This window comes from Anolis carolinensis, chromosome 2 (assembly GCF_035594765.1).
Source record: "Anolis carolinensis isolate JA03-04 chromosome 2, rAnoCar3.1.pri, whole genome shotgun sequence".
Classification (NCBI taxonomy): Eukaryota; Metazoa; Chordata; class Lepidosauria; order Squamata; family Dactyloidae; genus Anolis; species Anolis carolinensis.
In genome coordinates, this window is record NC_085842.1 from 6,476,644 (window position 1) to 6,616,831 (window position 140,188).

General features: G+C 44.0%; 6 protein-coding genes across 12 annotated transcripts; 2 read left to right on the forward strand and 4 right to left on the reverse strand.

Annotated features, from left to right (window-relative positions):
* Positions 1-686: 686 nt before the first annotated feature.
* Positions 687-8,485, forward strand: LOC100558639 (zinc finger protein ZFP2). The gene is made up of 2 exons (XM_062969432.1): positions 687-1,014; positions 6,468-8,485. Exon 2 carries the CDS (start codon positions 6,643-6,645, stop codon positions 7,723-7,725), a length of 1,083 nt encoding a protein of 360 aa, XP_062825502.1. The 5' UTR covers positions 687-1,014; positions 6,468-6,642; the 3' UTR covers positions 7,726-8,485.
* A 20,544-nt stretch (positions 8,486-29,029) lies between these two features.
* LOC100554917 (antigen peptide transporter 1) lies at positions 29,030-51,742 on the forward strand. Its single transcript, XM_062969435.1, has 11 exons — positions 29,030-29,716; positions 39,138-39,252; positions 39,377-39,507; positions 41,762-41,967; positions 42,894-43,091; positions 43,207-43,335; positions 43,827-44,015; positions 45,642-45,815; positions 48,005-48,164; positions 49,310-49,446; positions 49,781-51,742. The coding sequence occupies exons 1-11, from the start codon at positions 29,218-29,220 to the stop codon at positions 50,030-50,032; spliced, it is 2,190 nt and encodes a 729-aa protein (XP_062825505.1). The 5' UTR covers positions 29,030-29,217; the 3' UTR covers positions 50,033-51,742.
* Positions 51,743-57,043: 5,301 nt separating this feature from the next.
* LOC100554718 (H-2 class I histocompatibility antigen, Q9 alpha chain) lies at positions 57,044-92,213 on the reverse strand. 4 transcript variants are annotated; one of them, XR_010002464.1, is made up of 10 exons: positions 92,014-92,213; positions 91,590-91,865; positions 76,213-76,488; positions 72,706-72,990; positions 71,788-71,871; positions 71,379-71,411; positions 63,188-63,220; positions 63,037-63,070; positions 57,476-57,559; positions 57,044-57,386 (listed from the first exon to the last, which is right to left on the reverse strand). XR_010002464.1 is itself a non-coding variant. In XM_062969446.1 (9 exons), exons 1-8 carry the CDS (start codon positions 92,084-92,086, stop codon positions 63,051-63,053), a joined length of 1,080 nt encoding a protein of 359 aa, XP_062825516.1. In that variant the 5' UTR covers positions 92,087-92,213; the 3' UTR covers positions 57,044-57,386; positions 63,037-63,050. The 4 variants fall into 4 exon arrangements, 3 of the variants coding, with proteins under 3 accessions (XP_062825516.1, XP_062825515.1, XP_062825514.1); XM_062969446.1 differs by lacking the exon at positions 57,476-57,559; XM_062969445.1 differs by lacking the exon at positions 57,044-57,386 and having other exon boundaries at positions 57,462-57,559.
* Positions 92,214-99,835: 7,622 nt separating this feature from the next.
* LOC100557063 (H-2 class I histocompatibility antigen, Q9 alpha chain-like) lies at positions 99,836-106,731 on the reverse strand. Its single transcript, XM_062969453.1, has 5 exons — positions 106,522-106,731; positions 106,095-106,370; positions 103,711-103,986; positions 100,694-100,978; positions 99,836-99,942 (listed from the first exon to the last, which is right to left on the reverse strand). The coding sequence occupies exons 1-5, from the start codon at positions 106,592-106,594 to the stop codon at positions 99,851-99,853; spliced, it is 1,002 nt and encodes a 333-aa protein (XP_062825523.1). The 5' UTR covers positions 106,595-106,731; the 3' UTR covers positions 99,836-99,850.
* A 4,012-nt stretch (positions 106,732-110,743) lies between these two features.
* Positions 110,744-121,101, reverse strand: LOC103277534 (H-2 class I histocompatibility antigen, Q9 alpha chain). Of its 4 annotated transcripts, XM_062969447.1 has the most exons (8): positions 120,965-121,101; positions 120,544-120,819; positions 118,344-118,619; positions 115,315-115,599; positions 114,482-114,565; positions 113,861-113,893; positions 113,016-113,048; positions 110,744-111,820 (listed from the first exon to the last, which is right to left on the reverse strand). In XM_062969447.1, the coding sequence occupies exons 1-8, from the start codon at positions 121,035-121,037 to the stop codon at positions 111,816-111,818; spliced, it is 1,065 nt and encodes a 354-aa protein (XP_062825517.1). In that variant the 5' UTR covers positions 121,038-121,101; the 3' UTR covers positions 110,744-111,815. The 4 variants fall into 4 exon arrangements, with proteins under 4 accessions (XP_062825517.1, XP_062825518.1, XP_062825519.1 ...); XM_062969448.1 differs by lacking the exon at positions 113,016-113,048; XM_062969449.1 differs by lacking the exon at positions 114,482-114,565 and having other exon boundaries at positions 120,965-121,100.
* A 3,598-nt stretch (positions 121,102-124,699) lies between these two features.
* On the reverse strand, positions 124,700-132,484 carry LOC107982489 (major histocompatibility complex class I-related gene protein-like). Its single transcript, XM_062969451.1, has 6 exons — positions 132,220-132,484; positions 129,660-129,935; positions 126,824-127,108; positions 126,031-126,114; positions 125,624-125,656; positions 124,700-125,021 (listed from the first exon to the last, which is right to left on the reverse strand). The coding sequence occupies exons 1-6, from the start codon at positions 132,407-132,409 to the stop codon at positions 125,017-125,019; spliced, it is 873 nt and encodes a 290-aa protein (XP_062825521.1). The 5' UTR covers positions 132,410-132,484; the 3' UTR covers positions 124,700-125,016.
* Between the last annotated feature and the right edge of the window lie 7,704 nt (positions 132,485-140,188).

Sequence of the window (140,188 nt, forward strand, 5' to 3'; positions counted from 1 at the left end):
GAGGATGCCTGCCATAGATGTGGGCGAAACGTCAGGAGAGAATACTTCTGGAACATGGCCATGCAGCCCGAAAGACATACAACAACCCCAGAATGTAGACTTAGAATGCCTTTGGAGAGGCGGACTAGGTCGCTGACTTTTTTGGACTCCATCTCCCAGAAGCCGCAGCTGCTTTGGCCAATGAGCAGGAACTCTGGGAGTTGAAGTCAACAAACCTCAAAGTCCGAAATGTAGACTGGAGGGACAAATTAGGCCTCTGGAGGCTTTGGACTCCATCTCCCAGAAACCTCAGCTGCTTTGGCAATGAGCAGGAACTCTGGGAGTTGAAGTCAACAAACCTCAAAGTCCGAAATGTAGACTGGAGGGACAAATTAGGCCTCTGGAGGCTTTGGACTCCATCTCCCAGAAACCTCAGCTGCTTTGGCAATGAGCAGGAACTCTGGGAGTTGAAGTTCACAAACCCCAAAGTGTAGACTTACAATGCCTTTGGAGAGGCGGACTAGGTCGCTGACTGCTTTGGACTCCTTCTCCCAGAAGCCTCAGCTGCCTGGAGTCATGAGTAGGAATCTTGGGAGTTGAAGTTCACATTCATTAGACTTGGATGTCGGACTGAGTGACACCAGTGCGCAGAATCCCAGGCTGCGGCTCCTGCATTTTGATTGGTCACGTAGCAGGCGGAGCATACGAGCATAGCCGAGCGTCGCCCCCTTCCTTCCGGTCTGCCTCCCTCTTCCGTCCCCCTCGGCCTCCCCCGGCGCCTGGCGTTCCCCCTTTCCTTCCCCTTGTTGGAGGCCTTTCGCCTGTTTTCTTTTCCTGTGAGGGGAGGAAGAAAGAGGAGGAAGCCACGGCGGAGGAGGAGCTCCCGAGAGGAGGCCTCGAAGCCTCGTTAGGCCTCTCCAGCTCCTCCTCCTCCTGACAGGTTGCCTAGGCAACGGAGGGGGGTTAGAAGAGGAGAGGCCTGCTCCTTTCTCCTAGGCCTCGGGGCCTGCAAGAGCCGCCTCAGCCTGAGATTTGGTGAGTGAGTGATTAAGTGGGGAGGACAAAGGGATGATGGCACAGGCCTCGCTGCAGGGTTTTGTTATTGTGTGGTTTGGCTACAGCAGGAATGGACAAACCTGGGCCCTCCCTCCAGGTGTTTTGGACTCCAACTCCCACCATTCCTAACAGCCTCAGGCCCCTTCCTTTTCCCCCTCAGCCGCTTAAGCGGCTGAGGGGGAAAAGGAAGGGGCCTGAGGCTGTTAGGAATGGTGGGAGTTGGAGTCCAAAACACCTGGAGGGAGGTCCCAAGTTTGCCCATACATGAGCTACAGCCATTCTGGCCTTTCAGGGCTTTTTGGACTTCATCTCCCAGAATCCTTAATCGCTTACCCAGGCAGCACAGACCTCTGGGAGTTGTTAGTCAAAGAGGGCTAGAAGTTGGGAACCACTGAGCTACAAGATGGTTTATTATTGTTGTTAAAGTAGTCTTTATATCTGGATTTTCTCTTTTGACAAGATGCAGTGTACCATGTAGTCGATTCAGGATTCATAAGGTTTTTTTTTTTTTTAAAAAAATGTCATTTAAAATATTTATTTATTTACAGTATTTATATTCCGCCCTTCTCACCCCGAAGGGGACTCAGGGCGAATCACATTACACATATAAGGCAAACATTCAATGCCTTTTAACATAGAAAAAAGACAAGACAAACACGGGGTTCCGAGCTGGCCTCGAACTCATGACCTCTTGGTCAGAGTGATTTGTTGCAGCTGGTTGCTCAACAGCCTGCGCCACAGCCCGGCCCACAACATACAGATATTTAAATAGAATTAAACCTGCTGTCCTTATTGTCGCAGCCTGCTAAAGCTGTTGATGTGTTTTGAAAAGAATAATAATAATAATTTTCCTTCAAAACACATCAAGGACATAAGGACAGCAGCTTTAATTCCATTTTGATGTCTGTATGTTATTATTAGGGAGCCCTGGTGGCGAAATGTATTAAAGCGCTGAGTTGCTGAACTTGCGGACCGAAAGGTCCCAGGTTCACACCCGGGGAGCGGAGTGAGCGCCTGCTGTTGGCTCCAGCTTCTGCCAACCTAGCTGTTCGAAAACATGCAAATGTGAATAGATCAATAGGTACCGCTCCGGCGAGAAGGTAACGGCGCTCCATGCAGTCATGCCGGCCACATGACCTTGGAGGTGTCTACGGACAATGCCGGTTCTTCGGCTTAGAAATGGAGATGAACACCAACCCCCAGAGTCGGACACAACTGGACTTAACATCAGGGGGAAAACCTTTACCTTTTTATGTTATTATTAAGGAGCCCCCAGTGGCACAGTGGGTTAAACCACTGAGCTGTTAACCAAAAAGTTGGCAATTCAAATCTGAGGAGTGGGGTGACCTCCCGAGGTTAGTCCCAGCTTCTGCTAATCTAGCAGTTTGAAAACATGCAAATGTGAGTAGATTAATAGGTACTGATCCAATGGGAAGGTAATGGCACTCCATGCAGTCATGCCAGCCACACGACCTTGGAGGTGTCTATGGAGGTGTCTTCAGCTTAGAAATGGAGATGAGCACCAACCCGAGTCAGACATGACTAGACTAGACTTCACATTAAGTGAAATCTTTACCTTTACCTCCAGACACTTAAATGGAATTAAACCTGCTGTCCTGTTGATGCGTTTTGAAAAATTAATAATAGTAATACTATTTTTCTTTCAAAACACATCAAGGGCATAAGGACAGCAGCTTTAATTCCATTTTGATGTTAGTATGTTGTTGTTGTTGTTGTTGTTATTAATATTGAGCCGTGGTGCTGCAGTGGGCTAAACCCTTGTGCCAGATGGACTTCTGACCTAAAATTTGGGGTGCTGACTTGAAGATTGGCAATTTGAATCTGTGAGAAGGGGTGAGCTCCTGTCTGTCAGCTCTAGCTTGTAGGTACATGACAGAAGCCTCTCAGCAGATCTGGTAATACATCCAGGCGACCCTTGGCAATGTCAATGTAAAAGGCCAATTCTCCCACACCAGAAGCAACTTGTAGTATGTTCTCAAGTCACTTCTGGCATGCTAAAAAACATTGTTATTATTATTCTGGCAAGCATTTAAAGAAGAAACTTTTAAAGACTGAGCCAGGGGGAATTATTGTTATTATTTTTGTATCAGGATTCTCTCTCTTGACGAAATGCAGTGACTCATAATATTTTGTCAGTTGAAATATCCACAACATACAAACATTAAAATGGAATTAAAGCTGCTGTCCTCATAGCAACAAACTACTATAAGAATAATAATAGGAAGAAGAAGAAGAAGATTCTTTCAAAATATATCAACAGCTTTAGTAGCCTGCTGCTATAAGGACAGCAGATTTAATTCCATTTTAATGTTTGTATTATTATTTTTATTATATTTATATCAGGATTTCGTATCTATTTAGTATCTATTTATTTTTAGATAGTCCAAGGTTTTATTCTCTTTTAATGTTTATATTCTTTAGGTTTAAAATTATATGTTGTGTGGTTTTTAGCACTGTTCACCTCCTTTGAGTCTGTTTGAGAAAGAAAAACTGTCATGTGAATAAAAAATGTAATAACCGGAAAATTAAAATCACTTAAAACTGTTAAATCCTTATCCCTTATTGCGGGTGGTCCTGGAACCTAACCCCAGCGATAAGTGAGGGAACACTGTAAACAGATTGAATGCAGTTTGACCCTATTTGAACTGCCCTCGCTCAATGCCATGGAATCCTGGGTCTTCTAATTTGGTGGGGCACCAGCCCTCTTTGGCAGAGAAGGCTGAAGACCTTGCAAAAGTACAATTCCCATAATTCCACAGCCTTGTTTGAAATATCCCATAATTCCAAAAGTGTGCAATCTAAAATATACATAATAATAAACTTCATTCTTATATCCCGCCACCATCTCCCCGAAGGGACTCGGGGCGGCTTACATGTATACATATACACACACTCGTACAAAGGGAAGGAAGGAATAATGCAAAGCTTTGCAATGTAACTGTAGAACAAATTATTCAGATAGCATTTAAAAATGACAATATAATATAATTTATTTATTTATTATTTATTTGCTACATTTATATCCCGCCCTTTTTACCCCGAAGGGGACTCAGAGTAGCTATAATATAATATAAGCCAAATTTTGGAAAAGGGGAAAGTGTTTGTATTTTTTTTAAAAAAACACACAAAGTAAAACACTCAAGAAAATATTTTGAAATATAAAGCTACAATAATTTCATAGCAACATGATATACTATAACTAAATTACAATTAATCAACAAAAAAATGCTTCAAACGTCCCACTCCCTAAGGGTTATTATCCCTTATTAAATGAGAAAGATGTGAGATTTTAAAATACTAAAGGAAAGAATGCAAATTCTCAGGGAGGCAATTCCAAGAGTACTTTTGAAGCCATCCATGTCTGCTGTCATCATTGCAACTTGTGGCAGTGAGTTCCATGGTTTAATAGAATATTCTGAACAAATTTATCTGTCTAAATTTCTGTAGGTGACTGCCTCCACTGTATGTTAGTGTTAGTGAAAGAGAGAGAGAAACTGCAATACATTGGAAGCTGGATCATCTGTAGGAATTCATCCTGGGTAATAGGGTATCCTTTTTCACAGAACATCATTAAGCTGTGGAACTCACTGCCACAGAGCTGTTCTTTTCTTCTATTATTTCCTCACTATGTATGGTGTATAATATTTACTGTTGTCCAGGCTAAATTTTAAAAAGTGTGTTCCCTCATAAGAGAGCTGATAGTTTGGGTTGTTCTTTGCTTTTTCATTTTCAGAAGTCTTGGTCACAAAGGGATGTTGTTTTCCTGATGTAGTTTATTTAAAGCAGTGGTTCCCAACCTTTGGGCCTCCAGATATTTCGGACTTCAACTCCCAGAAATCCCAGCCAGCTTACCAGCTGTGGGACTGAAGCCCAAAACACCTGGAGGCCCAAAGGTTGGGAACCACTGATTTAAAGAGAGAAATCCATTCTTTGCTTCATTGTTTACTGTGGACGCATGCTGCAAACCAAAACTCTGGGTTTATCTACCATCCTTCAGCCTGCACCCAGTGTCTGTGCTGCTTAAAAAAAAAAACCTTGCAGCTAGACTGAGGAGGAAACAGAGTGCTAGGCAGCATGAAAAGACTCTTAAAGAGGAGCTTCTTTGTCAGAAGCTTTGGGCCCTTCCACACAGCCATATAACCCAGAATATCAAGTCAGAAAATCCCACAATATCTGCTTTGAACTGGGTTATCTGAGTCCATACTGTCATATATTCCAGTTCAAAGCAGGTAATGTGGGATTTTATTCAGATGTGTGGAAGGGGCCTTTGTCAACTCAAGGGTGTTTCCTGTATGTGGATACTTTCCACTTTCATCAGAACCCTGTTTTTTTTTTCAATAGACAATCAATGATTGGCAACCTAGTAGTGTCTTACACACATGTCAGAAGCAATTGGACATTTTTGTTTGATCTAGAATGGCCTCACTCAGTTCAAGGTTGCACAGAGGCCTAGGTGTGTATTGTGAATTCAGATCAATTGTGTAATGTAGCAATTCCCTACTGAAACCCTTAGTGCACCAAACAACCCATAGTTAAGAACAAGGGTGAGACAACAGGAAGTGAGAAAAATCTGACCCCCGGAAGGGAAATCCACTACTGAAAATGTTATTATCATGGGGGGAAAGGGGCCTCAACTGAAGCTTTTTCACTAATTCTTGTTTCCCCAACAATCCACATTTTTCAAAATCCAGTTATCACAGGGACAGAAAATGAGGCAAAATCCTCTGAACAGCACAGAGGGAAAAGGATGTTAACCCTTCTCAATGCTATCCAAAACTGGGGAAAAAATTGGTTGCAGTACACTTTTAAAATGCACCTGTTCTGACTTACATACAAATTCAAACCTACATAATGGGTCCGTAACCCTGGGACTGCATGTAATAGAATATAGTAGTAAGTTGAATTTAATCACCAGAACTGTGACTTTCTAGCTCCAAACAAACAATTAAAGCAAATGTATATAGGGAATTTTACAAATACGTGCAGTGGTAGGAACTGAGTACAGTCCATTTCAACTCTCAGTACTAATCAATGGGGTTTTAAAAAAGTACAGAGGAATAACAGTTTTATTTTAGACCTTCAGGTCAGCAGTTCAGATGGCACAAGAGTTTAACCCATTGTGCCACCGCAGCTCCTACTGTTACAGTTAACCTTCCACCTTTGAAGATTTTATTTAAATTTATCATGGGTTTTATTAAGATGTTATCTCAAAGAAACACTGGTTCCTCCAGTGGTGCTGACTATAAAGTAGAGCTGGAAGACCTAAATATTCTTAGAGCGGTGTTCTCTTAAATAAAAAATAGCATTTTAATTCATTTTTCCAGTTCTTCCAGCTATCACTAACCTGATTTTTAAACTTTTATTTGAAACTCAATTTCTAATTCATACATTTGTCTTTTTTATTCCAACAGTGGATGAACATGGAAATCGTCTGCTGTTTCTGGCAGATATAAAAAGACAGAGGAGTAGAGTAGAAGAAGGTGCAGCAAATTGGAAAAACAAAGATAATAAGAATTCTGTTTCTGACAGCAGCAACCCCCATAAAGACACACTGTTTGAAAAAACAGAGAGAAAAGAAGGAAAAAAATGAGCAACAGTCTTTCGTGTAAGAGACACGGAAGTTCTAAAAAAAGTGTGAAATCTCATAGCAAAAGCCACAAAGAGGACAAAGCATCAAAATACTTGGATTGCGGGAAGAATAGCCTGTCTCTTCATAGGAAACACGGTGAAGAGAAGCCCTACAAGTGCTCCGACTGCGGAAGGAGCTTCAGCTTTAACACCAGTCTCAATAGGCACCAGAGAACTCATAAGGGGGAGAAGCCGTTCAAGTGCTTGGAGTGTGGGAAGGGTTTCCATGTGAGCACCAGCCTGGCTTCCCACCAGATCACCCACACGGGGGAGAAATCGTACAAGTGCTTGGAGTGTGGGAAGAGCTTCAGCTTCAAGAAGACCCTCAACCGGCACCAACTGGTTCACACAGGGGAGAAACCGCACACGTGTCTGGAGTGCGGAAAGACCTTCAGCATGAGCGCAAACCTTGCTTTCCATCAAAGAAGCCACACAGGAGATAAGAAGTACAACTGCTTGGTGTGTGGGAAGACCTTCGGCTTCAAGAAAACCCTCCGGAGGCACCAGAAGACGCACACAGGGGAGAAGCCCTACGAATGCTGGGAGTGCGGGAACAGTTTCCATTTGAGCACCAGCCTCATCTCCCACCAGAGGATCCACACGGAGGAGAAGCCCTATAAGTGCTTGGAGTGCGGGAAGTGCTTCCAGTGGAGCACCAGCCTCGCTTTCCATCAGAGGACCCACACCGCCGAGAAGCCCTACAAGTGCATGGAGTGTGGGAAGAGCTTCAGCCTGAAGGCGAACCTCACCCGGCACCAGAAGATCCACACTGGGGAGAAGCCGTACACCTGCCTCGAGTGCGGGATGAGCTTCAGCCTGAACACGAACCTCAGCCGGCACCGCAGAACTCACACGGGGGAGAAGCCGTACACCTGCCTGGAGTGCGGGAAGAGCTTCGGCAGGAAGACGAACCTCAGCCGGCACCAGACGACTCACACAGGGGAGAAACCCTACAAGTGCTTGGAGTGCGGGAAGAACTTCAGTCGAAACACCAACCTCCGCCGGCATCAGAAGAACTCGCACCGGCACGCAACCATGTGAACACTTTGGGGGTGGCGTTGGCTGTTCCGAGGCCACACATCCAGTTATTGTAAAAAGAGGAATCTGTACAAGTGGCAACAATTATACAGTGAGGACTGGGTGACAAACCCCTACTTGGAGAGATTCATGTGCCAATCTATTGAACCTGGTGGGGAATGGACTGGACCTTTCCCCACCCCATTTTAATTTTTTTTTGTCATTTCAGAACTGAAAAGTCCCATTTCTACCCCTTTCATTGTAGAAACCAGGCTTATTTTGCCAGTTTTGGTGGGTGTCGCTGATGTGATTTTGTTCCTGGAGGGTCTTTTTTCCCCCCCAAAACTGGATGTGAATTACATTTCTTATGGGATTGTGATGGGCCACCCTGTCAGTCTATGAACTAAGGAAACTGAATCCTGAGCAGACATTAACTATGGAAACCTCTCGCTGCTTGAAAGCGGTGTGCACTGACATCCATGCTACAAAGACTTTTTAAAAAACAAACATCAGATAGCACTTGGTGGGATGAACGCAAACTGTTATGAGGATAACGTTTTTGTTTGCAAAGCCGATACTTGGGTCTGTTACTTTTTGGGTCAGGGATGGCCCTCTGTTCATTGTTCTCTAACCATTTTAGCTTATCATTTCTGACTTCACCAAATACACTACATACTCCTTTCTACATCCATGTGTAAAATGATAGCCGCCAGCTTAGTATGACGCTTCATGCATTTGACAAAGTCCACAGAATCTTCATGCCATAATAAATCCATTGATTGTAGGAGTGCCGCAGGTGGACTAGTGTTCTCTGAAACAGAGTGGCATTTCCTCTGAGAAGTGTTCTAACACAACAGTCCAGCATAAATGTCTCCAAGGTCATGAAGTCGATCGTATCAATACACTAATAATTGTTTTGTTTCTGTGAGTTTTCTGGGCTGCATGACTATGTTTCAGAAGCATTCTCTCCTGATGTTTCGCCCACATCTATGGCAGGCATCCTCAGGTTGTTAGGTACATTGGAAACTAGGCAAGGGAGGTTTATATATCTGTGAAAGATCCAGGGTGGAAGAACTCTTGTCTGTTGGAGGCAAGTGTGAATGTTGCAATTGGCCACCTTGATTAGCATTGAAAACCTTGCAGCTTCAAGATCTGGCTGATTCCTGCCTGGAGGAATCCTTTGTTGTTAGCTGGCCCTGATTGTCTCCTGTCTGGAATGCCCCTGTTTTCAGAGTGTTCCTCTTTATTTACTGTCCTGGTTTTAGAGTTTTTAAAATACTGGTAGCTGGATTTTGTTCATTTCCATGGTTTCCTCCTTTCTGTTGAAATTTGTCCACATGCGTGTGGGTTTCAATGGCTTCTCTATGTATCCTGACGTGGTTGTGAGAGCGGTCCAGCATTTCTGTGTTCTCAAATAATATATTATGTCTGTGCTGGTTAACAAAGTGCTCAACTATGGCTGACTTCTCTGGTTGAGTTAGTCTGCAGTGCTTTTCATGTTCCTTGATTCGTGTTTGGGCACTGTTTTTGGTGGAACCAATGTAGACCTGTCCACAATTGCATGGTATATGGTAGACTCCTGCAGAGGTGAGAGGGTCCCTCTTGTCCTTTGCTAAGCATAGCATTTGTTGGATTTTTTTAGTGGGTCTGTAGATAGTTTGTAAGTTGTGTTTCTTTCTCAGCTTACCTATGCGGTCAGTGGTTGCCTTGATGTATGGCAAGAACACCTTTCCTCTGGGTGGATCTTTGTCTTTACTCTTGCAGCTCTTCTGATGTCTGTGTAGAGTCTCCATTGGCCTGTAGAGCCCAATTTAGATTGTTCCATTCACCTTGGAGGAGGTGGGGTTCGGAGATTCTTTCTGCATGATTTGCCTGCCATAGTTGTGGGTGAAACATCAGGAGAGAATGCTTTTGGAATATGGACATACAGCCTGGAAAACTCACTACAACCCAGTGATTCCAGCCATGAAAGCCCCCGACAATACAATGATAATTGTGTTGCCCCTGAGACACAGTCAGTTGTGTGTTAATACTATTCTTCAGGCAACCCAGAAAGCAAAACTCTGGCAACGTTGGACAGGCTCTTTTTATAGCTCTTTTCCCCTTCCTTTTCTCTTTCCTTTGCTTTTTCTTTCTTCCCCCTCCTTTCTCCCTTTCTTTTCCTCCCTTTCTCCCTCATACACATGTCACCAAGCAGAAACCAAGCTGCCTTTCTTTCCCGGTCACATCACAGAGGCCCATTTCACCTAGCCACAGCCATTCTGTCTTGTTCTTTTTCATTCCCCCTGCTCTGGGCCTGAAACTGGTGGGTTATTTTAAGTTCAAATCCTTCAATTATTTAAATTGGATAACGATGGGGATGTGTGCCAAATTTGGTTTAGAGGCATCAAGCCATTTAGGAGGCTTTGTGGTATCAACCAACGCACATACATACTGTGAGTTTTTCGGGCTATGTGGCCATGTTCCAGCAGCATTCTCTCCTCATGTTTCGCCTGCATCTGTGGCTGGCGTCTTCAGAGATTCTGAAGATAAACCTCTGAAGATGCTGGCCACAGATGCATCAGAAATGTTAGGAAGACTTCTGATCTTCTAATATGAAAGTATTTTTCACAAAAGATGAATCACAAACACCCTTGCGCTGCTGTGATGGCCTGAAATGCCCTTCTGTTTTGAAGGATGACTTCAGTAAGAATATTTATTTACGACATTTCTATCCCGCCTTCCTCAACCCCGGAGGGGACACAAGGCAGCTTTACACATAGGCAATTATTTGATACCTTAAAACAATGTACAATTAAAATGAACATTTAAAATAGAATTATAAAATACATTAAAACAATTAAAAACATCTAAAACAATACCTTCACAATTGATCACGCAATCCACAAGTGTAATCCGGGCCGTTCCTATAGTCCTTGCACATCAGTCCATATCTAACTATTGCAGAAGTTCTCCAAAGGTTTGGTCACAAAGCCACATTTTCACTCTCTTATGGAAGATCCGGAGGGAGGAGACTGATATAATATCCCTGGGGAGGGAATCCCACAGCCGAGGGGCCACCACTGAGAAGACCCTGTCTCGTTCCTGTCAGTCGTGCCTGCAAAGGCAGTGGGATCGAGAGCAGGGCCTCCCCAGACGATCTTACAGTCCAAGATGGTTCATAGAAGGAGATACATTCAGACAGGTAAGCTGGGCCAGAACCGTTTAGGGCAGTGGTTCTCAACTTGTGGGACCCCAAATGTTTTGGCCTTCAACTCCCAGAAATCCTAACAACTGGTAAACTGGGAGTTTCTGGGAGTTGTAGGTCAAAACACCTAGGGACCCACAGGTTGAGAACCACTGGTTTGGGGTTTTATAAGCTAAAGCCCACACTTTGAATTGTCTTCCGTAGCAGAGTGGCAACCAGTGGAGCTGAAGCAACCGGGGGATTGTATGCTCTCTGTAAACCGCTCCAGTGAGCAATCTGGCTGCTACCTGTTGAACTGTTTAAAGCTTCCGAACAGTCTTCAAAGGCAACCCCATGTAGAGCACATTGCAGTAGTCTGCTCGGGATGTAATCAGAGTGTGGACTACCATGGCCAAATCTGACTTCCCAAGGTATGGGTGCAACTGGCACACAAGTTATAATTGTGTGAATGCTCCACTGGCTACCACTGAAACCTGGGGTTCCAGGCTCAGCAATGAGTCCAGGAGAACTTCCAGGCTGCAAACCTGTGTCTTCAGGGGGAGTGTAACCACGTCCAACACAGGCTGTTACCCTATACCAGGGGTCCCCAAACTAAGGCCCGGGGGCCGGATGCGGCCCTCCAAAGTCATTTACCCGGCCCCCGCCCTCAGTTTTAGACTTAGGCTCGCCCAAAGTCTGAAATGACTTGAAGGCACACAACAACAACAATCCTACTTAACTTTGGCCAGAAGCAGGCAAACTTCCTATTGAAATCCTGAAAGGTTTTCAGAATGTTGGTTAAAACTGTTTTTATTTTTAAACATTGTATTGTTCTTTCATTTACTAATATTGTGCTATGGTAATAATATAATATATTGTGCATACATATAATCTTGATAATAATATTATAATGTAATACAATATAATATTTATTTATTTATTTATTACAGTATTTCTATCCCCGCCCTTCTCACCCAATAGGGGACTCAGGGCGGCTAATAATAATAATACAATATAATAATATTGTATAATATAATAATATTAATTATATATTATATATTAAATGTAATATTACTAATAATATGGTATAGTGGTATAGTACAATATATTCATATATAATGCTAATATTGCACTATGCTAATAATATAATATATAGGAGCCTCCGGTGGCCTAGGGGATAAAAGCCTCGTGACTTGAAGGTTGGGTTGCTGACCTGAAGGCTGCCAGGTTCGAATCCCACCCGGGGAGAGTGCGGATGAGCTCCCTCTTTCAGCTCTAGCTCCATACGGGGACATGAGAGAAGCCTCCCACAAGGATGATAAATACATCAAAAACATCCGGGCGTCCCCTGGGCAACGTCCTTCCAGACGGCCAATTCTCTCACTCCAGAAGCAACTCCGGTTGCTCCTGACACGAAAAATATACATATATATTGTATGTACATACAACTTGAAATGCCACTCTGAGTCTCCTTTGGGTTGAGAGAGGGTGGGGGTATAAAAACAGCAAATAAATAAATAAATAATTGTTGTTAGGTGGGGTTTTCACTACAAATAAGATATGTGCAGTGTGCATAGGAATTTGTTTTTTTTTTTGTTTTTTTTTCAAAATGATAATTCGGCCCCTCAACAATCTGAGGGACCATGAACTGGCCCTCCACTTAAAAAGTTTGAGGACCCCTGCCCTATACCCTGTTCAGCCTTGTGACTGACCAGAACTACCTCTGTCTTGTCTGGATTCAATTTCAATTTCTTCATCCTTTCTTGCTGGAGTGAGGCCCATCCCTCTGAATTGGTACTAAATACTTTTTTCCATTTTTGTTCAGAGGTCTCTGCCAAGTTCACCCAGTGAGTTTCCAATAGCGTTGACTTATCTATGGTTTTGAGTATCGATGCAAACTCTGCAAATGGATCCCTGCGATTATAGCCTGTGCTGTACTGATTTCAGTTTGGTTAGCCTTGCGTTTATCGAATACGAACATGAATTATATGATTAACAGACATTTCTATCATCATGAAGGACCAAATACAAGATTTGGGGCCCCTGGCCCAGTCTATATCAAAGGATAACAAGAGGTGCCTATAAAAGAAAAGCTCCCTGGCCCCCTAAAAAGAGGTGCCCCTTAATAATATTTCTTATCCGCTTCTCATGGCTCAAGGTGGGTTACAGAGTAATTAAAATACATAAACATTGTAAAACTACCACAAATACACATATTAAAATGTATATCTATAAAAGATACATATTAAAGTGTATTTATATAAAGTACATATTAAAATGCACAAAACCAAGGTTAAAAAAAGACACAAGTTTAAAATTCATCCTTAAAATCTGGTTGGGTAGGCCTGCCTGAAAAGATGGGTCTTCAATTGCATCTTACATTCTGAGAGCTGCTCTAGCTGTTGAGCTCTTCCGACAGGTCATTCCACAGTTGTGACGAATGATCGCGGGTGTCATCCCTTTCACCTGAACTGAATAAATCGTCAACTCGGTGCTCTTTCTTCATGTCTACGGGTGAGATTATTGGGAACGGGATAACCTTGATCTTTAGTGGCTCCCTTCATGCCAGGATCATCGAACCTGCCGGGAAGGAGCTTGGGTTCCCCTCTAAGGAAGGGAACCCCCAAATTTTAGCTCGATTTCACTCATAAACAGGAATAGACCTGGAAGCAATGGCTGGGCACCAGGGTTTTGTTCTCCTCTCCTCTGTTTTCTTGTTATCCCAATCTAGCCACCAATTTTCACTGTTGTGATTCCTCTTCCATTGCCTCTTTCACCCTCAATCTGCTTTACCTCTACAGTCGGTCTTCCACATTTGCGGGGTTGTCTTTGTGTAATTGAATTAATATGTTTTGTATCTGGGAACCTCTCGGTCCATACAACCATGAAGGAGGACCTAAAAATCCCCAGGGAGGTGTTCTTTTGGGTAAATCAAATTAGCAATTCTTAAAAGTTGGTGTTTGTCACTTTCATGGGAGTCCTGTACCCATAATCTCCGTAAAAATGGAAGGCTGATTGGATTTCATAGTACGACTTGCAGGTGTGCAAGGGGTTTTGTAAAGATTAAAGGTGGGCAGGAGGAGTACTCTGGGTTTTCCTCTCTTTGGCCACATTATCTACTTTTTGTGGTTCTTTTGGTCTTCTTTACAGAGTGTGACTTCATTATTTTCCACCATAAGCATAATCAGTGGCAGCCTTGATCAGCACATTGTTTTGAATGAGCGGAAGCCACAAGCAGCAGACTAGGCTTTTCAAGTGAGTTTTTGTATTTCCTCCCATCTTCCTTTTATCATGGTTGAAAGGAGGGAGAGAATACAAAGATCTTGCTTGCAGGATGTGAATAATCAAATTTAATTATTTTATACATTTGAGCCTCAGCCTGCTAAAATATCAACCATACTGAATGTCATCCTTCATTGTGGTTTTATGCATCTATTCAATCAGCTTGAAAGCTGGCTGATATCTTAGAGCTGAAGCTACTCAAAGTAGTCGCCAAACACTTCAAATATCTTTTATTGCTCTTTTGAAAACATGGCAACCCTCTGTCTATCTTAGTGCCCCTCCAAACAGCCTCAAAGTGCAGGACAATATACAATGCAGGAATATACAGTGATGCACATTTTTAGGCTGGAATCAGATTTTAAGTGCACGTTTTTAACACCTTTTTTCCCAGCCTTTAATGCAATCAAGTGCGCATTTTTGGCAAAGAACATTTAGGCAACCCCCTTTTATTCTGGTTTCTTCCGCATTTTAAGGCCTGTTTAGAAGGGCCCTTAGAGAAAATATGAGTTGGTTTGTTTTGGCATACTAAGTATTGTGGGCAGAATTGAGAATCTCAATCCCAATCAACTCCAAATAATCTCTTTGTGCATTCTACTTCTCCAACCTGTGTATTTTGTAAGGCCATGGGGACGGAGATTGCTTCATTGTTTGATGGGGCAATGTTTGGTTCACAGTTCTTGAGAGGAGCAGCAGGAGGGTTAGCCGTGAAGAAAGCAGGTAATATGCCCATTGCGTGATCCAGTACTGAATGGGGTTGAGATATGTATGTCTTATGGGTTGCTATGAGTTTTCCGGGCTGTATAGCCATCTTCCATAAGTATTTTCTCCTGACGTTTCACCTGCATCTATGGCTGTGAGGTATGTCTTACATTCTCTAGGTAATCCAAAAGTTGGTCTTCTCCAAACACAACTCACTGATCACTCATTGCCCAGTCAAAATGGCCTTATATTCTGGATATGACTCTAGAGACCAGGGTTTGAATTCCTTTATCAGATTTGTGCCCATTAGCAACATCTCTTTCTATTTTTTCTGGAAACTGCTGTGGACTTATATCTAGTAGCTCACAAACTGGCATCGGCCAAGAGAGGACCACTTTGAGTGTCACTGCTGAACGTATTTGCATGCAAGACTCTACCTTCTGGGTAATTGTTTGAAAATTAATTTTTCATCATTCTAAAAAAATTCTATAATCCACTTTCCAATTTCCCAAGAAAACAAATACTTCTGGTAATAAAAAGAGGAGTTTCCTTTCCATTTCTAAGTAAAGGTCTGTGTGTTTGAAATGTGTAAAAAAAGTAATCTAAAATATATATACAACTCTGATGATTTCTCCAGTATTTTTATTCATTCCAGCTATTCAGGTTGGCTTATGATGAATCCATAATGCTACAAATTAATGTAGTAGAACACTGTATTTCTAAAAGAGGAAAATGCTTTGTGTAAAAAGAAGGTGAAGTGTGCCTAAATTATATATCAGTGGAGACCACAATCAGTTCCTCCTTTCAATAAAAAAATCATTTCATGGCCTGGAAGAATGGCCTTAGGTACTCACCTCACCCCCATTTAAAAATATTCTATCTTCCCCAATCCATGGCTCCCAAGTGTGCTTCCTACTTACCTCTAATTTTCCCCATTTCATCCCTTTTCTTGACTTTGCTCTGCCACATCTGCTTTCCACAGTCAACTGTAGTATCTTCTGGGCTTATAAACAGTGTGCATGTGCCACTTGTTTTTCCCACAGGCTAATTCTCATCTGGGACCTCCTTGGTGGGGACACTTGTCAGGTGGAAGAATCCTGGAAAGAGCATCAAGGCTTTAAGAAAGAGTTTCACTTAACGAGTCCTCCTCTGTAAAATGTCTCTCATTCCAGGTGCCTCCTCCCACTCTTTGTGTTATTTCTACATGACAGTTTCAGAGTCCAGCCCAGGACTGCCACTGTTCATAACTCTGGGCTCAGTGGATGACCAGCTCTTTAATCACTATGAATCTGAAACGAAGAGGATGGTGCCCCAACACCATGGATTGAGTGCAGGGATTTGTAAAACGCACCATGATGTAATGGGTTGACTAGAAATAATAATAATAATAATAATAATAATAATAATAATAATAATAATAAAACTTTATTTATACCCCGCCACCATCTCCCCAACGGGGACTCGGGCCGGCTTACATGGGGCCACGCCCAAAACAATACAATGTAAACAGCATATAAAAGAACAGCACAACACAATACAAAAAGCAATACAGTAAATAATATCCATTACAAAATAAAACAAGGAGACAATAAAAACAAGGGCAGACCACATGAACATTAAGTTAAAACTCGGGGTGAGAAAGACATAAAAATAAAAACCACAGCGAACAGGGTCATAAGGGAGTGGGGTATTCTGGAGGATAGATATTAGAGGGAGCAACGGAAAAGAAATATAAAATAGTTACTCTCCAAAAGCACAGCGAAAGAGCCATGTTTTAGTCTTTCTTGAAGGCTGCTAGTGTGGGGGCTTGCCTAATCTCAGCGGGCAGAGAAATCCACAATAGGGGGGCCACAGCAGAAAAGGCCCTCTCCCTTGTTCCCACAAGGCAGGTCTGGGATATCGGGAGTGGGGACAGGAGAGCTTCCCTTGATGAACGAAGGGATCGTGTAGGCTTGTGATAGGAGATACGGTCACGAAGGTAGGTGGGTCCCAAACTGTTTAGGGCTTAATATATGATGGTATACACCTTGAATTGGGACTGGAAGATGAACGGCAGCCAGTGGAGCTCCTTGAACAGGGGAGTAGATCTCTCCCTGTAACTCGCCCCCGTAATTAACCTGGCAGCCGAGCGCTGGACCAATTGTAGTTTCCGGGCCGTCTTCAAAGGAAGCCCCACGTAGAGCACATTACAGTAGTCCAGTCTAGAGGTAACTAAGGCATGGACCACCGTGGTCAAGTCAGACTTCACGAGGTATGGTCGCAGTTGGCGCACAAGCTTGAATTGTGCGAAGGCCCTCCTGGCCACCGCCGACACCTGCGCCTCAAGTGTCAGCGCTGAGTCCAGGAGGACCCCCAAACTGCGAACCTGTGATTTCAGGGGGAGTGCGACCCCGTCCAGCACAGGTTACCACCCAATACCCCGATCCGACACGCGACTGACCAGGAGGGCCTCTGTCTTGTCAGAATTGATCCTCAGTTTGTTCCTCCTCATCCAGTCCGCCACAGCGGCCAGGCACTGGTTCAGCATCCGAGGGGCTTCCTTGGAGTCAGATGGGAACGAGTAGTGGATTTGCGTGTCATCTGCGTAGAGATGGCAACGCCCTCCAAAACTCCGGATGACCTCTCCCAGCGGTTTCATGTAGATGTTGAATAGCATGGGGGATAGGATAGACCCTTGCGGGACCCCACAGGTCAAAGGCCAGGGGTCCGAGCAGGTGTCCCCCAGCTTCACCAACTGGGAACGGCCCTCCAGGAAGGACTGGAGCCACTGCAGAACCAGGCCACCGAGCCCCATCCCAGAGAGCCTCCCCAGAAGGATACCATGGTCGATGGTATCGAAAGCCGCTGAGACGTCCAAGAGAACCAGCAGGGTCACACTCCCCCTGTCCAGTTCCCTGCGGAGGTCATCCACCAAGGCGACCAAAGCCGTCTCGGTACTGTGCCCAGGCCTGAAGCCAGACTTCGAGCGGTCCAGAAAATCAGTGTCATCGAGGAACTCCTGGAGCTGCGTGGCAACCACCCGCTCCAGAACCTTGCCCAAAAATGGGAGGTTGGAAATTGGTCTGTAGTTGTTACATACAGATGGGTCTAAAGAGGTCTTTTTTAGTAATGGTTTTACTACCCCCTGCTTAAAGCAGGATGGAACTGACCCCTGACCCAAGGAGGCATTTATAATAGCCACAAACCAATCCAACAACCCATCTTTGGCCAGCTTGACCAGCCAAGAAGGACAAGGATCCAGAGCGCAAGTGGTCGCCCTCACAGGCCCAAGAATCCCCTCCACGTCATCAGGAAGAACAAGCCGGAAAGAATCCCACAAGATCGCACAGACAGGTACCTCGGTTACCTCCGCTGGAACTACAGTTAAGCTGGAGTCCAACTCACGACGTATCTGAGCAACTTTGCCTGCAAAATGGTGCGCGAAATCACTGCACCGAGTTGCCAAGTCAGACAACTCGAGACATCAGGAAGCCCCTGGGTCTCAGGAGGCCGCAGGAGCTCCCCAACAACTCGGAACAACTCCGATGGCCTGTTGGCTGCAGACGCTATGCGGGCAGTCGTGAAAGCTTTCCTGGCTGCTCGCAGAGCCACGGAGTAAGCCTTAATAGCGGCTTTAGCCCGTGCTTGGTCAGACACATCCTGAGATTTCCTCCAGATGCACTCTAGTCCCCTCCTCGCACGCTTCATCACAGCCAGCTCCCCAGTGAACCAAGGAGTAGACGTGACTCTACGCAGCGAGAGGGGACGTTCGGGAGCGATCGTGTCAAGTGCCCTTGTCAGCTCACTATTATAGCGATCAGCCAGGACATCGACAGGATCGCCAGTCTCCAGAACAGGAAGATCCCCAAGAGACCTCAGAAGTCCATCCGGATCCATCAGCCTCCTGGGGCGGACCATCTTAGTGGGTCCACCACCCCTGCGGAGGTTAGAAGACACGGCGAAACTTAAACAGATCAGATGATGGTCAGACCATGACAATGGAAGGATGTTTTGCTCTTCCACTCTGACTGTCCCACCGTCCACAATAAAGACAAGGTCCATCGTGTGTCCTGCCTGATGTGTGGGCCCAGATATAACTTGAGTCAGCCCCATGGTTGTCATGGCAACCATGAAATCCTGAGCTGCACCTGTCAAAGTGGTCTAGGCATGAATGTTAAAGTCCCCCAAAACTATGAGTTGTTGGGAGACTAGGGCCGAATTGGAGACCACTTCTGCTAGCTCAGACAGAGAGACTGCTGGGTCGCGGGGTGGACGGTACATCAGCAGAATCCCCAAGCTGTCTCGGACTCCCACCTTCAGGAAGACACACTCGAACCTTGAAGATTGCGGAACGGCGCATCTGATCAGGGCGATGGACTGCCGAAAGATCACCGCGACTCCTCCTCCCCGCCCCCCAGCCCTGGCCTGCTGATGCACCCTGAAACCCGGTGGACACAGCTGGGTGAGATTCACTCCACCCAGCTCATCCAACCACGTCTCGGTGATGCATGCCAGATCCGCCCCCTCATCCAGGATCAAATCCTGAATGACAGCTGTCTTACCGTTGATGGATCTGGCGTTCAAAAGCAGAACCTTAAGACCGGGGGGTCTGTCCTGGAGACTACCACACCTATTCCTCTCCAGGGTCGCAAGAACTCTGTTGCGCTTCTCCCTGGGCAGCAAGTGACCGATCTTCCTCCTCCCCCACACCACCTCGATGGTGCCCACCCATGTGAACCCTCTTCCCCTGGTGGATTGGCTGATTGAAGTTGCCTTCTGAAGGGGTTAGTCAGCTGTCCAAATATGGAGAGCCTCCAAATGTATTTGTTTGTCTAGGGAAAGAGCCCATCTCCACTGGTCGGAGAGAAAAGGAGTCATCTGACATGGAGTCATCTGACATGGAGAGGGGACTGAACAAGGGTAGCGTTTGTGGGCAGGATTGGGAGTTGAAGCAGGCAGGACTTGAAATTAGGGAGGGAGTCTCGAAATGGAACTCTGAGAGGGGGGCCAACACCGGCGAACATTCAACCCCATTGTTGGAAATTAGTGAATCTTGTGTATCAGATTTCAGCCCGGTGACCAAAGGGCGGATCAATGGGTCTACCAATACCCTTCTAAGAGTGATGCCCCACTGTTGTAATTTGGGCCCAAGTGCGAACAAATCCTCCACTAACAATCTGTCTTCCAGTCCAATAAGAAGACACGAGGAGCGGTTCCGGGATTGATAATCTCTATGAAGCCAGTCAATAGTCCTGATCTTCACTTCCGACCAGCTTACAGATAGAATTTGCGATAGAGATATCTGGACCGCTCTCTTAGATGTCCATCTGCCTCTGTTCAGTAGTGAGTCTGAAACTTCCACTGCCACATTGTTTGTTCGTAGCAGATGTTGAAAATTGCAGGGAGTGTCCAGAGATTGTCCAAACAATTCAGATGTTAAAGAGTTGTTTGTCCTCTGCAAGACTCTGCTAGTCTCCTTCCAACCATCCCTCCCCTTTCCCTCTCCCTCAGGCACAAACCCTTCCCCTCCCTTAGTAGCTTCAGATCCTATCCTATTGACTACCTTCTGCCCCTCCAGCCTCTTCCTTCCCTGGCCTTCCAAAGCACTTGTTTCCTCATCAATATTAACAAAACTGGTTGGTACAGTTGTTGAAATGTCTATAGGAGTAAAGTTTTTCACAATTAGGGAAATTCCTTTAAAAAGATGGTCAATTTTCTTGTTCAGTATCTCCATCTGATGCAGAACCGTACTGAACGATTTCCCCAGAAGATCACATAGGTAAGGAAGATCATTATTCCTCTGAGTTTCCTGCATATTCATTTCCTATAACCTTCCAGAAAGCCTTCCTATAGTAAACCACTCTTGACCTTCAAAATTCAAAGTTGACACACCGTTCCTACTGACTATTTCAGTCAAACTTTCAATCAGCAATATATCAACAAACAATACACAAACCATCAATCACATTCCAAAACCATCAGTTCAACAATCAGTTAAACTCAAGGTACTCTCAAATCCTATGTGATCACTTCCTATGACCTTTAATACCAGTCTTGCAAACCCACTTCCTATCACAGTCAAATATCTCCTCCCCTGTTAGATTAAATTAAAACTTTCTCACTCCCACATTAAAAAAAAAAAAAGAATAAATAAAATAAAAGGATAGGGGGCTAAGATGGCAAGCTCAATGCAATCGGATGGTAGACAGTGTAGGGACTTCTGGCGCTGCTAACACCTCCCAGGTCGGTAATGTTGCTGAATAGCTTGATGGAAGCAGGAAAGACACGTGTCAGCAGCTGATTGGCTAAGTATGCCAGGAGCCAAAATTCTGATTGGCTGCTCAGAGAAACGGTTTGAGCAGGCACTTTTACCTCAGAGAGCGAACAGGTAACTGTTGGGAATCATCCTGGACTATGCAAGTCTAAATGTAGTTAGATGGCTGATAGAGTTAGATTGAGGGAATCCTTTCCCTGTTTCCAAAGCATGCCTAGACAGGCTTTACTGTCTTTCACTCTATCCTGTTCACGTCACGTCCCTTACTTTGAAGTTAGTGGAAATGTGAATCTTTAAGGACACTAACTTCCCATTGGTCAGAATGTCTTTTATGGCCCCAATAAACTGGACCATGAGGTTGGAACCATTTTGGTTCTCTCTTCTCCTTTTGTTCTTCTAGCTAACAAGCAGCATCTTGCTGTCTCTCCTGGCAAGATGTAACTATTTAGATGTTTGTTATTTTTCCTTTCTTATTTTTCCTTAGAAACCAGTCTAGAGTAGACTAGACAGCTCCCAAGCCTTTCTATCTACAATGTTCTTTTTACCTGAATAAATACTTTTTGAACTTCTACTGAGACTCTGCAGTCCATTGCAATCCTAAATGGTCAAAGGCTTCTCTTGCTCACCCCGTGTAAGTAACTGCGGCATTTGAAAGCTTTGCTTTTGCTACTCTGCTGGTTTTTGGTGGAATCTCCCCCAGAGAGGGTTAAATTGAGTCTAACCGCTCAGAGATTACCACAACAGTAACAACTATGGAATTAATGGCTGCTGTCTCTCTGAAGCCTGATCATTTTTTAAGGAAATGAAGCATATTTAAAGGCTGTTTTAAAAGGACAATTTATTCCTTCTTTTCTCTGTAAGAAGTCAGAGAGACTACTGTATATATTGTTGCTCTGTTTGACCTATTGAACTGAAGTCAAGTTACTGTTACTTATTTCACAAACTCGAGTGGCACGTTATTACACTGCAGGGTAAACTTTAGTTCAGAAGCTGCTGTAAAACCTTATTTATTTACATCTACAACATCCAAAATTGAGAAGGTGGAGAAGGCAGATTTGAATGTGGTTTTCCTGCTTCTTGGCAGGGGGTTGGACTGGATGGCCTGTGATGTCTCTTCCAACTCTATGATTCTATTATTCTCAACACTTGGTGCAGCAAACTTATTCATCGCAGCATGCAGAAGCCATAGATAAACTGAATTTGTCAGTTGTACAGAATCATTACAACCAGAGTGGAGGTGAGTGGATATATGGAGCAGTGTGGTAGCAGACTGGAAGAGCTAACTTCTTACCAGTTGTTATGATACCGAGTCAGAACTATATACAGAACACCCATAAATGCATTCCAGTTTCTTCAGTGGCCAGTTCTGTTATTACACCCGACAATACACCTGTGGAGCTCCTCCTCCCAACTCCCTTTTGGGGATCCATCTCACCCAGCATATTCTTTGTTTTGAATTATTACCATCTGAATTATTACCATCAGACGGTAAGGATGACAAAGACATGGTCAAACAGACTGAGAGAAAGCTTTTATGCTAGAGCTGTAACTATGTTGAACTCCATGGCTTCAAATTGATGTGGTATTGGGGACTGTGTGGTGGTGGTTGGAGTGTAAGGAATGGGTGCAAAACAAGAAAGACAGATAATTATTGTCTTTTCAATGCCTTGAGAGACGTTGCCCAGGAGACGCCCGGATGTGTTCGCCCGGATGTGTTATTATTATTTATTGTATTGTTCACTGTGTTGTGATGTGTTGCTTTTTATATGCTGTTTATATTGTATTGTTCTGGGCATGGCCCCATATAAGCTGCCCCGAGTCCCTGTTGGGGAGATGGTGGCGGGGTATAAATAAAGTTTTATTATTATATTATTCTCTCACATCCCCACAAGCTAGAGCTGACAGACAGGAGCTCACCCCATCTCGCGGATTTGAACCGGCAACCTTCAAGTCAGCAACCCAACCTTCAGGTCAGTAGTTCAGCTGGCACAAGGGTTTAACCATCGCGCCACCACTGCTGTCACAGCTTGCAATGAAACGCTGCTAAACTGGGCTCAGTTCAAGCAAAGTACTTTGTTTTGCCCATATCTGACAAAGTGCCTTCTGTGAGACAGATCAGGGGAGTTCTCACTTCTACTACCCAAACAGCAAACACGTGAACGAGTATTTCACCAACAACAATAATAACACGAAACACATTAACTGCCAAGCTGTGCTGGCACTACCTTTTCTGGGAAATCAGGCGATGAAAGAGAAGTGTCCCATCCCCACTCTAGACAGCAGGCTGCGCTGCTTCACAAGTGAAATAATACTGTCGTATTTGCATCAGTTATTGGAGTTGTAACTTCCTCCTTCATTTGAGAGCCCTTTGGAGGAGTTGCACAGACAGACCTTCCAGTTGTCAACTGGGGAGGAAAAAAGATGGCCTGGCTTCTCAGCCTTCCACCTTCTCAGACCCACATTTGATCCAAAGATAGATCTGAAGGTCTACTTTGTAATTAAGCATTGCTAACCTATATCCTTATAATGTTGTACCCCACCTAATCCAAGCTGTAACCCAGCAGTGGGCACCATTTCCTCTGAGTGCACAACACCTGGGCATCAGCTGCAGACCCTGAAAACATAAAATCTGGCGATGGAGGGGCCCCAGTTTGCTGAAGATCCAATTCATCTTAGACTCCCTGGAGAAAGGATAGCAGACTTTGAAAGCCCCAGTTTGACCCCAAGCGAAGGAGGGAAAGGGAAGCAGAACAACATGATCAACACCCAGCAGCCTTTGGTCTAACCTAAAAGGCCCTTTCCAAGAAAGACTTCACCTCTTCGGATTTCTCATCGAACACAATAATTCCCTAAATAATTCACTGGAATCATACTTTTAAATGGAATAAAAGTGCGCTCCACTGAGGCTGGATCTATACTGCCATAAAATCCGGTTTCTGAATACAGATTATCCTGAGAGTGCCTTGGACCACAAGAAGATCCAACCAGTCCATCCTCCAGGAAATAATGCCCAGTGGCTGCTCACTGGAGGGAAGGATATGAGAGGCAAAGATTAGGTTCTTTAGCCACATCATGAGAAGACAGGAAAGTTTGGAGAAGGGAATGATGCTGGGGAAAATGGAAGGAAAAAGGAAGAGAGGCCGACTAAGGGCGAGATGGATGGACGGTATCCTTGAAGTGACTGGCTCGACCTTGAAGGAACTGGGGTTGGCAACAGCTGACAGGGAGCTCTGGCCTGGACTGGTCCATGAGATCACGAAGAGTCAGAAGCAATTGAACAAATAAACAACAACAGGGTTCAACAATGCAAACAACGACAAACAAGCCTTCAACAACACAAACAGCAACAAACACATTATTGTCTTTGGGTTGTTGTATGTTTTCCGGGCTGTCTGGCCATGTTCCAGAAGTATTCTCTCCTGACCTTTCGCCCACATCTATGGCAGGCATCCTCAGAGGTTGTGAGGTATATGGAGAAACTAAGCAAGGAAGGTTTATATATATCTGTGGAAAGCCCAGGGTGAGAGAAGAACTCTTGTCAGGTGGAGGCCAGTGTGAATGTTGTAATTAATCACCTAAATTATTGTCTTTTCCAGTGAGACATTCCACAAGAGTCTCAGTTCAATCATTTTGGCTTTTAGGGAGTGTCTGTTCAAACTTAACTGGCTCTAGGATCCATTTGTTTGTTATCTGATGGACCATGGCATCCACAGGACTCTTCTCCGGACTCACATTTCAGATGAGTTCATGTTTTTCCCCTTGTCCGCTTCCTTCCCTGTCCAATTTGCACATCCCAGCACAAACACAAGAGATGATGGCATGTTTGGCCCAGAGATACTGATGCAATCTTAGTTGGGCTGGAGGTTTGCACCCCTTTCCTCTTGTATGGACCTGAGCCTACAAATCTAGATCATTTGCGCCTCATCTCCCCCTTGGAAGCGACCCATGAAAACTGCCAACCCAATGCACAGCATCTGCTCAAGAAGTCCATTTTCTTCCTTAAAGACTGAGGCACAAGGAAATATCTGCTGGGGACTGAGCTTTGGACTCTCTCTGAACAAAGCAGGGACTTTTCCACCAACACTGGCTTCTCCCCAAACGAATAAACTGCATCACCTGTTGAAAAATCACCTCCATAAAACATCACAGGTGGGGCAGAAAAAAGGGAGGAGAGATCTGTACTTCGACAGATCCATCCGGGGACAGAAGTCTGGTCTGCGGGTCCAAGGGTCACCTTTAAACAACTTGATGTCCACTTCTTATTGGATATTTACACAAAGCATTTCCATACACATCCAACTCTGTACAGTACCCACTTAACAATATCCATAAGGGAGATGGTGGTAGGGATTTATGTGATTTATTCATCGATATCCTACCCTCCTTGTGATGATGGGATTGAAGGCAGCTAACAAGGTGTTAAAAACAATACAAAAGACAGAATAAAAAAAGCTTTACAAAACAATTTATAAATTAAAACATTGAAGATACTTAACTACACGAAAATACTGCAGCAAGACCTTTATCTGCAGGGAAAAACTTCCTGTCTGAACTTTGGTCATATCTGCATTTTTTTTAAATCAAACAAATAATAAACTATTATTCAATGTGTTGTCGAAGGCTTTCATGGCCAGGATCACAGGGTTGTTGTGTGTCTTTCGGGCTGTGTGGCCATGTTCCAGAAGCATTCTCTCCTGACGTTTCGCCCACATCTATGGCAGGCATCCTCAGAGGTTGTGAGGCAATTGCCTCACAACCTCTGAGGATGCCTGCCATAGATGTGGGCGAAACGTCAGGAGAGAATGCTTCTGGAACATGGCCACACAGCCCGAAAGACACACAACAACCCAACTATTATTCAATTTTAATCTTGTGTCCTTTGTTTAATCTGTTTTGTGTACAGTAGAGTCTCACTTATCCAACACTCGCTTATCCAACGTTCTGGATTATCGAACGCATTTTTGTAGTCAATGTTTTCAATATATCATGATATTTTGGTGCTAAATTCGTAAATACAGTAATTACTACGTAGCATTACTGCGTATTGAACTACTTTTTCTGTTCAATTTGTTGTATAACATGATGTTTTGGTGCTTAATTTGTAAAAGCATAACCTAATTTGATGTTTAATAGGCTTTTTCTTAATCCCTCCTTATTATCCAACATATTCGCTTATCCAACGTTCTGCCGCCCAGTTTATGTTGGATTTATGTCTACTGTATTTTAATATATGTTGTATAGAAATAAATTTTAATATGTGTATCTGTGGTATTTTTACAATGTTTATGTGTTTTAATTATTCTGTATGTCAGTCCTTGGAAGGTATAGGACACAAAGGTAGGCTCACACAGCTGGTGCTATGGAAACTTTATTGAATCCGTCTTGCCAAGGTGATCACAAAGCTTACATTGCCCCTTTTCCGCCAGCCCCCCAGTATATCAAATTGCTTCTTCCCTCCCCCTCCCACGTTTTCCCCTTCCCCATTCACACCTCCCCGTCAATAGTCTTTTCCCATGTTTGAAAACCAGAGCAGGTCATAAATCAGTCTTTCCAAACAAATGGTCTTCCTCATCTGGCTCTCCCCCCCCCCCCCCCCCACCTTTGCTCTGGTCGGATGTGAAAAGGTCAGTTGGGTGAATGCTGAGCTTTTTGCATCCTGACACTGTAACTTGCCTCGAACCACAAGGAGAGGTGGGTAAGAAATACAATTATTCTTATTCTTATTAAATTACTCACTTTTTGCCTCAGCATGCTACAGCTTTGTACTGGAAGACCAAAGACTGGCGGTGTCTCACCAAACCACAACTCTCTTGATTCCAAAGCATTGAGTTGTGGCAGTTCAAGTATAGTCAAACTGCATTAATTCTGCATTGTAGAGCAGGGGTGTTAAACTCACTTTCATCAAGGGCCACATCAGCCTCATGACTGCCTTCAAAGAGCCATTGGATCCATGGACGGAGAATCCACAAATACAGAGGGCCACTATAATTTTCTTACATAGACAGTTCTCTTTAGCTTATCATAGAATTATAGTGTTGGAAGAGACCACATGGGCCATCTAGGCCAACCCCCTGCCATGCAGGGAAAGCACAATCAAAACACCCCAGACAGATGGCCATCCAGCCTCTGTTTAAACGCCTCCAAGGATGGAGCTTCCACCAGACTCTGAGGCAGAAAGTTCCACTGCTGAACAGTTCGTATGCACAGGAAGTTCTTCCTAACATTCAGGTGGAACCTCTTTTCCTGTCATTTGAACCCATAGCACCAAGTCCTAGTTTCAAGGGCAGCAGAAAACAACCCTGTTCCCTCTTCCTTATGATACCCTTTCACATATTGATACATGGCTCTCATGTCTCTTCTCAAACTCCTCTTCTGAGGCTAAACAGATCCAGCTCTTTGAGATGTTCCTCATATGGATTCATGGTCTACATATCTTTAATCCTTCTAGTTGTTCTCCTCTGGACACCTTCCAGCTTAGAATCAAGCCCAGAATTGGACACAGTATATTCCGTTTGGGTTCCCAGATGTTATTGGACGACAACTTCCATCACCTTTGACTGGGGATATTGGGAATGGCAGCCCAACAGCCCTTGTGGATCTGAGGTTGGGGAAAGGTTGAAGGACATTATAAAGGCAGACATGATGCCCAGAAGCCTTGTATCTCAATCCAAACCCACTCTCCTAACTGAATAGAACAACCTGCAGCCTCTGAGGTGTGACTGTATCCCAACTCCCATCAGGTCTAGTTATGATGTTTAATGATGAGGAAGACAGGAGCTGTAGTCCAGCATATATCTGGAGGGCCACGTAAAAGGACATCGTGGCTCAGATTTGGACCACAGGCCTTGAGTTTGACCCTTGTGGTGTAGAAGAGGCATGAGCAAACTTCAGTGCTTCCTCCAAGAGTTTTGGCCTGCTGCCTGTTAGGAACTGTGGGAGTTGAAGTCTAAAACACCTGGAGGGCCCAAGTTGGCCCATGCCTGGTGTAGAGGCACCCACTCCTTCTCTGCTTCCTTTAAAGACTAAACCTCCATCTCTCTCTGCAATGTCTTTAACCTAGGAAAGCTTCCCTGTTTGCCAGAGGGGAGGAGGAAGGAAAGGAGAAGAAGGAGGGAAAGAGGGTGCTGAGGGAGGGGGCTATGGAGGGGGAGGGAAGAAAGGGAGTCCTCAGGCTCCTGGATGAAGGGGTGGGCTCCCTTCCAAAGCGTCCCACGCCGCGTCCTGCCCTCTCCCTTGCTTGGCTCCTTTTGTGCTGACACAGGCAACTCTTAGGAGGGACAGAAGGAAGAAGAAAGGGTGCCTCTGAGCCACTGCAGAGGGAAAACCTTTCCAAACACAAGAGAACGAGGCTTCTTTAATCCCCCATCCCCACCTGTAGAGTGGGAACAAAGTTTGGAAGCAATGGGTTGATGCTAAATATATTTATATGAGAATGCGCATCACTTTATAAAATGCACAACTCACACATACATATAAAAAACCACACCAATCGAAAAATGCACAGGGCCCTCTCTTTAGATGCGTTTCTCCTCCCTCTCTGTTGAAGCGAACCGGTTTCGCTTTCGGATTCTCGGAAAGCAGCGCGCCTCTTGGAAGAAGGCAGCCGGCGGAGGGGCTTCCCAAGCAGGGACTTCCCAGCTGCACGGATGAGGAGTCTGTCAATCCCTGGGACTTCTACATTCTTCCTATTTTCCTTCTCCATTCCTCTGGATCCCATTCTTATTCCGCCTCTTTTGGGAGACAGAAAGAAAGACCCGCCGGAGGGTGTCAAAAGAACTCTTATCAGAAGAACATCACGGCTTCATTCTCTCCTTGAATCTGTCTGATTGAGAAAGGAAGGAAATCAAGAAGGAAGGAAGGAAGGAAGGAAGGAAGGAAGGAAGGAAGGAAGGAAGGAAGGAAGGAAGGAAGGAAGGAAGGAGGAAGGAAGGAAGGAAGGAAGGAAGGAAGGAAGGAAGGAAGGAAGGAAGGAAGGAAGGAAGGAAAGCAAGAAGGAAGAAAGGAAATCAAGAAGGAAGGAAGGGAGGGAGGAAGGAAGGAAGGAGAGCAAGACGACGGGAAAGCAAGAAGGAAGGAAGGAAGAGGACTTCTCCTTGCCTCCCTCCAGCCCTTCTTCATGATGTCCCCCCTGCTGCGCCCCTTGCTGCTGCTCCTGCTGGTGGACGTGGGGTCCCTGGGCCTGTCCCAGCTGTGGCCCCTGCCCTTCCTGTGGGGCCCACTGCCCTCCCTGTGGGGCCTGGCCCTTCTGCGGGGTCTGGTGCTGATCCTGGGGGCACTCTTCCTTCGGCCAGGCCTGCCCCCCAGCTTGGTCTCCACCCTGCTGCCCTCGGCTGCCCTCCTGGCCCTGCTGCCCCCCTGCTGCGCCACCTTGCAGTCCTTCTTCCCTTCCGGGGCTCTTTCCTGGGGCAGAGCGGACACCCTGGCCCTGCACTATATGGCCGTGGGGGCCGTGGCCCTCCTCTGGCACCACCTGAATGGAGCACCACAGAATGGAGGAGACCAGGAGAAGAAGATGGGGGCCCCCTCGGCCTCCCTGGGGCGCCTGGTGGGCAGCATGAGGCCAGAGGCACTGCGGTTTGTGGCCATCGCTGGGCTCCTGGTGGCCTCCTCCCTGGGTGAGTAGAGAGATTTGGGACATCAACAGTGGGGAATGGGTGCATCTTGAAAGCACTTTACCATGGCTCCATTGTGGTGGAATCATGGGATGATCTTTGATCTTCTCTGGCAAAGACGTTGGTGGTTCACCAAACTACAAGGTCATTGCATTGAGATATAGAATCATAGAATAGTAGAGTTGGAAGAGACCTCACAGGCCATCCAGTCCAACCCCCTGCCAAGAAGCAGGAAATCGCATTCAAAGCACCCCCGACAGATGGCCATCCAGCCTCTGCTTAAAAGCCTCCAAAGAAGGAGCCTCCACCACAGCCCGGGGGAGAGAGTTCCACTTCTGAACAGCTCTCACAGTGAGGAAGTTCTTCCTGATGTTCAGGTGGAATCTCCTTTCCTGTAGCTTGAAGCCATTGTTCCGTGTCCTAGTCTGCAGGGCAGCAGAAAACAAGATTGCTCCCTCCTCCCTAGGACTTCCCCTCACATATTTGTACATGGCTATCATGTCTCCTCTCAGCCTTCTCTTCTGCAGGATAAACATGCCCAGTTCTTTAAGCCGCTCCTCATAGGGCTTGTTCTCCAGACCTTTGATCATTTTAGTCGCTCTCCTCTGGACGCTTTCCAGCTTGTCAACATCTCCCTTCAACTGTGGTGCCCAGAATTGAGCACAGTATTCCAGGTGTGGTCTGACCAAGGCAGAATAGAGGGGGAACATGACTTCCCTGGATCTAGATATGTCAGCTAAAAACGTTGACAGTGCCTGTTTGGTCATCTTGACCCATCTCCCTCAGCCTCCCACCTGGGAAGCAGGTCTACCTTGATGAGGCATAGTTGGCTGGGTATAGATGATGGTGATGGTCATTTATTTATGTGACTCCAGTGCAGTACATTGATGCTTTACCTGTGAAAGAAGAATAGGACAGCTCCCTGCTGATTTGCAATCTAATTAAGACAGAAAAGAGAAAGAGGATGGCAGTGTGGGAAGGATAAAGTCCAGCAGATACTGCTCCTCTCCCTCCAGGGTCAGGGCATAGCAGTTGGGATGCAGGAAGGGCTTTCATCTGCTTCTAGGCCTAGGTATGTTGGAGCTGTACCTGTTTCTTCTCTCCTTCCAAGGCTAACGCAGTAAGAGTTGGGATGCAGAGTAGGTTTTTGTTTGTGTTTGGTCCCAAGTGTGATGGAGCTGTACCTAGCCCTACTTCCCTCCCTTCAAGGACAGGACAATGGGATGCAGGGCCTTCTGCTTCTGGGCCTAGGCACAGCTGCACCACACCCCAGACCCTTTGGAAGCATGTCTGTCTACCTTGACACCTGAAAAAGGCACCAGGTACTGGAGGAGCAAAAGAGAAAAATAAGGGAACCCTCAGCCTGTTTTGTAGCCATCACTAGTCTCCTGGTGGCATCTTCCATGGATGAGTGATTGGGTTGGAATTAGGGTATATCTATACTGCAAAACCAGTGCAATTTGATAGCACATTAACTCCCCTGCCTTAACATGATGGAATAATGGAATCTATAGTTGTACAAGATCTCTAGCCTTTTCTGTCAGAGGCCTGGTGCCTCATCAAACTGCAACTCCATACCATTGAGCTACAGTCCTAGGATGCCAGGAACTGCCTTTTTTGTTGTATATCTTCAAGCCATTTCCAACTTATGGTGATCCTATCATAGAGTTTCATTGTCAGGATTTGTTTAAGGGTGGGACTTCATCTGAGGCTTGCCCAAGGTCACTCAGTGGGTTCAAGTTTAATTCACACAGATATGCATGCATTCATGCTGTGGGCCCTTGGTATCTAGCTGGGTTTGGTTCCAGGACCACCCTTGGATACCTAAATCCATAGATGCCCAAATCCCTTGAGTTACAATGGTGTAGTAAAATATCAAACAACTCAAACCAATGCTGAAGAAAACCTAGTAAAGGTAAAGATTTCCCCTGACATTAAGTCCAGTCATGTCTGACTCTGGGGGTTGGTGCTCATCTCCATTTCTAAGCCCAAGAGCTGGTGTTGTCCGTAGACACCTCCAAGGTCATGTGGCCATTGGCATGACTGCATGGAGCGCCGTTACCTTCCCGCTGGAGCGGTACCTATTGATCTACTCACATTGGCATGTTTTCGAACTGCTAGGTTGGCAGGAGCTGGAGCTAACAGCGGCTGCTCACACCGCTCCCGGGGTTTGAACCTGGGACCTTTCGGTCTGCAAGAAAGCCTAAAGATCTGTAAAATGGTGGGAGAGTACTGCAGGAAATATAATCATTTGGTGCCTTGCAAAATCAAGGTTTGCTTTTTGGATTAAAAAAATAGTTTTGGTCATATCTGTAGATTTGGTCACAAAGGGCCAACTGTTCCGTCCCCCAGGACGATGGTTTGCCTTACCTATTGGTCGTTTGTTTGTTTTCCCTCCTTTACATTTTGTTTGAGCCTCTGGCTGCAAAGGCCTAGGAAAGGTGGCTTGGAATCTGCAAGAGCTGGCTGCAGTTTGCTTTGCAGTGATTGGTCAAAGAGTGCAACATCTTAGGACCGCCCTTTTTACCAGGGTCTAGTCTCCATTTTGGAGCTTCATTCTGGCTATAGTCTTCCAACGTGCTGGAGCTGTGCAAGGCTAACTGGGACAAATCATCCTCAAAACCAGGCCAATCTAAGCCTATCCAAATTAGATAAGTATTGAATTATATTGATCTGGAATAAGAAATCTAGTTAGAGGAGCAGAGTTATTCCATCGCTTCTAGAACTAATCTTTGCTGTAAAGATAGGGAAGGAAAGAGTTTCTCCTTCTAATATAGGCAGCGTGATTAGGGTATAGTGGTTTTATAATCACTTTTGCCTTCTGGAACCAGGGATAATTCTGTGACTAAAACCTATAGAAATTTGTTTCATTTTCTGCAACTTTAAGATCTGTGCCAGGTTTACAACCTTGTATGAATAAACATCCTTTTTTGAAGTTATCCAGACTCAGTCGTTCAATATCTATAGGACAGCTTATAGGGATTTGCAGTTCGCCCGGATAAAGGACAGCACGTTTCAGTTTTATAGCTTTTTATTGTCCGGCGGACGGCACAGTTTTGAGGACGATCAGCGGTTTTTCCGCTTCAGCTAGCTTGCACGGCCATAGAGACTTTGATTTTGTGGTCTGTTGCAGTGAAAGCTTGCTGCCAGGCCGAAAGGCAAGTGAGAGAGTGGGGCTCCATTTCTTCAGCCTCTGCAGTATCCTGCTTTTCAGCTTGCGTGTGTGCGCGTAGCCCTGCGGCTGTTTCTGCAATTGCACGGCTGTGCAAAACCCAGCAATCTACCCCGAGCTCCTTCGGTGGCAGGCATCGAGCCGCGGAGCTCCAGCAGTAGGTCCTGGGCTTACACGGAGGTGGTGAGTCCAGAAGCGCTCGGCCGGGACGGTCGCCTGGCGGTGGTGACCTGCCTCATTGTCCTGCGGTGGTGACCTGCCTCATCGTCCTGCGGTGGTGACCTGCCTCATCGTCCTGCGGTGGTGACCTGCCTCATCGTCCTGCGGTGGTGACCTGCCTCATCGTCCTGCGGTGGTGACCTGCCTCATCGTCCTGCGGTGGTGACCTGCCTCATCGTCCTGCGGTGGTGACCTGCCTCATCGTCCTGCGGTGGTGACCTGCTTCATCGACCTGCGGTGGTGACCTCCCTTCACAGCGGGGAGGAGGCGTCTCTTCTCTCCTCCTTTCCAAAGCCAGCCTCGGTGCTCCTTCGGCGGCAGGCCTCGAGCCGCAGAGCACGAGGTGCTTGAAAATTTGGCGAAGTCGCCATTTTGGCAGTTTACGTCACTCGGGCAAGGGAGGTATCAAGTGGCAAGTTGCTGTCAGTTGACATTTTGCAGCTTGCCTACCAAAGTCTGGCGCCAAAGGTCACAATCTTTGTAAAGTATAGTTACTTAGTGATATATATTGCTATGGTTAAGTGTTGTGCATTGTATTATATATTGCATTTGCTTTTTTTGTAAATTTACTTGCTGGTATGTTGTATTTGCCTTTGTTGTAAATTTACTTGCTATTAAGAATACATAATGTCTATGCAATTTCAAGATGATACAGATGGTATACCTCCTTCTGAGGCTGAAAGTAGGAATGAAAGGCCCCAAAGGATAAAGCACCCTTCAGCCAAGATGCTAGCCCATCTAATAGATGAAAAGGAGCTCCTCCATGTGAGGTTAGGTTCGGCATGGGAGCGAATTGTAACATTAATGGACAGAATTGAGAGCTTGGGTATTACAAGGGTGCCATCCATATTACAGACAGACCTTGAAGAGACCTTCGGTATTTGGAGGGGTTTGGTGTCTAAGATAGTCCAGGTCCTCGAGCGCATTAACGCCAAGGATTCAGAGTTAGAAATAGTGAGTGTCTTAGCTGACACTAATGAGAAAGAAAATAAGGTGAGGGCAATTCTAGATGCCTTGGAATTTAGTTCTCCACCTGTTAATCTAAGGTCTGAGCCAAAAGGAAATCAGTCTTCCTTATGCAGCCATGAGACCAATCTTTTAAAATCACCTGCTGTGGCACTTAGTCTTAAGTCCAACCGCTCTAGCCAGGTATCTAAACTAAGGGAGTGTGCATCATTTAAACATAGCCACTCTAGCAAGTCTTCTGCTGCTGGGAGTGCCATCTCTTCCCTAGCTGCCTTGCACATTAAGGAGGCTGCACGTCTGGAGCTAAAGAGCAAGGTAGCGGGGGCGGAGGCTGATGCTAAGGCAGCTGATCTCACCCTTCCCTTTAAAGAAGAAGAGCAACGACTGCAAATGGAACAGGCCCAAAGACAAAGCGAAATGCAAATGGAACAGGCCCAAAGACAAAGCGAAATGCAAATAGAACAGGCCCGTAGACAAAGCGAAATGCAAATAGAACAGGCTCGTATAGAGATGCTTAGAATAAAGATGGATGCCGCAGCCAAAAGGGTAAGGGCTGAGACTTTGGCCAAGGCCCTAATTGAGCCACTCACAGAAGAAAATGTAAGTCAGTTGCCGAAGCAGGACCCTTCTTCCAAGGTGCTTGTGCATCTTAATAGCTTAAACAGCCAGTTTTCGGATGAGGAACAGGAAGACTTCTCTCCTTACCCAGAGCAGGGCCCCAAAGTCACTTTTGAGTTTCCTGCAGAGCAGAGCGTCATAGCGGGGAGCTCACCCTTGCCCGAGCTACCTGTGCCTCCTGCTAAATCCCTAGGTCAGTCAATCAGGGCCTCAAGGCCAAGTGCTAGTTGGCCCTTACAGACAGCTGCACAGGGAACCATCGATTCGTCAGTGGTCGATGTCATCCCTCCAAGAGGCCAAAGGTTGATGCAAGGTGCACGGTGGGAGTCCACTCCACAACAGCAAACTCCTCAATTGTTCCCTTCGACGCCAGAGTCCCAGCTTGTCTCCATCATCAGAAGCCCCAGAAGAGATCTTAAGGACAAGGGTGTCGAAAAGTTTTCGGACAAGCCTGAGGAATTTCTTCTCTGGAAGGCCACCTTCCAGAGAGCAATCAGAGACTTAAAGTTATTGCCTGAGGAAGAACTGACTCTTCTGGCTGCATGGTTGGGCCCAGCCTCATCCTCACAAGTTAAGAAGATCTACGCAGCCCACGTAGCCGATCCCGACAAAGCCCTGGAAAAGGCCTGGGCCAGGTTGCAGCAGAGGTATGGGGCCAGCACAGAGATTGAAGCATCTCTTATGGACAAGCTCCAAAGGTTCCCAGCTTTGAAACTCAAAGACTTCAAACTCTTGTGGGACCTCAGCGATCTCCTTACGGAATTAGAGTCGGCCAAGGAGAATCCAGAACTGCCCGGTTTGAAGTGCCTCGATCAGCACCTGTCCCAGAGGCAGATCTTGACCAAGCTGCCCTTCACTTTGCAAGAACGCTGGGGACAGGAGGTCTTCAACTACAAGGAGGCCCACTCCCAGGCATACCCTCCATTTTCTCATTTGGTCCAGTTCATCACCAGGGCAGCCAGAGAAAGGAATGATCCACAGACGGGCCTCCCCACCTTATACCAAGGGACCCAGCCAGAGAAGGCACCTGAAGTGGACAAGAAACCACCTAGAGAGGCCAATAGACCTGTCAGCGTAAAGGCAGTCGAAACTCAACACAAGACTGACGAACCCAGGTCGGAGGTAAAGGAGTTGCTTTGCCCTATTCACCAAAAGCCTCACAGCTTGGCCAACTGCAGGGAGTTTAGTAGAAAGACATACAAAGAAAGGCAACAGCTAGTTCAAAAGCAGGGAATCTGCTTTAGATGCTGTGGAGCAACTCCACACTTTGCATCCAACTGCAAAGAAAACATCAAGTGTGAGAAATGCAACAGCCTCAAGCATTGCACCGCAATGCACAACTCCAATATCATCTCCCACCCCAAAGAGAACGCTTCACCAAAAGAAAAGTCAGCAGTCGAAGACACCGACAAGCCAGCCGCACCAGAGATGCAGGTGGAAGTTTCAGCAGTCGCCTGTACAGAGCTGTGTTCTGACTCGCACCAGTACAGAGTTTGTCATCCTATCTGCCTAGCGGATGTATATCCAGCCAAGAGCCCTTGGCTTAGAAAGAGACTCTATGTGGCCCTGGATTCACAGAGCGACGCCTCCCTGGCTACTCCAGAGTTCTTCCGCATGTTTGACCTTAAAACCAAGATGGTCGACTACACTATGACTACGTGTGCAGGAAAAAAGAAGTTGTAGGGTCGCATAGCATCTGGCTTTGTTGTCTCCTCTTGCGACCAGAAGAGACAGTTCAAGTTGCCAGACCTGATTGAGTGTTCCTCCATCCCTCGGAACAAAAAACAAATTGTAACTAGAGAAGTTGTGGAGGCTCATCCACATTTGCGACGGTTAAAGAATGCTATACCAGCCTTTCGGCCAGATGTGGACATTGCCCTTTTGCTTGGCTCGGACTGCCCGAGCTTGTTCTGTGTGAACGACCAAGTTAAAGGACCTCCAGGTGCACCTATCGCACAACAATTGCCATTAGGCTGGACAGTCATAGGCCCAGTGTGCATAAACAAGATGCACCCACCATCGTCGTTGGACTCCAATCAAGCACAGGTGCTTAAAGGTGGACGTCCTACACTTGTGCGCAGTTGCCTAAGTCATATCTCGGTCTACTGCCAAGCAATAACTCCAGAGTATTCCTCCATCTTCAAAGTCTCTGAGAGAGACGAAGCCACAGCGCTCTCGAAAGATGAGCAAAGGTTTTCGGACATTATGAATGCTCAAGTCTCACGAAGTGCAGAGGTGAAAGCCTGCAAATCAACCACAGAAATCAAGATGGGCCAAAGATCTTGCCTGGAACCACACCGTTTTGAACGTTTTTCGGAGTGGCACAGTCTTCTTAGAGCAGTTGCTAGGCTTATACATCGCTTAGTCTGCAAAGATAGTCAGCCTTTGCAAGTTCAGGACATGTTGAAGGCTAAGGGAGTAATATTCAGGTCAGTTCAGAGGCATGAGTTTAGTCTAGAAATAGCCAGGTTAGAACAAGGGCTTGACACCCCCAGCCGGAGTTTCTTGCGTGAGTTAAACCCATTTCTAGACAAGGAGGGCATTTTAAGAGTGGGAGGGAGGTTAGCTAAGGCTAAACTCAAAGTGTGTACAAAGAACCCCATCATTGTACCCCCCAATAGCCATATTGCTTTGTTGTTGGTTCGTCACTACCATGAGAAAATCCATCATCAAGGTAGAACTCTGACTGAGGCGACCCTTAGAAATGAAGGCCTGTGGGTGGTAAATGCTAAAAGTTTGGTCAGCAGTGTTATTTTTAAGTGTGTCAAATGTCGGCGACTCAGAGTCAGCTGATGGCTGAGTTACCTCAGGACAGGACTTTGACAGACCCCCCCTTTTCCCATGTGGGAATCGATGTGTTTGGTCCTTGGGAGGTTGTCACTAGGAAAACCAGGGGTGGTGTTGTAAATAACAAAAGATGTGCGGTTTTGTTTACTTGTTTGTCAGTACGAGCTGTCCATATAGAGGTTGCAGAGGGAATGGACACTTCATCATTCATAAATGCATTGAAAAGGTTCATAGCCCTCAGAGGGCCAATTAAGTTAATTTGGTCGGACTGTGGCACCAATTTTGCATGTGCAGACCTTAGCCAACCACTTCTGGAAGAGGTGGAAGGCCGAATACTTAAGCCAGCTTCCAACCAGAAGACTCTGGCAAACCCAAAGGACAATGCCAAGGTGGGAAACCTTGTGTTGCCAAAGGACAAAGACTTGCCCCGCTATGCCTGGCCTATGGGCATTATACTAAAGACCTTTCCTTGCCCTGACGGTAAGGTTAGAAAAGTTCAAGTAAAGACTCATAGTAAGGACAAAATGTCTGTCCTGGACAGACCAATTAGTGACCTCGTGTTGCTTATTGGAGATGTTTAAAGTTTTATACTGTTGTATTGTTGTGTATACAAAGGTGTTTGTATGTTTTTGATTGGTAAATTCCCACATCCTGGGAATTTAGCGGGGAGTGTTCCGTCCCCCAGGACGATGGTTTGCCTTACCTATTGGTCGTTTGTTTGTTTTCCCTCCTTTACATTTTGTTTGAGCCTCTGGCTGCAAAGGCCTAGGAAAGGTGGCTTGGAATCTGCAAGAGCTGGCTGCAGTTTGCTTTGCAGTGATTGGTCAAAGAGTGCAACATCTTAGGACCGCCCTTTTTACCAGGGTCTAGTCTCCATTTTGGAGCTTCATTCTGGCTATAGTCTTCCAACGTGCTGGAGCTGTGCAAGGCTAACTGGGACAAATCATCCTCAAAACCAGGCCAATCTAAGCCTATCCAAATTAGATAAGTATTGAATTATATTGATCTGGAATAAGAAATCTAGTTAGAGGAGCAGAGTTATTCCATCGCTTCTAGAACTAATCTTTGCTGTAAAGATAGGGAAGGAAAGAGTTTCTCCTTCTAATATAGGCAGCGTGATTAGGGTATAGTGGTTTTATAATCACTTTTGCCTTCTGGAACCAGGGATAATTCTGTGACTAAAACCTATAGAAATTTGTTTCATTTTCTGCAACTTTAAGATCTGTGCCAGGTTTACAACCTTGTATGAATAAACATCCTTTTTTGAAGTTATCCAGACTCAGTCGTTCAATATCTATAGGACAGCTTATAGGGATTTGCAGTTCGCCCGGATAAAGGACAGCACGTTTCAGTTTTATAGCTTTTTATTGTCCGGCGGACGGCACACCAACTGTATAATATATATAATTAATCAAGTATGAATGGATTTTATTTGTTTCACTCTTGCTTGATTAATTCTATATCAATTAATTTAATTCTATATAATGGATGTTTATTATAAATAAATATAATTAATTTTGTAAAAAGTTTGTCTCCCTCCATACGCTGCCTTGTAGTCCTTGTCCAACCCAAAAAGGGTCTCAAGCTCCATTTTCCTATTTACCTGCTCCCTCCCTGCAAAGCACCCAGGGGTCCTGAGACCTTTTTCATTGTGCCTTGTAGGGGAGATGGCCATCCCATATTACACGGGACGAGTGACCGACTGGATCGTGACCGAGGCTGGGACTCCTGCCTTCCAGAAGGCCCTCTGGATGATGACTGTCTTCACGGTGGGCAGGTATGGAGCAAGGCAGGGGACATGGGAGGATTTGAGGGAGGCCTGGATTCATATTTTGCAGGGGAAGGGGGTAATTGGGGTGCCGGTGGTCGGAGACCCACTCCCTTTCCCGTTACGCCCCCAGTGCCGTGATGGAGTTTGTCTGTGACTACCTCTACAAAACCACCATGAACCGGTTCCACACCCGACTCCAGAGCACCGTCTTCGCCTCCATCCTGCGCCAGGAGATAGGCTTCTTCCGGGCCAGTCGGACAGGTGAGGCTTCTGATTTGTGCCCCCCCCCCCCATTTTAAACTCATATCTTTCCTCTGCCACACACCTCACACAAAGGACTGTAGGAAATGCATTATGTATTCCTTTTACTTTTGAGTGGCAACATAGTGTAGTTATATTTTGTTTGGGCTACATGTTCATGGCGCTCACTATAACCTGCATGTCAGTGGAGGGAGGGCCATTGGTATCTTCTGCTCAGTGGCAACTACAACTGTTTGTGGAGGCGGGACTCTGTGTAAGTGGACACCTCCTCCACATACACATGTACACATGTTTCACTTTTATTATGTGTATAGATATAGATGGGCCCCTGGTAGTGGTGCAGTGTGTTAAAGCACTGAGCTGCTGAACTTGCAGACCGAAAGGTCCCAGGTTCAAATCCCGGGAGTGGAATGAGCGCCCACTGTTAGCCCAAGCTCCTGCCAGCCTAGCAGTTCGAAAACATGCAAATGTGAGTAGATCAATAGATACCGCTCCAGCGGGAAGGTAACGGTATTCCATGCAGTCATGACAGCCACATGACCTTGAAGGTGTCTACGGACAACGCCGGCTCTTCGGCTTAGAAATGGAGATGAGCACCAACCCCCAGAGTCAGACACGACTGGACTTAATGTCAGGGGAAAACCTTTATAGATATAGATATGACAGCTTTGCATATCATTCTAGGCCCGGTGTGTAGTAAGATTGGCAGGGAAAGAAGAAATTTGATGATAGAAATATATATGTCCACATGCATGCAGCTGCTGTGGCCGTGTGACATTTAAAAATCTGATGCAATGAACCTATGAACAAGCCAGAAATGTTGTTTTGTACTGAAATGACTTCTGGGAGTGGGAACTGTATGCCTTTCAAAAGAAATTCGGTTTCAGAAAAAAACGGGTGCATGGTGTCAAACTGGAACATAGCACTGCATACTGGAGTTGGGATATGGGCCTCATGTGGATGTTCTCCAAAGAATCACTCCAAAACGACACATGCTTCAATGGAGCCCATGGGGCAAAGTCAAATTATGAAAGAAATGTTATAGTGGAGAGCCATGAATTTCAAAAAAAAGTTCTGTGATCTTTTTTCTTGCCTTATAACTTTTCAAAGATTCATCTTGGGTATTCCTTTTAATAGGTTTGGAGCAATTTTGCTGTTTTTTTAAGACATAATGTAAGAAGCAAGTTGTGAAGTCTTGGCTCTGCCCTTTCCTCTCCTTTGCTTTAGTTCCCTCAGTTTAGGTTTTCCCAATAGTGTAGATACCTCCATTTGTATTAGTTTTTGGGTGTAGCATGAAATCCTCCCAGAGGCCAGCCTTAGTTGGTTTAGTCCATCTGCCCGTTCAAAGTTCTCTTGAATCATAGTTCTCTTGCTAGATTCCCCTTTTTCTGCAGTAGAGCTATAGAGACTACAGGCCTGGTTTTATCTGGAAATTCTAGGCCTAGCAATCCAAAACAGGCATCTTTAGCACTAAACACTGCATTCAGCAACATTATTATACCACCAGCCCCAGAGACAACGGAAGCCTATTTCCAGTTTAGGCTTCACAAAGAAAGAAGTCTAAGACAGCCCCTGGGCTCCAGCTTGTGAGCCATTGCTTTACTCCAGAGACAGAGGACTTTCAAAGACTCCAGAGAGATGACTGAAATCAGAAAATCTTCTTTTGTAATGTACTGTTTTAAGCTATCTTTCAATAGACCTGAGTGGAGTTAATCCTTTATTCATCTTGCTTTCAGTAAACTCATTTTATTTATCATTTCACCTTGCCTGAAGTGCCTTTTTATGTTAAGGGTCTTGATCTTAATGGTATGCAGATAGCCCCCGAGTAAAGCCAGACACTATAGTTTTCCTAAAGACTCGGGCATGCCATCACACAAGTAAAATGGCATGCCAGGAATGCATTTGGAACATGTTTTGCAAAGAAAGGGCAGTGAATAACATTTGCTAGTCACTTTTTTTTTTTTTAAGTAACAACTAATGGCTGAAAAGTATTTTTCAAACAAAAAACAATTGCATGAGGGGAAGTAAGGTGAGTGGAATGCATAGAAAGCATCTCAAAGGGGTTGTAGGAGATTTAGAGAAGATTGCTCAAGAAGGTGAGCATTTGTGGAGGAAATTGAGAAGGAGCAGCTGGAATGAATAATGTGATGACCCTCGATATGAAGAGGCAACAAGGCAGGGAGGGAGGAAAAATATGTCACTCTCTCCTGATCTTAACTCTGCCATAGCTTGACCCTTCTTTCCCTGCCCACAGGAGACATCACTTCCCGAGTGACATCTGACACAGACGCCATGAGTGAGGCCCTGAACCATGACTTGAGCCTGCTGATGTGGTATCTGATGCGGGGGGTCTTCCTCTACGGCATGATGCTCTGGCTCTCAGTGCCCTTGGCTCTCTTTGCCACCGTGGCCTTGCCTTTCATCTTCCTGGTGCCAAAGCTCACGGGGAAATTTTACCAGGTACCCAGGCAGAACCATGCGCATTGTGTTAGGCTTCAATTACAGGGGTCATTCAGATTCAACATGCTGAATTTGTATACAGCAGAACAAATACCATATCTGCAGTGGATTCATTCTTAGAGTTTGCATGGATACATGATTGATAATAGGAAACCCTATTGAAATGAAGGACTTCTCTCACAATAACACCATAAAGTTGTACTGAGGGAACATATCAGATGTGGATATTCACTCTTCAGATACAGGGTTTGTGCAGCACTTATTTATAGTTCTGTGATTCCACTTTTTACTTATCATCACAACATTCTATGGTGTCCTGAAATTTGCAGTTTGGTGAGGCATGGTGCTCTAACCTAACCTCCAAATTCCAGAATTACATAGGACATTTGCTGCTAACTCACTCAGCTGTTCCTCGTAGAGCTTGGTTTCCAGACCATTGATCATTTTGGTCGCCCTTCTCTGGACACATGATAGCTTGTTAATATCCTTCTTGAATTGTGGTGCCCAGAACTGAGCAGTATATTTCACTTGGAAATATGAACAAAGAAGGATTCTGGTCAAGAGAGTAATATTGGGGGGGGGGGGGGGGGTTCTGTTTATACTTTTATTGAAGTTTTCATGGAGGGTTTTTCACCTGTATTGTTTTTACATCTATTGTAAACTGGCTTGAGTCTCATTATTTGGAGAAAGTCAGGATTTTGAGGAGATGATGGTAATTATGATGGAGATGATGATATCAGGAATGAGAATATTGTTTAGATATTGTCTTGTCAAAGGCTTTCATGGCCGGAATCATGGGTTGCTGTGAGGTTTTTTTTGGGCTGTATAGCAATGTTCCAGTAGTATTCTCTCCTAATGTTTCACTTGCAAGTTGAGTGCTTAGATATTGTTGACCAAGTTCTGATCCACTGAATCTTTCCTTCCAGAATCTGGCACAGGAAGTCCAGGAATCCCTTGCCAAGGCCAATGAGGTGGCTGTGGAGAACTTCGAGGCCATCTTGACTGTCCGCAGCTTTGCGAATGAAGGTGGTGCGGCTCGAAGCTATGAGGAGAAACTCCAGGAGACCTACAAACTCAGTGAGAAGGAGGCTGTGGCCTATGCGGTCAACATGTGGACCAGCACCGTACGTTCTGGGTCCTCAGGGAGAGGGATGTCCTTCTCCACACAAGAGTGTTGTGACGTTATCTGGGGTCCCAGGAGAAGGATTTGAGGCTAAACCCCACTTTTCCTCCTTGCAGCTCTTAGGACTGGCTCTCAAAGTTGGCATCTTGTATTATGGAGGCCGTCTTGTCACATTGGGGCAAGTGAGCAGTGGCGCTCTTGTTACCTTTCTCCTGTATGAGATGCAGTTCTCCACAGCGGTGAAGGTAAGCCAATCACTGAGATAACAGAATGAATGGTTCCCCATTTTGGTATGGGAGGGACAACATCTCATCCTATAAGTCTTAAATATTTTGGAGTAAACATTTCTCCAAATCATCTGATTCATTCATTGACAATTATGGTAAAATGTAGAATGAGATTGGGCTGAAATAGTCCGTAGGAATTCAGTAATTATGATCAATGTTCTTCTGAAGATATTTTTCATTTCCATTTAAACAATGGCAGATTTAAGATACTGCAAAAAAGGGAATTATGTTGGTTCAATCTGAAAATTATGCTTACTTTTAAAATATTTATTATGGTGCCTTAATTACCTTTGGGGAGATCTTAGAACTATGAAGTTTTTACTTTCATTAAACAAACTTCTAAACTCCACCTTATGTATACTATAGCTATTTTCTCCCCACTCATACATTCCTCTTTATCTGCAGCAAATATTTCATTCTTCACATAATATTGATGTCATTCCTCCTAGGTTCTCCTCCGTATTTATCCCAGTGTGCAGAAGGCGATCGGCTCCTCAGAAAAGGTTTTCGAATACATCGACCGGATGCCCAAGATCAGCCCCTCGGGCACCTTGGCGCCCCAAGATTTAAAGGGACACATGGTGCTAAAGGATGTGTCTTTCTCCTATCCTGATCGGGACAATTCCCTTGTCTTGAAGGTAATGTGGGGCATGACAAATGAGACCTTTGAGGCAGTTTGGAAGTGGCTGGGGAAAAAAACTTCACTGTAAAAATGTTGTTCAAAAAATAAGGCAGTGGGGGCTTTCAAGGTGTCCTGATAAAGTGCAAGAAAAGGGGGGTTAGGGGCTGCATGTGACCTTTGAGCCTGTCGCTTGATAGGTTCGTGATTTATAGTTTCCCAATCATGCCCTCTCTGAAAATGCTGCACGTTGGAAAAACAAATGTTCCAGAGACAAGCGAAAACACAGCAGAGTTCTATCAGCAGAGTATAACTGCAACATCTGACCTTCTTAGCACACTGTTGAATAAATTCACAATTTTAATCCAGAATATCAGGAAGCTCTAATATTGACACATTACACTATTTACAGCTGTACACAGATTAAGGTCGCCTGATCCACATTCAAATAATTGGCAGATACAGAAATATACTCACAACAAGTTCACACAGCAAGAAATGCAGACAAGGAACACAGACAAGAGAGAGTGTTTTCTCTCTTCTTTTATACCCACCTACTGACTTGTCATCAATAAGAGACAAATAAATGATGCAACCCCTTGTCATAAATGTCACCTGATAACAGTTCACCCATTTCTGCCTGCCCCTTAGATATTTCATCATTACCCACTTAGTCATTACACAGGTGAGTTATCACATGTCCATTAGAACTGTATTTTACACATAGACTCACTGCTGAGGCATTTCTATCTAACAGAGCCCCACTCTGACAACCTGTTTAATACAGGTCCTCACCCAGCAGAATGAATGGCTCCATTTTTGGTGTGAGGTGGACAGAATGGGTCTGTCTGAGTTGTAAAATCCTCCAGGGAGGGCTTTTTCTCAGGCCACATACACACTGCCATATAAAATCCAACTTATCTGCTTTGAACTGGATTATATGGCAGTGTAGACCCATACAATCCAGTTCAAAGTACATATGTGGATTATCTGCTTTGATAATCTGAATGATATGGCAGTGTAGAACCACTCTCAGTCCGACCACCTTCATAGTTATGGTAGGTGGGAATGTGCAGGGTGCCTTTGTGGTAGTTGACCCCAGGCTGTGAGATCGAAGCCACCTACCTCCCTTTACCTTTGACCAGTAGGTAAAGACCTTTGAATTAGCATTTAGGGACTAAGTCATTATATGGCAAGACCTTTCATTAGGATGATGCACTTTTTTCAGCATTGTCATATTTGTAAATGATTTTTAAAATATTAATACCATTTGTTTTAATGTGGTAGATTATTGTTTTGATATGATGCATTATTAATTAATGTACCTTGTTTTGGTTCATTGTGGGTAATTTGAGTTCCATTCAGAAGAAATATATGATAAATATAAAATAAAATATGAAATAATTGAATTAAATTGAAACGAGTGAAAATTACAAAGAGCAGTCTTCTAGATATTCTTGAACTGAATTAAATTTAAACGAGTGAAATATTACAAAGAGCACTCTTCTAGGTATTCTTGAACTGAAAGTTTGAATTTGACAGTGTCTCAAGCTCTGCATGGTTCCTATCCCACCTGAAATGGTACTGAATTTGCCTGGTGAAATTGGGAAGCTTTCTCCCATACTTACGTCCTCCTTCTTCTCAGGGGGTGTCCCTGGAGCTGCATCCTGGTAAGGTGACTGCCCTGGTGGGCCCCTCGGGATCTGGGAAGAGCACCATTGTGGCCCTCCTGGAACGGTTCTATGAGCCCCAAAAGGGCCAAGTGTTGCTGGACAGCAGAAACTTGCAGGAATACGAGCATCATTTCCTGCATCAAAAGGTAAGGTCTGTGAATACACAGGATAGTTATTAATCCCATGCTAAGGTCTTGGGAATTCTTTTTTTTAAGTTCAGACTAAGACCTGATTTGAAGGCACCACCTGTCGCACCTCAGACTAAGTTCACCTTGCTATAGATACCCAGTCAGACACACAGATAGTCTTTTGAAGTTTTTATTAAGCAAAGCAAAATGTAAATCAAGCAAGCAATCAAAAGGTAATTCAAAATTGTAGTGAAAGAGTCTATAAGTCCAAGAGATTCACAAGGTTCATAAATGTCTATTAATCCAAAAGGACTAAGTCCATAGGTTCAAAGAGCATAGCAGGAACAATAATCCATAAGGCAAAGAATTAGTCCATAGAGTCCAAAGCACAAGATCCAAGAATCCAAGATAATCCTCAAGGCGAGGAATTAGTCCATAGAGTCCAAGAACAAGGTTTCAGAATCCACAATAAACCACAAGGCATAGAGTCCAAAGAACAAGGCCCAAAGATCCAAGAACGCTGGTTAGGTAGAACTTCCTCACAGATGAAGCGATGAAATTGCACTGACAAAGAATAGTCTGTGAAAGCATGCTTTAATAACAACTTAGGAATGCATTCCTCTTCCCACAGCTAGATTCATGTTTGCGCGCCAAACGCTCACTTCTACGGACCTGGGAACCCATCCAAGTCAAACGGCCTTCTCTAGATAACTCCTCGTTATCTTGCACCTGGTCAGAAGCTAAACCGTCATCCTCATTATTTTCCAAGGCTGAAGTCTCGCCCTCAATATTTCTCATGTCAGCTTGACCGTTATCTGTTTCTCCTGGAATCAGCAGCTCATCCTGCAACTGCATGTCTGAGCTAACCTCTGCCTCAGACTGCTGATCTTGAATCCCAAATCCAGAATTCCCAAAAACTCCTCCATCTTCATCCAGAATCTGGCCAGCCTGTGGCTGGGATACAACACCACCATAGAGTTCTGGAGTAGGAAGGGGACTCATCCAGTCCATCCCCTGCTCAATGCAGGTTTTCCAGTTACAGCACCCTCAGCAGGTGTCATAAATACCCTTTATGCATTAAAAAGGTTCTTTTATTTTGTTCACAGTGAGACAGAGTATATTACAAAACAACACAGAGAAAGAAAGTAGACACACAGACTACATATAGCTACATTGGGTACACAAACAAAGAAGATTATACATTTCACTCAGCATTCACACACACATAAACATTCACTCCTACACACATACATTACCATCTCTTCTTCCTTCTCCTGGAAAAGAGACCTGAATGTTGGCCAGATGGCTTTTCATCAAATCTGTCATTCTGCGAATACAACATCTCTCTCTATCCCTTGGAGAAGAGCGTGTGGTGGTCAGATCCTTCCTGTCTGCCATAATTTTGGATTGTAATAAGGTCTCTTAAAAAGCAATTTCTTGCTGATGTTGTTTCAGATTGTTGTAAATGACTGACAAGTTGTTTTGCCCAGCTAAAATATGCTGACTCCATCAGTTCTGGACAGATGTTGACTGATAATTGGTTTTCCTTCTTAAGGAGCATTGTGTTTGCTTCCTTAACTTAAAAGAGTCATTGTCTCGAGTAATGTAAACATGTTGTTTTCCACCAAGAGTTAATTGTTGTCTCTAGTCATCAATGTCAGCAATTCTCATCAGCTACTTCTAATTACAATTCAGCAGTTCACATCCTTTTGTAGTTTTCCAGGCCTCAATCTTAGGATGGCATCTTTAGCATCTATAGGCCCCATAGAATCTCATAGAATTTCATTCAAACCACACATCTTTCATTCATCACAAAGGTGGCTGTCGCCTCTTTCTGAAGATGTACAGAAAGAGACCTGATCACCTCACCAGGTTATTGATTCCATTGAGAAATAGTTCTTATCGTCAAGATGTTCCTTCTAAAGTTCAGTCTAAATCAACCTTCCTGTAGCATCAAAACTTTAGACCTAGTCCTACCTTCCTTTGCTTGAAAGCTATTGGCATGCTTCTATTAACACAAGCATAGCTTTCACATTAACATATTATTTACCATGCTGACATGGAAGCCCATCATCAATTCCTATTTTGTATCTTTTAGCTTGCTCCTTTCTCCTCTCAGTCTACAATTACTCTACTTTAAGATTCACTTCTCATGTCCATACTCATGCTTGGGCTTTTCCTGGTAATCTTCAATATTCTTTTCCCAGGTGGTGCTTGTGAGCCAGAGGCCAGTACTTTTTGCCCGGTCATTACACAAGAACATTGCTTATGGTTTGGGAGAGCGAAGCCGAGAGGAAGTGTCACAGGCAGCCCGGCAAGTGGGAGTCCACCGGTTCGTTGCTCGACTGAGCCACGGATACAACACAGGTAGGGGTCATTGTCCTCTCTCCTTCCCTTCCTATGATCCAACCAGTTTCCATCTTATAGCCTGTTCAGGTGGTTGAAGAGGATATTTCGGATCAAGTTCCACAGAGGCTTTGTTGGTCATTGGGAACTGAGAGTGGAAAGGGATTGGAGGAGATTTTGGGAGCCCACTTTTCTCTTCCCCTTCATGTCTTGCTTTTCCCTACCTGTAGAACAAATTGGACTAGGGGAAAAGGCCTACATTCTATTGTCTCATCTGCCTGATTGAGGATGGGATGCTTAAGGTGTTGCCAAGTGACTGTGGTATGTCGGATTGGATGAAAGCTATGCCATGAACTAGGAATTTATCACTCCCAAAAATGTCCATAAATTAAGAATTTCTGGTCAAAAGCAATACATTGAATTGCAACATAAGAACCAGAATCGTGTTACTTAAGTGCATGTAGCTTTGGGTAACATGACTCACTAGAAAATATGATAATTCTTGGTAAGATAAAAAGCAGTAAGAAGAGGAAAATTGCATGCAAGGTGGATGGACTCAATGAGGTAAGCAACAACTCTGAATCTCCAAGACTTGAGCAGGACTATTGATGACAAGGTGACTTGGATGCTTCTCATTCATGGAGTCACCATAAGTCAAAGATGACTTGATGGCAGCTAACAACAGCACCAGACTAGTTGACATGCACATATCTTCCAGCCCTTTATGCCCCATCCAAAAAAATTATTCGTAACTGCTGTCAAGTCCCAGACATCAGGATTATTGTTGTTGCTGTTCACCAGCAGGGACATAGAGGAAGAAAGGAGACTCAGAGCACAAAGAAATGGCTGGTCTCAAATGCAAGGGAAAGAGAAATAGAGTGCATTCCATGTTTTCTTTCACTTCATGGCAAAGTCCAGTTGCTTCTTCCTCCTTATTTCATCTCCAGTGTTTTTTCCCTGGCCAGGCCTGTAAATAGCCATGGTGGTGTCCTCTTTTACCCAAGAGCTTACTAGCTTCTAACATGGACATGATGTGAGCAAAGTGTTATATTCCACTTGCATGATCCAGAATCTCAACCATGGATGCTCTTGGTTGGATGCAACAAGAGAATGGATTTGAAGGGAGTGAGTCTGAAAAGCATCTTCATTTGCCTTCTTTTTTTCAGATGCTGGGCAAACAGGTGGCCAGATCTCTGGGGGTCAGAGACAGGGGGTTGCTCTCGCCCGAGCCTTGATCCGAGACCCCAGAGTATTGATCCTGGATGATGCCACCAGTGCCCTGGATACGGAGAGTCAGCGGGAGGTGAGTTGGGTGTGGGAGCATTGGCAAAGAGGAGGAGTGGGTTGAGCGGGCCCTGGACCATTACCTCTTCCCCCCTTACTTATTTCTTGGGTGAACAATATGCTCCCCAATAATTTGAAAACCCTGCTGAGAAGAAGAATGGAGCAGCAGGAGTTTTCCCTAGTATCCTCCCAGGAGTTGAATAACTCAGAATGCCCTCTGAAAATCATTATATTCAGAAATATGTACTTATGTTTTTGTCTGTGTGTAAAGTGTATATTTTCTGTTCAGAAAACAGAGCATGATGCATGGTTTCAGAGGATGCAATACGAGTGGTTCTTACTTCTCCTTCCAGGTGGAGAGGGAGATCTACGAAGGGGAGGCTCGTGGTAGGCGCTCCGTGCTGCTCATCTCTCACCGGCTGCACAGCGTGGAACGTGCGGATCTCATCCTGGTCCTGGAGGAGGGGCAGATCCGGGAGAAGGGGACCCACCAGGAACTCATGGAGAGGAAGGGGGCCTATTGGCAGCTAGTGCAGAGGCAGCAGAATGGGGCCGAAGGGGGAGGAAACAACGGCTCCCACCAAGTGGGCAATGGGCCTCTCTGAGGGTAGAAATAACAGCTAGGCATCTTGTCCCAGGCTCCAGAATCTCACCTCTTCAAAGGAGATTTAATTTTTGGACCACCACTCCCAGTATTCCCCTGTCAGAAGGGCCACAGGGATTCTGGGAGCTACAGATTTTCTTTATTTAAACAATCCAAAGAAACTTGAAGCTTCAACGTTTACTTACAAGTCAGCTGGCCCCTGAATGAGGATTTTTTGCTTTGAGGTCCCTCCCTTTGTTTGCAAAATGCCTCCCACTTACTGGGGTGATAAGGGTTAGATATCTCCCCCTGTTGTGATTCCATACCTTTGCTACTCCATCCGCAGACACTGTGTGTCTGTTTGATATTGGATGAAGACTGTTCTAATAAGCCAGGCTTTGTGGTATCCCTTTTTGTAAGACTGAATTATTTAAAGTTTTGTAAATTGCTTTGAATAGTTAAGCCCTTTCAAAAGCAGCATATTCATCTTTTTTAGTGTGCCCAAATACTCTAGGCAATAGCTCCTGGACTTTGTGAAAACATAGATTCCAAATCAAAGGCCCCACACTCTGTTGATCTACAAGAATTTAAAAAAACACACAGATAGAAGGGAACTTTGTTATGAAGGTAAAAGTAAAGGTAAATATTTCCCCCTGACATTAAGTCTAGTTGTGTCCAACACTGGGGGTTGGTGCTCATCTCCATTTCTAAGCCGAAGAACTTGTGTTGTCCATAGACACCTCCAAGGTCATGCGGCCAGCATGACTGCATGGAGTGCTGTTACCTTTCCACCAAAACATTAGGAAAAGGGGAAAACAGACAGGTAGATGGACACAAACAAGGAGGCTGCAGCACCCCTGAATTTGCAAGATCTTGAAATTGGTGGGGTCTCTTATTTGTAGATGTTGTAGGTTGAAGCCAACTTGTCTGTAAATAACAACCCACAACTGCAGAAAACTATGCAAGCTTACAAGATCCCAGTACCTTAGAACTGCCAGCTACGGATTCCAGCGTTTCTCTGTGCTACAAATCCTTCATGTGCCTGGGTCAGTTTCCTTGTCTACTTTGGGATATTTTTGTCTGTTCTGGAGCCCATTCACACTTCAGAACTAAAGCCATTATAATTCCACTTTAACCCCCATGATTCCACTTGGTATCCTAATTTTGGTAAGGCTGTTTGGAGACTCCCAATACCTTCCCGAACTGCAAACTTCTAGATGTTGTAGGGTAGATCCAGCGCAGTTCAAGGGATTCAAAGTGTGATAACAGAGTACTGTATTCTGGAAGCACTCCTGTATTTTGTCCTGTATTGTGTATTTCAGTGAAATGTGTGAAAACAAGTGTGGGCAGGCAAAGAATGGGGAATATGGGCGAGTGTTTCAAAAGACATGTATTTCAGTAGAGCTGGTGTACACACATATCTGTCTACCTATCTGCCTGTCTACACACACACACACACACACCATCCTAAGGTCCCAGGTGACTTCAAGGCATGTGTACACAGGCACTTCAGGTCACCTGTCAATTTGTGGCTCTCTAAAAAAAAATTTTAAAGGCAAACCTTATTTTTTCACATGGGACCTTAGGAACACCTAAAAAGGCTTAGCATTCTCCATAGATATTTTCTGCATATGAAAGAAAAATATTATGTGTACTGTGTTTATGTGTGTTGTGGACAGATATAAAGGTAGCTATTTTCTTGTATGTGAATAAATTTAAATATTTTTATAGATGTTGTCTCCTTTGTGGGCTTATTTATGTCCTTGTTTCCCTTTTAGAGCAATGGAATTGTGTCCCTTTGTTATGAATAACTCTTGATAACTTTAAAGCATAGGTTCTTTTTATTGCAATTTCAGTGTGAGAGGTATATCAGAACGTTTACAGAACAGCATTTAGACAAACAGACATACAGATTCTATGGAACTACATTGGATTCACAAACAGCCTACAGTTACATTGACTAAGAAACAAACAAAGCGGGGGAGAGTTACATTTTTACTCAGTATTCACACACATGTACATGCTTTCCTGCTCATGCATCCAAATATTACAATATCCTTTCTCCCTCCTTGGAGAAGCATCTGCTTAGGCCAGGCCCTGCTTCCTCTGCAGCCTGCCAACACATAGTTCCAAAATGGCAAAACTTCAAAGCCTCAAAATGCATCCTTTCCCCCCAAGAACAATGCCAAGGATCAAACCCCTGTTTCCATACAGCAGAACTGACTCCCTGCAACATGTATCATGACTTCAAAACGCAGTCCTTCCTCTTCCCATGACAAAAGGAGGCCCAGTGACCAAACTGCTTCCCTGCAAATCTGCCACTTTCCCATATACCATCTCCACTGAGCATGGTGGGTGAACAGTGTCGATGTCCATCACACTTTCTGGATCGTCATAAGGTCACTTATATAGCAATATTTTTCTGATGTTGTCCCAAAGTTGTAATGATAGATGTCTTCCATCCTGGCTCCATCTCAGTTTCCTGGACCAGATGTTGATTCTTCTTGATTAGCGTTGGCCTTGTGTTGACTTCCTTCTTAACAGTTGTAAACATTTCCTTAACTTGATGTAAACATTTATCTTATCACTGTCCCAGTTCTTATCACACTTTACCAGGCAGGTCAACTATTTCAGGTCTCATTAGCAACTTTTAATTACAGTTCAGCAAGCAGGTAGGACACAAACAGGCAGGTCATTGTAGGCCTTAGTCTACAGACTGGTGTCCTCAAAATTATTAGCTCTCATTCATTCATTCATTCATTCATTTCATACAGTTCCATACAAATCATATATTCATATTTCATGACATTATATATTTCATGACATCTTGTATGCCAGTTTAAATTAGGACTGAGGTCAAGATCCTGGGCCACTTGGCATGGTGCAAATAGCTGCCAGCAAATAGCTGGTCTGCTTCCTCTACACAGAATAGAAACATAGCACAACTGATCAATATTGGAGGCCACTGGGAGAGGTCATCTGGAGTTTTGGGTGTACCACCATCAATGTGCAGATGACACCCAACTCTATCACACCTTTTTACTTCAATCGGAGAAGGCTATCTTGATTTTAAACCAGTTGTCCGTTATAGGAATGGACTGGATAGGGGCAGACTTGCTGAAAATCCAGACAGGACAGATGTGCTTCTGGTCAGTCATATGGCAAATAAGGGAATAGGGATTCTGTATGCACTAATTTAGAGCTATTCCTGGATTCAGCTTTCAGATTGGTCCAGGTTTTTCAGGTGACCAGACATGGCTTTGCACATTTAAAACTTGTATACCAACTGCACCAAATGTTGGAGCTGGCCATGGTAGCACTTGCGTTAGATCCTGTTTCAACTCCTGCAGTTTTACATGGGGCTCATTTGAAGAGTGTTTGGAAATTTCAACTAATTGAATGAGATAGTTTGAATATTGATTAGGGCAAGTTACAAGAATCACACTGCACACCATTAAAACAGCTCCACTAGTTGCCAGTTTGTAATTCTGATTATGACCTATGAATCCCTACATGGCTCAGGTCCAAGCTATCAGGCAAACCACATCTCCTAATATTAGCCTATCTTGATCCTGAAATCATCAGGAGAGGCTGCTTTCATCATCCCATCACCTTTAGAAGCATGGGAGATAACAGTAGCTGCAAAGATATGTCTCTGTAAAAGTGGCCAAGAGTGTGGCAGGCTCTAAGGATGACCAAAGACACTTCCTGATAGATGTCCTAACCCTAACCCTAACCTGAGTCTGCTGAATATGGATTCTGAGCAACTGCTAGGCTCTATTTCCCACAACCCACTTAAGGTAAATGCAACTCCCATACTTATTTCCTCACATTATTGGTATTCATTTGTATCCTGGCATTTTCCCAATAATATAATAATTATTATTACTATTATTATTAATCATAATCATAATAATAATCATAGTACAGTAGAGTCTCGCTTATCCAACATAAACAGGCCGGCAGAACGTTGGATAAGCGAAAACTATATGTTTTAAGCTTGTCTATTGTATTTTATGGATTATAGTACTATAATATATCATATATACATAGATGTACATATCTAACACTATATATCATACACACACACACACATATAGATGTGTGTGTATATATGTGTTTCTATGTACACTATATTATATATACACATATATACATAGATATATGTATATATGTGTGTGTATATACTATATATATCACATACATATACATACATATACAGTATATGTAATTAAGATAGATAGACATAATTAAAATATATTACTTATAATTTCTTAATGGATATGATACATACATACATACATACATACATATATACAGTAAGTCTCACTTATCCAAGCTAAATGGGCCGGCAGAAGCTTGGATAAGCGAATATCTTGGATAATAAGGAGAGATTAAGGAAAAGCCTATTAAACATCAAATTGGGTTATGATTTTACAAATTAAGCACCAAAATGTCATGTTATACAACAAATTTGACAGAAAAAGTAGTTCAGTGTGCAGTAATGTTATGTTGTAATTACTGTATTTACGAATTTAGCACCAAAATATCACGATATATTGAAAACATTGTCTACAAAAATGGCTTGGATAATCCAGAACCTTGGATAAGCGAGGCTTGGATAAGTGAGACTCTACTGTACTATAATATATATCACATACATATACATACATATATATGTAATTAAGATAGATATAATTAAAATATATGACTTATAATTTCTTAATGGAATATATATATATATATATATATATATATATATTGCTGTGCATATATAGTATTGTATTGTTATATATTTATATAATTATTACTGTATTATATATTAATAAAATATATAATACTATAATATATATCTCATAGACACATACTGTATATGCATAGATAGATTTACAATTTATAATATATATTAGTTATACGATCTTAATGAGTCTCACTTATCCAACATAAACGGGCCGGCAGAACGTTGGATAAGCAAATATGTTGGATAATAAGGAGGGATTCAGGAAAAGCCTATTAAACATCAAATTACGATATGGTTTTACAAATTAAGCACCAAAACATCATGTTTTACAACAAATTGACTGAAAAAGCAGTTCAATACATGGTAACGTTATGTAGTAGTTATTGTATTTACAAATTTAGCACCAAAACATCACAACATATTGAAAACATTGACTATAAAAACATTTACTTCTAAAAGGCAGACTGCGTTGGATAATACAGAACGTTGGATAAGCGAAGGTTGGATAAGTGAGATCCAACTGTTTTACCAGTTAAAAACCACTAAAACACAATCAAAGTTGAAAACCACGGTTCCCCTTGCATTGATCTTAAAGCCTGTCTGAATGAAAACATTTTAGCTACCGGTATCAGGTATAGCTGAGTCATAAATGGCAATAAAACAATCTTACTGTCTACATGTAGGAAGTCAGACAAAAAGGAATTTATTACAAGTCTGTTTGCAGGTAAGAACAAGCCATGCCTTCGCTATTAAAGATGAAGGTGTTTAAGACCGTCAAGGGCTGCGGTGATTTTATATGTTTTTATGGTTTTAACCTGGATGGTTTTAATAGTGATGTTGTTGAATACTGTTTTAAAATTGGTTATTTTAAGTTGTATTGAAATGCGTTTAGTTGTGAGCCGCTTTGGGTCTCCATATGGAGAGAAAAAACGGGATATAAACAAACAAAATACAGTAGAGTCTCACTTATCCAACGTTCTGGATTATCCAACGCATTTTTGTAGTCAATGTTTTCAATACATCGTGATATTTTGGTGCTAAATTAGTAAATACAGTATTTACTACATAGTATTACTGCATGTTGAACTACTTTTTTGCCAAATTTGTTGTCTAACATGATGTTTTGGTGCTTAATTTGTAAAATCATAACCTAATTTGATGTTTAATAGGCTTTTCCTTAATCTCTCCTTATTATCCAACGTATTTGCTTATCCAACGTTCTCTACTGTAATAATTATTATTATCATCATGGATGCATATAGAGGCCATCTTATTTTCTGTGTAGAAACCACATTTCACAAATATTTCCCACAGTGTAAAGAACTGTGTGGTGGCCATGCAGGATCACCATGTTGTTCTTCTCACAAAGGCTTCCTGATTATTATTATCACCATTGCAGTATATAGATACTGTAAATATGCTGAACGAGGACACCAAAAGCGTTTGCTGATTTGGCAAGAACTATTTCCAGAAATAGGTGGGATTTCTACACTTTCTGTATGGATGCATATAGAGGCCATTTTCTTTTCTCTGTAGAAACCACATTTCACAAATATATTCCCACAGTGTAAAGAATTGTGTGGTGGCCATGCAGGATCACCATGTTGTTCTTCTCACAATGGCTTCCTGAATGTCTTTCTAAGAAATGGACGCCAAACACAATGCCTCTTTGCTGCCACATGAAGTAACCTTGAGGGACTCGAAATCTTGGCTTCCTGACAACGGATCTTGCGAACGGGCTCTCAGTTTACTCATTATTGCTTCGGTGTGGCTTTCGCTTTCGGCAAGCGTGGCCTGGCCTCCCTCCAAAGGCGAAACTATTTTTATCTTTGTGTTCTGAGGGGAAAGGAATCCTGAGGAGGAGCCATTTTGTGCCGCCCGGCCGTGCTGAGGAGAAGAGAAGAGCATAAAATGGCGGATCCCTGAGGGAAGCCTCGGCCTCAGAGGGGCTTCTTTAGAAGAAAAAATCCTCTCACGCTATTCAAAACTTTTGGATATTTTTCTGCTTAATAGGCCAAAGCTGACAGGATGCCTTCTGCCACCGTCCTAAGAGACACACACAGCATGTAGGGAAAGATGGAGTCCTTCCTTCCTTCCTATTGCCCCATGTACAATGTCCCATCGTCTGGGAACTCTGCATATGCTCAGAGGGGCCATGTTTCCACAATATTAAGTAAATGGGTTCCTGGTTATGCACAAAAGTAATAGATACCCACAAATGTAATGATTGCTTTAGCAATGTTCAGTCAACAAGTATAATGTAAGAACTCATATAGAATAAAATACAATATGTTCAGAATTCACAATTGTAATAAACATAATCCATACATCAAAAATGGCTGTAGCTCAACAATATATGTTCTATATATAATTGTTCACTTATTCAATCAGTTCATTGTGCTGAAGAGCAAGTAGGTCACAGTAGATCCCTCAACAATATATGTTCTATATATAATTGTTCACTTATTCAATCAGTTCATTGTGCTGAAGAGCAAGTAGGTCACAGTAGATCCCTCAACAATATATGTTCTATATATAATTGTTCACTTATTCAATCAGTTCATTGTGCTGAAGAGCAAGTAGGTCACAGTAGATCACGACCGGTTTAGACTAGGTCTTCTTCAAGTAAATTAATCTGGGAATATTATAATGAATTAACCAAAAACATATAAACATATAACAGATCCACATAAATGTCATTATAAATTTGACATAGAGACTTACAATAATACATTCATATGTATACCCTTTATGCTCCTCTTTCTAGTTGTGTTTTTATGTCTTCTTCTCTTTTTTTCTAGAGTGGGTCTAAATAAAAGGAACAAACAGTGGCTATAACATAATTTAAGATTTTTAAGTTTCAATTAGGATAGTATCTTATTTATATACTCACAGTGTTGATACTCTGCTAGCTCTTGGTTGATTCTTATAGCGAGTATAAACTGTTATTTGGTAACCTCACAATATAATGGGAAGTTTTGTCCTCAGGTGGGATGATTTCAGGTAGACATTATTCATTTAAAGCAATATGGGGTTACTGAGTATATTCATATATGTGTTACTCAACACTAGATTGCACTGGTGGTTCTCCCAGTTTGGTTGGAATTTATAGTGTAGTAAGAAATACCAAGTACAGATTCACATGAAGTAATTATATAAATTATGTTCATTAAGACCTCGGGGGTGCTCAGTTTGTAACTTAAACACCCAGTATGATTCTCTTTGTAAGAGTTTAATATTGTAATCCATGTCAGAAGTTTGTGTCACCACTTCTAATATGTGGAATTTAAATGAATCTGGACTGTGTTGGTGATCATGAAAATGTTTGTAAAGTATTGATTCCCTCGACAGATTCCTAATTCTGTTTTTGTGTTCAATGATTCGTGATTTTACTGACCGTTGAGTCTGACCAATATATGCTAAGTTGCACTCGCAAACAATCATATATATAACTCCCTTCGTACTACAAGTAGCAAAATGGGTGTATTTATGCTCCCGATGTGAATGTGGATCTATGAATGTTTTTGAGGCTACTAATTGAGGACATACAGAACAATGGTGGCATCGAAAGTTCCCCATTAGAATTGGTTTGGTAAGATGTTTGTTGTCAATATTTGAATGGATAAGAATGTTCTTAATGTTTTTTGTTCTCTTGTAAGCAATTAAAGGGGGTTTCTCACATCCTGGAATATCCCTAATTAAATTCCAATATTTTTTGATGGTTTTGATGGCAATGTTAGACATGTTTGTAAGGGTGAGTGGCCATATCAACCTGTCAACTCTTTGTTTAGTCCTGTCTTTGAGTAGTTCTTGGTATATTTGATGCTTTTGAGACAGCTGACTGAATAATGTGCTCAGGATAGCCTCGGTTTCTAAATTGAGATTTCATTATTTCTACCTCCTGACTAAAGTCTTCTTGTGAGGAGGAATTACGCTTGATTCTAAGTATCTGTGAGAAGGGTAAGTTGTTTTTCAAGGCCCAGTTGTGGTAACTATTGTAATGTAGTAAAGCATTCTTGTCTGTGGTTTTTCGATGATTTCTAACCTTTAGCTGATTATTCTCTTTTATAACTGAGACATCCAAGAAAACCACAGATGTTGAACTAATATTTCCTGTAAATTTAATATTAGGGTGAATTGTATTAATCTATGATAATAATTGTTCCGCAGCCTGATGGGATTTACTGATAATAAAAATGTCGTCGATAAATCTGCAGTATTTGATTACAGTGTCTGCAATAGGGTTGTAAGTGCGGTTAAGAATGAAGTTGCATTCTAAATTGTCCATGAATAAATTGGCAATGGATGGGGCCATGGAAGTCCCCATAGCTATCCCTTGCACTTGGAAGTAAAAGTTCCAGGAGAAGGGAAGGGAAGAGCATAAAATGGCGGAGCCCTGAGGGAAGCCTCGGACTCAGAGGGGCTTCTTTAGAAGAAAAAATCCTCTCACGCTATTCAAAACATTTGGATATTTTTCTGCTTAATAGGCCAAAGCTGACAGGATGCCTTCTGCCACCGTCCTAAGAGACACACACAGCATGTAGGGAAAGATGGAGTCCTTCCTTCCTTCCTATTGCCCCATGTACAATGTCCCATCGTCTGGGAACTCTGCATATGCTCAGAGGGGCCATGTTTCCACAATAACACCCTTCTCTCAAGAAGACAAGGCACTCTGAACAGGCTCAGGAGGACTCTTTCCACATGCTTAGCAACCACAATTAACTTCTGCTTCAATATGAAATGAATGCAGTTTGGGCCCTGCTGACATTTTTATTAACGATGATATAAGGCCACTCCAAGCATTTTCTAGGTCTCCCGTGATGAGGCTATTCTCAGGCCCAAAGGCCTTCATTTTCATAGGGTTTGCTGTTATTTGCACCCTCAAATAGGGCCACCCCCTATTATTATATATTTATTTATACCCTGTTTTTTCTCTCCACAAGGAGACTCAAAGTGAGGGGGACGTAGGTTTTAAAAGAGTAATGACTACAAGTCCCATATGTTTTGATTGATCTAAGTTGCAAAAGGCCTATGTTTGAGAAAGGCCTGAGCTTGAGAGAATATGCTGATGTTTGGAAAAAGAGTTGTTCCAGAGAAAAGAAGTCACTTTCAAATAATAACAATACATCGTCAGAACCAGTTACCCACTACTCCCTAGATTCCCATACGGTTTTGAACCTATACTTGTAATGGGGGCAAAGATGTAAAAGATGTAAAAATACTCCTCTTTAATCCAAAGTCAAAAGCAGGAGGCCCCATTTCTATGGAGAGGGCGAGGTAAAACACCCGAAAAAGTTGGATCTTCTAATTAAGAAATAAAGTGGTGTGAAGTGAAGAAGTGAAAACTGCAAAATAACTATTTATTGTGTGGCCATAGCAATGTGACAAATACATGCATACATGCAATCAAAGGATTTGTCCAAATTTCCAAAATGGTTGCAAGGGTTTTTATCACCTCCACTGAAATTAGCAAGCATATCCATATTGGCTTATAAAGATAATTTACCCCATTTGTCTAATGTTGTCTACGTCACAAGCATCTTAACCATCATGCAATCCCATTGGTTTTCTATGCTGTAACAACATGTAATTCTTTAGACAATGGTGCTTTCATGTTATTGACAAGAATGCTTTGTGTTTTCCGGGCAGTATGGCCATGTTCCAGAAGTATTCTCTCCTGACGTTTCACCCACATCTATGGCAGGCATCCTCAGAGGTTGTGAGGTATATTGCAGGGACTTTCAAGGTGTCCGTCCTGATAAGGTGCATGAAAAGAGGGGCTGGGGCTGCATAGGTTTGTGATTTATAGTTTTCCAATCATGCCCTCCCTGGAAACGCACACTGGACACTGGACAACACAGCAGAGTTCTTATCTGTAGGGTATAACTGCAACGTCTGACCTTCTTAGCATACTGTTCAGTAAATTCAGATTCTTCCAAAATATCAGGAGGCTTTAATCTTGACACATTGCACTATTTACAGCTGTACACAAAAACATCATTCCACAGGGATATAAACCTCACTTGTCTAGTTTCCAACAGACCTCACAACCTCTGATGATGCCTGCCATAGATGTGGGTGATACGTCAGGAGAGAATACTTCTGGAACATGGCTATACTGCCCGGAAAACACACAACCCAGAAGTGTTGTGGTGCTGCAGAAACCTATCTGTGTTCTTTCCATTTTATTTTCCTCTCTGGTACCCTTTTTGAAAGGAAGTCTAAGAACATATCTAAGTGAGTTGTGTGTATGTGCTTTCAAGTTGCCTGTTGACTGATGGCAACTCCATGAATTTCAGAGAGATATGGTATAACAAGAGACCTTCTCATTATGGGACAACACATCTGGGGGTATGACGCAAGTAAATGAAACCAATACATCCTTAACTATTTCATTTATTATTATGACAATACATCTATTGAAGAAACAAGCAACAACAAGGAGAAATGGGGGGAAGTTCTTTATTTTTGCCCTTAGAATTACATTTAAAAAATCAGATATATAATCATACAGCAAAATAGAAAGTGGTTAGCTCATTTTTATGTATTAATAAACTTTTTTTATTAATAAGAGTATTAATAAACTTTTTAAAATCAGGTGAAAAACAGACTCATCCTTTTAGCTGCAAAATGCGTCCTAAAATGCTTGATTGCTGCAAAAAACCATAAATCACCTCAAGCCCAGCTCCCCAGAATCAAAAATATTCCCAAAATCTGTGCCGATGAAAAGAGGGTGAAAATTAGTGGAGAAATCTTCAAAGTGCTTAGATGGATGTAATTTTCCTCTCTTCTCTTCCATGGCAGATCTGCCAGTTATACTAGGGAAAATAAAACAGGGAAATGTTTAGGAATTAGGTCAAGCAAACGAAACTGGAAAAAAATTGATCCGGATTCAAGAACGGGTGAGGAAGAGGATCTCAAGGGCATACTGGAGGATTTGTAAGCAGAGGAGTGAGGGGCTTACAAACTCTCCAGTATGGGAATAAGCATCACTTCTTTTGAATTAACATATCACCAGAGTCTGACAAACAAAGGAATATTCCAGAGATCCCAGAGACTGTTTCTGATCAGGGGAGAGTTTCAAATTGTGTCCAAAAAAGATGAAGTAAAGCTACCTTTCAGGATTGGAAACTCTATTTGCAGACCTAACATCTAATATGTAACTTTAAAAGCTAGGTGGCTTAGGATGGATGCTGTGTTCTTTCTAAAAAAGTTTAAGTGTAGAATATTTGAGATTCTTTTCTAGAATCTTTTCTTTGCAGCTTCGTGTCCCTACCTCCACCAGGAAAGTGAACTGCAGCTGCCAACAGAAGTAATCACTGAGCAAGTTCGACCGTCAAAATGGAGAGGGAGATTTATGGATTACAAAAATGTTGGACATGGCAGAGACAGACAAACTGACTACACTTATACAATCGCCCGATCCTTCCAATTTTGAAGATGAATGGCAGCTTTTTATCGACTATTTAAAAGATGAAAATGAAAATACTGGTTTGTTTATAACATTTAGGAAAAAATAGAAGTACAGGTATGTAGGACTAACAAGTAAAGACAGAAGTCAGTGACAAAAATATCAGGATCTCCAATGATATCACAGGATCCTGAAAATTTAATCTACCAGAGATAAGAAGATTTATGCCAGAAATAGAAACCTTTTATGTATTAGATAACAATGGAAGATGAAGATCAAAGATGTTAAAAACGCCACCATTCTATATCCACTTTTGTATCCTTGTCCATTCCTCATATGAAAGAAAATATGTTTTCTAGATCCAATGTGTAATCATTTTTGAGTGGGGTTGTTGTATGTCTTTCGGGCTGTGTGGCCATGTTCCAGAAGTATTCTCTCCTGATGTTTCGCCCACATCTATGGCAGGCATCCTCAGAGGTTGTGAGGTTGTTTTTGAGTGGTCTCTAGAAGATTCGGAACACTTTTCTTTACTTCTGCAAGTTGCTTCATTTCATATGTGTATATTGTTAATTTTGAATAAAACGTTTGCTGAAGAATGTCAAAACACATTTTTTTAGTGTAGAAACAATTCTTATCCTTTCCATGCCATTTTTGCCACTGGCACCAAATTTTCCGTTAGGGAAATAGTGCCCAGGAACACATCTTCACTTAATGAGGTATATCAGTATCATGAAAGGACCACTGCCCTGTAACACAGCAGCCTTCTCCTTATTTCTGAATGAAGTTCAGAGGTGGAATTTGCCTCCAAATAAGAAATGGATTATGGACTCACTATGCATAAGGTTTGATCCTGTCCCCTCCCACTGACATTTACCTGCTTTGAGGTTCCTAGATGGGCACAGCAGTCCCTGGAAGAAGACAGAAGGAAAACTGAGTGAGCCTTTCCTTCAATACGGAGACAACAAAATCTCTTTTTGACTTGCAAGTGTTTGTATTCTTGGAGGTGGGACTCAGTTAACACTTACCTGTCCCAGAGCTGTTGGATCCTTGGTCACTTGCTGAAAAGAAAGCAAAGGACAGGCGGATCAGTTCCTTAAACAGGGAAGGTTTGATTTATCTCTTTTTCTCAAGACAAAGATGTACACATGTGTATACACACAGAGAGTTATCAGGTATTCCTAACATTTAAGAATATGTGCATTTCTTGTATATATGTGTGTATACATTAGAGGTGTGCAAAACGCCAAAACTCTGTTTTGTTACAAAATACAAAATTCGTATGCCCATTTGTTTCATGTTTCTTAACAATCGTAAGAGGTCCTTTTTGTTTTGAACTCGAAATTCCAAAAATTCATTATTTCGTTTTGATATTTTGCCCATTTGTGCCAATGGGAACACTCCCGGAGATGGTTTCTCCATCATTTTTATGGCTATCAGGATGAAACATGCTACCCTTGTAGGACATAATTGTCACAACCCAGGTTGCAAAGGCACCAATAACCAAACACAGAGGCCAGAATCTAACTAATATCTTTATTGAAGGAATATATAAAGTTAATAAAAGCAAGTATGTGAAATAGTCCAACAGCTGACCTTTCAGGAAAGGTCTAAATTAGTCCAAAAAAGCGATGTCCAATATGTAATATTAAGGTCCAAAGTTGTAATCCAATAACCGAAACACTCACTTTGCCAGGCAAAGTGAGGGGAGTTGACAAGGTCCTTTAGTCCATAACTTGAGCAAGGCTAGAAATAACTTGATACTTGAAACAAGGCTTAAAACGTGGAACAAGGTAACTAGGAACAAGAACAAGGTCCGTGGAATAACTTGGTAAAATCCGTGATACAAGGCAAGGATTGGTCCTGGGCAACAAGGCGAAGTCCGTTGGTAAACAAGGCTGGGAAGCTAGGCGAAGGCTGGAAAGCAGGGCAAGGCTTGAGCAGGAGCGAGGCTTGAATCGGAGCGCGCTGTCCAGACACAACTCGCTCCGAAGGCTGACGAATTGACTCCGCGAAGTTACTACGCGGGTAAAACACCTAAATAGAGTCTAACTTTCCCGCCGAAGCAGTTCTCTGGGAATCAGAACCGAAAGCTAAACTCTGAGACCAGATGTGAGACTCCCCAAAGATTCTCACGAGAAGCAGTCTTAATTGGCCACATTCTTAGCTGCAATCCTCGCACTCCTGCGCGAAGCTGATTCCAAACTTCTCTGTTGTTTACAAAACTCCCGGCGCAAGAACACGGGAGAAGTAGGCTCTGGGGTTGTTTGACATACTTCTGGGAGACAACTTTCTTGCAGGTGCAAGGTTCCCAGATCTGCCTGGGAAAGATCTGGCTGAGGGGAATCCAGTTCTGACTGGGAAGGTAAAAAACCCAAGTTTTCCTCCTCATCAGGAATTACAATGTCCTGAGCAGGACTACAAGGCCCATGGGTCATCACACTATCCCCCTCCTCAAGGCCCCTCCCAAACTGGGGCCCTCTCCCCGAGGCGCGAGGTCGCGGCTTGGCGGGATAGGTCTGATGAAAGCGGCGGGTTAGATCAGGAGCATGGACTGTGGAGGCGTCTTCCCAAGAGCGTTCCTCAGGGCCAAAACCCACCCAGTCAATGAGATATTGTAGGCGGCGGCGATGAAAGCGAGAATCCAAAATGTCCTCAACCTCGAACTCCTCCTCCCCATTCATCAAAACAGGAGGGGGGGCCGGTTGGTCTGTATCAGGACGCACACCATCCGCCGGAAGGAGCAGGGAACGGTGAAACACTGGGTGAATGCGCATTGAACGCGGAAGTTGGAGTTTGAAAGTCACGGGGTTTAATTGCGCCACCACTGGATAGGGGCCAATGAAACGGGCATCTAACTTCCGGCAAGGGCGGTGGGAGGGCAGGAAGCGAGTGGACAGAAAAACCCGTTCTCCTACCTTGATTTCAGGGCCCGGCTGGCGGTGTTTGTCAGCGTGGCGTTTATAGTCCTCCTTGGCTTGATCCAGTTGCTGGAGCAAAAGTTGTTGCACCGCTGTGAGTTCCTGCAGCCAATCCTCTGCTGCGGGAACTTCTGAAGTTTCAATGACAGGGGGGAAGAAACGTGGATGGAAGCCGTAGTTTGCAAAGAACGGCGTTTCTTTTGTAGAAGCTTGAACTCCATTGTTGTAGGCAAACTCTGACAGTGGTAACAGAGAAGCCCAATTGTCCTGTTGGTAATTTACATAACAGCGAAGATACTGCTCTAAAGTGGCATTGGTGCGCTCCGTTTGCCCATCTGTTTGGGGATGATGAGCTGAAGATAAGCGAGAGTCTATGCCCAATAGTTTTTGTAGTGCCTTCCAAAAACGAGAGGTAAATTGAGATCCACGGTCTGTGACTAAACTCTTGGGCAATCCATGTAGTCTGAAAACGTGTTGAAGGAATAGATCCGCAGTCTCTTTGGCCGTGGGGAGGCCTTCGCAGGGAATGAAATGGGCTAACTTGGTGAAAAGGTCCACCACCACTAAGATCGTGGTGAATCCACAGGAAGGTGGTAGGTCAGTGATGAAATCCGCAGAAATTATTTCCCATGGGCGAGATGGGGTAGGAAGGGGGTGTAAAAGCCCTGAGGGCTTCTCCCTTCTTATCTTGGAGCGCTGACATACTGGGCAGGTATTGACATATTTTTCCACATCCTTGCGGATCTTGGGCCACCAAAAATCCCTTAGGATCAGATGCATGGTTTTAAATAGTCCGAAGTGTCCTGCTGGTTTGCAGTCATGACACAGACGAAGCGCTTTTTCCCTGCCCGGTCCGGGTGGGATATAAACATGATTTCTATAGCAAAGCAGCCCATCCTTAAGCGAAAAGGGAAAATGCAGACCTTGACGAAGTTGGTCCTGCGCCCAGGCATCTGCTTGCTGACTAGCCCTGATTTCTTGAGCACAGATGGGTCCTGGAGTAGAAGAAGTTGAACCAATGGAAATGGATTTGGTGTTCCCCACTGTGAGCGTGGCAAAGTTCTCGGGTTGTAATAGTTGGGATTCAAAGGTCTCCTTATGTCCTGCAGCGTATTCCGGTTTACGTGACAGGGCGTCTGCTTGCTTGGTCTGGGCTGGGGTCATGTAATGAATCTGGAAGTTGAAACGTTCGAAGAATAAAGCCCAACGTTGCTGCCTCTGATTCAGTTTGCGGGCAGTTCTTAGATGTTCTAGATTACGATGATCAGTATGGACTTCAATGGGAAATTTGGCCCCTTCTAGCCAATGTCTCCAAGTTTCAAAGGCTGCCTTTAAGGCCAGTAGTTCTTTTTCCCAAATGGTGTAATTCCTCTCTGGTGTGGTTAGTTGACGAGAGTAAAAGGCACAGGGATGGAGGTGATCTCCCACCGGTTGTAAGAGTACAGCCCCAATTGCCACATCAGAGGCGTCCGCTTGCACAACAAAAGGGGTTCCAGGATTTGGGTGCTGTAGAATTGGCTGGGAGGTGAATAGTTTCTTTAGTTGCTGGAACCCTTTCTCTGCTTGATCAGTCCAGCGGAAAGGCTGCTTTCCACGGATGCAGCTAGTGATGGGGTCGGACCAGCGGGCAAAATCTGGAATGAACTTGCGGTAATAGTTCGCGAACCCCAAGAAACGCTGCACCTCTTTCTTGTTAGTTGGCGCCCGCCATTCCAATACTGCTGAAACCTTGGCTGGATCCATGGAAAGCCCTAGAGGCGAGATGCGGTAACCAAGGAAATCTACCTCTTGTAGATCAAAGGCGCATTTTTCCAGCTTGGCATAAAGTCCATGATCCCGCAGTCGTTGTAACACCATTTTGACGTGGTTCTCATGTTCTGATTGTGATCTAGAAAACACCAAAAAATCGTCCAGGTAGATTATCAAGAACCTGTCTAGATAGTCCTGAAAAATGTCATTGACAAAATGCTGGAACGTTGCGGGAGCTCCGCATAAACCGAAATTCATAACTCGGGACTCGAATAATCCGAATTTGGTCTGGAAGGCGGTCTTCCACTCGTCCCCTTCCCTGATGCGAACTAAGTTGTAAGCCCCCCGAAGATCCAGCTTGGTGTAAACCTTGGCTCCTCGAAGCCGATCCAGTAGATCCGAGATTAAGGGCAGGGGATAGCTGTTCCGCTTGGTGATATTGTTCAATGCTCTGTAGTCCACCACCAAGCGTAGTTCCCCTGACTTCTTCTTCACAAACATCACTGGGGAGGCGGCTGGGGATTGAGAGGGTCTGATGAATCCCTTGCGAAGGTTTGTCTCTATGAATTCCCTGAGAGCTTCTTGCTCTGGTTCGGTCAGGGAGTAGAGATGCCCTCGCGGGATCGGGGCCCCCTCCACCAAGTCAATGGCACAGTCATAAGGTCTATGTGGGGGTAATTTTTCGGCTTCTTTCTCATTGAATACATCCCAATACTCGGAGTACTTCTTTGGCAAGGTGATGATGGGCTCGGTGTCTGTGGCATGGCAGACCTTGGCTACGAGGCAATGGTTTTGGCAATACGGTGAAGCAAACTGCAGTTCTCTGTTGGACCAGGAGATGTTAGGGTCGTGGAGAGTCAGCCATGGGATTCCCAAAATCACAGGGAAATGGGGAACCTCGGTAACAAAGAAGGAAATCTCTTCCATATGTTCCCTTATCCACATCCTGGTGGGTTCCGACCACTGACTTACGGGGCCCGTCTTGAGGGGGCGGCCGTCTATGGCTTGCACCACACGGGCATTCTTGAAATCATGATATTGTAATCCCAGAGAGTCGGCATACTCTCTATCAATGAAATTGTTGGTAGCTCCAGAGTCTATCATGGCGTGGATCATGACGGGTCCCCTTTTTGCTGACCATAATGTGACCACGAGAAGGAACAGGACCCCGGTTGGCGGCTCTTGAATAGATTTTTTGACCGGGTTGGCGAGCCTCTCTACACCCGGTCGTTGGCTTCCCCCGCCGGCTGTGTGCCAGTCGGCTCAGACGCCTTCGTCTCCGTGGAGGACGCCGCCGCAAGACGGGCGGCAGGCTTCCCTTTGGCTGGGCACTCTCTGGCGAAGTGGCCCCCATTCCCACAGTACCAACAGAGGTTAAAGCGTTGACGACGGGCCTTCTCGGCGGCATCCAGTCTGGGACGCACATTGCCCAACTGCATCGGCACCTCCTCGCCTCCTCTGGGGTATGGGGTTGGCGGTGGGGGTCTCCACACGGGACGTGGCTGAACGCTGGTGGGAGCGGGGGGTTTTGCCCCGGCTCTACTGCCCTGGCCTCGAACCCACTGTTTCCTGTTGGCAATCATGACTTCAGCCCGCAAACATTGATCAATGAGTGCCTCGAGGGTCTGGGGAGGATCCACCTTGGAGATTTCTTCCAGCATTTCAATGTTGAGACCCTCCCGGAATTGTCCTCTGAGGGCTACATCGTTCCAGCCGGTGTTGTGGGCCAGCACTCGGAACTCGGCTATATACTGAGACATTGGTCTGTCTCCTTGGAAAAGGCGACGGAGTTTGTGACCGGCTGCCTCCAAATTGTCCTCGATTCCCCAAGTCTCCTTGAGGTGGTCCAAGAAGTGTTGCGCTGATCTTAGGTGTGGAGAGGCTTGGTCGAACAGTGCCGTCGCCCAATTGGCCGCTGGCCCGTCTAGAAGACTGTAAACCCACGCCACTTTGATGTCTTCTTGGGGAAACTCGGCATCACGGGCCTCTAGATAAGCTTGACATTGGCGACGGAAAACATGAACCTTAGAAGCTTCTCCAGTAAACTTGGTAGGCAACGCCATGGCCGGGAGGCGGATTCCGCGCTCCCGCAAGCCCTTTATTTCTCCATCCTGGGCGTTGAGTCTGTCGCGGATGCGATCCACCTCATCCTTGTCGATGGTGTAGGTAAGCGGCTGCCCACCCGGCACGGTTCCGGTAGACATTCTGGCCTTGGTTAATTGGTGCTTATGGGTGGCGGAGTCAAACTGTCACAACCCAGGTTGCAAAGGCACCAATAACCAAACACAGAGGCCAGAATCTAACTAATATCTTTATTGAAGGAATATATAAAGTTAATAAAAGCAAGTATGTGAAATAGTCCAACAGCTGACCTTTCAGGAAAGGTCTAAATTAGTCCAAAAAAGCGATGTCCAATATGTAATATTAAGGTCCAAAGTTGTAATCCAATAACCGAAACACTCACTTTGCCAGGCAAAGTGAGGGGAGTTGACAAGGTCCTTTAGTCCATAACTTGAGCAAGGCTAGAAATAACTTGATACTTGAAACAAGGCTTAAAACGTGGAACAAGGTAACTAGGAACAAGAACAAGGTCCGTGGAATAACTTGGTAAAATCCGTGATACAAGGCAAGGATTGGTCCTGGGCAACAAGTCGAAGTCCGTTGGTAAACAAGGCTGGGAAGCTAGGCGAAGGCTGGAAAGCAGGGCAAGGCTTGAGCAGGAGCGAGGCTTGAATCGGAGCGCGCTGTCCAGACACAACTCGCTCCGAAGGCTGACGAATTGACTCCGCGAAGTTACTACGCGGGTAAAACACCTAAATAGAGTCTAACTTTCCCGCCGAAGCAGTTCTCTGGGAATCAGAACCGAAAGCTAAACTCTGAGACCAGATGTGAGACTCCCCAAAGATTCTCACGAGAAGCAGTCTTAATTGGCCACATTCTTAGCTGCAATCCTCGCACTCCTGCGCGAAGCTGATTCCAAACTTCTCTGTTGTTTACAAAACTCCCGGCGCAAGAACACGGGAGAAGTAGGCTCTGGGGTTGTTTGACATACTTCTGGGAGACAACTTTCTTGCAGGTGCAAGGTTCCCAGATCTGCCTGGGAAAGATCTGGCTGAGGGGAATCCAGTTCTGACTGGGAAGGTAAAAAACCCAAGTTTTCCTCCTCATCAGGAATTACAATGTCCTGAGCAGGACTACAAGGCCCATGGGTCATCACAATAATACAAACCCCCAAGTTTCTGAACATTTTGCTCATCCAATGACTTTTAGAGGTTTTCTTTCAGTTTCAGGACCTTGGTCAAGTCACTCTCTCTCAGCCTTAGAGAACTGAGTTAACACACTCAGAAACCTATGGTTTGGATCAAACCATCAAAATCTGGAAGAAAAAACAGGCTAAGCTTTGGCTTTTATAATTTCTTTAAAGGGGACTAAGACATTTTCCTCCCAGAAAAAGGAAATAAAAAAGAACTCTGCAAAATTATTAATGGAATCAAATATATTTTTAATATGGGAAAGGAAAGGAAAAGAAGAGATTGGTAGAACAGATCCAAAATATTTTTAAGATGACAAAGGAAGGGAACAGGTTGATAGAATTATCAATTGACCCCAAAATATTTTAATATAGCACTATGATTGCTGTATGCCTGGCAAGGGATGATTTTTCTCCCAGAAAAAGGAAATAAAGAAAGAACTTCATAGAATTATTAATTAATTTTCAATTGAAGAAATCCAAAGGGGAGAAATTCTAATTGATTTTGAAATAAAAAATGATTCCTTAGTAAACAGAAAACTTCCCAAATGAATTCTTAGTAAATGGAACCCGCCCACCCCCCAAATGGATCCTTTGTAAAGGGAAAAAACCCCACACTCAAAGAAAATGATCCTAAAGGGAACCTAAGATATGGCTGTATGCAAAAGCATTAGAGAACGGACCAAATGAGCTCCTGATCTCTCGATCTCCCTCTCACAATGTCAAAAGAGGCAGTGGGGCTGTTCCATTTAAGAGAAACACCCGTAGCCAGGGGTCCGCTTCTTTTCTTCCCTTTTTCCACAGTCATGATAGGCTGAGGAAAGAATGTAATGGAGCAAGTTTGTGCCTCCTAGAAAACTTTGCTTATGCTTCAAAAACAAGCTGACTCATGGAGACTTGCGGAAATTAACAAACTTCTTCCAAAAATGGGTGTTTTGAATAGTCTGCACTTGGTGAGGGCAGTGTACAAATTTTGCTGAAATATTTACAACTTATGAACACGTCCGAATGTTTGCACATCTCTAATATATATACACAGAAATATGTGTACATATGCATATGTTTGTATGCATATTATTAGAACATTGCCGTTCCAATGCTCAGCATATAGAGTGCTCAACATCACCTCCCCCTGTCCATCTAGGAGCACTTCATAATGCGAACTGGATCCAACCAGTGAACATGGTGCTTCCTTCTGAAGCTCCTCTGCTCAGTTATATTTCTCCACTCCTTTCTGGCAGGCCATGGCTCTGCACCCACCCCTCAGGAGTAAACTTGCAATGGAGAGGCGGTACTCACCTGCAGCTGCTTTGTATCCATCTTGACTTTTTTCTGCAGAGACAGAATCAGGGAGTTAAAGCTGACCTTCAGATGACATTACATTCTCAATCTCTGGTGGAGATGACCACATACACCCCACCCTGCCTCTCACAGGGTTTCTCCCATGTTGTCCTGATAACCCATAGGGACAGAAGCCTCCCAGACTCTCTAGGAGAGACATTCGCAGAGAAGCTTCCCCAGGCAACAGGCTGAGACTCAAGGTTGTGATGTGGCTGAGAGGAGGCAAAAAGAGGAGTCCAGGCCTCCAAGTTGTTGGTTAAGATGAGCGTTCCCCTCAAGGGGAGAAGGGTCCCCAACAGGAAAACAATCTTCCTCAAAACCACAAACTGCCTCCCTCCACAAATAAAACCATTCAGAATTTACTCACTGAAATACACAGCAATCCCAGCCATCACAGCTATCAGGAGGAGGACCCCCACGACACACCCGATGATGAGCCCCAAGTTGGAATCTGAAGGTGAAATGGAAAAGAACAAAAGAATTAAATGGAAATCATCAAAGCAATTCTTTTATAGAGCAGGTTGTTGATAGTCAAAAACTGGGAGTTTATGGAGACGAAGGTGAAAAGTATGTTTGTGTACATTCAATGAACAGCCCACCTCCCATAACCATCTGTCAGGGTTTGTAGAAGTGAAAGTGGCAATCTCTGTTCCAGGGAAGAAGTCATAAATAGAGGAGCAGCCAGGCACAGCTACATTACGCCTCAGTCCCAAAGGCTGGGAGAGGCCCTTCTTTCATCTCCCAACTGCCTTTGCGCTGGCCTTTGATTTAATCCCCTCTCACACTGCCCTTCTCTTTTCCTTGTGGGTCTTCATTAGATGTTATGCCCAAAGACAGGGAATTTTCTAATGATTTGTAAACTGCTTCGGCTTAGAAATGGAGATGAGCACCATCCCACAGAGTTGGTCACGACTGGACTTAACGTCAGGGGAAAACCTTTACCTTTTTACCTCAAGTATAAATACTCTAACAAATACACACACAGTAAAATAACATTTTGTTGATGTCTTTTGTTGTCAGAATTGCAATTTAAACATTTACACATTTATCATCATTTTCACTCAGGATCAAAGGCAGAAAGAGTCCACCCAGTCTTTGCCCAGAGGAAGAGATGGGAATGTATGGCCCACAAGGCATTTGCAGAGAGGGTAACTCTGGTGATGAAAACTATACAACTGCAGAACTGGGGTCTAATGGCAGAGTCCATAGTGCTACAGATGGTGCCTCTGAAGGGTGTTGCCCTTCTGCCACTCCCAGTATCACCCCCCTTCCTCAACTGACTCACCAGGCTCCTCCCAGGCCACGTCCACAGGGTTTGGAAGCCCATCGTGCTCCACGTGGCATTTGTACCGTTCCCTCTCCTTGGGGTCCACCTTGACGCTCCGCCAGGTGTAGTAAGTCCCATCTGAGTTGGGGGACACCAGGCCGTGGAAGACATCCTGCAGCCAGACCTCCCCATCCCTTGTCCAGTCGATGTCGATGTCCTTGGGGTAGAAGCCCCCCACCCGGCAGATCAAGGTCTCCATGCCGTCATAGTCCTCCTTGCGTGTCACCTTCACTTCTGGATTGTCTGCAAAGATAACACCAGAATAAGCACAGGGTTTGACCAGTTTCCAGACAGGTGAATGCTCTAGTTTCAGAAAACAAGGCACACCGTGCGACTTCCGATCGATGTCAGCACTCACATCTATAGGACCCCCTAAGATAAAACAACAATCCCTTGCAAAGAAGGGGATTCTCTACCACCCTCAGAAGCTTTTTTATCAGGGCGAAAGGCCATAAGAAAATAATTAGTGTTGACAGTTTTGTTATTTTCCAATGGATTTATTTTGGACAAAAGCCCTGTCTGCGCATGCCCAGGGGCACCAGCTCCTTACAGTGACTTTTAAAAAGCTGTTTCTATTTGAAAGGAAATAGCACTCTGAACATGTTCAGAGATAGTCAATCTAAAAATCTTTCAGAAAACAAATATGTTCAAAAGGGAAACATGGGGCGGTTCCACACAGGGCTTTAACCTGGGCACAATCAGGTTTCTTAAACCCGACTGGGTCTGGGTTAAAGTTCACACACAGTATGGAGATGGGTGCAAGAAGATTCAAGCCATGGGGCACTGAGTGAGAAAGGAAAGAGCTACCAAAAAGAGTTGACATGCAGAGAGATAATGACTGGATTTGTCATATGGCCACAATTAATAACCTTTTAAGTTGATTTTAAAGTTTTAATCAGTACTTTCATGTTCTATATCATATTTGAGATAGCAAGATAATTATAAAGGGGGTATTAAAATTATCTACTTATACCAAAAGAACACGGGTTAACTAATCCAAGCCACTACGAAATATTTAAAACTATTTTAGTGGAAAGGCTCAAAAAGTTTCTAGATAAATTCTTATAAGAAAATCAGGCAGGCTTTCTTCCAAAAAGACACATTTGGGGCCATCTGAGAGTAGTCTTGGACACAACTGAACTCCTTGATAAACATAATGAAAGAAAAGCAGTACTAGTGTTCATAGATGCAGAAAAAGTGTTTGATAATTTAAATTAGTTTTATTACTTTATATACTGGTTCATGTATTTATACATGTGTATAGTTTTGTTTTGAATATCTAAGTTTAAAATATGTGTGTGTGTTCATAGGAGAAGAAGAAAAAGAAATTATTTACCTCTTCTAATGAATTTCAATGTCTTAAATTCTGTTTTAGTATTGTCCTATTGTGTAATAAATAATATGCCTAACAAGTGAGGTTTTGTATTTAAGATGGTGGTAATGATTTTAATATGAATCTTTTGTACTGCTCTGATTTACTTTGCTTAGGCGATCCCTCGTCGTTCGAGGACGATGGTCTTCCAACCTTGGTATCTTGGGCGTGTGTTCTTAGGTGACTGAAGAGACCGATTCTTGACCCGCATATTCTCCCGCAGTGAGGACATCGGTTTCCAGGTGGAAGGCGGTCCCGGTCGGGGTTAGCTTGACGCTCCTTCCTCTTGGCACGTTTCTCCCTTACTATGTGCCACTAGGCCACATCTCCTAGGTCCAATCCTCCAGTCGAAGAGCCATGGTCAGTGCTACTGGAGATGGTTTCAGTGCATCCAGAGCGCTGTGGTTCTGGAAAGGAACTTTTCCCAGCTCTGACTGGCGTGGGTGGGACTGGGCTATCTGGGAAGGGCTCTTCTCTGCAGCTGCAGAATCTCGCTTTCCGCCTACATCTGACCTGCTTCAGCCAAGCAAAATTTGACCACTGACACTTGGAAGAAGGAACGGAGTCAGTCTCTTGTAGCATGAAAGTTAGAACAAAAGGACGGGGAGAAAGAAAGGCATGTGGCAGCACCTTTAAAACTAATAGGCTTGTATTTTAGTATGCATTTTCATGGGCGTCAAATTCATTTCTTCAGATGGTGTTCACAGTGGTATTAAAGCATTCCCACAACTGTATAAAATATACTTTATAATCCGAGAATTTAATATCACTCTATACGGCATATATTGGTTTTTATCCATGAAAAGGCATACTAAAAACCAGTCTTGAATCGGGTGCTTCCTTGTTCCCTCTTTCCTCTTCCTCCTTTTGACACATGGATTGTTGGGAGTCATCCTGGACTTCTCAAGTCTAAATGTAGTTAGATAGATGATAGGATTAGATTGAGGGAATCCTTTCTCTGTATCCAAAGCATGCCTAGATAGGCTTTATTGTGTTTCCACTCTTTCTATCCTGTCTACGTCACATCCCTTACTTTGATGTTAGTAGAAATGTGAATCTTCAGAGACACTAACTTCCCATTGGTCGGAATGTTTTATGGCCCCAATAAACTGGACCATGAGGTCAGAACCATTTTTGGTTCTCTCTCTTCCTCTTTGTCCTCCAAACTAACAACAGCATCTTGCTGTCCCTCCTGTCAAGATGTAACTATCTAGATGTTTGTTATTTTTACCTTTTCATATTTACCTTAGAAACTAGCCTAGAGAGCTAGACAGCTCCTAAACCTTTCCATCTACAATGGAATTCTTTTTACCTGAATAAATGCTTTTTGAACTTTTACTGAGCCTCTGCAATCCATTTCCATCCTAACAGACAAAGGCTTTTCTTTGCTCACCACGTGTAAGTATCTGCTGTTTTGAAAGTCTGCTTTTGCTACTCTGCTATATTTTGGTGGAATCTCCCCCACAGAGGGTTAAATTGAGTCTAACCGCTCAGAGATTACCACAACATGGATGGGATGTTTCCCTTTCATCTTCTAGCACAGTGGTTCTCAACCTCGTGTCTCCAGATGTTTTTGGCCTACAACTCCCAGAAATCCCAGTCAGTTTACCAGCTGTTACGATTTCTGGGAGTTGAAGGCCAAAAACATCTGGGCACCCCAGGTTGAGAACCACTGTTCTAGCAGGATTTGCCCATGAAAGAGAAAGGGGAGCTATGGAGGGTGGACTGTACTATCTCAGCCTGGAAGCTTAAGGGCGGGGTGGGGGAGGAAGGTTATTAGTAATATATTTATTTAATTCTATTAAAACATATTCTAAGTTAAATACCACAGCTGCCGTTTGCTTGGATGGTTTTGCTGCAAACAGGAAAACATGAAGGAAATGCAATTCCCATTTGCATCTCAGGATTCCACCCCCACCCCCTGCTAAAATCTGGAAAAGTATTCAACACACACACCCCTCTTGTGAAGGTACAATCCAAACTCTCAGTGGCCCCTTTCCTACTATGAAAAAACTAAAATGCAGGTGGAGGGGATGAGAAAGATATGAAGATACTGTAATCCTCCTTTCCTACACCCCCATGATGTTCTTCACCTGTCCTCAGCAGGGTCTCCTTCCCGTACTCCAGGTGTCTCTGCAGCCACTCAATGCAGATCTCCTCCAGGTAGGCCTTCCTGCTCTGGGCAAAGGCAGGGTCAGCCTCCCACTTCCTCTTGGTGTTCTGGGCTGGGACTTCGGCTGCCGTCCAGGTGAGGGTCTCCTTGTCAAAGCTGATGTAGTCCCTCCCGTCGTAGGCAGACTGGAAATACCCTCCTTTGCTCCCGTCTTTCCTCAGCTCACAGCCATACATCTCCTGTAAAGTGTGAGCCCCTGAAAGAGACCCACAGGAGTCAGGAATATTCATTTTCCTCAGGCTCAGCATTAATCCAGTATTAACATTCAACTCCTGAGAGAATGAATCCCCCTTCCTCTTCCTCCCCCCCCCCTTCTTACTCCCCACTGACTGGGTGGGCTCCTCTAAAATCCCATGGAGACCCCCATTCTCCCATTTCATTTCAAAGGGGCCATTCCCTCATGATCCTCCCCTGCAGAAGAGGGGGTCCTGCCAATTCCCACTGGATGCTATTCTTCCATTAGCATCACATTTGGAAAAGGGGGCCCAGTTCCCACCCCTCTCCACCCCCCTAAAAACCAAGAACAACAATGAATGTGTGTCATTAACCAAGGCACAAGGTTGATCTCCCCCCCCCTTCTCTCTCTGAGGCTCCTTTAAGATTAGGATGAAGGAGGGAAAATGGGAGATGACTGCCCTACCCTCACCAGAACTCCACTAAGAAACATCTTATATTATGGGAGGGGTGGTCTTTTGATGCCAGAGGGAAATTATCTACCTCTTCTAATGAACTGCAATTTTTTATATCATGGGAGGGGTGGACTTTTGATCCCAGAAGGAGAGAGGGGCCTTCCTGAAAGAGAGAGTCCCAAACGGAATGCACCTCAAAATCTCCTCCCCATCCCATAATGAGATTCAGGCAACATTCCCTAGGATTTTATTTATTATTTTATTTATTTACTATATTTATACCTTGCCCCTCTCACCTTGAAGGGGACTCAGAACAGCTTACAAGTAGGCAACAATTCGATGCCACATAAACATACAAGTAAAATAAACATATACATTAAAACCATAAAGTTAAAACAATCTAAACATTAAAACCAATTATTAAAATCACACAACCCAAAATCAAAACATAGGAGCCATTCCAGTCGTAATTCCACTAATTCCATATCCACCAATGGCACTGAAATTACTGTCCAAAGGCTTGGTCCCACAACCACGTTTTTAATTTCTTTCTAAAGATCAGGAGAGAGAGAACTGATCTAATTTCCACAGCTGAGGGGCCACCACGGAGAAGGCCCTGTCTCTCGTCCACACCAGTCTCAGCTTTGGGCCTGGAGACACAGATGTCGGGTGGCCAGGACTGCTTTTGCACATCTAAATCTTGCGGACCAACTGCACCAGCTGTTTGACATGGTCAAGGTGGCACATGCTAAACTGGAGCAAGGTACAAGAGCCATACTAATCCCCTGTTTACTCCCTTGCCAGCCAGTGTGTTTTCAGGCATGATTGGAAGTGCTGGTTATGCCCCAGAAAGTTAAATATGGCTCAGATCCAGGCTATCTGGCAGACCGTACCTTCTTATATGAGCCTGTCCAATCTGGCAATCATCAAGAGAGACCCTCCTCTGAGTCCCATCCCTGTCACAAGCCCAGATGTGGGGGGTGAGATGAGAGGGGGTCTTCCTTCTCAGCGGCTGCCCTGAGACCCTGGAGCCCCTTCCCAGAAAGGACAGAACAGACCCCTCCCTGCTGTCCTTCCATCTGCACACAAAACCCTTTTTCTTTTCAAATAATGGGCTGAGGATGCCACAGTGTTTTAAACTGAACTGTTTTTAATTAGTTTTTAATCTTTTAATTGCATTTTATTCTTTTAAATCGAAATCTAAATACTAGAATACTTTTTAAATTTGTTTTTATTAATTTATCAATCCAAATGTACAAGCTCACATTTTCCTCATTCTACAATATCTCAAACACATCACGTTGCATACAATCCGACAACAAAAAAAAAATCATGAACATCCCCAAGCATATTTCCCATCAGTCTTTTAACTTTTCCATTACAACTTCACTATACATCTCTCCACTACACACCCTTCATCTACCTATACATGCTTTATTTTCAATATTATTATTATTAATTTATAATTCTAAATGTTTAAGTATACATTCTTTCCTCATTTTACAGTACCCCAGACATATCACATTGTATGCAATCCAACAATAAAGAAAAATCAGAATCAAAACATCTTTATGCATATTTCTTATCAGTTTTAGACTTTTCCATTACAACATTACTACATATCTCTCTACTACACCTTTTTATCTACTTATACATGTTTTATTTATTATTATTATTATCATTATTATTGTTATACCTTTTCCCCCTCTTCCCTTCCCCTTATTTTGTGCCACTTTCACCAGGACCAACCAACTCATATTGTTTCACAAATCCAAAATTTCATTGACTCTGTTGCCGGCTTATACCCCTTTCCCTCATTAAAAATATACTCAATAAATTTTCTCCATATTTTCCAAAAATCTGTTTGTTTTGATATTCCCTTTTTAATTTTAATACTGCAAGTCAGCTTATCATTAATTGCTATGTTCCAAATTTCCCTGTACCATTCTTCTAATTGGATTTCCTTTTTTTCTTTCCAGTTTTTTGCTATTAGCAATTTTGCTGGTTATCAAATTAGAAACCAATTCTTTCTCCTCTTGTGAGAGGATATTATCATGCATAAGTAATAATGCTGATTTAGGTGTATTCTTTATCTTTATTATTGCTCTTATTTCTTTAAATATCATTTCCCAGAATTTTTGTATAATTTTACATGACCACCACATATGAAGATATGACCCTTTTCCCTGACAGCCTCTCCAGAACTGATTTGTGTATTTTTTAATCTATCTGATTTAATCTGATGGGAGTTAGGTACCACCTCCATATCATTTTGTAATAATTTTCCTTAATTCTTATGGACATATTTTTTAATAATCTCATACTCCATATCCTTCCCCATTCTTGATTATTCAATTTTTCCCCCAAATCTACTTACCGTATTTCCTTCAAATGAACTTGTTTCTGTTCGTCCGTTAGTAATAGTTTATAAATATTGCTTACTGTACCTTTTAATGCAACATTCTCTTCTTTAGTCTCCCTTTGAATTATCATCTCTTCTATTTTTGTATATTCCCTACCCCCATTATACTTTTTCCTTAAATCATTTGACCATTTCCCCAATTGTAAATACTTGTACCACTCAAAGTCTCTTCCTCTTAGTTCATTTTTAATCCTTTCCATATTTACCATCTTCAAATCCCAATCTTTTACTTTCATTATACCTCTTTCATTAAATTCTGCTTCTAGTTGTTTTTTCAAATTTACTGGGAAGTTTTCTGTCATTAGAACTGGCATGATAGGAGAAATACCTGGCATTAGAGTTTTTTTTGTATCTTCCCCAAATCTCCAAGATATTTTTTAAGAAAGGGGTTGTTTAAATTACTATACCATTTCTTTTTATCCTTTTCTCTATTGTTCCTGTAAAAAATATATTCTAGTTTCAATTCTAATTTTTTATCGTCTTCTTCTAGCCCAGGGGTCCCCAAACTAAGGCCCAGGGGCAGGATGCGGCCCTCCAAGGTCATTTACCTGGCCCCTGACCTCAGTTTTATAATATAATATTTTTATATCAGTATTAAAAGTATAATATTGTATATACATATAATATTAATAGTAATATTATAATGTAATACAATGTAATATTACTAATAATACCATATAATAATATTAATTTTTATTATATATTACATGCAATATTACTAATAATATTACAGTATAGTGTTATAATTCAATATAATAATATATAATGCTAATATTTTTCTATGCTAATAATATAATATATTGTATATAGATATAAATTGTAAGCCACTCTGAGTCCCATTCGGGGTGAGAAGGACAGGATATAAATGTAGTAAATAAATAAATAAATTTTAGACTTAGGCTCGCCCAAAATCTGAAATGACTTGAAGGCACACAACAATAATCCTAATTAACTTGACTATCTTGTTGGCCAGAAGCAGGTCCACACTTCCCATTGAAATCCTGATCGGTTTGAGTTGGTTAAAATTGTTTTTATTTTTAAATGTTCTATTTTTCTTTCGTTGTTGTTGTTTTTGCACTAAAAATAAGACATATGCAGTGTGCAAAGGAATTTGTTCGGGTTTTTTTTCAAGTGATAATTCGGCCCCTCAACAGTCTGAAGGATTGTGGACCGGCCCTCTGCTTTAAAAGTTTGAGGACCCCTGTTCTAGCCACTCCAAGCTCTTTTGTTTAGCTAGGCACTCTACTATATATTACTAGCTGTGCCCAGCCACGCGTTGCTGTGGCGTTGTCTGGTGGTGTTGGTGAGAAATTGTTGAGGTAGTGGTGGTATTGAATGTCTGTTGTATGGTTGTCTTTATGTTTAGTATGCATTTGGTTGTTTGTGTACTGTGAAAGTGGTGAGGGTAGAGGGGGTCTATGTCCCTGTGTAGTATTGTATAGTATTTATACGTTGTCCATGTGTTATGAATGCTTGGATTGTGTCCTGCTGCATAGTAGAAAGGGTTGGGCTGGATGGCCCTTAGGGGTCTCTCCTGTCCCCTGGGCTGAGTAGGTTGCTAGGAGACCAAGTGGGCGGAACTTAGCCTTGTAACTGGCAGCAATTGGATAAAAACAATTATTCCTCTCCCTCTAATTAGGACTTTATTTTTCTTTTCTTTTTGTTGTATCAACCTAGAGCCATGGATGATGGGTTGTGTTGTCAAATTTCGAGGTTGGGGGGCCTGTAGTTTTGTTGTTTTGTCCGCTGCCCTGATGCCATCACTCTTTTATATATATAGATTTGATTGGAGTGATAATACAGTTTAAGATTTGGAAGTCCAAGACCTCCTTCTTTCTGTGGTCTATACCATAAGCATTTATTTATTCTAGCTTTTTTATTCCCATTACAGTATAAATTTAACATACTTTGCCAATTTTTTATTTCTTGATCTGAAATTTCTACGGGTAGCATTCTAAATAAAAAATTTGGGTAATATCTTCATTTTGACTAACGATATCCTACCAAACCATAATTTGAGTTTATTATACTCCACCAGTTTCTTATTAATTTCCTTTCTTAATTTGGTTAAATTGTGTATTTTCAATTTTTTTTAATTCTTTAGTTATATTTATCCCTAAATATTTAATTGTTTCTTTAATTTTGATTTTGATTTTCTCCTCCTGTTTTATTTTTTTTATCTCTTCTTCTTGATAGCTAAATATCATCATTTCTGATTTGTTCCAATTAATTTGTAAGCCTGTTATTAATCCAAATTCTGTTAAATGAGCCTCTATTTTCTCCCATTGTTTTATTGGCTGTTCCAGTGATAAAAGGGTATCGTCTGCAAACAAATTTATTTTATATTTCTCTTTTAGTCCTATTCCTTTTATACTACTCTCTTCTCTTATTACATTAGCCAATAGTTCCATTATAATTGCAAATAGAATTGGGGAAAGGGGACATCCCTGCCTTGTGCCTCATGTTATATTTATTTTCCCTGTTAAACCATCATTCACCATAACTTGGGCATAATTTTTTGAATATAATTTATCAATTAAGTTTCTAAATTTTTCTCCAAATCCAAATTTGTCTAGTATCATTTTCATTGTTTGCCAAGAGACACTATCAAATGCCTTATAAGTATCCAAAACTAATACTCCAGCCACCAAATTCCTTTTTTTTAATACTATGAATTACATTTTATACCCTACCCATTAAATTTGGCATTTGCCTTCCTCCTATAAATCCACATTGATCCTACTTAATATATTTATATATAAATTTATTCATCCTTTTAGCCATTATGGCACTTAATATTTTTGCATCTTGATTTATTAACGAGATGGGTCTGTATGATCCTGGATCTGTAGGGTCTTTATTCGGTTTTAGAATTAAAGTGATTAACGATTGTTCCCATGATGGTGGAATTTTTTCTCCCTTTAATAATCTATTAAATAAAACTTTTAATTTAGGTATCAATAATATTTTATATTTTTTGTAATATTCTGGTCCTAGCCCATCCAATCCTGGGGTCTTTCCAGATTTTAAATTATCTATAATTTCCTCAATCTCTTTCTCTGATATTGCTTGTTCCATCATTAATTTATCTGTTTCTTCAATCTTTATTTTCCAATGTTTATGTATATACTCTTTAACTTTTTCCCCCTCGATGGATTGTCACCTTGCCGTGGTGAGGGGGCTTGCGTGTTCCGATGAACCTGTGGGCACTGGAGTGATGCACTCCCAGGAGTGGCCGCAGGGGAGGTTCCAGACCAAGCACAATCCGAAGACCCAAAGACCTCAACGGCGGAGCAGGCGGAGGATAACATGGTACATGTTACAACGGCTGTGAAGGCGGAAGAAGGCTGCAACAGACTGAGAAGCCACTGTCGTTGTGTTAACCACACCACTGCTGGAACCTCACTCTGTGAAGACTGTGTGTTGACCGGCCGTGCACCGACCTCCACACATTAAAAAAAAATCACGCACAGGCGTCTTCCAACAAAAATAAAAACAAACCTACAAAAGTCCCATGGCGATCAGCGAGTGGCGACGGGGGCAGGACTGTGAAATCTGGAAGCCCCTAGTCACAGACTGGCACATGGGCGGTGGATATGGACTCAGTCGTTCTACCTCAAGGACCGAGGCAGTTGAGTAGTCCGGCAGCTGTATCCATGACTGAGCAGCCCTTTTTAGGATCCGCTCTGCTCACCCCACACGGGGAAGGGGCTAGAAAAGGTGCCCTAAACATAGTCTGCCTCTCCTACCCTGACTGGACTGCCGCGTCCAGAGGGGTCACCACTCTGCGGCCAAAAAAGAAAAATGAACTTTGGAACATGGAACGTACGGACATTGTTAGATAACACTGACAGCGAGCGCCCCGAACGCAGGACTGCTCTCATTGCAAGAGAGCTGGGACGCTTCAAGATCGACATAGCAGCCCTTCAGGAGACCCGGAGAGCAGGAGAGGGGCAGCTGAAGGAAGAAAAGGGAGGCTACACCTTCTTCTGGAAGGGACTACCTGAAGAAGAGCGAAGAAGAATACACGGAGTTGGCTTTGCTATCAGAAACGACCTGGTGAAGCACCTGACTGAAGCACCCACTGGCATCAACGAACGACTTTCAACCCTCCGAATTAACCTTGCCAAAAACCAACAGGCAACCATCATATGCGCCTATGCACCAACTCTAGATGCTGACGAAGACATCAAGGAAAAATTTTACTGTCAGCTGGATACCATCCTATCAGAGATACCTAAGGAGGACAAAATCATCCTCCTGGGGGACTTTAACGCAAGAGTCGGAAGGGACTCTGACCTGTGGCCAGGGATCATAGGAAAAGACGGGGTCGGAAACAGCAACTCGAATGGCATCTTGCTTCTCACCAAATGCGGAGAGCACAACCTTGTCATCACCAACACGCTCTTCCGCCAGAAAAACAAGCTCAAGACATCATGGAAGCACCCTCGGTCAAAGCATTGGCACCTCCTGGACTATGTTATCACACGTGCCAGAGACCGCCGCGATGTGCTTCTCACAAGAGCCATGACAGGTACTGATGACTGCTGGACAGACCACAGGCTAATCCGATCCACGATGGCTATCAAGATCGTCCCCAAACGCAGACTCCAAGGAAGAAAAACAAGGCGAAAAATGAACACCCAAGCCCTTCAGGAGCCCTCCAAACGAGCCCTTCTCCAAACAACACTCAAAGATCATCTACCCACAGAACACCCCGAAAATGTTGAGGAACATTGGAACAAACTGAAGACCTCCATCATCACAGCCTGCGAAGAAAGCATTGGATACCTAACTAAGAAACATCAAGACTGGTTTGATGATAACGACAAAGAGATCCAACAGCTGATTGATAACAAAAGGAAAGCCTTCCAAACATGGCAGAGAGACACCAACTGTGCTGCCAAGAAAAAGATCTATGCCAGTGCAAAAGCTGAGGTCCAAAGAAGGACCAGAGAACTCAAGAACATCTGGTGGACAAAGAAGGCTGAAGAAATCCAACACCTTGCAGATACCCATGACGCTCAGGGATTTTTCAAAGCCACAAAGATCATTTATGGACCAAGAAACCATGGCATACAGCCCCTACGCTCATCAGATGGAACCAAAATTCTGAAGGACAAAACATCAATTGCACTACGTTGGAAAGAGCACTACCAGAACCTGCTGAATCGCAGCTCCAATGTGGCCGAAGAGACCCTCTCACAAATCCCGCAACAACAAACCAGGGATGAGCTTGCAGCACTGCCTAGTTTGGAAGAAGTCAGCAATGCCATCAGCCAACAAAAAAACAACAAAGCTAGCGGACCTGATGGGATTCCCGCTGAAATCTTCAAAGAGGGTGGACCTGAGCTGATGCAACAACTCCACCAGCTCATTGAAAAGGTGTGGATGACCGAGAAAATCCCAGCAGACTTCAAGGATGCCACCATCATCACCCTTTTCAAGAAAGGGGACAGAACAGACTGCGGGAACTATCGTGGTATCTCCCTTCTAACCTCCGCCGGGAAAATCCTCGCAAGAATCCTTGCAAACCGCCTTCTCCCTGTCTCAGAAGACACCCTCCCAGAATCCCAGAATGGCTTCCGCCCCTCCAGAGGAACAGTGGACATGATCTTCACTGCTCGACAGCTCCAAGAAAAATGCAGGGAACAAAACCAACCTCTGTACATGGCATTCATTGACCTTGCAAAGGCATTCGACACAGTGAATCGCAGCGCTCTCTGGACCATCCTCCAAAAAATCGGGTGCCCTGACAAATTTGTGAACATCCTGCGGCTCCTCCATGATGACATGATGGCAACAGTCTTGGACAGCAACGGCTCCCAAAGTGACCCATTTAAGGTTGAATCAGGTGTCAAGCAGGGATGTGTTATTGCCCCCACCTTATTTTCCATCTTCATCGCTATGATACTTCACCTTGTTGATGGGAAGCTTCCCACCGGAGTGGAAATCATCTATCGGACAGATGGCAAGCTATTTAACCTCAGCAGACTGAGAGCCAAAACCAAGGTCACCACAACATCTGTTATAGAACTCCAATATGCTGATGACAACGTAGTCTGTGCGCATTCAGAAGAAGACCTACAAGCCACTCTAAACACCTTCGCAGAAGCATACGAGAAGCTCGGCCTCTCACTGAACATCGAGAAAACCAAAGTGCTCTTCCAACAGGCACCAGCTAATCCCTCTGCAAAGCCAGGAATACAGCTTAACGGTGCAACATTAGAAAATGTTGACCATTTCCGCTACCTTGGTAGCCACCTCTCCACAAAAGTCAACATCGACACTGAAATACAACACCGCCTGAGCTCTGCGAGTGCAGCATTTTTCCGAATGAAGCAGAGAGTGTTTGATGACCGGGACATCCGTAGAGAGACCAAGGTGCTTGTTTATAAAGCCATTGTCCTCCCAACCCTGCTCTATGCCTGCGAAACGTGGACTGTGTACAGACGTCACACCAAACTCCTGGAGCGTTTCCATCAGCGTTGTCTCAGGAAAATCCTGCAAATCTCTTGGGAAGACAGGCGGACAAATGTCAGCGTGCTTGAGGAAGCAAAGACCACCAGCATTGAAGCGATGCTCTTACGCCATCAACTCCGTTGGACTGGCCACGTTGTCCGAATGCCCGATCACCGTCTCCCAAAGCAGCTCCTCTACTCTGAACTCAAGAATGGGAAACGGAATGTTGGAGGGCAGGAAAAGAGATTTAAAGATGGGCTCAAAGCCAACCTTAAAAACTGTGGCATAGACACTGAGAACTGGGAAGCCCTGGCCCTTGAGCGCTCTAATTGGAGGTCAGCTGTGACCAGCAGTGCTGCGGAGTTTGAAGAGGCACGAACGGAGGGCTTAAGGGAGAAACGTGCCAAGAGGAAGGAGCGTCAAGCTAACCCCGACCGGGACCGCCTTCCACCTGGAAACCGATGTCCTCACTGCGGGAGAATATGCGGGTCAAGAATCGGTCTCTTCAGTCACCTAAGAACACACGCCCAAGATACCAAGGTTGGAAGACCATCGTCCTCGAACGACGAGGGATCGCCTAAGTAAGTAAAGTAAGTAAGATCCCTCCTTTGCTGTATATAGATCCTGGTAAAATTCCTGAAAAATTAATATTTTATCCTCATTCCTGTGCATTGTTTTCCATCCTTATCTTTAATTACAGTTATTAATTTTTTTTGTTTCTTAGTTTGTGTTGCGTTAGCTAATAATTTAGAGTTTCTATTACTATACTCAAAATACTCTCTATTTAAATAAATCAAATCTCTCTGTGCCTTTTCAATCCCTCTTTTTCAAGTTTTCTTTTTTGCTATTAATTTTGCATAACTCATTCTATCTTGTTCTATCGTATATCTCCTCTCTAGTTCCTTAATTTTCATGTCTAATTTTTTTCTTCTGCCTCCTGTTGCTTATATAAGTATATAAGTATTATATTCTTTAATAAAGAGTCCCCTAGCCACTGCCTTCATTGTGTCCCACACTATTGTAACAGGACATTGGTTATTATCATTTATCTCCCAAATTTCCTTTAATTCTTTTATTATTTTTTCTGTTATTTTTTATCTTCTAATACTCTGTTATTGATTCTCCATCTTTTAGCTAATCTATAATTTTTTTAATTTGTATTATAATACTAATTAGTGCGTGGTCAGAGGTTTTTATAATCTCTATTTCTGCATCTTGAGTTTTAGAAATTAGGTCTTTTGAAACAAAAAGTAATCTATTCTTGAGTAGTTTTTATGCACTGAGGAATGGAAGGTAAATCCTCTCTCATTACCCTTTATCATTCTCCATACATCTATCAATCCTTCCCTCGTTATTACCTTATTAAGTTCTGTTATATTCCTTTCCCCCTTTTCTCCTTTTGTGGGGTGAGACTTATCTAGTTTTCTATCCATAATTCCATTGAAGTCCCCTCCTATTATTACATATCCCTTTTTGATTTCTTCTAATTCTTTAAAAATTAGTTCATAAAATTCCTTCTGTTTTGTATTTGGTGCATAAACATTAACCAAAGTATAATCCTCCCCTCCCATAGACCCCTGGATCATCACATATCTTCCCAATTCATCCTTTTTTGTTTGTACCATGCTAAATCCACTACTATTCTTAATTATAATTGCTACCCCTTTCGCTTTCGAAATACCCATAGCTTTTTCATATATAATAGTCCCTTTTAATTTCAGTTCATTTAAACCTTCTCTTGACTGGTGAGTTTCTTGCAAAAACAAAATGTCCCCTTTGGCTTTCAGAATCTCATTGGTAATCCTCCTCCTCTTATGGAATGATCCTAGACCCCGACAGTTCCAAGATATCAGCTTAACTCGATCCAGCATCTATTTGCATTTTTCTATTTCTTGGTTGGTCCCTGAAAAGAAAGTCACCCCAATGTGTTATCTTCCCCCCTCCCCCCTTTCTTCCCACTCCTTCCCCAAAGGGCCTCCCCCTTCCTTTTCCCCCAAATATCCCCTCTCCCACCGAGCCCTGTGGCTTTTTGTCCAGGGCATGGCTTAATCATAGCCTTTCGGTGGGGGAGGGGCGGATCCATTTTCCTCCCGACCAGCAGCCAAATCACAACCTCCTGAGGATTCTATATTATATTTGTATTTCTTCCCCTCCAAATTATTTATATCATTTCTAAAATATTACTTATTCAATATAAAGGGTGAAAAATCTGTATATATATATATATATATATATATATATATATATATATATATATATATCTTCAATATTATTATTACATTTCTAATTCACCACTTTACTATTTATCTACCCAGCTAATCCAATTATCCCTTTATATTGCTTGATGTTATTACTATTTCTTTAAGATTATTAATTAGGATCACAGCCCATACAGTACTTATTTTCTTGTCTTCTTTTCTTCTTCTTTTCATTGCTTCTTTGCTTTGTCCTTTTGTTTCTCTTTATCTGGAGTTTCTTTCTTCTTTTCTCTGTCCTTTCCTTCTGCGCCTCCTGCATCTCTTTCTTCTGCGTTTCTCAACTTTCCATCAGGGGGGCATTGCAGTTCTTCAAATAATGTCTCAAGTAATTCCAGTCCTTGTTGCACTGATGTTTTGTTGTAGCTTTTCCCCACGTATCTAAATTTCAGGTAAATAGGGTACCCCCATTTATATGGTATGCCCTTATCGCGGAGAATTGTGGTACATGGGAGCATAGTCCTTCTCCAGCTCACAGTCTCTGGACATAAGTCCTGAAAAATTTGAATTTTACTTTCTTTGATTATTTGTGAAGTAGGTTGGTTTCTGATAGCTTGCATAAATTGATCTTTGTAATAGTAGCTTGAGAATCTTATTATAATATCCCTGGGATTAGAAGTTGTTTTCCAGGGTCCAACACGATGGATACGGTCAAACTGAGACTACTGCCATTCCTCTTTCGTTATTTCCTGAATCCATTTTATAACTGCTTCTCTTAGAAGTTTGAAAGTTTCACCACGAATTTCTGAAAAGTTCCGGATCCTGACATTCACTCGGCGGTCTCTGTCTGCCATTGAGATAAAGTTTAAATCGTGTCTATGAGACACAATTTGCAGCTGATGCAGATCTTTAGTGTTGGCCGCCATCTGCTGCTGAACTGTCTCTACCTTTGATCCCAGAGAATCAGTCTTTCTTTCCAAAGAAGTAGTTTTCTCAGCCTGCTCAGCAACTTGTAACTCCAGATTCTTAATACTTGATGTAATCTGCAGTGTGCTTTCCACAATCATGTTTTTTAATTCTTCTATTCGTGTGTTGAATTGTGCAGAGAGTTCTAGGTTTGTTAATTCTCGGGCCTCCTCAGGTTGTTTGGGAATCGCTCCCTGCTTTTCCCCCAGTTCTTTTCTTTCTCCCTTGTCATGAGGCTTCGCCGCCATCATTAGCCCTTCTCCTTCCTCCCTTTCACTTTGTCTTTTTCTCTCAGAAGCCCTCTGTGCCGACAATCTGTCTAAGCTTCGGTCTGAAGGTTTTGCTCTGGCTCTTAAAAAGTATTCTGTAACTGTTTTGCCAGTTAATTTGGATTTATTATCTTTATCTCTTCTAGTTGACATTAATCATTCTGCTATTAGCTTGCCAGGAGCGATCTGAACGGAGCAGTCCGAAAGTGAAAGTAGCTAATACTGCTTTTAACTCTCACTTTTTTATCAGTTCATTAATGCTCCTTTATTCTGCTTTTCTCAGTTCATCTGGAGATGTCAATTACTCACTGTGATCCTTTGGTAATTTGGAGTTTTAATTCATTATAATTTCCTCCCACTGGAGCCGGCGAATTTAGCTGCTGTTCATCGAGACGTGGCTCCGCCCCTCCTAATACTAGAATACTTTGATTCCATTTTATATTCACTTTTTGTGTCTAACTGTATTGTTCTTTTAAACTTGAAGTTACTTTTGAGCCCCAATATTGGGGAAAAGGAAATAATACTGACATTACCGCTGATGTCTCAAATCTTTGCCTTGAAATCTTAGTATCTAGAACAGTCCTTAACTGGAACCACTGATGTATCTTTCCTTACAACATTTTAAACATTATTCCTAAACTTTACTGTGTGTGCTTTAAATACAGGGCTCAGTGCCCCCATCACCCCAACTACTCTATTTTTAGCAGGAAGCAGGGGCGGCCCTAGGCTGTGGCACAGGCTGGAGAGCAGCTGCAATGAATCACTCTGACCAGGAGGTCATGAGTTCGAGGCCCGCTCGGAGCCTGTGTTTGTTCTTTGTTGTATGTTAAAGGCATTGAATGTTTGCCTATATGAGTAATGTGATCTGCCCTGAGTCCCCTTCGGGGTGAGAGGGGCGGAATATAAATGCTGTAAATAAATAAATAAATAAATAAATACCTCTGGCGGTGGTGGAGGCGGGGAGAACCATTACCTCTCTCCCAAGCGAAGGCCTTCTGCGTTCGCCGAGGAGGGAGGTGATGGTCCCCGCTGCCTCCCTCCTTGGCGAGCGCGGAAGGCCTATCTGACACCTAGCTTTTCTCGCGAGACCTCATGAGAATACCTAGGCCTCAGTAGGCCTTCCCTGTTCGCCGAGGGCGGAGGCAGCGGTGGGACCATCACCTGCCTCCTCGGTGGAAGTTGAGGCCTTTAAGTCTCTCAACTCCTTGGAAGACCTTTCTAGAGGTTTCCTTGCTGAGGAGGAGAAGGGGAGGCAACCCAGTGCTGCTCTTCCAGGATGGAGCCAGCGAGGAAAGCCTGCCTGATATTGTTGCACCCACCTCACTTGCCTTTCTACTCTTATTTATTTATGTCCCGCTGTTTCTCTCCACAAGGAGACTCTAAATGGCTAACATTAAAAGCATTACAATACAAATCAAAATATACTAATATTTTAAAAGTATTAAAAGTCATTAGTTTAAAAAACTATTCAGATTAAATCCATCAAAACATTTTTTAAACCACTGCAGCCCCTGACATGATCTTTAAAATCTTCTTTAAAAGCCTTAGATAAAGATTGGGGAAAAAAAACAATCTGATAGGAATAACTGAGAGGAAGATCTGAAACTAACTGATAATATCATTCTACTCTTTGCTAGGTAAAAAGGTAAAAGGTTTTTCCCTTTAACATTAAGTCCAGTCGTGTCCGACTCTATGGGTTGGTGCTCCTCTCCATTTCTAAGTTGAAGAGCCGGTGTTGGTTGTAAACACCTCCAAGGCATGGAATGCCCTTACTTTCCCGCCATAGCAGGATGTATTCACAATTGCTAGGTTGGCAGAAGCTGGGGCTAACAATGGGAGCTCACCCCACTTCCCGGATTCAAACTAGTGACCTTTTGGTCAGCAAGTTCAGCAGCTCAGTGGTTTAACTCGCTGTGCTACTGGGGGCACCCCTCTCTTTGCTACAGAGAATATAATGAACATTTAGTACTTTAAGTAATGGAAATAAGTGTCATGGAAAGGAAACATTAGATGTTATAATCACAACTGTGTACGTTGCCTTTCCTCTTCCCCTTCCCACCCCCTCCCCCTGCGAAATATCAGATATTGGTAAAGATTTCATTTACTAACAATCACTCCAAAACTTTCCCCTTTTCTTCCTTTCCCGACTTTTACACCTTTCCCCTTGCACGTGTGTGTGTAAAAAAAAAGGGAAATGTCCAATGAATATATATTTTGAAGAAACCTGTCTGAATGCAAAGGTTTTCTGTATCTCCTCAGCCTCTGTTTTCCACTCCCTGTTTCTGGGAGGAAGAATGATTTGGGATGGAGAGAGCAGGTGCCCCTCCCTCCCTCCCTCCCTCCCTTTGGCTCACCTCCGCTCTGGTTGTAGTAGCCCAACAGGGTGCCCAGGTCCACTCGGAAGTTCTGCTCCCGATTCCACGCAACCTGGCTGTTCCGCTCCCAGTACTGAGGGTCCTCCTTGTCCACCTTCCTTATCCAGGGCACTGCGGGGACGCGCCTCTTGGCTTTGGCGTCATAGGAGACGAACTGCTGGTCGTCCACGTAGCCCACCGAGAAGAACTGGGGCACCTTCTCCCCGGGCTCAGAGACAGAAGTGTAGAAATAGCGCAGGGAGTGGGAGGAGGAGCCTGCGAAGGGAGAGAAGAGGGAGCATGATTCCAACGCTCAAGAGGACGCCTTTTGCGCCCTAAGAAGACAAGAACAGGGGCAACAGGGGCATGGATGAGGAAGACTGTTTCAAGAAGAAGCAGAGGGAGACCCCAATCTGCTACTCACCGGCGGATCCCCCCAGCAGGAGGGCGGACACCCCAAGAAGGAGGAGGAAAGGCTCTTTTCGGGACAGGCCCATCTCCGCCCCCGACGACCCCCTCTCTCTTCTCTCTCTTTCTCTCCTTCCAGCCAAACTCCGGAGCGAGGAACGAACGCTCCTCTCTCTTCGCTGCCCAGCCGCGCACTGCCAGGGAGGAGACCGAGAAGGAGGCCCAGGATTGGCCGAGAGGGGAGTCGTCCGCCAATAGGGAAATGGAAATCGCGTGTCGTCACCGGGTGCTGGGCAGAAGCCCGGCCGCAAGCGGCGAACTGGCTGGAAAGGGAAAGAGAAAGTGAGTGGATCCCGGAGCGCTTTCGGGAATCCCCTCCGAAGGGAGGCTGGGGGAGGGGCGTGTGGCGCACCGGGAATTCTCGCAAAATAGAAGCCTTTCCGGAAGACTTTGAGGGATCCAGGAATCCCCTGAGTCGTATGAAAGCAGCGCAATGGCAATCCCAGCCCGCCTCCCTCTGCGGGGGGGTTTCCATGGCAACAAGACCCCCCCCCCCCCCACACTGGCCAGGAGCCTCTCTGTCACACCTCCAGAAAAGCCTCAGGAGTCCTGGTCTCCTGCTGTCTCCCGGCCTGTGAGGGAGAAGGGCCTTCCTGGGATGCTGTGAGCAAGTATCTAACTCAGTGGTTCTCATCCTGTGGGTCCCCAGGTGTTTTGGCCTTCAACTCCCAGAAACCCTAAGAGATGGTAACCTGGCTGGGATTTCTGGTAGGCCAAAACACCTGGGGACCCACAGGTTGGGAATCACTGACCTCAATGCCATAGAGATGCCACCATGGGCAGAGCAGCCAAGTTGCTTTTGGCAACAGGACAAGAAAGGAGGCTACAGATAGCTGGGAAAAGGGACAGAGGCTGGATCTACTCTGCCCTGTATCCCAGCATCTTATCCCAGAGTATCAGCTTTGAAATGGATTATATGAGTCTACACTGCCAGATAATTTGGGATGAGAAGATCATCTGAGCTGGGAAAGGGGTGGAGGGGAAATCATAGCAAGGCTCCCCATCCAGTTCAACAGGAGTCCGGGCATTTTATTCCATGTTTGGAAGAGAATGAGCCAATGAATAAAGCAGAAGCACAAAGCGGCATGCAGTGGCAAGCTGAATGAACCAGCAACAGCCCTTTGCCCTCCTAAATAAGGAGAACCTGAGAGCTGGAAGGGGCTCCCAGGGGCCATCTAGTCCACCCCCTTCTGCCCTGCAGGAAAACGCATAGGAAACATACCTGAAAAAGACCCACCCAACCTTTGTTTAAAGAACTCGCACAGATGGAAAAACCAAACCTGTGCTTATTAGACATGCATCCTTTCACAACACAATTAATTAAGTTTTACTGGAAAACCGGAAGTTTAACCAACCACTTATAAAAATGTCCTACTCATAGTGTATATATAGTATAATAATATAATATATACTATATGTTTACTGTATAAGCAAGGTTTGGAATTTTTTCCTGAGCACTTCTTATGTCCTACAGTTGATTCTTGGTACTTTCCTCAATGGCCACTCCATGGGGTTCATCACAAACATCACGGTCAACAGATTTTATTTTCTTAATTAGAATGTATCCACTTTACTGCAACTCAATCAACAAACTGCAAATGATAGAAGTGGTAACAGTACCGACCCTTGGGACAGCACCAGCCTTTGTTTGTGGGGGAGGAAGGGAGGGGGGGACATTTGTCATGGAACACACCCAGGCGACACTGTGGCACACATCCCGACACACAGTTTGGAAAGCTCTGCTCTAAGGAAACCCATTCAACTGTACTGGTTTGGATTCCAGGCTCCAGAACAGCCAAAGTCAAACTTCCTTCACCCTCTTTTTCCCTGGCACCCTTTGAGATTGTTGGAAATAGGGATGAAGGCACTTCTCCTAGATCAGGGGTCCTCAAACTTTTTAAGCCAAGGGCTGGTCCACAATCCTTCAGACTGTTGAGGGGCCAGATTATAATTTGGAAAAAAAATACAAACAAATTCTTATGCACACTGCACATGTCTTATTTGTAGTGCTAAAACAACAACAACAACAATGAAAGAACAATGCAATATTTAAAAATAAAAACAATTTTAACCAACATACATTTATCAGGATTTCAATGGGAAGTGTGCTCCTGCTTCTGGTCAATGAGATAGTCAAGTTAATTGGGATTGTTGCTGTTGTTGTTGTTGTTGTGTGCCTTCAAGTCATTTCAGACTTTGGGTAAGCCTAAATCTAAAATTTATTTATTATTTATTTACTGCATTTATTTACTACATTTGTATCACACCCTTCTCACCCCAAAGGGGACTCAGAGTGGCTTACAAATTATATGTACATACAATATATTATATTATTAGCATAGCACAATATTAGCGTTATATATTACTATATTGAACTATACCACTATACTGTAATATTATTAGTAATATTATATGTAATATAGAATATATAATTAATATTATTATATGGTAATATTATTAGTGTTATATTGTATTACATTATAATATTATTATCAATATTATATGTATATACAATATATTATATTATAAAACTGAGGGCGGGGGCCAGGTAAATGACCTCGGAGGGCCGCATCCGGCCCCCGGGCCTTAGTTTGGGGACCCCTGTCCTAGATCATCAATCTCTCCATCTCCCTAGTCATTCCCCATGAAACCTCCTTTCCAGCTCTTTCACCACTTTGATTTCTCTTGAAAGCAATACATCTCTTGGCAGAAAAGGCGGCTGAGACAGTGTGGTTCTGGCGCCCTCTAGTGTCAGGACTAAGAACAGGCGTTTCTTCCCTCTGGCCTGAGTTCCCAGAAAAGGAGCGTCCCCAGGGTCCAGGTCCAGCCCTTTAAAGCCTTTAAATCCCAGCCTGGCCTCAAGCCGGAGCCTGTCCACCTCCAGCCACAGCCCAGCCACTTCCCTCTGAGGAGCAAGAGAAGAGGCCAGGAGGAAAGCAGGCAGGGACTCATCTGGTGCCGCCTCTCAGACTGGAGATACACCCAAGGAGAAAATGAAGGCATGTCGACAGACAAATGAAGCACTTGGAATATTTTGGAAACTGCTCTTGGTGTGTGTCTTCAAGTATATATCTGTATCAAAGCTTTTATGAATAAAGGAACTATATACTTCAGAAGTTTCTGTGCTACTTTAACATTATTCTGTTCAATCCCAGCATTTTTGGTGGTAAGAACAGATACAGCATCACCTTGCAGGTGACCACACACAAAAGGGATTACTGAATATGTTGTCAGAATGGTAGAATTGGATTGGAGGAAAGGAAAAGGGGTATTAGAGGAGAGGAATCTGGAACGCGTCTCGTATTTTTGGGAGTCATGTGGTGCCATCACGGTCATTGACTAAATCACTTTTTAACAGAAGTCCTTCTCAGTTTGCCATGATCAGCCAGAGGGGGAAACTGTCAGGAAGCCCTCAAGTGGCAAGGAGTTCCACTGTGTCGTTGAGTTCCAGAAATGCCACCTTTACGTAGAAGGCCCTCAAAAATTGTGGTTTTCATAAGGGGAAGGAAGTCCTCATGGAAGACTTGATCTCCCTGTGGCTCCCTGTGGAGTTGCTCTCAGCCTGTCTCACCCTCAGGCCAGCAAGAGATGGAGCCAAAGTCCACCACTGGAAGCCATGTTCTTGCATCTTGGCTGGGACGCAGGACACAAAACATTCAGAGCAGCAACACTGGAGGAATTCAGGAAACTCTCTCTGAGCCTTGGGTCAGTCCCTGGGTGGTTGCCTGGCTTGGCTCTCTCCTCTCCATTTAATCATTCTTTCATTATCAGCGTCCCATGTATTTCTGGAAGAAAATGCAAAGCACAACATGCCCAGGCACATCACACTGTGATGGATGGAAGGGACTCTGTTTAGATTGGGATAACAATTCCTTGCATACTGTCCCTCTCTCCTCACATTGTTATTGATATCAGTTGCTTCTTCCTCATCAATTTATCAGAAAAATCCTTTTCCCAGTTTACCTTCTCAGCCTCTAAGGGCAGACATTTCACAAATCCCACCTTTTGGAACACACATGTGGACCCCTTGCCAGCCAGGTTGGGTCACATCTTCTTACTCCCCGGTCCCACCCCCCACCCCAAAAACCTCCAAACACCCACTTTTCTTCCCTATACAAAACCAGTGACAGACACAAAGATACAGAAACATTTTCACTTTATTATTCCTGTGAATTCTTGTACATTCAGAGCTCGTGACTCTGTTTACCTTAATGTAACATTATACAAACAATCCATCATTAAATGAACAGTATTTGTATCCCTCCAGAATGGAGGAATTGGGCACTCTTTTCAAAATTTCCCCCCAGGTCCCATTTGTTTGGTAAACAAGGAGTGAAGATGTGTGCCTGTCGTCCAGCAAAGCAGAGAATGGGAAAAGTTACTTTCAATATTTCTATGTTTTTCCTTGGAAACAGCACACAGTCCTCTCTGGCCTTTCTTCTGTCTTCAAAAAAAGTTTAACCAAGAGATCTCTTTATAGTCTTTTTTTACTTTCCTTTCCCCCAACAGAGACATACTTTGAAGTAAGCTTCTTAACTGTGTGTAGAAGCACATCCTCCCTCTTCTCTCCACCTTTTAGGAAGGAAGCCTGGAGCAGGGAGGCTGCGGATGGGGAGGTTTCCTGGCCAGGGACTCAGAGAAGGGCAAGCAAGGGCAGCAGCTTCATGCGGGAACATGAGAGAAGCCTCCCACAAGGATGGTAAAAACATCAAAACATCCAGGCGTCCGCTGGGCAACGTCCTTGCAGACAGCCAATTCTCTCACTCCAGAAGCGACTCAAGTTGCTCCTGACACGGAAAAAAAAAGAAAAAAGTGGCCCCTCAAGGCTGGACAGGTTCAAAGGGGTGGGAATAGCCCCCAAACTCCATCCAGACAAAGAGACACACATTCACTTGTACGTCACTCACTCAGGCAGTTTATGCCAGAGATATTACTTTCCTCTTATGGAGAGCAGATCAGTTTAGTTTAAACATAGTATCAATGACTACTTCTTAAAAATTAGATGAACAGCCTAAGCTCATCCTTTCAGGTGCAAAATGCATCCCAAAATGCAATATTCCTGCAGAAAAAGTCTGAATTCCAGCTCCCTGCAATGAAAGCAGTTGGAAAGGTGACAAGGCAGTGAAGATCAGTGGAGAGATCCTCAAGTGCTGAGAGGGATGCAACTCTTCCTCTCTTTTTCTCCATGGCAGACCTGTCACTCACGCTGAGGAAAGGAAAATAAGGAAATCAGATCAAAAAGGAAAGCAAGGAAAAGAAAAACTTATTTTCTGGATCCATTTTGGAAAAAGGATCTCCTGAAGGTTTGGAGTGCTTTTCTTAACTTCAGCAAGGCTTCTCTGTCCTGGTCCTTACATTTGACATATTCATAATTGTCAAGTAAGGGGTATGTTTTGCTTGAAGAAAATAAGTCAGAAAGAGACAGGAGAGCCATGTTTAAGCGTTTGAAAGGATGTCCATTAAGGAGAGGGCAAGCTTGTTCTCTGATGCTCCAAAGACTAGGACACAGAGCAGTTGATTCAAATTGCAGGAAAATGAAACTCCACCTGAATGTTAGGAAGAACGTCTTGACCATAAGAGTCATTCAGGAGTAGAAAGTGCTGCCTGGGAGCATGGAGGAGTCTCCTTCTTTGTAGGGTTTAAACTAAGGGGTTACCTTTGTGGCCTCTTCCAATTCTATGATTCTATTTTTTTTCTATTGTACAACCCCATCCCTATTCTCTGTTAGTGGAGGTGTATTTATATCACAAATGCAACTCTAACCTGTAACAAAGCACCCTCCTTCTCCCTCTGAACTCCTCCTTTGCCAATTTCTGTATGAAACTAGAAGGGGGAATTTGCCCCCAACTAAGAGATGGATCTTGGATTCCCTACCCATGACGTTTGATCCTGTCCCCTCCTACTGCCATTTACCTGCTATGAGGTTGCTAGATGGGCCCAGCAGTCCCTGGAAGAGACAGAAGGAAAACGGAGTGAGCCTCCCCTTCAGCACATTTCAAGGAGGGAACAGACCAGTGTCTAGGGACTGAACCAAAGAAGGTCCATGTTCTTTGAGGGGAGTTGGCCAAGCTCTGCAATGGGTTGTGTCTTCACTGGTTGGCCTCAGCCATACACAGTAGTTTCTGTGGCTGGAATTCCAGAGCCCAGGCATTCGTTGGGAACCAGGCTGTGCCTTTCAGTCTCCAGGACTGGGCCATTGCTCTCAATGGGACACTGGGAGAGGCCAGAGAGGCAAGGGAGGGCTTCACCTTCACTCACCTGAAAGTTGGCACAAGGTTGGGAAATAAGTGACTGCGGAAACGTGGGGATCAAACAGTAGCACTGACCTGGGAGGGGAATCTCTCTCTTCTTCACTGGCAATTGTTTGTACTCCTGGAGGTGGGAATCACTTAACACTTACCTGCCCCAGAGCTGCTGTATCCTTGGTCATTTCCTGAAACGGAAACAAAGGACATCTAGATCACTTCCTTGGACAGGAAAGGTTTGAGTTATCTCTTTTTCTCAAGACAAATTGTACACATCCAGATACACACACACAGGTAAAGGTAAAGGTTTTCCCCTGACATTAAGTCCAGTCATGTCTGACTCTGGGGGTTGGTGCTCATCTCCATTTCTAAGCCGAAGAGCCGGCGTTGTCCGTAGACACCTCCAAAGTCATGTGGCCACTGGCATGACTGCATGGAGTGCCGTTACCTTCCCGCCGGAGCGGTACCTATTGATTTACTCACATTGGCATGTTTTCGAACTGCTAGGTTGGCAGGAGCTGGAGTTAACAGCGGGCGCTCATGCCGCTCCCGGGGTTTGAACCTGGGACCTTTCGGACTCCAGCTCAGTGCTTTAACGCACTTCGCCAAAGGGGCTCCACACACACACACGATGTTATCAGGTAATACTAACATTCCAGAATATGCATATTGTGTTATATATGTGTGTGTGTGTGTATATATATACACACACACACACACATATGTACATATGCATATGTATGTATGTATGTATGTATGTATGTATATTATTAGAACACTGCAGCTCCAATGCTCTGCATATAGAGTGCCCAACACCGACCCCCCCCAGCCCCCCCCCCCCTCCGCAACCATCTAGGAGGATTTCATAATATGAACTGGATCCAACCAGTGAATATGGAACTGGTTTCTGCAGCCGCTCTTCTCTGTTAATCCTCTTTCCTTTCTTCATGCCTTTCTGGAAGGCCATGGCTCTGAGCTCATCCCTCTGCAACACACTCACCTGCAGCTGCTCTGTATCCATCTTGTCTATTTCCTGCAGAGACACAATCAGGGAGTTAAAACTGACCATCAGAGCTCAACACAATCTCATTCTCTGATGAAGGAGACCACACACCCTCCTCCTCCTCTTTCCTCCACAGAGTTTCCCCCATTTCTTCCTAGCAACCCACTGGGACTGAAGCTTCCCAGCTACAACAAATCACTCTGACCAGGAGGTCATGGGTTCGAGGCCAGCTTGGAGCCTGCGTTTGTCTCTGTCTTTGTTCTATGTTAAGGCATTGAATGTTTGCCTTATATGTGTAATATGATCCGCCCTGGGTGAGAAGGGCGGAATATAAATACTGCAAATAAATAAATAAATAAATAAAATTGAAAGCTTGCCCAGACAACAGGCTGAGACTCAAGCCCATGACGTGGCTGAGAGAAGGCAAAAACCAAATTGTTGGTTAGGCTGAACATCAAGGAGGAGGGGAGGAGGGTCCTCAACAGGTAAAAAGGCCTCCCCAAAACCACAGACCACCTCTCCCCACAGAGAAATTCATTCAGAATTTACTCACTGAAATACAGAGCAATCCCAGCGAGCACAGATATCAGGAGGAGAACCCCCAGGACACACCCAATGATGAGCCCCAAGTTGGAGGCTGAAAGTGAAATGGAAAAGAACAGAAGAATTAGAAGGAAATCAGTAAACCAAACCCTTTATGTCAAAGAACTGGGGACTTCATAGAGACCAAGGCTAGTGTGTTTATGTACATTCAATGAGCAGCTCAGCTCCCATGACCCTCTGTCAGGATTTGCAGAAGTGGAAGTGACAATCTCTGTTCCAGGGAGAAGCCATAAGAGAAGAGCAGCCAGGCATATTTCTATAATGCCTCAGACCCAGTGGCTGGTGAGAGGCCCTCCTTCCATCTCCCAGCTGCCTTTGCTCCGGCCTCTGAGGGAGAGAAGAGCAGCCTGCATCTGCTGGATTTCATCCCTCTCACACCGCCATTCCCTTTTCCTTGTGGGTCTTCATTAGAGACAAGGAATTCCCTAAGGATTTGTAAATTGCTTCAAGTATAAATACTCTAACAAATACACACATAATGAAATGCTAAAGTTTTGTTGATGATTTTTGTTGTCAGAATTGCAATGTAAACATTTACAAATTTATCATCACTTTCTCTCAGGATTAAAGGTAGAAAGAGTCCATCCAGTCTTTGCACAGAGTAGGAGATGGGAATGTATGGCCCACAAGGCACTTGTAGGGAGGGTGACATTGATGATGAAAACTATACAACTGCAGAACTGGGGTCTAATGGCAGAGTCCATAGTGCTACAGATGGTGCCTCTGAAGAGTGTTACCCTTCTGCCACTTCCAGAATCACCCCACCTTTTCCTCAATTGACTCACCAGGCTCCTCCCAGGCCACATCCACAGGGTTTGGAAGCCCATCGTGCTCCACGTGGCATTTGTAGCGTTCGCTCTCCTTGGGGTCCACCGTGACGCTCCGCCAGGTGTAGTAAGTCCCATCCGAGTTGGGGGACACCAGGCCATGGAAGACATCCTGCATCCAGACCTCCCCATCCTTGGTCCAGGTGATGTCAATCTCCTTGGGGTAGAAGCCCCCCACCCGGCAGATCAAGGTCTCCATGCCGTCATAGTCCTCCTTGCGTGTCACCTTCACTTCTGGCTTGTCTGCAAAGATGACATTAGAATAAGCACAGGGCTTGACCAATTTCCAGGCAGGTGAATGCTCTAGTTTCATAAAAGCAAGACACACCTTGTAGCTTCTGAACCCCATGGATTCAGCACTCAAATCTAGAGGACCCCCTAAGGTAAAAAAAACCAAACCCTTGCATAGAAAAGGATTCTCTAGTGCCCTTAGATGCTTTGAAAAAACTCAATCATAGCATTTTAACTCATGTTCCTCAGGCTTCACCAGAGCATCTCAGGGCAAATGCAATCAAATGTTCCCATCCAAAGAAGTTCAATGTCCTCCCTTCCAGAAGCAGTGACTGATCATAACTCAAGACTGATCTGGAATACCCTCATATTTGCTTCCCTGACCTGTCTTCACTCTTTACTTTCAGTGCATATATGTTATGCCCATTAAAAATCTACATAATGCAGAGACAACAAAAGGATCACCAAAGGGAACTTGAATTTCAAGAGAGCAAAAGGCTTTGCGATTTTCCATTGGATTGATTTTGACAATAGCTCTGTCTGCACATGTCCAGGGGGATCCGGTCCTTACAATTCTTTTCCATCTGAAAGGAAATAACACTCTGCACATGCTCAGACACAGTCAATCTAAGAAACACTCAGAAAAAAATATGTGTAAAAGGGAAACATTGATACTTTGAAGCCCCCATTTCTGGACTGCCCTGGCATTTTGGTTGTATTTATTCTCTCTTCTGCACAAAAGAGCAAGTCCTGGGATGTGTGGCAAGCGAACAAATGTCACCAGAGTCCTGTCTGAAGAACAGGGTTCATATGGAGATAGATTCAAGAAGACTCAAGCCAGGGGGCATTGAGGGAGAAAGAATAGAGCCACCAAAATCTGTGAGACTATTACATACACATAGATAATAGTGACTGGATTTGTCATATGGCCACAATGTTACTAAATGTTTAGGTACCTCCATGTTCTATATCATTTTTGAGGTGGCAGGATTATCAAAAAGTGGGATATTAGAAATTATCTATCTCTTCTAATGAACTGAAAAAATATGTTTTAGTATTGTGCCATTGCGTAATAAGCAATATCCCTACCAAGTGAGATTATATATGGTAGTAATTATTTTAATATGAAACCTTTGCATTGTTCTATTTTACTATGTGCCACTAGGCCAGATCTCCTGGGTCCAATCCCCCAATCAGGAGTCATTGCCAGTGCGGCTGAAAATGGGCTTCTGAGCATCCAGAGCACTGTGGTTCTGGAAAGGAAATTTTCCCACCTCTAACCGGGGACGGATGGGGCTGGGCTACCTGGGGAGGGCTCTTCTCTGCAGCTGCAGACTCTTTCTTTCCACCTACATCTGACCTGCTTCAGCCAAGCAAAATTGGACGACTGACCACTTGGAAGAAGAAGTGAAGTCAGTCTCTTGTAGCACAAAAGTTAGAACAAAAGGACAGGGAGAAAGGATGGCATGTGCAGGGCCAGTTCTTAATGGAGGCCCATGAAACCACCACTTCGGGTGCAGCCCTTGCTGGGCGCTCTCAGATCTGCAGAAATCTCGCGAGATCTCGCAGAAATCTTGCAAAATCTCATGAGAATAGCAAGTACTTCCTTGTTCCGCGGCAAGCGACCCAATGGTCACCGCCGCCGGTGCCGGTAAGTTGGGGGGGTGTAATTTCGGGGGGGGCGGGGGAGGAGGCGCGGCCCTAGGTTCGCTTACATACTGAAAAAACCTAGGGCCGCTCCTGGTCACATTGGCAGCACCTTTAAGACTAACTGGTTTGTATTTCACTATAAGCTTTTATGGGGATCAAATTCATTTCTTCAGGTGCAGTTCAGAGTGATATTAAATCATTCCCACCATTGTATCAATATGCTTGATAATCCGAGACTTAAGATCACTTTGTACTGCATATGAAGTAGCTGTTTTCTATCCATGAAAATGCATACTAAAAACCAGTCTTAAATCGGGTGATCCCTTGTTCCCTCTTTCCTCTTCTTCCTTTGACACAAGGATGGGGTGTTTCTGTTTCCTTTTCTAGCAGGATCTGCCCATGAAGAAGAAACAGGGAGCCGGAGAGGGTGGACTGTACTATCTTAGCCTGGAAGCTTCGGTGGCGGAGAGTGCCTCATGACTTGAAGGTTGGTTTGCTGACCTGAAGGCTGCCAGGCTGCCAGGTTCGAATCCCACCCAGGGAGAGTGCGGATGAGCTCCCTCTATCAGCTCCAGCTCCATGCGGGGACATGAGAGAAGCCTCCCACAAGGATAGTAAAAAAACATAAAAACATCTGGGCAATGTCCCCTGGGCAACGTCCTTGCAGACGGCCAATTCTCTCACTCCAGAAGCGACTCAAGTTGCTCCTGACACACAAAAAAAAGTATGGAAGCTGAAGGGGGGGGGGTAGAGAAAAGGTTATTTTAACTATGTTTATTTATATCCATTAAAACATATTCAAAGTTAAATACCACAGCTGTCATTTGCTTGGATGGTTTTGGCACCAAAAAGGAAAACATGGAGGAAATCCAATCTCCATTTGCATCTCAGCGCTCCACCCCCCCCCCCACCCCACCCCCCCCTAAGTCTGGAAAAGTATTCAGCACCCCCCTCCTGTCAAGGTACAATCCAAACTCCCAGTTGTCCCTTTCCTACTATAAAAAACTAAAATGCAGGTGGAGGGGATGAGAAAGATATGAAGATATTGCAGTCCTCTTCTCCTACGCCCTGCCCTCCCCCATCTTGCTCTTCACCTGTCCTCAGCAGGGACTCCTTCCCGTAGTCCAGGTATCTCTGCAGCCACTCAATGCAGATCTCCTCCAGGTAGACCTTCCTGCCCTGGGCAATGGCAGGTTCAGCCTCCCACTTCCTCTTGGTGTTCTGGGCTGGGACATCGGCTGCCGTGTAGGTGAGGGTCTCCTTGTCAAAGCTGATGTAGTCCCTCCCGTCATAGGCAAACTGTCGGTATCCTCCTTTGCTCCCGTCTCCCCTCAGCTCACAGCCATACATCAGCTGCCAGGTATGAGACCCTGGAAGAGACCCATAAAAGTCAGGAATATTTCTTTTCTGCAGGCTGAGGCTTAATCCAGTACTAACATTCAGCTCCTGGGACAATGAATCCCCCCTTTCCCTTTTTCTCCTTCTCCCTCTTCATCCTATTCTCTCTCTTAGGCCCCACTGCCTTGGGGGGGAGTGGGGCTCCTCTAAAATCCCATGGAGACCACCACTCTCCCATTTCAAAGGGGCCATTCCCTCATGATCCTCCCCTGCAGAGGAGGAAGATCCTGCCAACTCTTACCCATTGCTATTCTTTCATTAGCACCACATTTGGAGAAAGGGGCCTCAGTTCCCACCCCTCTTTAAACCCTCCCCCTTAAAAACATAACAAGAATATGTTTTATAAATATGTTTTATATATAAATGCTATAAATAAATAAATAAATAAATAAACAAGAGTGGCAGCAGGTGTGTGTCAGTAAGCCAAGGCACTGGGTTGACTTTTCTCTCCCTCTTCTCTCTCTGAGGCTGCTCTAGGATTAGGCTGAAAGAGGGAAAACTGAGTTTGCATGCAATGTCTCCCCTGCCCTCACCAGGGCTCCAATAAGAAACATCTTATATTATGGCAGGGGTGGGCTTTCGATCCCAGAAGGAGAGAGTGGCATTCCCGGAAGAGAGAAGCATCACCTTGAATGAAGCCCCAAGGGGAGCACACCCGAAATCCCCTCCCCACCTGTGCCGTCCGCCAGACAATAAAAAATTATAAAACTGAAACGTGCCGTCCTTTATCCGGGCGAACTGCAAATCCCTATAAGCTGTCCTAAAATATTGAACGACTGAGTCTGGAGAACTTCAAAAAAAGGATGTTTATTCATACAAGGTTGTAAACCTGGCACAGATCTTAAAGTTGCAGAAAATGAAACAAATTTCCATAGGTTTTAGTTGCAGAATTATCCCTGGTTCCAGAAGGCAAAGGTGATTATAAAACCACTATACCCTAATCACGCTGTCTATGTTAGAAGGAGAAACTCTTTCCTTCCCTATCTTTACAGCAAAGATTAGTTCTAGAAGCGATGGAATAACCCTGCTCCTCTAACTAGATTTCCTATTCCAGATCAGTATAATTCAATACTTATCTAATATGGATAGGCTTAGATTGGCCTGGTTTTGAGGATGATTTGTCCCAGTTAGCCTTGCACAGCTCCAGCACGTTGGAAGACTGTAGCCAGAATGAAACTCTAAAATGGAGACTAGACCCTGGTAAAAAGGGCGGTCCTAAGATGTTGCACTCTTTGACCAATCACTGCAAAGAAAACTGCAGCCAGCTCTTGCAGATTCCAAGCCACTTTTCCTAGGCTTTTGCAGCCAGAGGCTCAAACAAAATGTAAAGGAGGGAAAACAAACAAACGACCAATAGGTAAGGCAAACCATCGTCCTGGGGGACGGAACACCACCCCATGCTCTAAATCAGGCAACATTCCCAAAGGTGGTTTCCTTCACCTTGGAAACACCTCCAAGGTCATGTGGCTGGCATGACTGCATGGAATGCCCTTACTTTCCCGCCATAGCAGGATGTATTCACAATTGCTAGGTTGGCAGAAGCTGGGGCTAACAATGGGAGCTCACCCCACTTCCCGGATTCAAACTAGTGACCTTTTGGTCAGCAAGTTCAGCAGCTCAGTGGTTTAACTCGCTGTGCTACTGGGGGCACCCCTCTCTTTGCTACAGAGAATATAATGAACATTTAATACTTTTAAGTAATGGAAATAAGTGTCATGGAAAGGAAACATTAGATGTTATAATCACAACTGTGTACGTTGCCTTTCCTCTTCCCCTTCCCACCCCCTCCCCCTGCGAAATATCAGATATTGGTAAAGATTTCATTTACTACCAGTCCCTCCAAACCCCCCATCTTTCCCTTTTTCATTCTTTCCCCACTTTTACACCTTTCCCCTTGCACGTGTGTGTGTAAAAAAAAAGGGAAATGTCCAATGAATATATATTTTGAAGAAACCTGTCTGAATGCAAAGGTTTTCTTTCTCTCCTCAGCCTCTGTTTTCCACTCTCTCTTTCTGAGAGGAAGAATTATTTGGGATGGAGAGAGCAGGTGCAACTCCCTCCCTCCCTCCCTTTGGCTCACCTCCACTCTGGTTGTAATACCGGGCGTTATTCACCAGGGACCCTCGGAAGACCTGCTCAGTATTCCACACAATCTGGCTGTTCCGCTCCCAGTACTGAGGGTCGTCCTTGTCCACCTTCCTTATCCAGGGCACTGCGGGGACGCGCCTCTTGGCTTTGGCATCATAGGAGACGAACTGCTGGTCGTCCACGTAGCCCACCGAGAAGAACTGGGGCACCTCCTGGCCAGGCTCAGAGACAATGGTGGAGAAATAGCGCAGGGAGTGGGAGGAGGAGCCTGGGAAGGAGGGAGAAGAAGGAGCATGATTCCAACGCTCAAGAGGACGCCTTTTGCGCCCTAAGAAGACAAGAACAGGGGCAACAGGGGCATGGATGAAGAAGACTCTGTTTCAAGAAGAAGCAGAGCGAGACCCCAATCTGCTACTCACCGGCGGATCCCCCCAGCAGGAGGGCGGACACCCCAAGAAGGAGGAGGAAAGGCTCTTTTCGGGACAGGCCCATCTCCGCCCCCGACGACCCCCTCTCTCTTCTCTCTCTTTCTCTCCTTCCAGCCAAACTCCGGAGCGAGGAACGAACGCTCCTCTCTCTTCGCTGCCCAGCCGCGCACTGCCAGGGAGGAGACCGAGAAGGAGGCCCAGGATTGGCCGAGAGGGGAGTCGTCCGCCAATAGGGAAATGGAAATCGCGTGTCGTCACCGGGTGCTGGGCAGAAGCCCGTCCGCAAGCGGCGAACTGGCTGGAAAGGGAAAGAGAAAGTGAGTGGATCCCGGAGCGCTTTCGGGAATCCCCTCCGAAGGGAGTCTGGGGGGAGGGGCAAGGTGGGGGGAGTGTGGCGCACCGGGAATTCTCGCAAAATAGAAGCCTTTCCGGAAGACTTTGAGGGATCCAGGGATCCCCTGAGTCGTATGAAAGCAGCGCAATGGCAATCCCAGCCCGCCTCCCTCTGCGGGGGGTTTCCATGGCAACAAGACCCCCCCCCCCCACTGGCCAGGAGCCTCTCTGTCACACCTCCAGAAAAGCCTCAGGAGTCCTGGTCTCCTGCTGTCTCCCGGCCTGTGAGGGAGAAGGGCCTTCCTGGGATGCTGTGAGCAAGTATCTAACTCAGTGGTTCTCAACCTGTGGGTCCCCAGGTGTTTTGGCCTTCAACTCCCAGAAACCCTAAGAGATGGTAACCTGGCTGGGATTTCTGGTAGGCCAAAACACCTGGGGACCCACAGGTTGGGAATCACTGACCTCAATGCCATAGAGATGCCACCATGGGCAGAGCAGCCAAGTTGCTTTTGGCAACAGGACAAGAAAGGAGGCTACAGATAGCTGGGAAAAGGGACAGAGGCTGGATCTACTCTGCCCTGTATCCCAGCATCTTATCCCAGAGTATCAGCTTTGAAATGGATTATATGAGTCTACACTGCCAGATAATTTGGGATGAGAAGATCATCTGAGCTGGGAAAGGGGTGGAGGGGAAATCATAGCAAGGCTCCCCATCCAGTTCAACAGGAGTCCGGGCATTTTATTCCATGTTTGGAAGAGAATGAGCCAATGAATAAAGCAGAAGCACAAAGCGGCATGCAGTGGCAAGCTGAATGAACCAGCAACAGCCCTTTGCCCTCCTAAATAAGGAGAACCTGAGAGCTGGAAGGGGCTCCCAGGGGCCATCTAGTCCACCCCCTTCTGCCCTGCAGGAAAACGCATAGGAAACATACCTGAAAAAGACCCACCCAACCTTTGTTTAAAGAACTCGCACAGATGGAAAAACCAAACCTTTCATGTTGGCCACGTGCTTATTAGACATGCATCCTTTCACAACACAATTAATTAAGTTTTACTGGAAAACCGGAAGTTTAACCAACCACTTATAAAAATGTCCTACTCATAGTGTATATATAGTATAATATATACTATATGTTTACTGTATAAGCAAGGTTTGGAATTTTTTCCTGAGCACTTCTTATGTCCTACAGTTGATTCTTGGTACTTTCCTCAATGGCCAATTTCCTCATGGGGTTCATCACAAACATCACGGTCAACAGATTTTATTTTCTTAATTAGAATGTATCCACTTTACTGCAACTCAATCAACAAACTGCAAATTATAGAAGTGGTAACAGTACCGACCCTTGGGACATCACCAGCCTTTGTTTGTGGGGGAGGAAGGGAGGGGGGGACATTTGTCATGGAACACACCCAGGCGACACTGTGGCACACATCCCGACACACAGTTTGGAAAGCTCTGCTCTAAGGAAACCCATTCAACTGTGCTGGTTTGGATTCCAGGCTCCAGAACAGCCAAAGTCAAACTTCCTTCACCCTCTTTTTCCCTGGCACCCTTTGAGATTGTTGGAAATAGGGATGAAGGCACTTCTCCTAGATCAGGGGTCCTCAAACTTTTTAAGCCAAGGGCTGGTCCACAATCCTTCAGACTGTTGAGGGGCCAGATTATAATTTGGAAAAAAAATACAAACAAATTCTTATGCACACTGCACATGTCTTATTTGTAGTGCTAAAACAACAACAACAACAATGAAAGAACAATGCAATATTTAAAAATAAAAACAATTTTAACCAACATACATTTATCAGGATTTCAATGGGAAGTGTGCTCCTGCTTCTGGTCAATGAGATAGTCAAGTTAATTGGGATTGTTGCTGTTGTTGTTGTTGTTGTGTGCCTTCAAGTCATTTCAGACTTTGGGTAAGCCTAAATCTAAAATTTATTTATTATTTATTTACTGCATTTATTTACTACATTTGTATCACACCCTTCTCACCCCAAAGGGGACTCAGAGTGGCTTACAAATTATATGTACATACAATATATTATATTATTAGCATAGCACAATATTAGCGTTATATATTACTATATTGAACTATACCACTATACTGTAATATTATTAGTAATATTATATGTAATATAGAATATATAATTAATATTATTATATGGTAATATTATTAGTGTTATATTGTATTACATTATAATATTATTATCAATATTATATGTATATACAATATATTATATTATAAAACTGAGGGCGGGGGCCAGGTAAATGACCTCGGAGGGCCGCATCCGGCCCCCGGGCCTTAGTTTGGGGACCCCTGTCCTAGATCATCAATCTCTCCATCTCCCTAGTCATTCCCCATGAAACCTCCTTTCCAGCTCTTTCACCACTTTGATTTCTCTTGAAAGCAATACATCTCTTGGCAGAAAAGGCGGCTGAGACAGTGTGGTTCTGGCGCCCTCTAGTGTCAGGACTAAGAACAGGCGTTTCTTCCCTCTGGCCTGAGTTCCCAGAAAAGGAGCGTCCCCAGGGTCCAGGTCCAGCCCTTTAAAGCCTTTAAATCCCAGCCTGGCCTCAAGCCGGAGCCTGTCCACCTCCAGCCACAGCCCAGCCACTTCCCTCTGAGGAGCAAGAGAAGAGGCCAGGAGGAAAGCAGGCAGGGACTCATCTGGTGCCGCCTCTCAGACTGGAGATACACCCAAGGAGAAAATGAAGGCATGTCGACAGACAAATGAAGCACTTGGAATATTTTGGAAACTGCTCTTGGTGTGTGTCTTCAAGTATATATCTGTATCAAAGCTTTTATGAATAAAGGAACTATATACTTTAGAAGTTTCTGTGCTACTTTAACATTATTCTGTTCAATCCCAGCATTTTTGGTGGGAAGAACAGATACAGCATCACCTTGCAGGTGACCACACACAAAAGGGATTACTGAATATGTTGTCAGAATGGTAGAATTGGATTGGAGGAAAGGAAAAGGGGTATTAGAGGAGAGGAATCTGGAACACGTCTCGTATTTTTGGGAGTCATGTGGTGCCATCACTGTCATTGACTAAATCACTTTTTAACAGAAGTCCTTCTCAGTTTGTCATGATCAGCCAGAGGGGAAAACTGTCAGGAAGCCCTCAAGTGGCAAGGAGTTCCACTGTGTCGTTGAGTTCCAGAAATGCCACCTTTACGTAGAAGGCCCTCAGAAATTGTGGTTTTCATAAGGGGAAGGAAGTCCTCATGGAAGACTTGATCTCCCTGTGGCTCCCTGTGGAGTTGCTCTCAGCCTGTCTCACCCTCAGGCTTTCTTCTGGGTGGGACCGGCCAGCAAGAGATGGAGCCAAAGTCCACCACTGGAAGCCATATTCTTGCATCTTGGCTGGGACGCAGGACACAAAACATTCAGAGCAGCAACACTGGAGGAATTCAGGAAACTCTCTCTGAGCCTTGGGTCAGTCCCTGGGTGGTTGCCTGGCTTGGCTCTCTCCTCTCCATTTAATCATTCTTTCATTATCAGCGTCCCATGTATTTCTGGAAGAAAATGCAAAGCACAACATGCCCAGGCACATCACACTGTGATGGATGGAAGGGACTCTGTTTAGATTGGGATAACAATTCCTTGCATACTGTCCCTCTCTCCTCACATTGTTATTGATATCAGTTGCTTCTTCCTCATCAATTTATCAGAAAAATCCTTTTCCCAGTTTACCTTCTCAGCCTCTAAGGGCAGACATTTCACAAATCCCACCTTTTGGAACACACATGTGGACCCCTTGCCAGCCAGGTTGGGTCACATCTTCTTACTCCCCGGTCCCACCCCCCACCCCAAAAACCTCCAAACACCCACTTTTCTTCCCTATACAAAACCAGTGACAGACACAAAGATACAGAAACATTTTCACTTTATTATTCCTGTGAATTCTTGTACATTCAGAGCTCGTGACTACGTTTACCTTAATGTAACATTATACAAACAATCCATCATTAAATGAACAGTATTTGTATCCCTCCAGAATGGAGGAATTGGGCACTCTTTTCAAAATTTCCCCCCAGGTCCCATTTGTTTGGTAAACAAGGAGTGAAGATGTGTGCCTGTCGTCCAGCAAAGCAGAGAATGGGAAAAGTTACTTTCAATATTTCTATGTTTTTCCTTGGAAACAGCACACAGTCCTCTCTGGCCTTTCTTCTGTCTTCAAAAAAAGTTTAACCAAGAGATCTCTTTACAGTCTTTTTTTACTTTCCTTTCCCCCAACAGAGACATACTTTGAAGTAAGCTTCTTAACTGTGTGTAGAAGCACATCCTCCCTCTTCTCTCCACCTTTTGGGAAGGAAGCCTAAAGGAAGCCTGGAGCAGGGAGGCTGCGGATGGGGAGGTTTCCTGGCCAGGGACTCAGAGAAGGGCAAGCAAGGGCAGCAGCTTCATGCGGGAACATGAGAGAAGCCTCCCACAAGGATGGTAAAAACATCAAAACATCCAGGCGTCCGCTGGGCAACGTCCTTGCAGACAGCCAATTCTCTCACTCCAGAAGCGACTCAACTTGCTCCTGACACGGAAAAAAAAGAAAAAAGTGGCCCCTCAAGGCTAGACAGGTTCAAAGGGGTGGGAATAGCCCCCAAACTCCATCCAGACAAAGAGACACACATTCACTTGTACGTCACTCACTCAGGCAGTTTATGCCAGAGATATTACTTTCCTCTTATGGAGAGCAGATCAGTTTAGTTTAAACGTAGTATCAATGACCACTTCTTAAAAATTAGATGAACAGCCTAAGCTCATCCTTTCAGGTGCAAAATGCATCCCAAAATGCAATATTCCTGCAGAAAAAGTCTGAATTCCAGCTCCCTGCAATGAAAGCAGTTGGAAAGGTGACAAGGCAGTGAAGATCAGTGGAGAGATCCTCAAGTGCTGAGAGGGATGCAACTCTTCCTCTCTTCTTCTCCATGGCAGACCTGTCACTCACGCTGAGGAAAGGAAAATAAGGAAATCAGATCAAAAAGGAAAGCAAGGAAAAGAAAAACTTATTTTCTGGATCCATTTTGGAAAAAGGATCTCCTGAAGGTTTGGAGTGCTTTTCTTAACTTCAGCAAGGCTTCTCTGTCCTGGTCCTTACATTTGACATATTCATAATTGTCAAGTAAGGGGTATGTTTTGCTTGAAGAAAATAAGTCAGAAAGAGACAGGAGAGCCATGTTTAAGCGTTTGAAAGGATGTCCATTAAGGAGAGGGCAAGCTTGTTCTCTGATGCCCCAAAGACTAGGACACAGAGCAGTTGATTCAAATTGCAGGAAAATGAAACTCCACCTGAATGTTAGGAAGAACGTCTTGACCAGAAGAGTCATTCAGGAGTAGAAAGCGCTGCCTGGGAGCATGGAGGAGTCTCCTTCTTTGTAGGGTTTAAACTAAGGGGTTACCTTTGTGGCCTCTTCCAATTCTATGATTCTATTTTATTTTCTATTGTACAACCCCATCCCTATTCTCTGTTAGTGGAGGTGTATTTATATCACAAATGCAACTCTAACCTGTAACAAAGCACCCTCCTTCTCCCTCTGAACTCCTCCTTTGCCAATTTCTGTATGAAACTAGAAGGGGGAATTTGCCCCCAACTAAGAGATGGATCTTGGATTCCCTACCCATGACATTTGATCCTGTCCCCTCCTACTGCCATTTACCTGCTATGAGGTTGCTAGATGGGCCCAGCAGTCCCTGGAAGAGACAGAAGGAAAACGGAGTGAGCCTCCCCTTCAGCACATTTCAAGGAGGGAACAGACCAGTGTCTAGGGACTGAACCAAAGAAGGTCCATGTTCTTTGAGGGGAGTTGGCCAAGCTCTGCAATGGGTTGTGTCTTCACTGGCTGGCCTCAGCCATACACAGTAGTTTCTGTGGCTGGAATTCCAGAGCCCAGGCATTCGTTGGGAACCAGGCTGTGCCTTTCAGTCTCCAGGACTGGGCCATTGCTCTCAATGGGACACTGGGAGAGGCCAGAGAGGCAAGGGAGGGCTTTGCCTTCACTCACCTGAAAGTTGGCACAAGGTTGGGAAATAAGTGACTGCGGAAACGTGGGGATCAAACAGTAGCACTGACCTGGGAGGGGAATCTCTCTCTTCTTCACTGGCAATTGTTTGTACTCCTGGAGGTGGGAATCACTTAACACTTACCTGCCCCAGAGCTGCTGTATCCTTGGTCATTTCCTGAAACGGAAACAAAGGACATCTAGATCACTTCCTTGGACAGGAAAGGTTTGAGTTATCTCTTTTTCTCAAGACAAATTGTACACATTCAGATACACACACACAGGTAAAGGTAAAGGTTTTCCCCTGACATTAAGTCCAGTCATGTCTGACTCTGGGGGTTGGTGCTCATCTCCATTTCTAAGCCGAAGAGCCGGCGTTGTCCGTAGACACCTCCAAAGTCATGTGGCCACTGGCATGACTGCATGGAGTGCCGTTACCTTCCCGCCGGAGTGGTACCTATTGATTTACTCACATTGGCATGTTTTCGAACTGCTAGGTTGGCAGGAGCTGGAGTTAACAGCGGGCGCTCATGTCGCTCCCGGGGTTTGAACCTGGGACCTTTCGGACTCCAGCTCAGTGCTTTAACGCACTTCGCCAAAGGGGCTCCACACACACACACGATGTTATCAGGTAATACTAACATTCCAGAATATGCATATTGTGTTATATATGTGTGTGTGTGTGTGTATATATACACACACACACACATATATGTACATATGCATATGTATGTATGTATGTATGTATGTATGTATGTATATTATTAGAACACTGCAGTTCCAATGCTCTGCATATAGAGTGCCCAACACCGACCCCCCCAGCCCCCCCCCTCCCCAACCATCTAGGAGGATTTCATAATATGAACTGGATCCAACCAGTGAATATGGAACTGGTTTCTGCAGCCGCTCTTCTCTGTTAATCCTCTTTCCTTTCTTCATGCCTTTCTGGAAGGCCATGGCTCTGAGCTCATCCCTCTGCAACACACTCACCTGCAGCTGCTCTGTATCCATCTTGACTATTTCCTGCAGAGACACAATCAGGGAGTTAAAACTGACCGTCAGAGCTCAACACAATCTCATTCTCTGATGAAGGAGACCACACACCCTCCTCCTCCTCTTTCCTACACAGAGTTTCCCCCATTTCTTCCTAGCAACCCATCGGGACTGAAGCTTCCCAGACTCTCTAGGAGAAACATAAACCTGGGCTGTGGCCCAGGCTGGTGAGCAGCCAGCTGCAACCAGCTACAACAAATCACTCTGACCAGGAGGTCATGAGTTCGAGGCCAGCTCGGAGCCTGCGTTTGTCTCTGTCTTTGTTCTATGTTAAGGCATTGAATGTTTGCCTTATATGTGTAATGTGATCCGCCCTGGGTGAGAAGGGTGGAATATAAATACTGTAAGTAAATAAATAAATAAATAAAATGGGAAAGCTTGCCCAGACAACAGGCTGAGACTCAAGCCCATGATGTGGCTGAGAGAAGGCAAAAACCAAGTTGTTGGTTATGCTGAACATCAAGGAGGAGGGGAGGAGGGCCCTCAACAGGTAAAAGGGCTTCTCCAAAACCACAGACCACCTCTCCCCACAGAGAAATTCATTCAGAATTTACTCACTGAAATACACAGCAATCCCAGCGAGCACAGCGATCAGGAGGAGGATCCCCAAAACCCACCCGATGATGAGCCCCAAATTGGAGGCTGAAGGTGAAATGGAAAAGAACAAAAGAATTAAGAGGAAATCAGTAAACCAAACTCTTTGTGTCAAAGAACTGGGGACTTCATAGAGACCAAGGCTAGTGTGTTTATGTACATTCAGTGAGCAGCTCAGCTCCCATGACCCTCTGTCAGGATTTGCAGAAGTGGAAGTGACAATCTCTGTTCCAGGGAGAAGCCATAAGAGAAGAGCAGCCAGGCATATTTCTATAATGCCTCAGACCCAGTGGCTGGTGAGAGGCCCTCCTTCCATCTCCCAGCTGCCTTTGCTCCGGCCTCTGAGGGAGAAAAGAGAAGCCTGCATCTGCTGGATTTCATCCCTCTCACACCGCCATTCCCTTTTCCTGGTGGGTCTTCATTAGAGACAAGGAATTCCCTAAGGATTTGTAAATTGCTTCAAGTATAAACACTCTAACAAATACACACATAATAAAATTATAAAGTTTTGTTGATGACTTTTGTTGTCAGAATTGCAATTTAAACATTTACAAATTTATCATCACTTTCTCTCAGGATTAAAGGTAGAAAGAGTCCATCCAGTCTTTGCAGAATAGAAGATGGGAATGTATGGCCCACAAGGCACTTGCAGGGAGGGTGACATTGATGATGAAAACTATACAACTGCAGAACTGGGGTCTAATGGCAGAGTCCATAGTGCTACAGATGGTGCCTCTGAAGAGTGTTACCCTTCTGCCAGTTCCAGAATCACCCCACCTTTTCCTCAATTGACTCACCAGGCTCCTCCCAGGCCACATCCACAGGGTTTGGAAGCCCATCGTGCTCCACGTGGCATTTGTAGCGTTCCCTCTCCTTGGGGTCCACCGTGACGCTCCGCCAGGTGTAGTAAGTCCCATCCGAGTTGGGGGACACCAGGCCGTGGAAGACATCCTGCATCCAGACCTCCCCATCCCTTGTCCAGGTGATGTCAATCTCCTTGGGGTAGAAGCCCCCCACCCGGCAGATCAAGGTCTCCATGCCGTCATAGTCCTCCTTGCGTGTCACCTTCACTTCTGGCACCTCTGCAAAGATGGCATCAGAAAAAGCACAGGGCTTGACCAATTTCCAGGCAGGTGAATGTTCTAGTTTCAGAAAAGCAAGGCACGCCTTGTAGCTTCTGAACCCCAGGGATTCAGCACTGAAATCTAGAGGATCCCCTAAGATGAAAAAACAAACCCTTGCATAGAAAGGGATTCTCTAGTACCCTCAGATGCTTTGAAAAAACTCAACCATCGCATGTAAATCATGGATCTCAGGATTCACCAGGGCATCTCAGGGCAAACACCATCCAATGTTCCCATCTGAAGAGGCTCAATATTCCCCAATCCAGAAGCAGTTACTGAGCAAAACTCAAGACTGATCTTGGATGGTCCCATATTTGCTCCTCCTTTCAGTGCATATATGTTATACCCATGAAAGAACTACATAAAATAGAGACAAGAAAAGGATCACTGACAGGAATTTGAACAGGGCAAAAAGTTTTGCTATTTTCCATTGGATTGATTTTGACAGTAGCACTGTCTGCACATGCCCAGGGGCACCCGGTCCTTACAATTCCTTTCCATCTGAAAGGAAATAACACTCTGCACATGCTCAGACACAGTCAATCTAAAAAACATTCATAAAATAAATACGTATAAAAGGGAAACATGCTTAGTTTGAAATCCCCATTTCTGGACTGCCCTGGCACTTTGACTGCTTTCATTCTCTCTTCTGCACAGAAGAGCAAGTCCTGGGATGTGTGGCAAGCAAACAAATGTCACCAGAGTCCTGTCTGAAAAATGGGATTCATATGGAGATGGATGCAAGAAGACTCAAGACATAGGGCTCAAGGGAGAAAGAAAAGAGTCACCAAAATCCGTGAGACCATTACACACAAATAACAACAACAACAACTTTATTCTTGTATCCCGCCTCCCATCTCCCCGAAGGGACTCGGGGCGGCTAACACAGGGACTAGCCCAAAAACAACAACATAGCAGTACATACAACAGTAATTAAAACAGTAATTTAAAACAATATAACTATGCCGTCACACCCGGGCATCTATGATAAACTAAGAAGTGCTGCTTTCTTTGCCCGGGTGAACTGCAGGGCCTTACTTCGAAGCTCAGGAGTCCCAGTAACCAAGGCCACTTCAAGTTGAACATCAAACAAGATTTTTATTTTTTCAAAGTCCTTGACAGACTTGGCACACATAGTTAAGGTTACAAATATAAACAGTCAACTTATAAAGTCATGCAGATGTTTCTTTCTTGCTTTTCCCCTTAGCTGCTGGGCTAACTTCCTCCAAAGGCAAAGAGATCCTGAGATGCTCTCTACCCTAGCCCTGAGCTGCTATATTAGAAAGAGCAGATCTTTCCCTATCTAAGCTCAAGGCTAGCTTGGAGACAAAGTAGTTGGAGCTTCTTCCAATGGCAGAGAAATCCTGAGATATTCTCTGCCCCAGTGCTGAGTTACTATTTTTAGAAAGAGCAGGTCTTTCCCTATCCAACATTCAGAAATATTCAGAAAACAAATATGTGTAAAAGGGAAACATGGCTACTTTGAAGCCCCCATTTCTGGACTGCCCTGGGGGTGTGCTACTTGGAAAGGGTTCTTCTCAACAGCTGCAGACTCTTTTTTTCTGCCTACATCTGACCTGCTTTGGCCAAGCAAAATCTGACCACTGAGCACTTGGAAGAAGGAGCGAAGTCAGCCTCTTGTAGCACAAAAGTTAGAACAAAAGGACGGGGAGAAAGAAAGGCATGTGGCAGCACCTTTAAGACTAAGTGGTTTGTATTTCAGTATAAGCTTTCATGGCTATCAAATCAATTTCTTCAGGTGCAGTTCAGAGTGATATTAAATCATTCCCACAACTGTATAAATATACTTTATAACCCAAGATTTTAATATCCCTATTCTGCATATAAAGTACTTGGTTCCTCTCCATGAAAATGCAAACCAAAAACCAGCCTTAAATTGGGTGATGATGTGTTCCCTGTTTCCTCTTCCTTCTATTGATACATGTATGGGGTGTTTCTGTTTCATCTTCTAGCAGGATTTGCCCATGAAGGAGAAAGGGGAAGCCCTAGATCAGTGGTCTTCAGATGTTTTGGCCTTCAACTCCCAAAAATCCTAAACTGGCTGGTAGACTGGCTGGGATTTCTGGGAATTGTAGGCCAGAACACCTGGGAACCCACAAGTTGAGAACCACTGATCTAGATGGTGGACTGTACCATCTCAACCTGGAAGCTGGAGGGGGGAGGGAAAGTTATTATTGTTATTATTATATCCATTAAAATATATTCAAAGTTTAAAACCACTGGTGTGGTTTGCTTGATGGTTTTCGTGCCAAACAGAAAAACATGGAGAAAATTCCGTCTTCGGGTTGTATGTATTTCGGGCTGTGTGGCCATGTTCCAGAAGGTTGCCTCACAATCTCTGAGGATGCCTGCCATAGATGTGGGCGAAATGTCAGGAGAGAATACTTCTGGAACATGGCCACACAGCCTGAAAGACATACAACAACCCTGTGATCCCAGCCATGAAAGCCTTCAACAACAAATTCCATCTCCATTTGCATCTCTGGATTCCACCTCCACCCCCAAAATCTGGAAAAGTATTCAACCACCACCACCACCACCCTGGTACCCTGTAGAGGTACAGTCTAAACTCCTAGTGGCCCTTTTCCTACTATTAAAAAAAAACTAAAATGTGGAGGGGGGGGGGTGAGAAAGATATGAAGACATCCTCTCCTACCCCCAACCCCTGCCATGCTCTTCACCTGTCCTCAGCAGGGTCTCCTTCCCGTAGTCCAGGTATCTCTGCAGCCATTCAATGCAGATGTCCTCCAGGTAGGCCTTGTTGCGCTGGGCAATGGCAGGTTCAGCCTCCCACTTCCTCTTGGTGTTCTGGGCTGGGGCATCGGCTGCCGTGTAGGTGAGGGTCTCTTTGTCAAAGCTGATGTAGTCCCTCCCATCGTAGGCAAGTTGGTCATACCCTCCTTTGCTTCCATCCTTCCTCAGCTCACAGCCGTACATGTACTGTAGAATGTGAGCCCCTGAAAGAGCCCCACAGAAGCGAGAATATTTCTTTTCCTCAGGCTCAGCATTAATCCAGTATCAGCATTCAACTCCTGAGAGTTGGCAAGATGTAACTATTTAGATGTTTGTTATTTTTCCTTTCTTATTTTTCCTTAGAAGCCAGTCTAGAGTAGACTAGACAGCTCCCAAGCCTTTCTATCTACAATGGAGTTCTTTTTACCTGAATAAATACTTTTTGAACTTTTATTGAGACTCCTCCTCCTCTCCCTCCCCCTTCATCTTGTTGTGGTAATCTCTGAGCGGTTAGACTCAATTTAACCCTCCCTGGGGGAGATTCCACCAAAAATCAGCAGAGTAGCAAAAGCAAAGCTTTTAAATGCAGCAGTTACTTACACGGGGCGAGCAAGAGAACCTTTGATCATTTAGGATGGCAATGGAGTGCAGAGTCTCAATAAAAGTTCAAAAAGTATTTATTCAGGTAAAAAGAACTCCATTGTAGATAGAAAGGCTTGGGAGCTGTCTAGTTTACTCTAGACTGGTTTCTAAGGAAAAATAAGAAAGGAAAAATAACAAACATCTAAATAGTTACATCTTGCCAGGAGAGACAGCAAGAAGCTTCTTGTTAGCTAGAAGAACAAAGGGAGAAGAAGGCTTAGAGAGGGGCGACTGACCGCATGATCCTGCCTTTTATTGGGGCCATAAACATTCCAATGGATAGGAAGTTAGTATCCCTAAAGAGTCACATTTCCACTAACTTCAAAGTAAGGGATGTGAGGACAACCCTAAAAAAAGAGAGATATTGTCCTTTATTTATTGGCATAGTCATTGCTTCTTTACTTTACCAAGAGCTTACGAAGAAAGGTACCAAAAGGTTTCATCCTTTGTCCTCACTATTATAGACAATGAGGCTGATTCAATATTGGTTTCTTTTTTTTCTTTTTTTGTATCACCCTCTTTTGTTTATATAGAATGGGAAACGCAAAGGCGAAGATGGAAGTCACTTTTATCACCCTTTTTTTTTGAATATATATATCTATATATATATAAGAGTGATGGCATCAGGGCAGCGGACAAAACAACAAAACTACAGGCCCCCCAACCTCGAAATTTGACAACACAACCCATCATTCACGGCTCTAGGTTGATACAACAAAAAGAAAAGAAAAATAAAGTCCTAATTACAGGGAGAGGAATAATAGTTTTTATCCAATTGCTGCCAGTTTGAAGGCTAAGCTCCGCCCACTTGGTCTCCTAGCAACCTACTCAGCCCAGGGGACAGGCACAGTTAGGCCTCACTTAGGCCTCTTCCACAGATTATCAGATTTTAACTAGATTATATGGCAGTGTAGACTCAAGGCCCTTCCACACAGCTATATAACCTATTTAGAATCTTATATTATCTGCTTTGCACTGAATTATCTTGACTGCCATATAATCCACTTCAGTGTGCATACTAAACATAAAGACAACCATACAACAGACATTCAATACCACCACTACCTCAACAATTTCTCACCAACACCACCAGACAACGCCACAGCAATGTGTGGCCGGGCACAGCTAGTGTGTGTGTATATATATATATATATATATATATATATATATATATTCTTCTTTCTTCTTCTTTCCTTTTTTTTCTTCACTTTCTGTCAAAAATTATTGTTCTCACTCTTTCGTTGTTATTTAATTGTTATATACACCAATAAAAATATACATTAAAAAAAAGTAAGGGATGTGAGGTGAACAGGATAGAGTGAAGCCTGTCTAGGCATGCTTTGGAAACAGGGAAAGGATTCCCTCAGTCTAACGCTATCATCTATCTGACTACATTTAGACCTGAGTAGTCCAGGGTGATTCCCAACACATCTTCGTTCCCACTGCCTGCTCGCCCTTGCTAGGCTCTTCCTTTCCAGTCCCCAATTCCTAACGGGGAGAGCTCACCTCCGCTCTGGTTGTAGTATCTGGCCACGTTCTCCAGGTCCATTCGGAAGACCTGCTCAGCACTCCACACAAGCTGGCTGCCCTGCTCCCAGTACTCAGGGTCGTCCTCCTCCACCTTCCTTATCCAGGGCACTGCAGGGAAGCGCCGCTTGGCTTTTGAGTCATAGGAGACGAACTCCTGGTCGTCCACGTAGCCCACCGAGAAGAACTGGGGCTCCTGCTGCCCGGGCTCAGAGACAGAAGTGTAGACATAGCGCAGGGAGTGGGAGGAGGAGCCTGCGGAGGGGGAGAAAGAAGAAGGAGCATGATTCCAAGGCTCAAGACGACGCCTTTTGCCCCATAAGAAGACAAGAACATGGACAAGAGGGGCATGGATGAAGAAGAGTATGTTTCAAGGAGAAGCGACCCATCTTCTACTCACCGGAGGATCCCCCCAGGAGGAGGGCGGACACCCCAAAAAGGAGGAGGAAGGGGTCCTCTTGGGACAGACCCATCTCCGCCCCCGAGGACCCCTCTCTTCTCTCTCTCTCTCTCTCTCTCTCTCCAGACAAACTCTCTCTTCGCTGTCCAGCCCCACACTCCCGAGGAGGGGCCTCTCCGCTCCGAAATAGAGGCCCAGGATTGGCCGAAAGGAGAGTCCTCAGCCAATAGAAAAACGAGGTTCCCTGTCGTCACCGGCCGCAGGCGGAGAACGGGGTGGAAAGGGAAAGCGAAAGCGGGCGGAGTCCGGAGTGTTGGGGTTGTTGTATGTCTTTTGGGCTGTGTGGCCATGTTCCAGAAGTATTCTCTCCTGACGTTTCGCCCACATCTATGGCAGGCATCCTCAGAGATTGTGAGGCAACCTTCTGGAACATGGCCACACAGACCAAAAGACATACAACAACCCGGAGATGGAATTTTCTCCATGTTTTTCTTTTTGGCACCAAAACCATCAAGCAAACCACACCTTTGGTTTTTAACTTTGAATATGTTTTAATGGATATAATAATAACAATAATAACCTTCCCTCCCCCCTCCAGCTTCCAGGTTGAGATAGTACAGTCCACCATCTAGATCAGTGGTTCTCAACCTGTGGGTCCCCAGGTGTTCTGGCCTACAATTCCCAGAAACCCCTGGCCCCCGCCCTCAGTTTTATAATATAATATATTGTATACACATATAATATTGATAATAATATTATAATGTAATACAATATAATACTAATAATAATACCATAGAATAATATTAATTATATACAGTAGAATCTCACTTATCCAAGCCTCGCTTATCCAAGCCTCTGGATAATCCAAGCCATTTTTGTAGTCAATGTTTTCAATATATCGTGATATTTTGGTGCTAAGTTCGTAAATACAGTAATTACATAACTTTACTGTGTATTGAACTACTTTTTCTGTCAAATTTGTTGTATAACATGATGTTTTGGTGCTTCATTTGTAAAATCATAACCTAATTTGATGTTTAATAGGCTTTTCCTTAATCCCTCCTTATTATCCAAGATATTCGCTTATCCAAACTTCTGCCGGCCCATTTAGCTTGAATACTATATTACAGTATAGTGGAAAGAAGAAGAAGAGGAAGAGGAAGAGGAAGAAGAAGAAGAAGAAGAAGAAGAAGAAGAAGAAGAAGAAGAAGTAGTTGTTTATTTATATCCCGCCTCCATCTCCCCCAAAGGGGACTCGGGCGGCTTACAACAAAATCAGATACAAAACAATGATAAAATAAAATATGAAACATCAAAGAACAATAATAAAAACCAAAAATAATATATACACAACAGCCGAAAAAACACAACGCGGTATTAAAACATCGAATTAAAAACAATGAGGTTGCAATAGCGGATAAGCAAGGTGCACATTATGAGTTACAAATTTTAAATAGATAAAGTGTATAGTTCAATATAGTAATACATAATGCTAATATTGTGCTGTGCTAATAATATAATATATTGTATGTACATATAATTTGTAAGCCACTCTGAGTCCCTTTTGTGGGGAGTAGGGTGTGATACAAATGTAGTAAATAAATGCAGTAAATAAATAAATAATAAATACATAAATTTTAGACTTAGGCTCACCCAAATTCTGAAATGACTTGAAGGCACACAACAACAACAACAACAACAACAACAACAACAACAACAACAACAACAACAATCCTAATTAACTTGACTGTCTCATTGGCCAGAAGCAGGACCACATTTCCCATTGAAATCCTGATAAATGTATGTTGGTTAAAATTGTTTTTATTTTTAAATATTGTATTGTTCTTTCATTGGTCTTGTTGTTGTTGTTGTTGTTGTTGTTGTTGTTTTTGCACTACAAATAAGACATGTGCAGTGTGCATCGGAATTTGTTTGTATTTTTTTTTCAAATGATAATCCGGCCCCTCAACACTCTGAAGGATTGTGGACTGGCCCTTGGCTTAAAAAGTTTGAGGACCCCTGTTGTGAGGCATGGAGAAACTAGGCAAGAAAAGGAAAAAAATATATATCTGTAGAGTCCCGGTGTGACAAGAGTCCTTGTCAGTTGGAAGCCAGCGTTAATGTTGCAGTTAATCACCCTAATTAGCATTGGAAAGGTTTGTCTCTTGCCTGGGGGGCATCCTTTGTTCAGAGTCATTAGCCATCCTTGGGGCTCCTCTGCCCTCAGAGTGTTGCTTCCCATCTACTGTTCTGATTTTTGACTTTTTTAATACTGGTAGCCAGATTTTGTTCATTTTCATGGTTTCCTCCTTTCTGCTGAAGTTGTCCTGGTGTGGTTTGGGGGAGGATGGGCCATGGACGATGGGACTTGCAATACCTTCACCCACTTCCTGAGACCACTGCAAGCCCCACCAATGACTGATCAAGACCAAACTTTACATCCTGGTGCGGTTATGAAGACTTTGGACCATGGATGATGGGAGTTGCAGTATCTTCGCTCACTTCCTAAGACCACTGTGATCCACAGCAATGACTGAATAAAATCAGATGTGGCACACAGAGCACTCATGAACCACTCTACATCCTGGCACTTTTTGGAGGGGGATGGACCATGGATGATGGGATTTGCATATGGGAGTTGTAGTTCACCCGCACCCACTGAACCCCGCTGACCCTGGACCTAGACTAAACTTGGAACACAGACAAACAATGCCTTTCTCAAATGACCCAGGCACCACCGGATCCCCAAGCTAGTATTATAATATATAATACAATATAATAATAATAACAACAGCAACAACAACAAAAACAACAACACAGAACATCAAACCCAAAGTCTGTGTATGTGGTAAGTCAGTTTAGCCTCAGGCTCCTTCTACACTGCCATAGAAAATCCAGATTATCTGCTTTAAACTGATTCAAATGGCAGCGTAGACTCATACAATCCAGTTGAAATCAGATAATTTGGACTATCTGTGTTGACAATCTGGATTATATGGTAGTGTAGATTCAGCCTCAGCCTCTATTTAGATGTTGATGTCAATCTGTCTTTCTGTTAAGGCTTTGCTCCTCTATTCTGCCTCCTCTCCACTCCCTCATAGAATTGTAGAATTGGAAGAGACCTTGTGGGCCATCCAGTCGAACTCCCTGCCAAGAAGTAGGAAAATCACCCTCAAAGCATCCCCAACAGAAGGCCATCTATCCTCTGCTTAAAAGAAAGAAAGTACCTCCACCACAGTACGGGGCAGAGAGTTCCACTGGTGAACAGCTCTCACAGTGAGGAAGTTCTTCCTGATGTTCAGGTGGAATCTCCTTTCCTGTAATTTGAAGCCATTGTTCCACATCCTAGTCTCCAGGGCAGCAGAAAGCAAGCTTGCTCCCTCCTCCCTATGACTTCCCCTCACATATTTATTCTCTTCTGCAGGCTATACATGCCCAGCTCTTTAGGCCACTCCTCATAGGGCTTGTTCTCCAGACCCTGGATCATTTGAGACTCCCTCCTCTGGACACTTTCCAGCTCAGAGTCAATCATCTCCCTTGAGTTGCGGTGCCCAGAATTGGGCATAGTGTGATTCCAGGTGTGGTCTGACCAAGGCAGAATAGAGGGTGAGCATGACTTTCCTGGATCTAGACTAGACTCCTATTTATGCAGGCCACAATCCCATTGGTTTTTTTTTAGCTACCACGTGACATTGTTGGCTCATGTTAAACATGTTGTCCACAAAGACTCCAAGATCTTTTTCACACTTTATTCAAGTTTTAAAAGTGCAGTACAAAAGTTAAAAAAACAATTAAATACTAGTGTTGTAAAAACATTAAAATACACTTAAAATAACCATTTAAATCCACACTTGTCTCATCCTTTCAGCTGCAAAACGTATCCCAAAATGCAATATTCCTACAAAAAGATCATTTCAAGCCCAGCTCTTTCCAATGAAAAATATTCTTGACAGTTGGAGAGGTGACAAGGCCGTGAAGATCAGTGGAGAAATCCTCAAGTGCTGAGAGGGATGTCACTCTTCCCCTCTTCTCCTCCATGGTGGACCTGTCACTCATGCTGAGGGGGAAAAAATACAATGAAATTGTAAGAAGGCCCGGGCTGTGGTGCAGGCGGGAGAGCAAGCCAGTGCAATTAACTGCAATGAATCACTCTGACCAGGAGGTCATGAGTTCGAGCCATGGCTCGGAGCCTATGTTTGTTTGTCTTTGTTCTATGTTAAAAGGCATTGCATGTTTGCCTATATGTGTAATATGATCTGCCCTGAGTCCCCTTCGGGGTGAGAAGGGCGGAATATAAATGCTGTAAATAAATAAATAAATAAATAAATAAGAAAACACAAAGCAAGGAAAAGAAAAACATGTTTCTGGATCCAGTTTGGAAGAAGGAAGGGCTCTCCAGAAAGTTTGGAGTGTCTTTCTTAACTTCAGCAATGCTTCTCTGTCCTGTTCATCACATTTCACATACACATATTTGTTAAGTAATAGGAATGTTTAGTGTGTTCTCGAAGGCTTTCATGGCCGGGATCACAGGGTTGTTGTGTGTTTTCCAGGCACTATGGTCATGTTCCAGAAGTATTCTCTTCTGATGTTTCACCCACATCTATGGCAGGCATCCTCAGAGGTTATGAGGTAAACATGTAAGGGTGAGGCAACACTCACCTGCAGCTGCTCTGTATCCATCTTGACTATTTCCTGCAGAGACAGAATCAGGGAGTTAAAGCTGACCTTCAGATGACATTACAATCTCATTCTCTGATGAAGGAGACCACACACCCTTCTCAAACTCTTCCTTCCACAGAGTTTCTCCCATTCTGTCCTAGCAACCCACAGGGACAGTTGCCTCCCAGAATCTCTAGCAGAGATGGAAAAGTGTCCCTAGGCAACAGACGGGACTCAACCTCAACCTCATGATGTGGCTGAGAAAGAGAGGTTGAGAGGCCTCCAAAGTTGTTGGTTAAGCTGAACCTTCTCCTCAAGAAGAATAGGATCCCCAACAGGGAAAAAAATCTTTCCCAAAACCATAGATTGCCTCCGCCCACAAAAAAATTCATGAAGAATTCACTCACTGAAATATACAGCAATCCCAGCCATCACAGATATCAGGAGGAGAACCCCCACGACACACCCGATGATGAGCCCCAAGTTGGAGGCTGAAGGTGAAATGGAAAAGAACAAAAGAATTAAGAGGAAATCAGCAAAGCAAACCCTTTGTGGAGCAGGTTGTAGATAGTCAAAGAACGCGGGAGTTCATGAAGATGAAGGCTAAGACAAGTGTGTTTCTGTACATGCCATGAACAGCCCAGCTTCCATGAGCATCTGTCAAGGGTTTGCAGGAGGGGAAGTAAGGATTTGCAAATTGCTTCAAGAATAAAAAATAATAAAGTTTAGTTGTTGTGTTTTGTTGTCAGATTTGCAATTAAACATTTACAAATTTATCATTACAGCCACTCAGAATTACAAGCAGAAAGAGCATAGCTATTCTGGCCCACAAGGCACTTGCAGAGAGGTTAACATTGGTGTTGAATAGTATATAACTAAGGTCCAATGACAGATAAATAATAATAATAATAATAATAATAATAATAATAATAATAATAATAATGAGCTTATTTATATCCCGCCTCCATCTCCCCCGAAGGGGACTCGGGGCAGCTTACAGCAAAATCAGATACAAAACAATGATAAAACAAAATATGAAACATCAAAGAACAATAATAATATATACACAGCAACCGAAAAAAACACAACGAGGTATTAAAACATCGAATTAAAAACAATGAGGTTGCAGATCCCATTGCGCTACAGATAGTGCCTGGAGGGTTGCCCTTTTGCCCCTCCCAGAACCCTCTTCTGACTCACCAGGCTCCTCCCAGGCCACGTCCACAAGTTTCAGAAGCCCATCGTGCTCCACGTGGCATTTGTAGTGTTCCCTCTCCTTGGGGTCCACTGTGACGCTCCGCCAGGTGTAGTAAGTCCCATCCGAGTTGGGGGACACCAGGCCATGGAAGACATCCTGCATCCAGACCTCCCCATCCTTTGTCCAGGTGATGTCAATCTCCTTGGGGTAGAAGCCCCCCACCCGGCAGATCAAGGTCTCCATGCCATCATAGTCCTCCTTGCGTGTCACCTTCACTTCGGGCACCTCTGCAAAGATGACACCAGAATAAGCACAGGACTTGACCAATTTCCAGATAGGTGAATGCTCTGGTTTCAGGAAAGATTAAAAAAAACTCTAGCCCTTATGAAGAAGGGGATTCTCTATCACCTTCAGATGCTTTGATAAAACCAAATCATGGCATGTAACTCATAGTTCTCGGGTCTCTCAGGAGGGCATCTTGGAGCAAATGCAATCAAATGTTCCCATCTGAAGAGGCTCAATGTCCTCCAACCCAGAATCAGTCACTGAGCATAACTCAAGATTGATCTTAGATAGTCCTATATCTGCCCTCCTGACCGCTCCTTACTCTTTTCTTTCACTGTATATATGTTATACCCATTAAAGATCTACCTGAAGAAGAGACAACAAAAGAATCACTGACCGGAAAATAAGTATCTAATGCATTGCTATTTTCTACTAGATTTATTTTGGACAATAGCACTGTCTGCACATGCCCAGGGGTACCAAGTCCTTACAATACAAAGCTGATTCCACCTGAAAGGAAATAGCACTCTGTACATGCTCAGACATATTCAATCTAAAAAACTTTCAGGAAACAAATATGTTTAAAAGGGAAACATGGCTACTCATGAAGCCCCCTTTTCTGGACTGCCCTGGCACTTTGGATGTATTTATTCTCTCTTCTGCACAAAAGAGCAAGTCCTGGGATGTGTGGATTTACTGTAAAGAACAATTATTGTTTATGAGAAGAGGAGTCAATTCATCTTTCGAGAGAAAAATGTTCTTTTTACTGTGAATGTAACAGTCCTTTGTTTTATTGTATAGCAATGTTTTTTTGTATTTGTATTCATGTTGATGCATTTAACAAAATATAGGTTTAATGACATCTGAAACAATTTCTGTATAACAGTGGATACTTGTCTTTGTAGTTCCAGGGAACCCATTTTCTTTTATGGATTTACCGTATGGCCAGTTACTCACTTTTTAGGTTGTTTTTACAGTTGTAATCAACACATCCATGTTCTATATCATTTTTGAGATGGCAGGATTATCATAAAGTTGGGTATTAGAAATTATCTACCTCTTCTAATGAACTGCAAAAAAATCTGTTTTGTGCCAATGTGCAATAAGTAATACACCTAACAAATGCCATTTTACATTTCAAATGGTAGTAATTGTTTTAATATGAATATTTTGTACTGTGCTGTTTTACTATGTACTATGTGTCTCGCTTATCCAACATAAATGGGCTGGCAGAACGTTGGATAAGCGAATATGTTGGATAATAAGGAGGGGTTAGGGAAATGTCTATTAAATGTCAAATTTTGTTATGATTTTACAAATTTAGCATCAAAACATCATGTTTTACAACAAATCAACAGTAAAGGCAGTTCAATAAATGGTAATGTTAAATAGTAATTACTGTAAAAAAAAAAACTTGCCATACTCTTTTCCCTCTGAGACTGATGCAATGCACATTGGGCCTCTCCATGCACCAGGCGCTTGCCAGGAGGGGTAGGATGTAATCGATGTAGGCTGGGCGCTGTGCCTGATGGGAAAGATCTGCGCCACTCCCGGCAAGTGCCCAGCACAGGGAGAAGCCAGCTGCCTTGCAACATGCAATGGGCCTCTTGCCTCTCCTGGCAAGCACCTGGTGAGCAGAGAAACCCACTGCATGTTGCTGCCTAGAGAAGTTTCTCTAGGCAGCAATGTGCGGTGCACCTCTCGGCGAGCGCCTGGCGAGCGCGCCGAGCGAGAGAGCGCCTAGCGTTGCTGCCCAAAGAGATTTCCCTAGGCAGCAACATGGAGTGGGTCTCTCGCTCCTTCTGGTGAGTGGAGAAGCCAGCTGCATGTTGCTGCCTAGAGAAGTTTTTCTAGGCAGCAACATGCAGTGGGCCTCTCCACGCTTGCTGGGAGGGACGAGACGTGGCCGGTGGAGGCCGCACCCGCTGACGCGAAAGGCCTGCTGTGCTGGACAAACAGCTGAGCCTCCTGCATCGGATAATCCAGAACATCGGATAAATGGAGGTCAGATAAACGGGACTCTACTGTATAAGCTTTCATGGTGTCAAATCTATTTCTTCAGGTGCCGTTCAGAGTGATATTAAAGCATTCCCACAACTGTATAAATATGCTTGATAACCGGAGACTTTCATATCACTCTGTACTGCATATGAAGTAGTCGGTTTCTATCCATGAAAACGCATACTAAAAACCAGCCTTAAATCAGGTGCTTCCTTGTTCTCTTTCCTCTTCCTCCTTTTGACACATGGATGGGCTGTTTCAGTTTCATTTTCTAGCAGGATTTGCCCATGAAGGGGAAAGAGGGAGCCATAGAGAGTGGACAGTACTATCTCAGCCTGGAAGCTGAAAGGGGGGTGGAGGTTATTTGTTTGGATGGTTTTGGTGCCAAATAGGAAAACATGGAGAAAATCCAATCTGCATTTGCACCTTAGGATATCCCTCTCCAGAGTATGTTTTCCTACTATTAAAAAATGAAAATGTGGGGAGAGAGGGATGAGAAAGATAGGAAGACACTGTAGTCCTCCATTCCTACCCCCACCCCATGCTCTTAACCTGTCCTCAGCAGCGTCTCCTTCCCGTAGTCCACAAATTCATGCAGCCACTGAATGCATTCTTCCTCCAGGTAGGCCTTGTTGCGCTCGGCAATGGCAGGTTCAGCCTCCCACTTCCTCTTGGTGTTCTGGGCTGGGACATCGGCTGCCGTCCAGGTGAGGGTCTCCTTGTCAAAGCTGATGTAGTCCCTCCCGTCATAGGCGTACTGCCAATACTCTCCTTTGCTCCCGTCTCTCCTCAGTTCACAGCCGTACATTGACTGCCAGGTATGAGTCCCTGAAAGAGACCCACAGGAGTCAGCAATATTTATTTTCCTCAGACTCAGCATTAATCTAGTATTAACATTCATCTCCTGGGGCAATGAATCCCCTTTTCTCCCTTCCTCCTCCTCTCTCTCTCCTTCTTCATCTGACTCTCTTAGACCCCCAATGCTTTGGGTGGGGGGGCTCCTTTAAAATCCCATGGAGACGACCACCCTCCCATTTCAAAGAGGCCATTCCCTCACGATCCTCCCCTGCAGAAGAGGAAGATCCTGACAATCACTATTGGTTGCTATTCTTCTATTAGCATCACACTTAGAGAAAGGGGACCCAGTTCCCACCCCTCTCTATACACACACCCCAAAAAACCACAGCATTTTGTGCCAAGAGAGACAGGGGATGTGTGCCAGGAAGCTAAGGAACAAGGTGGCAATTTCAGGCTCTGAGAAAATGCCTTCATAGGTCCCCATCCTTTTTTAGGGTATCCTTGTTCTGATTCTTCCATGCCCTCAACTAAGGCTGGAGCCCTTGGAGCTCTTGGTATATTTATTTCTCTGTGTGTGAGAGAGAAATATCCAGTCTCCTCTTGACATGGAGACATGGATTTCCCAGGGTTTTCTTGGGGAAAGAATCCTCAGAGGGGATTTTGCCAGTTCCTTCGTATGAAACAGAGCCTATAGCACAGGGGATTCCTTGGCGGTTCCCCATCCAAATATTAACCAGAGATGAGCCTGTTTGATATTATTAGATATCAGTAAGGATTTAATTTACTAACAATAACTTAATAATAATTTATAAGTGTTTTTATGAATGTCTGATGTAATTTAATAACTTTTTAATTGATTCACAATGTATTGTACAATTTTATGTATGTGTTTTATTGTAAGCTGCCCTGAGTCCCCTATTGGGTGAGAAGGGCGGGATATAAATACTGTAAAAATAAATAAATAAATAATAAATAACTCCAAAACCTCTCTTTTTCCCCTTTTCTTTCTTACCCGACTTTTACACCTTTCCCCTTGTCTGTGTGTACAAAAATTGGAAATGGCCAATCTATATATACCCTGTTTCCCCGAAAATAAGACATCCTCAGAAAATAAGACCTAGTAGAGGTTTTGCTGGATTGCTAAATATAAGGCCTCCCCCAAAAGTAAGACCTAGTAAAGTTTGTATTTGGAAACATGCCTGCCAAACAGAACACCAGAGAATGCAGGATCAGTAAATGTATGTACCATAGATTGTTGTACATAGAAATAATGGTAGTAACAAATTCTTGATAGGATTCACAGTTTTTGTGGTTATGCTTGTTTGTGATGACAGCTACTGTACAGTATAAAATAAATGTTCATTTTTTTTGTTCAACAATAAATGTGCATTCTTCTTCATGGAAAATAAGACATCCCCTGAAAATAAGACCTAGCACATCTTCAAGAGAAAAAAATAGTATAAGACACTGTCTTATTTTCGGGGAAACACGGTATAAAAGGGTAATGAAATTTCGGCCTAGGACAAAACAACAAAACTACACATCCCAGAAACACTAAACTTGGCAGCGCAACCCCTCATCCATGCCTCTACGTTCATACAACAAAAAGCTCCAGCTACTCCAGAAAACGGTCAGGCTTTGCGACTGTAAGGCTATTCACTGCTATTCCACCTGGCCAACAACGGATTCCCATAAGCCACAGCAACGCGTGGCCGGGGAAAGCTAGTGTGTATATATATATATATATACTAGCTGTGCCCGGCCACGCGTTGCTGTGGCGAAGTATGGTGATGTGGGAAATAAAGTATTGAGGAATTGGTGGTAGTTAAGGTAAAAGGTTCCCTGGGCTGAGTGAGTTGCTAGGAGACCAAGTGAGCGGAGCTTAGCCTTCTAACTGGCAGCAATTGGATAAGAACAATTATTCCTCTCTCTCTAATTACGACTTTATTTTTCTTTTCTTTTTGTTGTATCAACCTGGAGGCATGGATGATGGGTTGTGTTGTCAAATTTCGAGGTTGTGGGGTATTTACTTTTGTTGTTTTGTCCGCTGCCGTGATGCCATCACTCTTATATATATATATATATATATATATATATATATATATATATATATATATACACACACACACACACACACACACACACACATACACACACACACACATACATACACACACACACACACACACACACACCTGCCTGAGTAAAAAGGTTTTTCTTAATTTCATCAGCCTCTGTTTTCTATCCCCTATTTCTGAGAGGGAGAATTATTTGGGATGAGGAGAGCAGGTGCCTGTCCTTTCCTTCCACTCACCTCCGCTCTGGTTGTAATATCTGGCCAGGGTCGCCAGGAACTCTCGAAAGACTTGCTCAGCTTTCCACGCAATCTGGCTGTTCCACTCCCAGTACCGAGGGTGTTTCTTCTCCACCTTCCTTATCCAGGGAACTGTAGGAACACGTCTCTTGGCTTTGGCATCATAGGAAACAAACTGCTGCTCGTCCATGTAGCCCACAGAGAAAAACTGGGGCTCCTGCTGCCCAGGCTCTGAGACAGAAGTGTAGACATAGCGCAAGGAGTGGGAGGAGGAGCCTGGAAAGGAGGGAGAAGAGGACGAAAACAGATATTACTCCAATGCAGAAATGAAGAATCGCTTAACCAGCTGCAGGAATATCTCAGACTATTTCAAGAGAATCCATACAGCGATGGGACTATAGCAGCAGGTCAAAAATTATCTACAGACATAGCTAATGCTAAGAAAGACTGCTGGATAGAGCTGCTTGAGAATCTTGATATGTCCAAGAGTAGCCAAAGATGGCTGTATGGTGACCCTCTGTGGACATGCAAATATAACACCCGACCAGATCGCACACCAGCTAATTCAGAATGGGATAACCAACTGCAATAAAGGTGAAAATCAGCACGGCACCAGCACTTGAAACCCACTAATTGTCATCTCCCCTAAACCTGAAAGAGAAGCTATTACGTGATGCAAAACTGGTAAAGCACCTGGCCTAGATGACATGATGATGGAGTAAATCAAACACTTTGGGTTCAAAACTGAAAATTGGCTTTTGAAATTTTACAATCAATGCTTGGCACACAAACATATTATGGAGGAAAACTAAGATCATAGCCATTTTAAAACCTGGTAAAGACGTCTCCAATGCCAGGAACTACCGAGCAATCTCTCTCCTATGTATATAAAGTATACGAGAGGATGCTATTAAATTGATTAAGTCCTGTTATTGAACCCCAGCTTATTGCACAACAAGTAGGTTTCAGACCTGGGAAAAACTGTACAGCCCAATTTATGATACCCCCAATTGACATTGCATGGGTCTTGGAGCATCTTCTAGAAAGGTGGTCATGCAGCCAGTCACATAGGACAGTGGCCGTGTTGCCAGTCACGTAGACCATCTCTCCTTGAAGTTAAAGAAGGGACCTTCCTTTGTTTCCCGGTCTATACATAGGGCCCTTCCACACAGCCATACCGTGTTTCCCCGAAAATAAGACAGTGTCTTATATTAATTTTTGCTCCCAAAGATGTTCTAGGTCTTATTTTCAGGGGATGTCTTATTTTTCCATGAAGAAGAATTCACATGTATTGTTGAACAAAAAAAATGAACTACTATACAGTAGTTGTCATCACAAACCAGCATAACCAGACGAACTGTGAATCCTATCAAGAATTTCTTGCTACTACCAATATTTCCATGTACAACAGTCTATGGTATGTATATTTACTGATCCTGCATGCTCTGGTGTTCTGTTCGGTGGGCATGCTTCCAAACAAAAACTTTGCTAGGTCTTACTTTCGGGGGAGGCCTTATATTTAGGAATTCAGCAAAACCTCTACTAGGTCTTATTTTCTGAGGATGTCTTATTTTAGGGGAAACAGGGTATAACCTAGAATATCAAGGCAGAATAACCCACAATATCTGCTTTGAATTGGGTTATCTGAGTCCACACTGCCATATATCCCAGTTCAAAGCAGATAATGTGGGATTTTATTCAGTTGTGTGGAAGGTGCTTTAGTCCTTTGTGGTTCTTTGTCTTTAGTTCCAGAAGTTATCGAGATGTCGCTTGCACGTCATGGGGCCTGATCTTTTGTTAGGCCTATGCTCAAGCTAAATCTACCTTCTCTATCTATCTTTGGATTATACCTTTTGGATGCTTTCCAATGAAGTTAAGCTGCACCTGTGTGATCCCTTTTACACAAGGTTTTTGTGAGTAAACTGTTTTAATTACATCAACCAATTGCAGCTAAACTAGGAAATCCCAACTGGATGGTCCCCCATGAGGGTCTTCCGTCTTCTAGGGGCAAACCAAGAATGGGCAACTTGGAAGTCCCTGAACAGACTCAGAAGAGGAGTGGGCAGATCAAAAGACAACCTGACAAGATGTCACTAACTAGAAGAATCCTCCTCCTTGTGCAACTGCGGAGCAGAATAAACAACTCCGCATCTGTATGCTTGCCCACAATGCCCTGCCTCCTGCACAGAGGAAGAACTGTTTGAAGCTACAGATAATGCAGTTGCTGTTGCCTGTTTTTGGTCAAAAATTATTTAGATGCTTGTGTTCCCTCTATTTGTATCAGTTTTATACTTATTAATTATGCAATGCTTTTAACACGAAATAATAATAACTCCAATGCCCAAGACGACGCACTTTGTGCCATTTTTTTTGTGTCAGGAGTGACTAGAGAAACTGCAAGTCACTTCTGGTGTGAGAGAATTGGCCATCTGCAAGGACATTACCCAGGGGGATGCTTGGATGTTTTGATGTTTTACCATCCTTGTGGAAGGCTTCTCTCATGTCCCTGCATGGAGCTGGAGCTGAGAGAGGGAGCTCATCCGTGCTCTCTCCAGGTCAGCAACCCAACCTTCATGTCACAAGGCTTTAATCCACTGCACCACCGGGGGCTCCTACTTTGGGCCATAAGAAGACAAGAATATGGGGCACAGGGACATGAAATGGGAAACCTATGAAGGAAAATGACCCCTCCCCTCCCGAAGCCTCCCCCCAATCTTCTCACCGGCAGAACCCCCCAGGAGGAGGAGGAGGAGGAGGAGGAGGAGGAGGGAGGGGGCGCCTCCGGACACAGCCATCCCTCCCTCTCTCTCTCTCTCCCCTTTTCTCTCTCTCTCTCTCTCTCTCTCTTTCTTCTTCTTCTTCTTCTTCTTCTTCTTCTTCTTCTTCTTCTTCTTCTTCTTCTTCTTCTTCTTCTTCTTCTTCTTCTTCTTCTTCTTCTTCTTCTTCTTCTTCTTCTTCTTCTTCTTCTTCTTCTTCTTCTTCTTCTTCTTCTTCTTCTTCTTCTTCTTCTTCTTTCGGCCAAACTCCGGAGCGAGGAAGGAAGGCTCCTCCGCCTTCGCTGTCCAGCGCGCACTGCCGGGGAGGAGGGCCGGGATTGGCCGAAAGGGAAGGATTCCGCCAATAGGAAAACGAGGACTGCGTGTCGTCACCGGGTGCTGGGCAGAAGCCCGGTCTCAGGCGGAGAAGGGGCTGGAAAGGGAAAGGGAAACCTGTCTTGAGTCCCAAGTCTTTCCTGGATTCCAGGGAGGGAGAGGAGAAAAGTGGGGCGCATTGGGAACCCGCACAAAACAAAAGGCATCCGGGAAGAAGGGCCGCCTGCGCCCCAAGCCTCTCCTGCCCTGCCTCCCTCTGCCTGGGAGGGAGGGGGGTCTCCATGGCAACAGGAGGGGCCCTCCAGTGGCAGGGAGTTCCTCTGTTTCTTTGTAACTCCCAGAAAGGCCACATTTGCCCAGGAGGCCCACAAAGCCCTGGCCTCCTGCCTCTGAAAGGGAGGAGAAAGCCCTCCCTGGGAGCTCCCTGCTGGGAGTGGCAGTCCCCAGCCCCACTTCCCCAGACTCTGAGGGTCAACCAGGCACAATCCCAGGTCCTTACAAAGGAGAAGGAAATGTGGATGGCTTTAATCCTTTGAAACCCCTTCGTGGATGGGGAACATCACCCTTACCTTCTTCATCCATTATGTCAGTGGTTCTCAACCTTAATAATAATAATAATAACTTTATTTTTATACCCCGCCCCATCTCCCCGAAGGGACCCGGGGCGGCTTACATGGGGCCTTGCCCAATACAACAATCAAACATCAATACAAAGCAAGAGCATTAACCCAATAAAACATCAACATCAGTAAAAACAATCATTAAAATCAGCAAGAAGCATACAATGTTAAAAACTAGAGACCATCATAAATCCCGGGCAAAGTGCAGAATGTGCCGAAATGGAGAAGATAATTTCACAGATGAAATGGACAATAAAATGCAGTAAAACAATGGCAACACATGAAGAGTGGGGCTATCATGGAATGGGCAGATAGATTAATCCAACAGCAATTAAACGTCAAAGGCTTTTTGGAAGAGCCAGGTTTTTAAGCTCTTCCGGAAGGAGAGGTGGATGGGGGCCTGCCTGATCTCTCTAGGGAGCGAGTTCCAAAGCCGGGGGGCCACGACGGCGAAGGCCCTCTCTCTCGTCCCCACCAACCGTGACTGCGAGGGTGGCGGGACCTTCCTAATGCCGTGACCCCTCTGTGGGTCTTCTGGCCCACGGAGTCATCATCTCAGGCAGTATCAGAGAAATCACACCAAAGGTCCGTCTGAGTTTGAGGGAGCATTTATTTATTTATTTACAGTATTTATATTCTGCCCTTCTCACCCCGAAGGGGACTCAAAACCCACGGTCAATGCCCACCAAACCCTTACAGTATTTTCTGTTGGTCATGGGAGTTCTGTGTGCCAAGTTTGGTTTAATTCCATCGTTGGTGGAGTTCAGAATGCTCTTTGATTGTAGGTGAACTATAAATCCCAGCAACTACAACTCACAAATGACAAAATCAATTCCTCACCCAACCCCACCAGTATTCAAATTTGTGCCGAATTTGGTCCAGTGAATGAAAATACATCCTGCACATCAGATATTTACATTACTATTCATAACAGTAGCCAAGTTAGGAAGTAGTAATGAAAATAATTTTATGGTTGGGGGTCACCACAACATGAGAAACTCTATTAAGGGGTCACAGCATTAGGAAGGTTGAGAATCACAGGCTTAGAGCATTTTGGGAACCTTTGTTGTTGTGTGCACTGAAGTTGCCTCAGGGTTATAGTGGCCCTGTCACGGGATTTCTTTCTTTTTTGGGCTGAGAGAGTGTGACTGGCCCAGGTCACCCAGTGGGTGTCTGTGGCCAAGTGGGATTCGAACACTGCTTTCCAGATTTGTAGTCCGAGGCTCAAACCGCATTCTGAATCATGAGAGGAGCAAGTAGGTGGGGAAAATCACTAGATTTTCACTAGTGCTTATCACTAGAAGAGCTTATCACTAGAAGAGCAATATTTCTTGATAGTAAGATTGTAAAAGGCAGTAAACACAAGCTGTGTATTTATTGATACAGTCATTTCCATGAGGTAGTTTACAACAGATAACATATACAAGTAAACGTCGCCCAAAGCCACCATCTAATACAGTCAGAGCTAAATAACACTGTCAGGTGTGGGGTGCTGTGGGGTGCTTGAGGGAAGAGGGTTTCCATACCATATGAACAGGTGATAAAAGGAGAGGATGTCACTTCCCTTCATGGGATATGTCCCAGCCTTGGTTCTGCCCTTGAGAATCCCTGCTTCAAACCTGCATTCCCTCTTAAAATTAAAACATCAATACATAAAACTACATGTAAGGTATGGGGGATGCAAAGAAAATTAGTATATTTTAAATTGTATACTAACGTTGTTATGTTAAGCTGCTTTGGGGAGATAAAGCGGGGTATAAATACATATAGTCACAACTTTATTTCTTACCTGCCTCTCCTCATGGCTCGAGGTCGGGTAAAAAATAAAACAACAACAACAACAACAACAACAACAACAACAAATAAATAAATACAACAGCATAGAACACGCTCAAATATATTCTACATCTAGTGGGTGTATGTACCGTAGTCAGTTTAGCCTCAGGCCCCATCTACACTGCCATATAAAATCCAGGTTATCTGCATTTAACTGGTTCGTATTGTTGTTTATTCATTCAGTTGCTTCCGACTATTCGTGACTTCCTGGACCAGAGCTCCCTGTGGGCTGTGGCCACCCCCAGTTCCTTCAAGGTGAAGCCAGTCCCTTCAAGGATACCGTCCATCCATCTCGCCCTTGGTCGGCCTCTCTTCCTTTTTCCTTCCATTTTCCCCAGCATCGTGATCTTCTCCAAGCTTTCCTGTCTCCTCATGATGTGGCCAAAATACTTCAGCTTTGCCTCTAATATCCTTCCCTCCCGTGAGCAGCCATTGGGCATTATTTCCTGGAGGATGGACTGGTTGGATCTTCTTGCCAAGGTCCAAGGCACTCTCAGTATTTTCCTCCAGCACCAGAGTTCAAAAGCGTCTCTCTTCCTTCGCTCAGCCTTCCTTATGGTCCAGCTCTCACATCCATAGGTTACTATGGGGAATACCATGGCTTTCAGTATGCGGACCTTCATGGACAGTGTGATGTCTCTGCTCTTCACTATCTTATCAAGATTGGTCATTGTTCTCCTCCCAAGAAGGAAACGTCTTCTGATTTCCCGGCTGTAATCTGCGTCTACAGTAATCTTTGTGCCTAGAAATACAAAGTCTGTCACTGCCTCCATGTTTTCTCCTTCTATTTGCTAGTTATCAGTCAATCTGGTTGCCATAATCTTAGTTTTTGTTTTTGTTTTTTGCCATAATCTTAGTTTTTTATGTTTAACTACAACCCAGCTTTTGCCCTTTCTTCTTTCACCTTGGTTATATGGCAGTGTAGAATGGTTGAATTATAAATTTTATGGTAAATGAAATGATACTTGTTCAGGCCTTGGTGGTGGGGTTGTTGTTTGTAAAATGTTCACTGTTTTGTGTTCTGTTTCACTGTAAGTTATTAATGTATGTAAATAAAATTAATATATTAAAAAATATGGCAGTGTAGAAGAGGTATCAACCTCAGTTTAGATCTCAACCTGTCTTTCTGTGAATCCTCTGCTCCTCTGTCCTGCCTTCTCTCCTCTCCCTCCTGTGCTGGTTTTACATTGCCAGCGCCCCAGACAAGGGACCTGCCTGTTTATTTAATCCATGTACATATATTCTTCCCATAAATTCAAACACATCCTATTGTGGCTTAAACCTACCACAAAATAAATAAATAAATAAAACTGTATCATATGGCAGTGTAGATGGGGCCTCAACTAAGGATTATTATTATTATTAACTTTCTCCCCGTGGGAACTCAAGGCGGTTAACAATCCCACACTTTAGTCAAGTTTAAAAAGCGCAATAAAAAAGTTTAAAAAATTAAATACTAGTGTTGTAAAAACATTAAAGTATAATAAATACACATAAAATAGCCATTAAAATTCACAGTCATTGCTCCCCTCCCCCCAGAATATCACCCCTAATTCCCAAGCAGCCTGCCTTTTATCCTTCCCCAAATGCCTGCTGACAGAAGGTTTTGACCTGCCTGGGGAAGGAAGACAGCAGGGATGGGGCCTTCCTGGTCAGTCTCTCCTGGGAAGGAGTTCCACAGTTTGGGAGCAGTCACTAAAAAGGCCCTCTTGTCCCACGTTCCCACCAATTGTACTTGAGTGGATGTTGGGACAGAGAAGGCCCTCCCCAGTAGATCGTACATCTCCCAGGTTCATAGAAGGAGATAACAGTCCTTCAGATAGCCTGGACCAGAGCCATATAGGGCTTTGTAAGTCAAAACTTGGATTTTGAATTGTGCCTGGAAACGTGTTGGCAGCCAGTGAAGCTATCACAACAGACGAGTTGTCTGCTCCCTGTCTATAGCCCCAGTTAACAGTCTGTCTGCTGCTCTTTGGACCACCTGTAGTTCTGAGCACTTTTCAAAGGCAGCCCCATGTAGAGCACATTACAGTAGTCCAATGGGGATGAAACCAAGGCATGTACCATCATGGCCAGATCTGACCTCTTCAGGAACGGGTGCAGTTGGCGCAGTAGCTTTACCTGTGCAAAACTACCCCTGGTCACCGCTGATACCTGGGCTTCCAAATTCAGAGCTGAATCCAGGAGTATTCCCAAATTGTGAATCTACATTTTCCGGGGAGATTGTGACCCCATCTAACACATGCTGGATCCCTATTCCCAGATCTGTCTTATGACTGACCAGGAGTACCTCTGCCTTGTCTGGATTAAGTTTCAATTTGTTTACCCTCATCCAGTCAATTACAGCTGCCAGGCACCAGTTTAGGTGGACAGTAATGCTAGAGTTGGGTGTCATCTGCATATAGATGGCACAGCACACCT

Coding starts and splice junctions, on each gene's coding strand:
- LOC100554917 (XM_062969435.1), top strand. CDS start 29,218: ATGATGTCCCCCCTGCTGCGCCCCTTGCTGCTGCTCCTGCTGGTGGAC. Junction 39,253..39,376: donor ACTGTCTTCACGGTGGGCAG/GTATGGAGCAAG, acceptor TTACGCCCCCAG/TGCCGTGATGGAGTTTGTCT. Junction 43,336..43,826: donor AGTTCTCCACAGCGGTGAAG/GTAAGCCAATCA, acceptor CATTCCTCCTAG/GTTCTCCTCCGTATTTATCC.
- LOC103277534 (XM_062969447.1), bottom strand. CDS start 121,037: ATGGGTCTGTCCCAAGAGGACCCCTTCCTCCTCCTTTTTGGGGTGTCC. Junction 120,820..120,964: donor CCTCCTGGGGGGATCCTCCG/GTGAGTAGAAGA, acceptor CCCCCTCCGCAG/GCTCCTCCTCCCACTCCCTG. Junction 118,620..120,543: donor ATACTACAACCAGAGCGGAG/GTGAGCTCTCCC, acceptor GGGCTCTTTCAG/GGGCTCACATTCTACAGTAC.
- LOC100557063 (XM_062969453.1), bottom strand. CDS start 106,594: ATGGGCCTGTCCCGAAAAGAGCCTTTCCTCCTCCTTCTTGGGGTGTCC. Junction 103,987..106,094: donor GTATTACAACCAGAGTGGAG/GTGAGCCAAAGG, acceptor GGTCTCTTCCAG/GGTCTCATACCTGGCAGCTG. Junction 99,943..100,693: donor TGTGGCCTGGGAGGAGCCTG/GTGAGTCAATTG, acceptor TTTCACTTTCAG/CCTCCAACTTGGGGCTCATC.
- LOC100554718 (XM_062969446.1), bottom strand. CDS start 92,086: ATGGGCCTGTCCCGAAAAGAGCCTTTCCTCCTCCTTCTTGGGGTGTCC. Junction 76,489..91,589: donor CTACTACAACCAGAGCGGAG/GTGAGCCAAAGG, acceptor GGTCTCTTTCAG/GGGCTCACACTTTACAGGAG. Junction 71,872..72,705: donor CGTGGCCTGGGAGGAGCCTG/GTGAGTCAGTTG, acceptor TTTCACCTTCAG/ATTCCAACTTGGGGCTCATC.
- LOC107982489 (XM_062969451.1), bottom strand. CDS start 132,409: ATGGACGAGCAGCAGTTTGTTTCCTATGATGCCAAAGCCAAGAGACGT. Junction 129,936..132,219: donor ATATTACAACCAGAGCGGAG/GTGAGTGGAAGG, acceptor GGTCTCTTTCAG/GGACTCATACCTGGCAGTCA. Junction 126,115..126,823: donor CGTGGCCTGGGAGGAGCCTG/GTGAGTCAGAAG, acceptor TTTCACCTTCAG/CCTCCAACTTGGGGCTCATC.
- LOC100558639 (XM_062969432.1), top strand. CDS start 6,643: ATGAGCAACAGTCTTTCGTGTAAGAGACACGGAAGTTCTAAAAAAAGT.